Genomic DNA, 144,179 nt, shown 5'->3' with positions numbered 1-144,179 from the left:
GTGGTAAGTTAAGGGGTAAGTTAGTGGTAAGTTAAGGGGTAAGTTAAGGGATAAGTTAAGGGATAAGTTAAGGGATAAGTTAAGGGGTAAGTTAGTGGTAAGTTAAGGGATAAGTTAAGGGATAAGTTAAGGGATAAGTTAAGGGGTAATTTAAGGGATAAGTTAGTGGTAAGTTAGAGGTAAGTTAAGGGGTAAGTTAGTGGTAAGTTAAGGGGTAAGTTAAGGGATAAGTTAAGGGATAAGTTAAGGGGTAATTTAAGGGATAAGTTAGTGGTAAGTTAAGGGGTAAGTTAGTGGTAAGTTAAGGGGTAAGTTAAGGGATAAGTTAGTGGGTAAGTTAAGGGGTAAGTTAGTGGTAAGTTAAGGGGTAAGTTAAGGGATAAGTTAAGGGATAAGTTAAGGGGTAATTTAAGGGATAAGTTAGTGGTAAGTTAAGGGGTAAGTTAGTGGTAAGTTAAGGGGTAAGTTAAGGGATAAGTTAAGGGGTAAGTTAGTGGTAAGTTAAGGGGTAAGTTAAGGGATAAGTTAAGGGATAAGTTAAGGGGTAATTTAAGGGATAAGTTAGTGGTAAGTTAAGGGATAAGTTAGTGGTAAGTTAAGGAGTAAGTTAAGGGGTAATTTAAGGGATAATTTAAGGGGTAAGTTAGTGGTAAGTAAAGGGGTAATTTAAGGGATAATTTAAGGGATAATTTAAGGGATAAGTTAGTGGTAAGTTAAGGGATAAGTTAGTGGTAAGTTAAGGGGTAAGTTAAGGGGTAAGTTAGTGGTAAGTTATGGGGTAAGTTAGAGGTAAGTTAAGGGGTAAGTTAGAGGTAAGTTAAGGGGTAAGTTAGAGGTAAGTTAAGGGGTAGGTTAGTGGTAAGTTAAGGGGTAAGTTAGTGGTAAGTTAAGGGGTAAGTTAAGGGGTAAGTTAAGGGATAAGTTAAGGGGTAATTTAAGGGGTAAGTTAGTGGTAAGTAAAGGGGTAATTTAAGGGGTAAGTTAGTGGTAAGTAAAGGGGTAATTTAAGGGGTAATTTAAGGGGTAAGTTAGTGGTAAGTTAAGGGGTAAGTTAGAGGTAAGTTAAGGGATAAGTTAGAGATAAGTTAAGGGATAAGTTAGAGGTAAGTTAAGGGATACGTTAGAGGTAAGTTAAGGGATACGTTAAGGGGTAAGTTAAGGGGTAAGTTAAGGGGTAAGTTAAGGGGTAAGTTAAGGGGTAAGTTAGTGGGTAAGTTAGTGGGTACGTTAGTGGTAAGTTAAGGGATACGTTAAGGGGTAAGTTAAGGGGTAAGTTAAGGGGTAAGTTAAGGGGTAAGTTAGAGGGTAAGTTAAGGGATACGTTAGTGGTAAGTTAAGGGATACGTTAGTGGTAAGTTAAGGGATACGTTAAGGGGTAAGTTAAGGGGTAAGTTAAGGGGTAAGTTAAGGGGTAAGTTAAGGGGTAAGTTAGAGGGTAAGTTAGAGGGTAAGTTAAGGGATACGTTAGTGGTAAGTTAGGAGAAATCAACAGAACGACCGGATCAGTGCTTTTTAAGAACTTTGTATGAACTGGACTAATCTGGAATCTAATTGGAATTGACTGGATTATGATTGTATAACAATGAATTGAATGGGGACACGTGGAAGTAACAGCAACTAAATCGAATAAATGGAGACGAAAGTTGATGAGTTGGGGGAAAAAGTGGATGTAAACTGAAAAACTGCTATAAATCAGCAAACCCGGCCATGAACCTTTGATAACGTTGGCTCGTCTAACAGCCTGTAGATGATTCTGTTCATCCGGCAATGAAGGAATGCCGCTGTAAATGATCAATGTTGTGTTGTAACAAGGAATAAAACACTGTCATTATATGACTCCGGCTTTAATAAATCAGTTTAACATCAAATAAATCTAGGTTTTATGACCGTTTGCCACTGATGCAACAAATAACCGGCTGTTACCGGCTGGTCCATTTGGATCCCAACACAAGAACAAAAAAGACAAATCGCTTATTACTTTGTATTTTTGTGCCGTTTTAAAAACTAAAGGCAGAAAAGTATGAATTCTCGATGCTTTGTGCTGAGCCATCAAGAGAAAACGGGGAAGAGGAGTCAGAGAAGAAGACAGGCTGGAGGAGGAGGGTTAACAGGAAGTGAGGCAGCCTCTCATCAGGAGAGCCGAAGAGGAGATGGAGGAAGTGGAGAAACAATAGCTCCTCTCTATGTGTGAGCTGTTGTGAAGCCTTTATTATCAGAGAGACGTTACGTAACTGTGAGAGATGTTGTTCATCCTCTGCTGCTGCGAGCTTCCAGGAAACTTTCAACAACTCAAAAACGCTGAAGAGAAAAACATCACCGCCGCCGAGCGCGCGGTGGGCGGAGCTACAAGATGCTGAACGCATCAAACGGCCAGTGTGTGGGAAAAGATTCCACATTTTCTCACAAAGAAGCCTTCATGTTGCGAGAAAAGTCAAAATTACTTTAAAAACCTGCAACAAAACTGAGCGCGAGTTGGCTTATCGGCTCCAAACAAGCCGAGTTATGTAAACCGACCTCTGTGACAAACTCCCGGGGTCAAGGCCGGACAACAGCGGAAAGTTTCCACACGTCCGACTGTATGGCCACCGAGTTTACATCTGACAACCCTACAGGTTAACAGTCTGAACCCGCCGGAGGACAGAAAAACAGACATTTTACAGCTTCAAAACAAAAGCTGAACATATTCATGACCCTCCAGAGGTTCAAATCTGTAGAAAACTACTGATAAAAACATAAAAAACCAATTCAATCAGAGGAGTTCAGGAGAGGAATGAAATCAGACAGTTTACCCAGGAAGCGATAAAGAAAATAATCTTTCTTACAAAAACACCAACAGTTACAAACAGAAGTAAAACAAACTGAAAATAATCAATAAAATCTGTAAAAAGCCTCAAAACGTTCAATTTACACTCAGAAATCTACAAAAATAAGAAATCGTTCACATGGAAGACGCTGAAAATATCCGTTTTTCACATTTTTTAACTGGAAAACTACTCAAAAAGTGAATTAACTTCCTGTTAATCTGCAACACGAACCCGGCATCTTCGCCTAAGAAAAAAAAAAAAAAAAAAAAAAAGTGGGCACTTCTATGTTTGTGAGGACCGGCTCGAGGGTTCTGGCCTGAGTTTTGGGTTCGGGTTTAAGTTACGGGGGTCCTGAGATGACTTGTGTCGAGTCCTCAGAGACTAACTAACCCAGAGAGTGTGTGTGAGCGGCCTCTCGCCTAAATTTAAACCCAGCAAAGAAACCACAAAGCAGGCCTGTAGAGTGTGTGGTGACATCAATCCCACAGAGACACCCTTCCATGGGAGGAGATCAGCAAACGACACACTAAACTCTGAGTGTGCGTCCTACTTCAGAGTTATTCACCCCACATCTCGGATGACGCTCATCTTCTTCTCGTCTCTCAGAGCTAAAGTTTATCATTTTATTGGCTAAAGACTTTTTCTATCTACTCGTTAAACCGTGAAAGGTAAATTAGACGTTATCAATGCGGATTAAGATCAAGCCAGACGATAAATTCAGATCATTTATGCAGTTTCAGGGGGAAACTTTAAGGCTTTTCCTGACTTTTGTTATTTTTCTTCTTTTCTAGTGAAACTAAAAGCATAAAAAACTACAAATCAACAACTTTTCTTTGCGTCTTTATCAACCTGTTCAGCATGTTCAGCATTCTCCTCGAGCTCTTCGTCACATTCAGGATTGCCGATGACTCATCTGCGCACCTTCGGCCTCAGCGAGCATCCAAAAACACTGACTCACAAGCCGCCGCCGCCGCGCCAAGGAGCAGCGTTTACGACATCACTTCCTGCAAACATTTAGGGCTGAACTGGTCCCGAGTGATGACGAGGTTCAGCCAGTCAGAATGGAAATCATCCGCTGACTTGTTGATCTTTACAGGCTGAAAGAGGAGCCAGGACTCGCTGCTCCACAGGCCCATCGAGTACCAGAGGCCCCAGGGTTTCAGAGAGTCTGTTTAGCGTGACTATTAACAGCTCTGACATACAAGTCGGTAACACCCATAACACCCACAAAGATGTGGGAAAGAATCAAGGACCACTACAGGACTACAAAGAGACCCAAAACAACAACAAATAGACACCAAGGCCCCGTTTACACGACAGGAAGACGCAGATATTTTCCTGCGGTTTGGCCTCTCATTTACACCAAAACCCCGTTTTTAATCACAGAAAACGATTATTTCAAAAAACCTCCGGCCAAAGTGGAGATTTCTGATAACGCCGGTTATGTGTTGCCATGTCAACTGGGAGAAACGGCGTTTTAGGTTCTTAAACGTCACATCATGCGCCAGAAAATGCTTAACGTCATGCGAGCGCCTTATGTTTACAGTTTGTTTGGCTACTGATCAGGATTATCATGGATGACGTTAAAGTTCTACTCATTTTTGCGTTTGTTGGTGTAGATTCTGAGGATTTTGATTGGCTTAAACGGCTTTATTCCTTTCCCTACACTGCCACCAATACAGGGTGTTTGCTCTTTTTCCAAATTAAAATTCCAGACTTTTTTAAAACTGATACTTTTTTCCCCCAAGACCTTAACTTTATGTACTTGTAACTTGTGTGCCTACTTCATTGGTTGAGATTGTACCAACTGTGTTTATTAGAAATGTTCATTTTTATAGGCCAGTATTCAATGAACAAATGCATTATTCACAGTAAATTATGCTTTTACTGATGAAAACGTTTCAAAACATGAAAATCACAAGTACATGAATTTCACATCAAACAAGTGTCACAAAAACTATCTATAAAAATGAATGGATGGATGTATGTATGTAGAATTCAGTCTCTGCACTCACATCTCATCCCATTAGGCTAATACAGTACGTGACCAGTTAGTAAACTTATAGTTTTATAGCCTACCTTCCTATTTCTCATTTCACAATGCCTTTGAGCATACTGTAACATTCTACCATACATTTATTTTCCATACTTATTAAGACTTTCACACAAAATTCAAGACTTTTCAAGGTCTGGAAAACAGTGCTTCAAAATTCCATACTTATTAAGACTTTCAAGACTTGTGCAAGCACCCTGCAATAGGTTTGGCAGAGTTATGATGGCGCTTGACGGCGTATTTATGCGGGTTGATGTAAACGACAAGTTTTTTCAAAACGATGTTGTGTGCACGATGTTATTATTGAAAACGGAGGGGGGGGGGAATATTCGTTTCTCTATGTGTAAATGTGGCCTAAATTGCACGTAAAACTTCCAAGAAACCCAAAACAGACCAAAAGATTCCTAAAAAAAAAAAAAAGACTAAACAACAGAGACCAAAAACAATCAGAAAACTACCAAGAGAAGCTAACCGACTGCTGAAGAGACAAAGCAGTAACATGCTAAACAACTCCAGAGGAACCAAACGATGGCCTCCATTCATCTAACAGTCGCCGACTTCATCTGCATCTAAATACCAGCATTCAGACGATGGAGTCAAAGCCCTCAGGTCACAAGTGGTTCCTCAGGTCTCTCTGGTTCAGACGGGAGGGGGGAAGGTGAAAAGCCATCTGGTCCAGCCAGAGGTGTAAGAGTTTGACTCCTGCCCATCCCCCCACCCTTCATCTTCCTCCTCCTCACCTCTCTGTCGGCCTCCAAACCAGACACAACAACCTTCGTCCTGATGGAGGCCCTCAAACATACCTCAACCCGTAATTTTACAGCTCAAATACCAACTCGTCACTTTCTGACGCAGAAAAGCAACAAATAACGTCCTCCGAGATGTTTAAACGTGTGAAGGAATTACCAACAAACGATCAGTTCGGCCAAATAAAGCTCAAGATTTATACTTTTTTCCAATGTAAGCTGAATCTTTTCCCACATATTTTGCACAAATGGTCATTGGGTATTTTTCATTGTTTACCACCATTTTATAGAGAAAATCATTAATAAAGAAACTTAGTATTATTGATCATGCTAAGAACAATGAGTAGCAGTTTAACTACATTATTTGCCCGACTTTGGGTGACTTTACCAGATATTTTGCATTGTGATCTGAAAGTTTTTCATCCTGGCTTTGAAGTAAATTGTACTTTTCACTGTTTACCACCATTTTATAGAAAAGTTGATTCATTAAGAAGATCCCAATCAGAATTATTGATCATGCTAATAACTGAAAGTGGCAGTTTAACCGTTTTGATGGAGCAAAGCAAAATGAACGCAATAACAGGTAAGGTTTAGTAAAATGGGAAAATAATGGGTCAGGTTTATGAGTCAACTTTCACTCCAAACTCCCAGCTTCACCTCCTCCTCCTCCTCCTCTTCTTCTTCTTCTTCTTCCCCTCCGTCTGTTGGGGGATGGAACATAATCTTATCTAAAAAAAGGCGGGGCTATAAATAGAGGTTGGGCGCCGAGGGAAAGAGAGAGAGGCCAGCAGAAAGAAAGGAGGAGTACATCCACCTCCTACTACACCTTCTCCTCCGGTCCGACGAGCTGCTGCTACCTGAGTGACTCCGGCCGCCATCGCCGACCTCTGATTGGTTCAAACATCAGCTGCAAGCATCGTCATTTTAAACAGGATCTTTAGGCACTTTCACGTCCTTTCGCACATTCAGACGGCGTCATGTGACCTAGACTCTGTGTGTGTGTGTGTGTGTGTGTGTGTGTGTGTGTGTGTGTGTGTGTGTGTGTGTGGAGACAACAACAGTCTCGGGGGGAGGACGACAGCTTTTAATTAGCTGCTTAACTTCTGTCCCCGTGGACATAAACATCCCTCTGAAACTCCCATTAACTCCCCCATTCACACGGTTAACACACACACACACACACACACACACTGGTGAGTAATTATCGCGCACATCATCTGCATTAATCTCTCAAACACCAATTTGATGCCGTAAAAGACAGCTTCCACCAACACAAAACTTTGAGATTTGAGTGTTTTAATCTGGTTTCTCGTGTCGCGTTTGTTGGTTTTTGTCGAATCTTTAGTTTTTAAACTGTTTTTTCTAACTTATTTTGTCTTAAATCAAACAAAAAACGACTCGGCTTCAAACAGATCAAACATAAAAGCTCTATAGTAATCAGGACTTTAAGTTAAAGACCTTATCGATACAAAAACTTTAAAAAAAAAATTAGGATTCTTTTTTAAATTTCCAGCAATTTCCAAATAATTTTATATATTTGAATGTAGATTTTATATATTAAATTAAATCTGAACATTACTGATTTAGGTTATTTTAACTATAAATATAAATTAAAAAAAACACATTTTTATTCACTTGAGGATTTAATGTAAATTTTAGTCAATAATAATATATTAAACTTTTTTTACATTTTAAATGAATCATTCAATATGTGTCAAACTTATTTAATATTTCATCATCTTCATCGACCAATGATTTGAATCAGTTTTCTGATCGTTTGTGATGATGCAGAAACCCAAACTGACAGTCTGAATCCTGACTCAGAGTGAAACTAAGAGCCAAACAACCTCTGGAGCAGCTGCTGGAATAAGCCTGCAGTGAGGCCACGATGAGGAGGAGATAAAACCAGGTCACAGTCGGTTGGTTTCACTCCTCCTCCACCTGTACGCGGGGAAAACAAGCATCCCTCGCTTCATGCTGCATCTTGTCTTTACACGACTGTGACTGCAGGCTGAGTGTGTGCGTCTGTCTCAGATTCCCACAAAACTCTCTCGCAATACAGGAGACGACACACTCATCATCAGTTTGCAGGAAAAACAAGCGGTTAAAAAGCACAAAGTGTCAGTAACACAGCCACACTTTGATCACTCTGGGATTTTCTTCCACTTTCTGACAGCGATCGATATCTGCCACAGCCGTCAGAAGGCGAGGAATTCATCACGTCAGGAGGGCGTTGCATCGTCTTTGTTCTGTGATTAACTCACAGTCACGCAGGCGGGTTTTAGGATAAGGAGGTTACGCAACATGTAACCATGAATCCACCGGCGACTTTTCCTATAAATGATTTGTCATCATTTAAATCTTATCTGCCTCTGATCACCCTAAAGACGCGTCAACTCTAGGGCTGTTTTTTTTCCTTTTTAAATAAAAACCAGAGCTAAAAAGTTGATCAGAGCAATCGAAGCGCTTTTAGACAGAAACCGAGTTAAACGTTCAGCATCCGAGCCCACACCAGGATTCCGCTTTGATGTTTTGATTAACACCCCTTCTCCTCCCCCACCCAGCACACATCTCCATCTGAAAAACCCCGCCTCCGCCACCGCTCCATGAAACGAGTTAAAGTTTCCCCCCTCAGCAAGAAGAGCCGTCCGTGAGAGAAAGAGGGGAGAGATCAGCGCCTGTCGCCGAGGGCCCAGCTCGGCCTCAGTGTTGAATTTCGTAATGGAATGCTAACTGCTCATCCGGATCTCTCCTCCTCCTCCTCTTCCTGACTGGAGAGGAGGAGAGGAGGACCAAGCTCAGCGGGGATATGAGGGATTTCATCCCAGGAAAGCTTCGACTTCAGCTCCAACCACTCAAAATACACACTATACCTGGGAAAAATGTTAAAATAAAACCAGCCCTTCAGATGCACCCGAGGCTCACGTGTCCACAACACAGAATCAGGTCGGGAGAAGAGGAGCAGTCGTATCCGGACCACATTTATGGATCAAAATGCTGCGAGACCCAACAGATCTCCAACGGAAAAACCTTCATATAACCAGGCAGCATCCTAAAGACAAAACTGAGCACTCTGAGACGCATAACAAGCCCATATGCGTGGTAGCTTCGACATAAACCTGATTCTGAGAACAATAGATGCATTGATGCGACACCACAGGAGGCAAATCTACCATAACACACTATAAAAGTTTAATAAACACACTTCTGAGCCGCACAAATGCAACTTATCCTGCGCTCCAAAGGTATTTTTCATAGTTAGAAAAGGCATTAATGTTAATATAAGAGACCAAGGGGAACTAAAAAAAAAAAAAGAACATTGAGTACACAACATGTCCCCAACTGGTATATCAGGATAAACGCACAAAATCTCACCTAAAGCAGCGTTTATTTGGCTTTAACATTGGAAAAAAACGCATCAAAACGTCCCAAAGATGCTCTAAAAGCTTCATAATCCACAACACATCAGCACATGGTGAACTAATACTTGCACACCAAGAACTTTTACAGATAAAACAAGGCCCAAAAAAAGTCAGTATGTGCACACGTTTTGGTACTAAACCCAGATAAGCTGCTGATAAAGGATATCATTTACCACAATACACTTAAAGTGCCTACAAAGGGCGGTCCAAAATAAAAACCAGTTGATGGAAAACTTAAAAAGTTAGCATCACCAATTCACCATTAAGCCTTTCAAATGGGTATAAATGTCTAAAAGAAGCGGAACTACAAAACAAAACTCCCTAATAGGTTATGTAATGGCACCTTGAGGTTAGATTGAGTATATCTAACCAAGTTAAATAACTTGTTAAACCTATACAAAAGTCTGAAAACAAGTTAAATTAGCTGCTAACATTAGCCGCATAAGCTACAGGTCACACCTGACCAAGTGAGGCTGAAGCAGCAAAAACTGTTTAAGTTTACTCAACTGACACCATTTATTTATATTCAATTTGAATTTTAATGTGTGAACATTTAATGTTTGAAAAGTTGGAGTTAAAGTGAAGTGGAGTTAAAGTTCCTCAGCAGGGAGGAGGAGGGAGGTAGAAAATCCCTAGCAACCATTATCTAACCAGTTCAACCCTGAGACAGAGGGAGGAAGAGCCCATCAGTCCATCCCATCTCCCTCCGCCAACAGCCAAACCAAACCCCGGCCATCAATCATTCACCCAGTTCACCGATAAGAAACTCTTTGACACAGTAAAAGCGCATTATTGTAGTTATTTATCAGCCCGACCAGCATCCTTCACCGTGTACCAACACGAGAGGAAAAAAAAAGAAAAAAAAAAAAAAACGACGACGAGGCTAACGGCTAACTTAGCCTCGAAAAAAGTTCACAAAGTCGACGGTTTGAGGCAGTAGGCGGTTGGAAGAGTGCAAATAAGTAATGAGTTAACGTTTAAAATGGAAGTTACAGCTGGGGGTGATGTCGAAAGACAGAAAAGAGGGACTAAGGAGGGGGAAGGAGGAGGAGGAGGAGGTGGATGCAACAGGCGTCACGTCGATGCTGCTGCTGCTGCTGCTGGCTGCGCGCACCCCGGAGACGGTGGAAAAGTCTCAGAAATGCGGCCAAAAGTCGCCAAACAGCCGTAAAAACTGGCGCACGCCGACCGAAGCGGCCTCACCGGCCGCCTCGGCACCGTGCTGGGGCGCTTTGTAAATGAACAGGGGTCGGTTTCTGGCTAAATATGTCTGAGCAAGGTCACGGCAAGCGCCGTCGAGCTAGCGGCAGTTAGCCGGGTCGCGAGCGGAAACCGTTGGTCTCTTTTCAAAATACAGTCTTTTAACGCAAAACCACAACCGTTAAATCAGTTAAATCAGCTATGGAAGTATCACCATACACTGTTGTGTACGTTGGAATAATCAGTTTTTTAAGCTCTTTTAAAATGAAGTTAATGTGGTCACATGAGAAGTAAAACAAACACAGCATCGTTACATCATAAAAGTACAAATATGGAACTGTAGTCAAACCAGAGAAGTAGTTCTTGTTGCTATGGTTACTTAAAACAGTTAAACAGCGAGCAAAAGCAAACTTCTTTAGCTTAAATAACCGTTCAGGTTTCATCCTGCCAACTTCCCTTCTCAATGCGCAGCAACAGGTGTTTTAATTTGAAACGGCACCGGAAGCAGCACTGTTGGTTTTCGTTACCTTGCCAAAGTTGGTGTCTGGTAGCTTTACACATGGCCACTAGCAGCGAGGCTCCGACCAAAGTGCACCCGAGATATGGATGCTCGACTCCGGCGCAGAGCAGACTTTGACCCCCTTCCTGCCACCCCTTCCCGTGGCGCAAAACCGCCGAGCAACAGCCCCGAAACGTGCACACGGGGGGATAAAGTTGCACCAAAAAGTCGAAAACACAAGTTGCTCACGATAATTAGCCGAAGTAAGACTCAATGAGGAAGAGACGCGGGGTTGAATTCCACCGCTTGGATGCGCATCAAACTAGGAAGCAAACACGGAGAGGAGAGAAAAAAACTAGTATTCCTCCACCACCGTCTCCACATCTCAGCGCAAAAGTTTTTTAGTTTAACAGCCGCAACAAGTCCGAACATCTCCCGCAGAAACGAGCAGCGGGTCGAACATCGACCAAAGTGGGCAGAAAGCACCAACATACAGCGATGGAGAGGCAGAAAAAGCACACTTACGCTTGACTTTGTTGGGGTTGGGCTGCTTGCGCCGAGACATCGTGGCGAGGATGATGATGATGATGATGGTGGTGGTGGTGGGGGCGATGATGATGATGATGATGATGATGAACGGCGGGGATGGTGGATGATGAAGGGGATGAAGAAAAAAAAAAGAAGGGAGAGAAAGTGGGCTGCAAACTTGCTCCGAAGAGGAGAGGAATCAAAATGGCGTTTCCGAAGGGATGTGCAAACTTGGACAAACTTTACTCCGGCTTCGGCTTCTCCTCCTCCCTCCTCCTCCTCCTCCTCTCCTCTCCCCTCCCTCCACAACCTCCTCCTCCTCTTCTGCTTCTCTTCCTCCCTTCCCTTCGCTCTCCTCTCCCGGAGGAAAGAAGAAGTGAGACAAAAAATAAATAAATAAAAAAAACTCGGGGCAGAAGTCGTCGAGAGGAAAAAAATGTTGGTTCGGAGGTGAAGTTTGGTCGAACTCCTGCCCGGGCTCCAGGCTCCGTCCCCCGGTCTCTCCCTCGGCGTGTCTCGGTGTGTCTCACCCTCTAAACCTGATAAGTAAAGCTCATCACGTGTTGTCTCTCCAGTCTCCAAGGGGACGTGGCCACCAAGCATCTCTGCCTTTACGCACAGACGGACGTTACTGGATTACCTCCTCTGCTCTTCCTCCCGGCACCGAGCCGTGATGGAACAGCCACTTTATACCCGTTTATTCCTCGTCTTTAATCTTTTTTTTTTTTTTTAAAGCTGGAAAAATTACCAAAGAAACCAGAAAAACAGAAAAGTTACACTATTTACGCAGTTTTATGCAACTTTACTTCACGTGTCACCACTCTGTGCGACACCGTGTCAGCATTAAACACCGAAATGAAACATTTGCACCACTTTTTAAACGACTTTGCCGCTTATATTGCAAGAATTTCACACAAAAACATGCTCATAAAGTTGATTTATACGCATGGTTGGGGCCCACTCCGCCAGAGAGTCACTGTTTTTCTCTCAGCCGCGTGCATATGTGCAAATAAACACGCAACAAACCTTCTTTTTTATCATCCGCGTTGACTTTAAGGTCTTAAAAGATAAGAAAACCATCCAACCACACTTCGGAGGTAGAGTTGCAGGAACTATCGCGAGGCTTGAAATGAAGAAGCGGGAGGAGGGTGAGTTATCGCGGGATTTGAGAGAGTAGAGGATGCCAACCGTCAGCCTGGGGGTTGGGGAGTGCTACTGTTTCCAGGGAGGTGTTAGGAAGGCAGTCAGGTCACTTTTCAAGCTTTATTTTGCACAAATGACGAGGAAAGTGAACAAACTTGTGAAGAAGAGTTAAACTTTTCCAGTTTGGAGGTTTAAAACTCGCTACTCATCTCGTTTGGTGTAAAAAAAACGTGTGAAAACTAATCTGAGGCGAGAGATGTTCATCCAAAACAACATTTTTAAGTGTTTAAACTTAGATAAAAACAGGCCAGTCTCATCTTAAACCTGAAGACTAAACATTTATTTACAATTGTGTGCTTTTCTTTGGTTCTTATTTGTTTAAGCTTGATAAAAAGTGATTAAATTTCAGATACTTTACTAAACTGAAGTATAAAGTTAAAAGTAACTCCTTTATTAACACTGAAAGTGAATTAAAAGTGTTGCTGTGTTTTCTTATGACATCTCATTTGTCGAAACCATATTAGAAACTAAAGTTATTCCATCTTTAAGGTGGAATTTGTAAGAAAATGATAGAATTTACATCTATTTAAAACTCCTGCTCAGCTTAATTTCTTTAAAACGTTCCTGTAACCTTTAAAGGGTCCTGATCAGCAGTTCTGCAGCTTCCTGAAGCTCTTTCAGAGTTTCTCTTTGGACATTTTCTGCTTCTTCCCTCATCTTCAGTCACGTTATCACGTCTAAAAGTAGAAAAGTAGGAAAAAAACAGATAATAATAAGAATTATATGTTATTCAACATCAATAAAAAGTAAATAAGATTCAATTTAAAGCTTAAAAAAGGAATATAAGATATAATCTAATGACTAATTATGGAACAATGAATATAAATTACATGATTAAACTGTTTTATGCCACCAGAAATGAATCATCTAGAAGCTCTTTGTGGGTTTTAGACTGGAATTAAGATTTGTTCCCATTTCTTTAGCTGCATGTGTGAAAAACAGCAAAGATAACACAGTGTGACAGACAGAAAACAGGATTTCTGCAGCAACAAGCTGATTCCCAAAGAGCTGTTAGCTGAAAACTTGGCATATCTCAGCATGGTGTGCAGTGTGTCCTTAAAACATTTGAGGAAACTGGACAAGTGGAGGACAGAAGAAGAAGTGTCAGGCCTAAAGAACTATCTCCAGCAGATGAACAGAACTGAACTAACTCTGGTTCTGCCTCAGATTCTGGGTTTATGTTCATGTTGGAACACGTTTCAGTGAATCTCTGCAGCTGTTACCATGGAAACATCTGCAGATATTCACTTTAAAGCTGCTCAGAACTGAACTAACTCTGGTTCTGCCTCAGATTCTGGGTTTATGTTCATGTTGGAACACGTTTCAACAAACTGTTTCCAGTTTTCCTGGAAATAAAACATGAAAAGTTTAGGACTTTTTCACGGTGCTGTATTCATTATTTGTTTTCTTCTAGAACGTGAGTGGATTGCAACTCGACCTTTTAACTAAACCACCTGCACACTGCGGGATTTCAGCGTTTGCCCATCTCCGTGGCGTCTGTTTCAGGTGACAGCTTCTTACAGCCAGCAGGAGAAAACATGGCCAGAAGCAGAGCTGTCATGTGGGTAAACACAGGGGAACAAAGTGGGTCCACCTCTGATGTGCTTCATACTCATTGGTGTGCAGAAATGTTTATTTTCTAAATGAAATCTGCACCCTTTTGTGGCTACTGTTGATTTATAATGATTCTTGACACATTCGTCCTTGAAGCTCCTTGTTTTCAGTAAATATATCCACATTAAGCAGCGTTTTCCATCTTTAAACCTCCAGATAAACAAACCATCTGACTCATTTGGGTGTTTTGTGACACACCGATGTTGTATATTCATTTTAGCTGTTTGAAAAGAGAGACGAAACCCTCTGAAATCGAGGTTGAACTTCCAGTTGTTGCTCACTTTTTCAAACAGCCAAACCTGGATTTTAAAGTGGAAGTCTTGAGATCAAGGACAGTTTTGCACCTTTTTTTGCTCACTTTGTTTACACCTCCATCGTGTTATGCTTCCATGAGCTGTTTGGTTAGGTTTAGGCACCAAAACTACTCGTTTAGCTTTATGAAAAGATGCTGGTTTGGGGTGAATTTCAGACAGAATCACTCATGTCATTCATTTAAAGAGTTTTGTCGAAAGTTAAACATAAAAACGTAAGTATTTCCATATAAAAAGTCAAATAAAACACACGTATTTCCTCGTGTTTGTGGGATTTCCGTGCACCACTTGCAGTAAAGCCACTGAGACGAGTTTTGAGGGTGAAAAGGAAATGCGGCGTCCCTCTGAGCCGCCCGACACTTGTTGATCATCGTATTCGCACCGCTCTGGGAGTGATGAAGATGTGCAGCGTGTGTCCCTGATATAAATAACTGTGCAGCAGCTCGGACCGGACTGCTCTCGGTGAAGCTGCAGACTAAATTTAAACCACCTCCGGACTCTCATTGTTAAATTTAGTGCGAGCAGCTCGACTCCTCGCTCGCTCGCTGCACATCGGGTTGCTCTCCCACATTCCTCCCAGCCCTCCATCTACAGATACAGACCCCTCCTCCTCCTCCTCCCATCATCCCCTGCCAGAGAGAGGAGCACACAGGCCTCTCTCCTCCCATCACACCCCTCCTCCCCTCCCCTGCAGGCGGCTGCAGCAGAGCAGGAAGAGCCTCTCCGCCTGTCTCGGGCTGGTTCGGCCTGTTGCTGATGAAGGATTTGGGTGTTTCCAGCAGTCTGCTTTCAGGACAGATCGCTTTCAGTCAGACATTTTGAGGACTGCTCTGATTCAGATGGAAACCATTCTCACGTTTAGGCCAGCTTCCGCCAACCGGGAACAAAAAGTCCAGGAAGCACAGCTGCTTTATGGGCAAAATCTGCGGGAAAAGTTTAAAAAAACAAAAAAAAACAAGCTGAAGTTTTAGAGAATTAGCAACCTGTTGGAGGCAGGATGATGACTTCCGATTCCTCAAACATGTCAACAACAGCTGAACAGTTCCGACTAGTTTTGCCCTTACAGATACTTACATGTATAACTGATGTTGTTTTGATGCTCAGAGCTGAAATCCTGGTCAAAACTCCTGCTAAACGATTGCATCTCGTCCTGAATCTTAACATCCTGCAGCGTTCGTGCTGTGGAAAGTCGACTGTTGCAGCCACATTTCCTGTGGGACTCAGAAGCCTTTGGAGGGCTCTGTTCCACCGGAGGAAACAGAGCCTGAAAGGAGCTTTTACAGCCACGAAGTTCTTTCCGTGTCGGCCCTGCAGCTCTGACTGCCGCACTCTCTCAGACCTGCAACTGTAGATGGTGATTTGGTCAACATGGAGCCACAGAAAAACACCAGAATGACAATGAAATCCAGCAGAAGTCCGAAGAATCGACAATGAGAACCTCAGTTAAAAGTTGATTAAAATGTTGATTACTGATTCATTTAGCAGGTGAAAAAGATCTGTCCCCAAACTCTGAAATAACCACCTCCCCCCGTGCTGCTGCACACCTTAAAGGGATAATCCGGAGTAAAATGCACTTTAGATCAATTTACGGGATGTTGGGAGTACATACGTTGAGTTGACATCAAAATCATGTCATTCAGATGTGTTTTGAGAATTTCGATTTGACCGTTTTCAGCCAAAAGTCGTTAGCCTGGAAGTGATGAGGGCATCGAGTATCACCGCCACAAAACGCTATTTTTATACCTCTTCTACAGCTCCAAACAACATAACACTTACGTGGTAGTGAGTAGAGGGTCCCTAAAGCCAAACCGAAGTGTCCCGAGGTCTTCATGTGGTCGGATATAGAGTCCAGAATGAATTTAATCAAGCCAGTACCTTTCCGGAAATGTTGCTGCTGCAGCTGCCGCTACAGACCGTGGTGAAGTTGGTTTGATATTGGATATTCGACAGATATTCACAATAAGGAAATAAGGTGTCTTTTTTTTCAAACCAATATCAAACCAACTTCACCACGGTCTGTAGCGGCAGCTGCAGCAGCAACATTTCCGGAAAGGTACTGGCTTGATTAAATTCATTCTGGACTCTCTATCCGACCACATGAAGACCTCGGGACACTTCGGTTTGGCTTTAGGGACCCTCTACTCACTACCACGTAAGTGTTATGTTGTTTGGAGCTGTAGAAGAGGTATAAAAATAGCGTTTCGTAGCGGCGATATGATTTGCCCCATTCACTTCCAGGCTAACGACTTTTGGCTAAAAACAGTCAAATCGAAATTCTCAAAACACATCCGAATGACATGATTTTGATGTCAACTCAACGTATGTACTCCCAACATCCCGTAAATTGATCTAAAGTGCATTTTACTCCGGATTAGCCCTTTAAGACCTGTTTGCAGGAAGAATGGGATAAAATAACAGCTGGAACTCTGCATCACCTGGTGTCCTCACTGTCAGAACGTCTCTGAGGCTACGTTCAGACTGCAGGCCTTGATGCTCAATTCCGATTTTTTTTGTGAAGTCGGATTTTTTTGTGAGGTCGTTCACATTGCAATTAAATGCGACCTGTATGTGGCCTGCTGTGTGAACGGCTTACCGCCCCATACTATCCCGCATGCGCAGAAGAGCGCACGATGACGTCATACGCAGCGAGCGTGCCCAGTGTTTGCGGAAGTAAACATGGATGGTAAGAGTAAGAATGCATATATTGCGATTTTAAAGTTGTTGTCCAGCCGGAGCCAGCACATTAATCACGGCATAATTTTAAAGAGGATGTTAAAGAGGATTCATTCATTCATTCATTCAAAAAGAAAAAGAGCTAGGCTTTTGGCCCTGGCCTTTTGTGTCTATCCAAAGACATGTTTGGGTGCGTCGTAGGTCGGATAAATGCGCCCTGGCCGTTCAGACTGCAGTTGCATGGCAAAAGATCAGATACGTATCGGAATTAGGACCACAGATCCAAGTGGCCGTTCAGACTGTCATGACTGTGCTGTTCAGACTGTCATGAAAAGACCAGATACAGGTCGCATAGGGCCAAAAAAAATCGGATTTGGGTCACTTCAGTGTGCTGTCTGAACGTAGCCTTAAGGCTCTAGCATGGTTGCCGCGTCTGCTAGCGCGAGCGGTGTTGATGACGTCACGATTTCGTGCCCGCAATATATAGTGGCGCAAATCGATGCGCCAGTAGTTGCAATTTTCTCCGTCACAGAGGTGGGGCTGCTACGTGAAGGTTACCGCAGGGTCAGCTCTATGTTCCCACGGCCAATTGGTCCCACATCACTAAGACTTTTTTATTCATTTTTAGGCCCATTGGTCCCACATCATAAAGACTTTTAACATTATTTTTTAGGCCCATTGGTCTAAATTCTAAATTTGGTCTAGAATTTTTATGTGGGGGTCTGCATGGGAATGTTCCTCAACTACATGAGTAACCCATATATCCAATAAATACATTTTATTTTATGGCAGCTTACCACCGGGTCATGAATGACACTGGTGAAGCGCGCCACCCCGGACTGTGATAATATTTTATAGGCCACTTTTTATTGTGTAACGCCAATTTAGCCATGAAATACATATTATCATTGTTATTATTAGCAGTAGTATTAGTAGTACCAGTGCAGTTGTAGGTGTTTTTCTACTTTTGGAAATGAAGCTAAAAAAACAGCTGAGGAAATAATAAAAAAAAAAACAAATAAAAAAAAAAGGTTAGCATATGCAGCCTAAATGTCTTTACACCTTTTTTCGCTATTAGTTTACTCAGAAATGTGCGAACATGGAGTTGTGGGACATAGGGCCTAAGCTGTGGGACCATTGGGCCTAAAAAATAAAATAAAATTCTTAGTGATGTGGGACCAATGGGCTGTGGGACCAATGGGCTGTGGGACCAGTGGGCTGTGGGACCAATGGGCTGTGGGACCAATGGGCTGTGGGACCAGTGGGCTGTGGGACCAGTGGGCTGTGGGACCAATGGGCTGTGGGACCAATGGGCTGTGGGACCAGTGGGCTGTGGGACCAAAGGGCTGTGGGACCAGTGGGCTGTGGGACCAGTGGGCTGTGGGACCAGTGGGCTGTGGGACCAATGGGCTGTGGGACCAGTGGGCTGTGGGACCAAAGGGCTGTGGGACCAGTGGGCTGTGGGACCAATGGGCTGTGGGACCAGTGGGCTGTGGGACCAAAGGGCTGTGGGACCAGTGGGCTGTGAGACCAGTGGGCTGTGGGACCAGTGGGCTGTGGGACCAATGGGCTGTGGGACCAGTGGGCTGTGGGACCAGTGGGCTGTGGGACCAATGGGCTGTGGGACCAATGGGCTGTGGGACCAATGGGCTGTGGGACCAATGGGCTGTGGGACCAGTGGGCTGTGGGACCAATGGGCTGTGGGACCAGTGGGCTGTGGGACCAATGGGCTGTGGGACCAATGGGCTGTGGGACCAATTGGCTGTGGGACCAATTGGCTGTGGGACCAATGGGCTGTGGGACCAATGGGCTGTGGGACCAATGGGCTGTGGGACCAGTGGGCTGTGGGACCAATGGGCTGTGGGACCAATTGGCTGTGGGACCAATTGGCTGTGGGACCAAAGGGCTGTGGGACCAATGGGCTGTGGGACCAATGGGCTGTGGGACCAGTGGGCTGTGGGACCAGTGGGCTGTGGGACCAGTGGGCTGTGGGACCAATTGGCTGTGGGACCAATTGGCTGTGGGACCAAAGGGCTGTGGGACCAATGGGCTGTGGGACCAATGGGCTGTGGGACCAGTGGGCTGTGGGACCAGTGGGCTGTGGGACCAATGGGCTGTGGGACCAGTGGGCTGTGGGACCAGTGGGCTGTGGGACCAGTGGGCTGTGGGACCAATGGGCTGTGGGACCAATGGGCTGTGGGACCAATGGGCTGTGGGACCAGTGGGCTGTGGGACCAATGGGCTGTGGGACCAGTGGGCTGTGGGACCAATGGGCTGTGGGACCAATGGGCTGTGGGACCAGTGGGCTGTGGGACCAATTGGCTGTGGGACCAATGGGCTGTGGGACCAGTGGGCTGTGGGACCAATGGGCTGTGGGACCAGTGGGCTGTGGGACCAATGGGCTGTGGGACCAATGGGCTGTGGGACCAGTGGGCTGTGGGACCAATGGGCTGTGGGACCATAGACACGCTCCCGGTTAGCGCTGCTCTACAACCACGAAAGTGGAGAAGAAAACAATGAAGAGCTGGAACACTGTCATTAATGACACTGCTGCAGTATTCGGATCATTTTAATTTTTTAATTCAGTTAAAAGAGGTGATGGTCTGAAGCCCCCGGCATCAACAGAGTCTCTGCCCTCTTCTTTGCCTTCAGGTATCTGTTCCGTAGCTTCTTCCACACATTCTTACAGAACTCTCCCTCTTTTCCCAAAGTTCTGCCCATCTCTGTGCACCAGTTTGGGGAGTTTACGTTGGTCCCTGTGCTGTTTCACTGCAGTTTCCTACAGCTGCTGTACAAACGCACCTCCTGACTGAGCCGGTCTCACATTGGTCCATCCGGTCTGTCGTTGGTGGCGCCGCCGAGTTACAAAAATCGACTGGTGCACGACAACGCGCTGCGCCGTCTTTTCAAGGCAAGCGCCAGGCCTGAAACGCCATTTTGACGTCACGGTGCGACACCGCCGTGACAGACGCGGCAACTGTAAATCCATCTTAAGTGTTGGGAGAAGGAAACGTTACAGAGTGGGAGAAGGAAACGTCACAGAGCGGGAGAAGGAAACGTCACAGAGTGGGAGAAGGAAACGTCACAGACTGGGAGAAGGAAACGTCACAGAGTGGGAGAAGGAAACGTCACAGAGTGGGAGAAGGAAACGTCACAGAGTGGGAGAAGGAAACGTCACAGAGCGGGAGAAGGAAACGTTACAGAGTGGGAGAAGGAAACGTCACAGAGTGGGAGAAGGAAACGTTACAGAGCGGGAGAAGGAAACGTCACAGAGCGGGAGAAGGAAACGTTACAGAGCGGGAGAAGGAAACGTCACAGAGCGGGAGAAGGAAACGTTACAGAGTGGGAGAAGGAAACGTCACAGAGCGGGAGAAGGAAACGTTACAGAGTGGGAGAAGGAAACGTCACAGAGTGGGAGAAGGAAACGTTACAGAGCGGGAGAAGGAAACGTTACAGAGCGGGAGAAGGAAACGTTACAGAGTGGGAGAAGGAAACGTCACAGAGTGGGAGAAGGAAACGTCACAGAGTGGGAGAAGGAAACGTCACAGAGTGGGAGAAGGAAACGCCACAGAGCGAGAGAAGGAAACGTTACAGAGCGGGAGAAGGAAACGTTACAGAGTGGGAGAAGGAAACGTTACAGAGTGGGAGAAGGAAACGTTACAGAGTGGGAGAAGGAAACATTACAGAGTGGGAGAAGGAAACGTCACAGAGTGGGAGAAGGAAACGTCACAGAGTGGGAGAAGGAAACGTTACAGAGTGGGAGAAGGAAACGTCACAGAGTGGGAGAAGGAAACGTCACAGAGTGGGAGAAGGAAACGTTACAGAGTGGGAGAAGGAAACGTTACAGAGTGGGAGAAGGAAACGTTACAGAGCGGGAGAAGGAAACGTTACAGAGTGGGAGAAGGAAACGTTACAGAGCGGGAGAAGGAAACGTTACAGAGCGGGAGAAGGAAACGTTACAGAGTGGGAGAAGGAAACGTTACAGAGTGGGAGAAGGAAACGTTACAGAGCGGGAGAAGGAAACGTTACAGAGTGGGAGAAGGAAACGTTACAGAGTGGGAGAAGGAAACGTTACAGAGTGGGAGAAGGAAACGTTACAGAGTGGGAGAAGGAAACGTTACAGAGTGGGAGAAGGAAACGTCACAGAGTGGGAGAAGGAAACGTTACAGAGTGGGAGAAGGAAACGTTACAGAGTGGGAGAAGGAAACGTTACAGAGCGAAGGAAACGTTACAGAGTGGGAGAAGGAAACGTTACAGAGCGAAGGAAACGTTACAGAGTGGGAGAAGGAAACGTTACAGAGTGGGAGAAGGAAACGTCACAGAGTGGGAGAAGGAAACGTTACAGAGTGGGAGAAAGAAACGTTACAGAGTGGGAGAAGGAAACGTTACAGAGCGAAGGAAACGTTACAGAGTGGGAGAAGGAAACGTCACAGAGCGAAGGAAACGTTACAGAGTGGGAGAAGGAAACGTTACAGAGTGGGAGAAGGAAACGTCACAGAGTGGGAGAAGGAAACGTTACAGAGCGAAGGAAACGTTACAGAGCGGGAGAAGGAAAGGTCACAGAGTGGGAGAAGGAAAGGTCACAGAGTGGGAGAAGGAAACGTTACAGAGTGGGAGAAGGAAACGTTACAGAGTGGGAGAAGGAAACGTTACAGAGTGGGAGAAGGAAACGTCACAGAGTGGGAGAAGGAAACGTCACAGAGTGAGAGAAGGAAACGTTACAGAGTGGGAGAAGGAAACGTCACAGAGTGGGAGAAGGAAACGTCACAGAGTGGGAGAAGGAAACGTTACAGAGTGGGAGAAGGAAACGTTACAGAGTGGGAGAAGGAAACGTTACAGAGCGGGAGAAGGAAACGTTACAGAGCGGGAGAAGGAAACGTTACAGAGTGGGAGAAGGAAACGTTACAGAGTGGGAGAAGGAAACGTCACAGAGTGGGAGAAGGAAACGTCACAGAGTGGGAGAAGGAAACGTTACAGAGTGGGAGAAGGAAACGTTACAGAGTGGGAGAAGGAAACGTTACAGAGCGGGAGAAGGAAACGTTACAGAGTGGGAGAAGGAAACGTCACAGAGTGAGAGAAGGAAACGTTACAGAGTGGGAGAAGGAAACGTCACAGAGTGGGAGAAGGAAACGTTACAGAGTGGGAGAAGGAAACGTTACAGAGTGGGAGAAGGAAACGTTACAGAGTGGGAGAAGGAAACGTCACAGAGTGGGAGAAGGAAACGTCACAGAGTGAGAGAAGGAAACGTTACAGAGTGGGAGAAGGAAACGTTACAGAGCGGGAGAAGGAAAGGTCACAGAGTGGGAGAAGGAAATGTTACAGAGTGGGAGAAGGAAACGTCACAGAGTGGGAGAAGGAAACGTTACAGAGTGGGAGAAGGAAACGTTTAGGGTTGTAGAAAAAATGTGAGGAAAGAAGAAATTTTTAAACCGTTTTCATCTCTTTTGCGTTAATTTTTCAATTTATTGTCAGATGTTTTTCATATTTTCATCTAACATGATGTAAAACTCATCAGAGAGCTAACTCCTCGTGTTCTCAGAATCAGTTTTAATTAGCTCATTTAGTGAAAAATGTGTTAAAATGTGATTGAATCTGTTGAGAAAAGCACCGAGCAGAAGCTTATTTCTGCAGACGACAGACGTGTCAGAGCTCCAGGTCTTAACCTGCTGATGTGATCAGCGTGCTGTTGACAGATAAAATAAAGCTGATGCAGCTCAGAGGAAACATCCACAGGATCCTCCATTTCACTACCAACACACTCCGTTGTGCTTTCCATCCCTTCAGAGGACATCGCGTTGACTTCCGTTCGTCCTCCTGCAGACTCGCCCCAACCTCTGACAGCGTCTTAAACGTTTAATGGGACAAAAAGAAAGGCCACAAAGGGAACCGAATCACCACAATGTGGCTGTTTAGACGGGTTGATGTCCCCACAATATGAGTAACACACACACACACACACACACAAAGACAACAGAGCCGGCAAAGCAGATAACATCATTACATCACTAATCCAATCACTGCTTTTCACTTCAACTGCCCACTTTTCAATTCAAATTAATCTGCTGAGGATGCGCACACACACACACACACACACACACACACACACACACACACACACACACACACACACACACACACACACACGCTCCGAACGTGCTGACAGCTCAGACAAACGTCCATTAAATTAATTCTTTTCAGTTTATAATTAAGTTCTCTGAGTTTTCCTGCAGGGCAGATGGTGCACGTGCATGTGCCCACCTCAGGAAGCAGCGCCACCATCAGGTCAACATCTCTCTGTGTTCGGGACGTCGGTTTAAAACCAATTAACGTGCACAACAACTAACTGAAAACGGCACAAAGGAGGCTTCAGATATGTGAAAACAATATTTGATGAAAGTTAGATGTTCAAAAAACATTTTGAGGCCTCCTTTGATGCATTTTTTGGGGCTTTGTGATGTTCCAGATGTGTGAAATGGTCACAGTTTTACTATTCAGTTCCATTCAGTTTCATTTATAAAGCACCAAATCACTGAGCCCAATGTCATCTGAAGGCACTACAAAGATACAGATCCAAAGATTCCAACTTCCAATACGTAAGGTGCACGGGGCGACTGTGGGAGGAAAAAACTCCCTTTGAACAGGAAGAAAACTCCATCAGAACCAGAACCAGGAAGGCCGCCCATCTTCCTGGACCAGCTGGGAGCTGAGAGGACAGAAAAGAGGGGACAACAAACACCGTAACACCAGGCCAGAGATACCTGCTGAGAGAGAGAAAGGCTGTGTTCCAAACCGCATACTTCTCCTACTTCTCCTACTAACTTTTTGAGTTAGTATGCGAGTTTGAGTAAGCAGAAGTTCCCGGATGCATATTAGATTCTCTAAATGTTGGGTATGCATCATGAGGTTACTACTCATACTCAAACTACCCAAGATGCAACGTAACGTGACGTCGCCGATCGTCATTTCCTGTCAAAACGGCAGTTTCAAGCTAGCTGCAACGAGGGTATGTTCACTTCCTGTTTTCAAAACAAAAGCACCAATTGTATGGTAATGGCTTTCCCTATGATAAAAGGCAACGGGTATTTTATTTTGTGAAAATAACCGGAAGTGCGTTGCTCACTGCGGCTAGCTTTAGTAGCGCCGAATTCGTGGGAACAAAATTGTAAACAGACGGTATTTTGTCAGGTTTTCAACACGTTGGGGATCTAAACGACTACTTTCTCACCTGAAAATGTTTCAAATGTTGCTAAAGTTTACAGAGTTTAGAGCTTAAGGGAAATCAGCTTCAGGCCGGCTGATTTCGGCTCGGACAGGAGCCAAATGCATTGTGGGTAAACGCTCTGCATACTGTCTGATCGATGAGTATGTAGTATGTAGTATGTAGTATGCAGTATGTAGTATGCAGCATGTAGTATGTAGTATGCAGTATGTAGTATGCAGTATGTAGTATGCAGTATGTAGTATGCAGTATGCAGTATGTAGTATGTAGTATGCAGTATGTAGTATGTAGTATGCATTATGTAGTATGTAGTATGCAGTCTGTAGTATGTAGTATGTAGTATGCGGTATGTAGTATGTAGTATGCATTATGTAGTATGTAGTATGCAGTCTGTAGTATGTAGTATGTAGTATGCAGTATGTAGTATGTAGTATGTAGTATGCAGTATGCAGTATGCATGTAGTATGTAGTATGCAGTATGCAGTATGTAGTATGCAGTATGTAGTATGCAGTATGCAGTATGTAGTATGTAGTATGTAGTATGCAGTATGTAGTATGCGGTATGTAGTATGTAGTATGCATTATGTAGTATGTAGTATGCAGTCTGTAGTATGTAGTATGTAGTATGCAGTATGTAGTATGTAGTATGTAGTATGCAGTATGTAGTATGCAGTATGCAGTATGCATGTAGTATGCAGTATGTAGTATGCAGTATGCAAGTATGCAGTATGCAGTATGCAGTATGTAGTATGCAGTATGTAGTATGTAGTATGTAGTATGCAGTATGTAGTATGCAGTATGTAGTATGCAGTATGCAGTATGTAGTATGTAGTATGCAGTATGTAGTATGTAGTATGCAGTATGCAGTATGTAGTATGTAGTATGCAGTATGTAGTATGTAGTATGTAGTATGCAGTATGTAGTATGTAGTATGTAGTATGCAGTATGCAGTATGTAGTATGTAGTATGTAGTATGCAGTATGCAGTATGTAGTATGTAGTATGCAGTATGTAGTATGTAGTATGCAGTATGTAGTATGCAGTATGTAGTATGTAGTATGCATTATGTAGTATGTAGTATGCAGTCTGTAGTATGTAGTATGTAGTATGCAGTATGTAGTATGTAGTCTGTAGTATTCAGTATGTAGTATGTAGTATGCAGTATGGAGTATGTAGTATGTAGTATGTAGTATGCATGTAGTATGCAGTATGTAGTATGCAGTATGCAAGTATGCAGTATGCAGTATGTAGTATGCAGTATGTAGTATGCAGTATGTAGTATGCAGTATGTAGTATGTAGTATGCAGTATGTAGTATGCAGTATGTAGTATGTAGTATGCAGTATGTAGTATGCAGTATGCAGTATGCATGTAGTATGCAGTATGCAGTATGCAAGTATGCAGGAGATAGTATGCAGTATGTAGTATGTAGTATGCAGTATGTAGTATGTAGTATGCAGTATGTAGTATGCAGTATGCCGTATGTAGTATGTAGTATGCAGTATGTAGTATGCAGTATGTAGTATGTAGTATGCAGTATGTAGTATGTAGTATGTAGTATGCAGTATGTAGTATGTAGTATGCAGTATGTAGTATGTAGTATGCAGTATGTAGTATGTAGTATGCAGTATGCAGTATGTAGTATGTAGTATGCAGTATGTAGTATGCAGTATGCAGTATGTAGTATGTAGTATGCAGTATGCAGTATGTAGTATGCAGTATGCCGTATGTAGTATGTAGTATGCAGTATGTAGTATGCAGTATGTAGTATGTAGTATGCAGTATGTAGTATGTAGTATGTAGTATGCAGTATGTAGTATGTAGTATGCAGTATGTAGTATGCAGTATGTAGTATGCAGTATGCCGTATGTAGTATGTAGTATGCAGTATGTAGTATGTAGTATGCAGTATGTAGTATGTAGTATGCAGTATGTAGTATGCAGTATGCCGTATGTAGTATGTAGTATGCAGTATGTAGTATGCAGTATGTAGTATGTAGTATGCAGTATGTAGTATGTAGTATGCAGTATGTAGTATGTAGTATGCAGTATGTAGTATGCAGTATGCCGTATGTAGTATGTAGTATGTAGTATTCAGTATGTAGTATGCAGTATGTAGTATGTAGTATGTAGTATGCAGTACGTAGTATGCAGTATGCCGTATGTAGTATGTAGGATGTAGTATTCAGTATGTAGTATGTAGTATGCAGTATGTAGTATGTAGTATGTAGTATGTAGTATGCCGTATGTAGTATGTAGTATGTAGTATTCAGTATGTAGTATGTAGTATGCAGTATGTAGTATGCAGTATATAGTATGCAGTATGCAGTATGTAGTATGTAGTATGTAGTATGCAGTATGTAGTATGTAGTATGTAGTATGCAGTATGCGGTTTCGAACACAGCCAAACACAAGTTAATCACAACAATGATGTCACGTGTACATGGAGAGGTGCATCATGGGAGCTCCCCCAGAGACTTCAAAACAAGTAAAAAATATGATAAAGAAAAGCTAGAAAACATTCATCCTTAAATTATTACGTGGAGAAATGTGCATGCTCTGCCTGATTAAATTTCTCTACATCACCCCCTGCTGGCCGGGTTTAGGCATAAGCCCCGCCTCCTTCATGTTAGCTTGTGGACAAAACTGCGTCCCTTTAACTCAAAAAATATAAGCTTTCGTCTTACAGTTTGCACAAAAACTGCTAAATTTGAGCCCAGTTCCCCCCCCAAAAAAATTGGGATCCAGTTTGAAATAGAAAAGAATAGAAAAATACTTTATTCATCCCCCAATGGGAGAAATTCAAATTAGTGAAGTAGCTCAAAAAATTATTAATATTTACAATGATTGTATATTAACAACAATGATAATACCAATTCGAATAACATTACTACTAACTAATAATAATAATAGTAATAATAATAATAAATCAATCAATCAAACAAAAAAAAAAGTTAAAAAAAACTTACAAATCTCATGAAGTTGTATTTTATAACAGAGCAGCTCAAATGTTGAAAGTGAGACTATTTCTTGAAAAGTATCAGCTCATCTTGGATTGATGGCCGCCCTCCCTGGTTCTGGTTCTGATGGAGGTTTCTTCCTGTTCAAAGGGAGTTTTTTCCTCCCACAGTCACCTCCTGCAGCTCAGGACGGGGGATTGGATCAGAGAGAAGTTTCAGGGCTACTGTTTTAATCGGCTCTGTATGTATGAATTGGATTTTGATTGTATTACAATGAATTGGATTGTGTCTTCGAAGAGTTTTGAGATAACATTTGTTGTAATTTACCATGTAGATAAAACTGAACTGAATTCTTGTCTCTTTCAAACACCTGTTTCTAATCTGCTGAGTAAAAACTCCAGAAACCAAACCTATCAGTGACTCCTGAAACATTTTGGAGGCTGAAATCTCATCTCAGGCTCAGACAAAAACGACGCAAAAAAATAAACTTGTTTTAGTTTTAGGGTGAAAAAGTATTCACTTGTTTCTAATCTGCTAAATAAAAACTCCAGAAACCAACACTGCAAAAAGCCAGCTTTCAAAAACAAGAAAAAAAAGTAACATAAATTAGGTGTATTTTGCTTAAAAATAGCAAAATTATCTGTCAATGGAACAAGAAAATGTGGCTTGTCAAGATTTTTCAAAACAAGTAAAAATATCTAATCTCAATTAACCCACAAATACCTTAAAATTAGTGTATTTTAACTAATAACAAGTACATTTTTCTTGATTCTAATTAAATACACGTGGCCTATTTTCTCAATATACTGAAAAATATTCTTGAATTAAGTAAATGCTAGAGCCATTATCTTGACATAGTGGTATGCACTGGGCCTTATATTTCTTGAAACCAGCTTGGAAACTGTTGATATTCTAGCTTCAAGCATAACATGTCAGTAACAAGCTGTAATATCTTATTTAGGTAATTAAGGACAGAAACAAGTGAAGCAGTCTAACATAAGAACTGCTTACTAAGAAGAACTATCTTATCGGACAAAAAGTAAGCATATGTCCCTTTGAGCTGAGATATTTCTTTTTACTTAGATTTCACTTTTTGCAGTGACTCCTGAAACATTTTGGAGGCTGAAATCTCATCTCAGGCTCAGACAAAAGTTTTAGTTTTAGGGTCAAAAAGTATTTACCTGTTTCTAATCTGCTAAATAAAAACTCCAGAAACCAACCTATCAAGGCAAGGCATCTTTATTCATACAGCGCATTTCATACCACAGGCAACTCAATGTGCTTTACATAAAGACAAGGCATTTAAAAGATAAAAATAATCATTAATTAATTAATTTAAAAGTGAAGAGTGCAGATAAAACACTTTCAGGTGTCATATGCACAGCTAAATAGAACTGTTTTCAGCCTGGATTTAAACATTGTCAGAGCTGAGGCCCGTCTCACATCTATCAGTGACTCCTGAAACACTTTGGAGGCTGAAATCTCATCTCAGGCTCAGACAAAAAACGACACAAAAAAATAAACTTGTTTTAGTTTTAGGGTGAAAAAGGGAAAAACTAATCAAGTTAAACTCGACTGCTGCATCCCAGCCTGAAATCCAGAGACGCAGAGGAGCGAGTGTGATGTTATTTATTGGACTGTAACCATGGAGCTGTTGCCAAGGAACGACCCATCGCTAACAAAAGGGTGGATTCATCCATTCATCCAGCGGAGAGCAGGAGGAGGAGGAGGAGGAGGAGAGGCATCCCTGAACTCAGCCGAGCAGATAGAAAGAGGAGATCTGAGCTGGAGGGTTTCCCAACGCAGCAGCTACGAGTTGACACAGTTGTTGTTGATGAAACTTTACACACTCCGCCTCCTCTTCCTCCCTCCTCCTCCTCCTCTGCCTTCATTGGAGCGTTGTCCGAACAGGCAGGCAGTCACATGAAGCCAACACCTGTCGGCAGTGTGGGGGGATGACAAGCACATGCTGCTCCGTCTCACACTGTTTCCCAGCCAGCTTCAAAAACACATGTTCTCCACCTCGGCCCCAGTTTTTTTTGTGTCCTCGCTGCAGAAAAGTAGCTGCAGTCACAGAAAAACCGAAAAAAAGTGCAGCGAGACATGTGCTCCGGAGGAGGAGGAGGAAGGAGGATGGTGGCGGTGCGTGTGGGGGAGAAAACAGGCCGGGAGGAGGGGGTGAAAAACCGGTTTCCAATAGTGACGGATGATTTGTAGGTAACAGTTGTTTGCCTTGCAGCCTGAGGCCTGCCCTGCTGAGCTGCAGTTTGGGAGCGTGAAGCAGGTCTGACTGCAGCAGAGGCTGGAAAGCTCAAGCCAGCCTCAGTCTGCTGCTGGGAAACTCTGGGAAACTCTGGGAAACTCCACATGCATGAAGCATTCAGAAGCACAGTTTTCTGTGCAGTCCATGGAAACATCCACCTGCAACCTTAACACACCCGTTCTGGTTTTATCTGCAGCTTTGTGGTCGCTGGAAATGAGCTTTCTCTACGCAGCGCCCCCCGCAGGGCGAAAGTCACACCCAAAACACAGGCTGTGTTCAAAGCCGCATACTACATACTACATACTGAATACTATATACTGCATACTACATACTGCATACTGTATACTACACACTACATACTACATACTGAATACTATATACTGCATACTACACACTACATACTACTTACTGAATACTATATACTGCATACTACATACTGCATACTGCATACTGCATACTACATACTACATACTGAATACTATATACTGCATACTACATACTGCATACTACATACTGAATACTATATACTGCATACTACATACTGCATACTGTATACTACACACTACATACTACATACTACATACTGAATACTATATACAGCATACTACATACTGCATATTGTATACTGCATACTACATACTGCATACTGCATACTACATACTACATACTACATACTGAATACTATATACTGCATACTGCATACTACATACTACATACTACATACTGCATACTGCATACTACATACTGAATACTATATACTGCATACTGCATACTACATACTACATACTACATACTGCATACTACATACTGAATACTACATACTACATACTGTATACTACATACTGCATACTACATACTGCATACTGCATACTGCATACTACATACTACATACTACATACTGAATACTATATACTGCATACTGCATACTACATACTACATACTGCATACTGCATACTATATACTGCATACTACATACTACATACTGCATACTGTATACTACATACTGCATACTACATACTGAATACTACATACTACATACTGTATACTACATACTGCATACTGCATACTGCATACTACATACTACATACTGCATACTGTATACTACATACTACATACTACATACTGAATACTATATACTGAATACTATATACTGCATACTACATACTGCATACTGTATACTACATACTACATACTGAATACTATATACAGCATACTACATACTGCATACTACATACTGCATGCTACATACTGCATACTACATACTACATACTGCATACTACATATACTATATACTGCATACTACATACTACATACACTATATACTGCATACTACATACTACATATTACATACTGCATACTGCATACTACATACTGAATACTATATACTGCATACTACATACTACATACTACATACTGCATACTATATACTGAATACTATATACTGCATACTACATACTACATACTACATATACTATATACTGCATACTACATACTGCATACTATATACTGAATACTATATACTGCATACTACATACTACATACTACATATACTATATACTGCATACTACATACTGCATACTATATACTGAATACTATATACTGCATACTACATATACTATATACTGCATACTACATACTACATACTGCATACTACATACTACATATACTATATACTGCATACTACATATACTATATACTGCATACTACATATACTACATACTGCATACTACATATACTATATACTGCATACTACATACTACATACACTATATACTGCATACTACATACAACATACTGCATACTACATATTACATATTACATACTGCATACTGCATACTACATACTACATTCTACATACTGCATACTACATACTGCATACTACATATTATATACTACATACTGCATACTACATATTATATACTACATACTGCATACTACATACTACATATTACATACTGCATTCTACATACTGCATACTACATATTATATACTACATACTGCATACTACATATTACATACTGCATACCACATATTACATACTACATACTATATACTGCATACTACATACTGGATACTACATACTGCATACTACATACTGCGTACTACATACTACATACTGCATACTACATATTACACACTGATTGATCAGACAGTATGCAGAGCGTTTACCCACAATGCATTTTGCTCCTGCCCGACCCGAAATCAGCCGGCCTGAAGCTGATGTCGCCTCTTTTGACATGAAGCTGTGTAACATCCCATATCAGCAGCATCATTTATGAACATCTTCTTACCCCCTGCTGCGTCCTGTGAGCAGAGTTCCAGCCTCGTTTTGGTGTTGATGAAGGTAGTCCGGCTAGTTGGCTGGGGCTTAAAAAATAAAGCGTTTTGCTTCTCAGAACAACATGCGTTCAACAGAGTAATACATTTGCATCACAAAATGGTTCTCCAGGAAAAAGTCAGACCTCACAATCTCTTGGCCCTATTTTCTCTCCCTTCGTATCACTGCCTGCTGTGTGAGGTGTTTGTGCTGATATGCTGTGTTTGGTTTCCTCCAAACGTGCTGCTGTGCATTATGAGCAAACATCTCCACTTTGGTCTGCTCTGTCCAAAGGACATTGTTCCAGAAGTCTTGTGGTTTGTTCAGATGCAGCTTTGCAAACCTAAGCTGTGCTGCCATGTTCTTTTTAGAGAGAAGAGGCTTTCTCCTGCAGCCCTTCCACACAAGCCATACCTGTTCAGCCTTTTTCTAACTGTGCTGTCATGACCTTTAACCTTTAACATGCTAACTGAGGCCTGCAGAGTCTGAGATGTAGCTCTTGGGTTTCTGACCTTGGGGTGACCTTTAACCTTTAACATGCTAACTGAGGCCCGCAGAGTCTGAGATGTAGCTCTTTGGTTTCTGACCTTGGGGTGACCTTTAACCTTTAACATGCTAACTGAGGCCTGCAGAGTCTGAGATGTTGCTCTTGGGGTTTCTGACCTTGGGGTGACCTTTAACCTTTAACATGCTAACTGAGGCCTGCAGAGTCTGAGATGTAGCTCTTGGGTTTCTGACCTTGGGGTGACCTTGAACCTTTAACATGCTAACTGAGGCCTGCAGAGTCTGAGATGTAGCTCTTGGGTTTCTGACCTTGGGGTGACCTTTAACCTTTAACATGCTAACTGAGGCCTGCAGAGTCTGAGATGTAGCTCTTGGGTTTCTGACCTTGGGGTGACCTTGCTGGGACGTCCACTCCTGGGCAGACTGACAGCTGTCCTGAATGTTTTCCACCTGTGAATAATCTTTCTCTCTGTAGAACGATGGACTCCAGAGTTTGGAAACGGCCTTATAACCCTTCCCAGGCTGATGGGCAGCAACAGCTGCTGATGTCTTTCCTCCTTGGCATCGTGTTAACACACAGCTGAACGCTGCAGAACTTCTGCTTTCATAGAGCTGCTCACACTGACTGATGATGACTTGTTTTTGTTCAGTGAATAATGACACAGTGTAATATGTTGTTGTTCACCTCATGTTGGATTTACCTCATCTTCACACCTGGTGAGGACCGTAGAATTGAAAGAGTGTGAGCTTCCGTCTTCACGTGGCTGCTTATTAAATATGTTCAGACTTGGACTTCAGGTAGGACGTGTTGGCCTGAGCAGACGTGACCTTCAAACTAAAGAGTAACGATGCGCAGACAAGAAGGTCAGAATGGTTGAAACATGCCACTCAGTGTCACCGTGACCTCTTTATCCAGAAAAGCTCTTTCACACATCAGGGAAAAAACCACAAACAACAGAAGCCATCGCCTCATGCTGGCCCCCGTGTGGCCGAGGAACGCTACAGCAGCTTCTGGCAGCTACGAGATTAAACACACCTGCAAATATCAGTTTTTATGGTAATATTGTTCATGGAAGCTTTCAAACCACTTAAAGGTGGTGTCCATTTAGAGGGGCCTGAACCTCATGTTGGGAACCACTGAATGAATTCCTTAAATGAGTGTTTGAGCAAGCTGGAGCAGTTTGGTCCTTTCTGAGAAGCTTAATCTGGAGCTTTTTCCTTCCAAGTTCTTCAGTTTATGTTTGATTCGGTGCTTTTATGTGTATTTAAGCATTTTTAGGTCTTTTGTTTTTGCTGCATTGTTCCACATGAGAGAAATATGTAAATGGTAAAGAATGGTAAAAGGGATAAAGAATGAAGAAACTTCGGAAGAATGTTTGTTTTTTTTCTCAGAAAACAAACCCTGGCGAGCCCCTACAGGGTTAAAGCTAAAGTCACGTTTGGCTGCATGTTGGGGAATGTGACAGCCAGGGTCCTCGCAAGCATAGAAGAAGAAATCTGCATGTGTGTGTGTTCGACTGACCCGGACGAACCAGTTTTGTGATGCTGATACATAAGATACAGTTGCCATGACGTTGACTCACCTGTTTCAGGTGTGGGGGAAGGGAACCTGTCAAACAGACAAAGAAAAAAAATACCAAAACTACAACTTGTTTATATTTTAAGGTTCTCAGAAACTATTATAAAAGCTCACAACTTTAAATTAGAGTTGTGGAACTACTGGGACGCGAAGGGGACCCAGTCTCCTGGATCCGGAAATGAAAATATCTTCAAAAAGTTCCCTCCTCCTGGTCCAAAATGTGCTGCAGCGGCCCTTCTCCGCTTCGTTTCTACGGTTCTTGCTGGTAGGTGGATGCAAAGTTTGTGGGAATTTGATTCAACTTAGCTTCATCAGTCCAGGCTTACTTACAGTCTTATTGGTTACAGGTAGAGGTGCCATCTTTTTTAAAGATAAGGAGCTATTTAAAGCCCTGGAAGTTTCAGATCAGCATGTGTTCACTGGTGATATTCAGCTCAAAGCGGCGGCTGCTGCCGGCTACGGCGGCTGCTGCCGGCTACGGCGGCTGCTGCCGGCTACGGCGGCTGTTGCCGGCTACGGCGCCTGCTGTCATCTAAGGCGGCTGCTGCCGGCTACGGCGGCTGCTGGAAGCTACGGCGCCTGCTGGAAGCTACGGCGCCTGCTGGAAGCTACGGCGGCTGCTGCCAGCTACGGCGGCTGCTGCCAGCTACGGCGCCTGCTGCCGGCTATGGCGCCTGCTGCCGGCTATGGCGCCTGCTGCCGGCTACGGCGGCTGCTGCCGGCTACGGCGACTGCTGTCATCTACGGTGGCTGCTGCCAGCTACGGCGCCTGCTGCTGGCTATGGCGCCTGCTGGAAGCTACGGCGGCTGCTGTCAGCTACGGCGGCTGCTGCCAGCTACGGCGGCTGCTGCCAGCTACGGCGCCTGCTGCCGGCTATGGTGCCTGCTGCCAGCTACGGCGGCTGCTGCCGGCTACGGCGACTGCTGTCATCTACGGTGGCTGCTGCCAGCTACGGCGCCTGCTGCCGGCTATGGCGCCTGCTGTCATCTACGGCGGCTGCTGCCAGCTACGGTGCATGCTGCCGGCTACGGCGGCTGCTGGAAGCTACGGCGCCTGCTGGAAGCTACGGCGGCTGCTGTCAGCTACGGCGGCTGCTGCCAGCTACGGCGGCTGCTGCCAGCTACGGCGGCTGCTGCCAGCTACGGCGGCTGCTGCCATCTACGGCGGCTGCTGCCATCTACGGCGGCTGCTGCCATCTACGGCGGCTGCTGCCATGATGTTCTCTTCAATGCCACATTGGTTGTGTTTCATTAAACTGTCAAGACGTGATGTCAGGATGTTAAACATTAGACTGAACTGTCACTTAGAAGAAATGCTCAGCCTTTACTTCATGGCTGCTCAGCAGGAGCTGCTGAAAGCAGGATCGGGAGAAACCGCTCTTATTGGGAAGTTAACTTCCTATTCATCCTCTTCCGCTTATCCGAGGTTGGGTTCAGGAGAGAAACCCAAACCCCCCCACTTCCCAGCTCCTGCTGGGGGATCCTGAGGCGTTCCCAGGCCAGAAGGGACATATAATCCCTTCAGAGAGTTCTGGGTCTGCCCCGGGGGCTCCTCCCAGTTGGACCTGCCCGAAAAATCTCCACAGGGAGGCGACCAGGAGGCATCCGAACCAGATGAACCACCTCAGCTGACAGGAGCAGCGGATTTAACTTAATGAAATCACCAAATGAACTTGGCTTTGTGTCCTTAGCTTAACACAACAAACATGTCTGGGTTCATGGGTCCTGACCAAAGTTATAGCCTCAGTGATGCTGTATGGCTTTATGGTCACTTAGTTTGATCTGTACAGTCTTTTTACATGAGAGCCACGTTGGTTAGACACGACATCACAGGGCACTTTCACTACAAAACACACCAAATTGTCCCAAACCATGAATCATATCTACTCAACATCCTGCATCATCATCTTATAGAGCGGGCTTTCCTTCATACGAGGAGCCCACAGGGACACAATTCCTCGACTCGTTGCCTGATATGTTTGCACTTCGTTGTCACAAACTATTTTGTTTCTCTCCATCCGGTAATAAAACCAACGGCCATTAATCGCCCCGACTTATAAAGATCTGCATCGGCCATATCTGGTGATCACTGTTGCTCATCTATCCAACTTCTGATGCTTTTCTGAGACTGGGTTGTTGGAGCTCTCCAAATCTTCAGGGGCCACACTGAGGTGTTTCCAAACTAACAGAGTTACACTGGAAAAAATGCCCCCCAAAAATAAGTAAAAAACAACAAATAAAACACGTTTTTGCTTGAAATAAGCAAAAAAATCTGCCAATGGAACTAGTAAAAATCGGCTTGTCAAGATTTCTTGAAATAAGATGTGATTTTTGGGACTTTTGAGATAAAAGTGATCTTGAAATTTGGTTAAAAACCTCTTCAAATGTAAAAAAAAAGCTTGTTTCATATGATATGTGACCCATAACAATTTGTTTTCAAGACATTTAACAAGATATTCCAGATGTATTGTCTTCAAACAACATTGGAAAAAATGCCACTCCAAAAATAAGTAAGAAAAACAACAAATACGAAGCGTTTTTGCTTGAAATAAGCAAATAATCTGCCAATGGAACTAGTGAAAATCGGCTTGTCCAGATTTCTTGAAATAAGATGTGATATTTAGGACTTTTGAGATAAAAGTGATCTTGAAATTAGCTTAAAAACCTCTTCAAATGCAAAAAAAAAGATTGTTTCATATGATATGTGACTCAAAACAATTTGTTTTCAAGACTTTTTCACTTAACAAGATATTCCAGATGTATTGTCTTCAAACAAGTCCCTATATCTGGCTGAAATGGTACTTGTTGGGCAAATATACTTGGTAAGACTTTGATTTTCTCCAGTGTATGGTCCTACATCTGTCCCCAAGGCCTCCTCCTGGTAGGACATCTCCTGGTAGGAGGCTCCACCTCCCTGACCTGATGGTTGAACCACCTCAGCCGACTGCTTTCAAAGACGAGGATGGGTACCTTTTTGGATAGCTCCTCAGTCTATGTCAGGGATGTCCAAAGTCGGTCCTGGAGGGCCGCTGTCCTGCAGGTTTTAGATGTTTCCCTGCTTCAACACACCTGATTCAGATCAAGACATCATTAACAGGCTTGTGCAGAACTTAACAATCTGTTGAAGAGATCGATTTAATCTGAATCAGGTGTGTTGAAGCAGGGAAACATCTAAAACCTGCAGGACAGCGGCCCTCCAGGACCGGATTTGGACACCCCTGCTATAGATGCTCCCCCAATCTCCTGCTCTATCCTAAACAAGACTCACCAGCCTTTTCTGACCGAGGACCCAGGCCTTAGACTTGGAGGTGCTGCTTCTCATCACGGCTGCTTTACGATCGGCAGAAAATTGAGTCCCAGTGAATGTCCCAGCTGGAGACCTCCGCTTGATGAAGCCAACAGAACCACAACATCTGCAAAAGCAAACTGTCCGCATTGGAAACCCTCCACCCCTTGGCTACATGTAGAAATTCTGTCCATAAAGGTTAAGAACGGTATCAATGACAAAGAGCAGCTCTGGAGTCCAACACCCATGGGGAATGAGTCTGACTTACTGCTAGCAATGCACACCAGGCTGTCACTTGGGTTGTTTAGGGACCTACTACCCCATAGAAAAGGATAACCCATACTTCCGAAACACCTCCCTCCGAACTGCACAAGGGACCAGAACACACCGAGAGCGGTTCGGCTAACTCCTGCGCACCTTCCTCTAGCCTTTCAAGGGTAAAGAGCTGGTCCGGTTTTCCACGACCGGGAGGAAAATCGTTTGAAGTCTTGATTATTCTGAAGTCTGCTTGATCAAATTCATTCAGCTGTTTCTGTACTTTGTGAAATTAAAAATGCAGAAAACTTCAAACGATCAGAGACAATGTAGAACTGCAGCCAACAAGCATTTTCACTGTCAGATTTCATTTTCCTCGATAAACTACTAACTTTTTAATGTTAAAAAGTCAGGAAATATCGATAACTGTCCATTTTTCCCAGAACTTTAGGTCAAATCGCTCTCAGGAACAAAGCAATCTGCGCGAACATTCAGCAACAAAGCAGAACATAGGTGTTTATTTGAAAATATAAGACATTTCTATTTAAAATAAGCTGCATTTTAATTGTATTTTCTTCCACACGAGGGAAAAGAATGACTTAGGAGAGCTTTTCTGTGCAGCTACTTCCACACCAAAACCTTTTTAAACATTATCAGAAGCTTAAGATGAGTTCAGGCTGAAAACATCTCCAATGAAATCACAAAAAAACTCCACAAACACAAATAAAACTCTGAACCAGTAAAGATAAATGCAGTGAGCCGGTGGTGGAGTCAAACGCTGCCGGCTCCCTCTTGTGGCGGATCTGTTGAACTGCATCTTTCCAATCCTCAGAGGTTCATTATAACACAGCAGCTGCAGAAATACTTTTACTTCTCAGAAAGACGTCTCCACGTTGGGTAAAAGTTGGTTCTAAAGTGTGAAAACTTTACTAAAATATGTTATTTTTTAGAAATAATTCATCCAACGCAATGAAAACGAAAATGTCCTCCAAGTCTTGATCATAATAAACAATCTCAAATGAGAAAAGATCCTTTCATGATCAATGCTTTTGGACCAAAGTTACATGTTTGAAGTAGCGTGGATTATTTCATTTTATTATTTTCTGCCTCATTATTAACCTATAGCTGCTTCATTTCCAACTTTTTGTGCCTTCAATTCAAGTCAAAACTTTTGTTTTTATCCATCTGTTCCAAAATCTAATCAAATCCACAACCAAACTGTATTTTCTGATTTAAAGGAAAACGTCGGAAAATTTCAATGTTCCTATTTTCCCTGACACCTGTCCTCCAAAATCGATTTCTCACACTGTTTTACATTATTCAACCCATAACCTTGCGCTCCCAGATTTTTTCACTTCTGGCCATGGGCGCAGCCATGTTCAGCCACATCCGGGCATATTTTACGTCAGAAATGCAATTCTACAGGCCCATTTATGCCCTACGTTAACTACGGAAACGGACGCTTTCACCCGGTTCCGGGGGGCGTTTCATCCGTCAGTTTGTCCGTAGGTCAAGAGCTTAGCAATCCGGTGAGCTCCGGGCGAAACGGAGCAATACCAGAGGAATTCGTGGGGGCAGTAGAGAGTCAGGAGCGTGTTGGCTCCGGAAGTTATGGAGGAAGAAGAAGAACGAAGAGTAGGAGATTAAAAAAATTTAAGATTTAAAAATGCCAGGTAATGGAGGAGAGGATTTGTGAGATGGTCAGGGGGTATTTACATTTGTATGACTGCAACTTCCTCAATTGACGCCATGTTTCTCAAACCCGCGGCCGACAATGACTCAATATATAATAGCGCCCTCTAGAGGATTTCTTACGGACGTGCGCAATACGGACGGAGGCATAAACAGAAACGTATGGACCGGACAGACGAATTTCGTCCGGTTCCGTAGGGCATAAATGGGCCTTAACTTGTGCAGCGGATATAAACTTCTACTTGTGTGGCGGGAGTGTGCTCTAACAAAGTGTAGAGTGTAACTTGGAAATACACAATGATTGAATACTACCTGTATATAGTAGAATTAGAAATTATTTTTATTTCAACATGTATGTTCACATGTAGTGATAGTCTACAACTGCCTCGTCGGCGTGAAGGAAACCCTTGTAGGTCCCGTCCTGCGACTCATATTTATCCCTGATCGCCCACGCCGCACAGGAGGGAATCACTCTTCGGAAGCGCTTCCCAAGTCTCCCATGGAGAAAGTAGGTCACCTGCCGGTGGGCCTGGAAACGGTACACAAGGTTGGGCATGGGGTCCGGAAACGCCTCACGGCTCGTGGATACAACCGGTGAGTCGTTAGCATTTGGCGGCGGTGTCGCGGCTGCTGCGACAGCCACTTGTCCGTCCTTATTTTTAGCCTTATCCGACCATCTCGGCTGATGGCTATAAGCTAACATAACTTGGATCGAGAGGCTGATCATGATCTGACTCGGACTCAGGCGAAACTTCGCATTCTATCTCCGGGTCCGAGTCAGACCAAGACAGTTCGTAAGTGTCTTCCATTGCTGTAGAAAAAATGTTTGCATTTCTGACGTCATGTTGAGTGAACATGGCGGGGCTAGGGAGGGAGAGCCAGAGCGGTACAACTTCAAACATTCGCAAATGTTACTCTCTCGGGCTGAAATGTAAACAAGGTGAGAAATCGATTTTGGGGAACATGTACCAGGGAAAATAGTAAATTTGAAACTTTCCGGCGTTTTCCTTTAAGGAGGGATGACGAGGAGCTAAAGATGTCCTCTGTAAACCATTCTGACTTGAATATGTAAACAACATGTAACAAGAATGTTGAATCTGTCTTTGTTTTGTAAACGTTGGCAGATGTGGATGTTTTGATGAACAACAACCATTCATTACGATGAATGTTCAAACACAAAAAATCCGGAAAACTTCCCTAAATACCAAATTAACATCGGACCTGTACACACTCAGAGATATTTATAAAAAAAACCCTTTTCTAATGCATTCTCACTTCTGATCCAGATGCAAACTGAAATATTCAGTCGGAGCGTCCACGTGTTGGTGGTAAACTGAGGTTTCGGGCGTCTCAGCCTACTTCAAACAGACCCGCTTTCAGCTCTTTTCATCGTCTCCTTCTGGTTTTAACACAATAAACCAGTAAGATATAACTGGGGAAGTTTACTTCTGGACCTTTGTCCCCTTTTAGCGCCGACTCATGGCTGTATAAGTTGTTTCAGCTCCAGATCACCATGTATTTATGTGCAGGTGGCGCCCCCTGGCGGCTCCTGTAGTTATGACACATTTGGTTTTGTTTCTCTCAATTTTTATGGGATATGTGTTGTGTCATATGAATGTTTAGCAAAGAAGGAAAGACAATAAAATGCCAAGTGTTTTATGTGTTATCTTAAAAGTAGATATTTAAATTTATTTAACTATATATATAAAAATATATGTATGTTTATATGACGATTTTTACCCTTTTTAACCAACTTTTTCATCATAATTACACTGTTATGAGAGTGTAATAACATTGTAAAAACAGTTGTTATTACATTGTTATAACACTTGTTATTACATTGTTAGAATCACTTTCAGTCTGTTTTTCTGGACCTTATATTCCTGCAGATTTTGCAGAAATTACACAAATAATCTCAAACTGGTTGTGATTCAAAATGTAATTATTCTTTGATCCTTTATTCTCATTTTCTTAATATACAGAATAAAGTTTAATGTCTGGATGCTTTCTGTAACAAAGATATAAATGAACAATGAGACATTCAGTGGTTTTGAATATGCTTTTATTGTTAGTAGACAGGAACTTCATTGTTGAATTAATTGAGTTACAGAGCAAAGTCAAAAGGTAAAATCACATTCATTTTAATCAAGAAAGACGAGGATTAGGTTCATTTCCATTATTTGAATGAACAGATTTAGTTTCCAGACAGATAGGAGGCTTTAATGTGACCTCTGTGAGACAGCTGCTGGTTGTTTATCGATATCGTTGTTTAAAGATAAATAAGTTACTTAAATGTGAAACTATCCAAGAAAATGTTTTGTTTTCCAAATTAGATTAAACTTTGGGAGAAAATTATTGTAGAAAATTTGTTGTTTTGAACTTATTCTTCGTGCACTATTTTAAACAAATAAATGCATGAATTAGTTAGTGTGGAAACTTTTACCTTTTGTGGTTTAGTTTGTATAGAATTATCTGAGATACTTAAAATGGATTTATTTCAAAAGTATTAAGACTAAACCGTGATTTGTTTTCTAAAGTTAAAAAGTTAAATGATGAAAATCATTATTCTGAGAAAGTGTGGGCTGATAAATTGTACATTATGTTGTTGGATGTGAATTTAATTCCTGACCAACGTGTCTCTTTTAGTTGGTATTTTATCATTTGAATAGTTTTTATATAATACAGAATGTTGTTTTAATCTCGTATATATATGTTGGGGAACTGTTGTTGCCTTAAAGTGTTTAAACATTCCTAAAGCCAATATCTAAATTATATATAATGTATAAATTCAATCTCAATCTTTAAAATCTGACTTAGAAACTAAAGGGAAATGGTGGCGTTTAAAAATCAAAAATCTGATATTTCATCAATCAGAATATGAATTTTACTTTATTTTACGCGTTTACTTGACCTTAATGTTTAGTTTCTCCATTTTGCCAAATAAACGGAGATTAAAATGTGTGCTGTATTTCAGTTTAAAATTTTAAATCATGCTTTTTATTTCTACTGTTTTAATGTATCTGTGAATCACTTTGTTGTACAAATAAACCTGCCTTGCCTTAAATTAAAGCATTAAAAATGCTTAAAAAAGACTTTACAGGCTCACACAAACCTCCATATCTGTGGAAAAAATATTAAAATATTGATTTCTGAATTAAATTGATTTTAAAGAAGAAAATGGATCACTGAAGAAGTTGTGTTCATCGGCTCTCTGCGCTCAACCAGAAGCTTATGGACTGACGTTCACCTCAGCTCTTGCCTGGACCTGAAAAATAAATACAAATAAAAAGAAATTAATAAAACTATGGTGTCAAAAGTCTAAATTGTAACCACTTAAGGACACAAGTTAGGGATAAGACCTGGACTACATGTTAAAACAAGCTAACATATCGGTTTTTATAGCATGTTTAACATGCTAGGATGCAAATTAGCATGTTTAAAGACAGCAAAGTTACGTAATTCATGTAGATTATTACAAGTATGATTTTTTCAATGCTACACAAAAGAGAAAAGATACAAAGCTGGAAATTAGCAGGTCAGTTTTAACAACTGTTGGATGTTGAAACTACAGTGAAGCTTGTTAGCCGGCATGCTAACACATACGCTACATTTCTCCTGCTAATCATGAAGCTGAATTAATTTAGTAGCTGTGTTTTGAAATGGATGCATATCACAGTAATAGTTAGCATGCTAATGATTCATGTTAGATGTGAAATATTAGCATGCTGATGGTTAGCGAACTATTAGCAGTTGATGCTAATGTTAGCACGCTGGCTAACATCTAAAGAATATGAGAAAGTAGAATAAGAAAGATTCAGTAGGTGAGCTTGTTAGTGTTTGAAAGATTGATTTTCAATGTTTGAGACAAGTTTTACACACATTTCCAATGTTTCGTGATATTTTACACAGCCACAGCCAACAAAAGGTACGCTCGCTAAAAGATCCACTCGAAGATTCGCTATTCTTTACTGTGCAGGGTTCTTTTAGCTTGTATATATATATATATTTTTTTTAATATTTTTTCTTTTTTTTACCTCCTACTTGATATATATATTATATTATACTCCAGGTTTATTGCTGTTTTGCCCCAGGGATAAGAGGGAAACACTATTTCAATTCTGTGTATGTCCTGCACATATAGCAGCATTGACAATAAAGTTGACCTGAAGTGGGAAATAGTTTTACCAAAAGTAGGCTTTTTGTTGCATTATGCATCTACTAAAACACCATCGTAGTAACTCCTGACAGTCCAGTTAATGGGTGATAAAGGACCAGAACTTTATCTGGGGAACCAAAGGGGAATGTTACCTCTCAATAAAGCTCGAGTAACTGATATAATGGAGACATTTCTAAATCCAGGTTAAAAACATTTCTTTTCTCATGTGTCTATGCATGAAATCTGCACGATATCTTTGAATTAATCTGGACTGTTGCTTGTTTTTAAAATAATTTAAATGATTTTATTTGTTTCTCTTTATATTCTTTTGTGAATTTTTAATGCTTCTTCCACTCCCTGCTGCAATGCTTTTATTTTATGTAAAGCACTTTGAATTGTTTTGTACATGAAATGTGCAACACAAATAAATTTGATTTGATTTGATTCCAGATAACACACAAGTCCTCTGGAGTCCGGGACATGCCTTGTTTTCCCCCCGGCATCTGTGCACGAAGAAGCTACAACGTCCTCTACAGTTTAGAATATTGTAAGTTGAACCTTACTAAGAAAAATGGGGCTGATGGGAAATGTGGTTTTAGTGATAGAATTGGCGAATCTGCCTCAGAGTAATGATTTTGAGGAGCTCCTGGAAGTTAAAGCAGCTGTGAGCAGAGGTTTGGTTTCACTCACATCGCTCAGGTTGTCGCAGTCCAGCTGTACCACGATGTATTTGAGTCCCGGCTTCTTGGGTTCGAACTCCACCGTCTGGGAGATCTCAGCGTGCGGATGAATGGTTCTAAAACAGATAAAAGACGTTGAACGAAAATCTAACAGAGGAAGAATGGGCCGGAGCTCGTTTAACAGCTCAAACGCAAACTATAAATACAAACTCTAAATTACTACAATACAAATGGATAAGCAGACAGTATGTAACCCCAAGTAAGCTGCACCTTTTTAACCCAAATATCCCAGATACTTGCAGGTTCTTTATTCCGTTGCATGTGGGAATGCCCTCTGAAAAAGTGTTGAGCCTGGCCGGTCGAATCATTGAAAACGAAGTACCTCTCAAACCAAAGTTTACTAAATATTCACCCGGACAACTTTGTGACCTCCAAAAATGAAAAATCCTGACTCAATATTTGTTTTCTGGAAGCTAAAAGATGTGTAGCCTGTTCATGGAAAAGGGATAAACCTAACAGGGATGACTTTTTACTCGGCTTTAGAAAAGATAAGCTCCACCACAAAAAATAAGCTTTGACAAGTTTTGGAAAATCTGGAAGGTTTTCTGTAATTTCCTTGAAAAAAATTACATTGAATTAGTATACACATTTATATTATTATTTATTTATTTCATTTTTTTTTTTTATTGCTATGCTTTTTTTTCTTGCATGTACCTGTTGTTCACCGTTTGTAAATGAACAAAATGTGCAATAAACACATGTTTAAGGCTCGGCTGTTGCCCGGGGCGCGCTTACTTGTAGGAAAACGTCCTATTTTTCATCAGTCCGGGCGCCTCCATCACCAGGATGGCGTTGTGCAGGGTTATGTTGAGCGGGTTCTTGAAACGAACAGTCACAGACGTCTTCCTGTTCACCTGTGGGTTCCCACTGAACTGCAGGGAGATCAGCACAATATGTCGTGAGTTTCATGTTTCGTGCCATTTTTACAACCTAAAAATGTGGAGCGCAAAGTGGAATTGCAAACAGTTCTTTTCCGTTTTGTCGAGGTAATACACTGGAGAAAATGCCCCTCCAAAAATAAGTAAAAAAAACAACAAATAAAAGACGTTTTTGCTTGAAATAAGCAGTAAAATCTGCCAATGGAACTAGTGAAAATCGGCTTGTCAAGATTTCACTTAACAAGATATTTAAGATTTATTGTCTTAAAACAACTCCCTATATCTGGCTGAAATAGTGCTTGTTAGGCAGTTGTTTCTCATATTAAGTCTAATGAGATATTTGGACTAGAAATTAAACAAATATACCAGGTAATTTAGATTTTTTAAGTGCTCTTTTTGCATTCAATTATCCTGTTTTTAATCCTGAGTTTTTTGTTTTCTTGCGATTACGATTGATCGTTGCTTGTTGTCGTCAGAGCTTTGAGTTCTTGAGGTGAAAAGGTGATTGTTGTCAGCTGGAAACACCGAATTTCATCGTCCATTATGGCCAACTTTGAGGAGGATCTATGACAATAAGTCTTAGGCATACGTGTGGAGTTCGGTTTAGTAAACGTCTGTTCTTGAGTCTTTAGATTTCCTGTAGTTACGCCTCAGCAGGGCCGGCCCAAGCCTTTATGGGGCCTTAAGCAGAATTTCATTTGGGCCCCCCTACCATCACCTCAGCTCCAGATGCCTCATTATTCCACAGGCTACACTGTTATGTGTGTAACGGATTATTTGTAATCATCTTACATTATACAGGTGTCATTCTTGTTTTTAACCTTAAAGGGATAGCAAACTCATAAATATGGTTTAATTAACTTCTACATAAAGAGTGATGTATAAGTATGGCTCATTAATTTAACTATTTGAAAGTAACATCAGCAGGCTGGAGACTGCATTTATAGTAAACACGTTAAATAGTTTAATTTCTTTCAGATGTGCAATGGTGTGCAAAATGTTCAAAATACAAAATAGAATCGAATGACATTCACATTATCTTACAGAAAAATAAAGTTCCAATCAAAATTAAATACTTAAATAATAAATACAATACTTAACTAAGGCATCAATTAACCTTGTATTAGTATTGTCAAAATTAATTTTTTTTCTGGTGTAATACAATTTCGTTTAAATTGTTCAATGTTATTTTAATTTCATGTATATATTTATTTTTTTATCACAACATCTCGGTGCTCTCTGGGGCCCCCTGGTGGTGTGGGGGCCCTAAGCGACCGCATAGTTGGCATATGCCTTGGGCCGGCTCTGCGCCTCAGGAACTGTTTAGTCAGAGGAAAACAAACTTTTCCAGGTCAAACTAACACAATGTTAAAGGGATAGTTTGTGGCTTCTTGAAGTGGGGTTGTGTGACGTTCTTATGAGAAGTTTGTACCTTTCCTTCAAAAGGAAAACTAAAAACACTCAAACCTCAGGAAACCCTACGTTGTAGATTCTTCTACAACCCGTAACCAGAGGTGGGTAGTAACGAGTTACATTTACTTAAGTAAGTTTTTGAAAAAATTATACTTCTAGGAATAGTTTTACATCTCTATACTTTTTACTGTTACTTGAGTAGATTTGAGCAGAAGAAGTTGTATGACATCCCATATTATTATTAGGTCCACCTGAGTCACTTGCAGGCTGGATAATCTCGCGGGATTTCAAAATATCTCGATATTTCCGAAAAAAATTACCGCGAAAAACAGAAAAAAATTACAGCTAAAAACAGAAAAAAATTACAACGAAAAACAGAAAAAAATTACAGTGAAAAACAGAAAAAAATTACAACGAAAAACAGAAAAAAATTACAGCGAAAAACAGAAAAAAATTACAACGAAAAACAGAAAAAAATTACAGTGAAAAACAGAAAAAAATTACAGGGAAAACCAGAAAAAATTACCCAGAAAAACAGAAAAATAGAAAAAAATAGCCAGAAAAACAGAAAAAAATTACAGCGAAAAACAGAAAAAAATTACAGCGAAAAACAGAAAAAATTACCCAGAAAAACCGAAAAACAGAAAAAATAGCCAGAAAAACAGAAAAAATTACAGCGAAAAACAGAAAAAATTACCCAGAAAAACCGAAAAACAGAAAAAATAGCCAGAAAAAAAGAAAAAATTACAGCGAAAAACAGAAAAAATTACCGCAAAAAACCCAGAAAAAATAGCCAGAAAAACAGAAAAAATAGCTAGAAAAACAGAGGGAAAATACAGCAAAAAACAAACCCAAACATAAATTAGACAGAAAAAACTGAGTTTTTTTTTTTTTAAGTGAATCCAACACGCTTCCGTAGAATACATCCAAACATTAACATAACGAAAAATACATCACAGATCATTTTGAAGCTGGAATATTTTTGTTTTACCATTATGTCGATGCTCGGAGAAATCAGCGAGACCACCTTGAAGTCAGACACTTCTTCATTGCCGCTGCGTCCGTTGACCACGAAGTGCAGGGCGCTCTGGGAGCCCAGCAGAGACATGTACTCCTGAGGCTGGACCTGGAACGTTGTACTGTTAGCTGCAACACAAACACAAATCTGAGGGTGTCAAAGGGTTCATCTTCAGAGCGGCAGAAAGGACTGTGGTGGCTGTTTGGCTCACTCTGGTGGGGCCCCACACGAACAGTGAAGTTCTCCTCTTTGAAGCTGTTGGTAACGACTCCGGTGTAGAAGACGACGGATTGTTCCAGGTGGGCTTCCACAGTTTTGGCGACTTCACTGTTGTTGGTGAAGATCACAACCACTTTCACAATGTCACCCAGAACGTGCTGGACAGTGGGATGGGGGGGCGGAAGATGGACATTATTATTCAACTGTTAGCCAGTTTGTCTCTTTTCTTCAGTTAATGTAAGGGAAAAACTGTGTTCTCCTTTGCTGTTTGCTCTTTTGGATAAATGATTGTGAAAACCTCGAGGTGTTCCTCAGGAGAGGATCCGGATTAATTTGCCAAGTTTGAGAGAGAGCAACAAAAAAAATCTGTTGTTTTGTTTTGTTTTCCCGCTTTTCTTTTTCTGTTTAGAGATCCTAAACTTTTGTTCAGGGCTGGGCAACGATTAAAATGTGTAATCTAATTAATCTCATGATTTCCCTGATTAATCACGATTAATCGCATTTGTACGCAGAATCCCAAAATGAATCCAAAAGTAGTGTATAGCTGTTAGCATTTAGCTTTATTTTAAGTGTGCTGCCATATGAATGAAAGTGCCATAACATTTGTTGTGCAAACACACTTTTAACATCAGCATCTTTCTGTAGTTTTTATGTAGAAGCCTCGCTCCACTGTCTGTTTCCTTGAATGACTTGCTGCTATCAGTTGTGTGTTTTGCCTTTAAGTGATATTTTAGACTGGAACTACTACGCTGAGAAGACAATTCAACTTGGCAGTGTTTACAGATGACTTTGGTTCTGTCGACTCCGCCGTCTGGAAGAACTTTAACATGAAAATGGCCGAGTAAAAGTTCCGTACCCTTCTCCATGTTTGGTGGATCCGCCGAGTACTTTCTTTTCCTGTTCCACAGCAGACAGCAGCAGACTTTTACAGAATAAAAGCCTGTGAGCAGCAGACTTTTACAAAATAAAAGCCTGTGAGCAGCAGACTTTTACAGAATAAAAGCCTGTGAGCAACAGACTTTTACAGAATAAAAGCCTGTGAGCAACAGACTTTTACAGAATAAAAGCCTGTGAGCAACAGACTTTTACAAAATAAAAGCCTGTGAGCAACAGACTTTTACAAAATAAAAGCCTGTGAGCAACAGACTTTTACAAAATAAAAGCCTGTGAGCAACAGACTTTTACAAAATAAAAGCCTGTGAGCAACAGACTTTTACAAAATAAAAGCCTGTGAGCAGCAGACTTTTACAAAATAAAAGCCTGGGAGCAACAGACTTTTGCGATAATAAGATAAATAATAAAATGGTTGGTCTGTGGCGTAGTGGGTAAAGCAGGCGCCACATGTACAGCTCGAGTCCCGCATCGGATGGCCCTGTGCTGCATGTTGTTCCCCCTCTCTCTGCTTCCATTCTCTCTGAACTTTCCTATCCATTAAAGGCAAAAAAGCCCTAAAAAAATTGTATTTTTATTTATTTATTTATTTATTTTTAAATAAAAAATTAAACATGCTTTGATGCGCAACAAAATATTTATTGGCGTTAAATAATTAATATGTTAATGGTCGCAGAAATATTACCTGTTCAGCCGTGATGTCAACTGAGAGATTGGCGTGAGGCAGCTCGGGGTGGTCCCTATCACAGCCGTACGCCTCCGCCGCAGTCATAGTCCTCTCGTCTTCTGGACTACCTGCAGACACAGATCAATGCACCGCTTATTTGGATGATCACCTCATTTGTTAGAATGGTCACCTGGAAGCTACACCTCTGCGTATGTTACCTTCAGCGTACTTGTAGTTAAATGTGACGTCCTCAGATGTCATTGCGCCGATAGCTTTGGTTAAAATCAGCTTTCCAACAGAAGTGGTGTCCACCTTGAACGGGGTCATCGTGCCGAATTTGTCTCTCATTAGGTAGATGATGTCACTGTTGACCTGGAAGAAGGACACTTTATCGATCTGAAACCAAAGCCTGTCCGGATTTGGTTTTGTAGAGGCAGTAAAGAAACACTAGAAAGAGCTGTTCCTGCGAAACAGCAGTGAGAATGCTTATGAGCTGAATGGGGATCGCTTACCATGCTAAAAATGCTGAAAATAGTTCAATTTTAGCAGTAAAAACTGTTGCGATTGTTGTGATTTTTGTGTACTACCAAACTTAACATTGGAGTTAGTCAGAGAATTTATGAGGTTGATCTGGGTTCAAGGCTCATAGCTGAAATTCTGTAAATGTGAGCTCTTTAGTGGTTAAATTGGCTGAAAGAGGACAAAGTTTTCTACATTTTAAGGTATCATTTGTTTCTCTAAGTTAAACTGTATGAAAGTTAAAGGAATTTGTTGGAAAAAACTGAAAAATTTTAAACTTATCAGCACGCACTCAACTGTGTACTCATTCATAAAAATCAAGAAGGAGCAAAATGTTCATGTTTTTGAAACTGTCATATTTCAAAATTGGCTGAAGATTTGAAAAAGCTGAAACAGTTGGTGATAGCTGAATGTCTTGTGACCCATTTAAAGTCTGAATGGTGTCTCTAGCTGAAAGCATGCAGAAGTAGTTAGGTTGGAAAGAGGAAGATGATTTGGAAGAGCTGAAAGCAGTTTCCATTCATTTGAATGACGGGAAAATTTGAATAAAAGTTGAATATCTTAAAAAGAGTAAAAGTTAAAAAACACCAAAAATGATGACAGGAATCTGCTGAAAGAGCTGAACGTTTTGAGACCAAAATTGTAGAAATAGCTGAAAGTATGCAGGAGTAGTTAGGTGCCGAAAACTGATGGAATAATAATAATAACAATTGAAACAGGGATTTAGTAGTGAGAATGCCTTAAAGCATTCTCACAATTACGGAAAAGCCATGACGTAGTTTCAATAAGCTTATGAGTTGCAGTAAACCATCACCAACATCTTGCATTAAAGCCAATCCATGCTCCCTGCACCCATCTCATACAGTTTGAGCCCAATGGATCTTGGCATCATAATCAAGAGAGCATCTATTGATGGAAAAACCTGGTCAGTCAGAATATTCAGGTAGTCAGACCAAATCACCTTTTCCATCGCGTTCCTTACGGTTGCACAGCTGGTCATTCAAAGTACTTCCAGTTATCTTCACATTGTTTGCATACAAATGCACTTAAAGTTATTTTTAATTTAATGGGTTTTTACATTTTTTAAAATCTTTTATTATTTATTTATATTTATTTATATTTATTTTTATTTTTTTCTTCTTTTTAATGATTTTATTGCCTTCTTGTGATTTTATGTAACTGTGAAGCACTTTGAATTGCCTTGTGTACGAATTGTTTCCTGTAAATAAAATTGCCTTGCCTTGCCTACTTTCGCTATTAAAGCATTTTTAGGGTGGTGCTAAGAAGGCTCCTTGAATAAAGCCGGATATTTACAGCTCGTTCCCCACTAACCTCAGCAAAGACGAACCCACTGTCAAATGGGTGACACAGGTCACCGTCCTTGATGGCGCTGACAGAGGCTGGACCGCAGCGGTAATGTCCTTGAAAGTAAACAGAGTCGATTTAATTGCACATTCAAACCATCTATGAGTTGACGTGTCCATCTTTTTGTCTGTCCTACCATCACTGGTCTCCTGGGGTGTGGCATCCACCACCTGCCATCCTTTGTATTTCGGTGGCAGGTCGACACGATTCATGTACGCCTCACACCAGCAGTGGTAGTTCCTAAAGGGCGAAAACTAGTTAGAATAGAATAGAATGCCTTTTATTGTCACTATACAAGTATAATGAGATTAAAAGCATCTCCTTTCTCAGTGCAGACATGAGCATATAAAAAATATAAAAAGTATATATATATAAATATATATAAATGTACAGGGCTCTCGAGTCTCACGCAATGAGCGTGAGACACGCATTTCAACAAGTTCACACGCCACACATGCCATTTCTCACGCTGAGAAATGATCAACTTCGTCGCACAGAAATTCTAATAAATAAACTGACTGACTGACTGACTAACTAACTAACTAACTAACTAACTAACTAACTAACTAACTAACTAGCTGACTGACTGACTGACTGACTGACTCACTCACTCACTACCTACCTACCTACCTACCTACCTACCTACCTACCTACCTACCTACCTACCTACCTACCTAACTGTCTAATTAATTAATTAATTAACTAACTAACTAACTAACTAACTAACTAACTAGCTAACTAGCTGACTAGCTGACTGACTGACTGACTGACTGACTGACTGACTCACTCACTACCTACCTACCTACCTACCTACCTACCTACCTACCTACCTACCTACCTACCTACCTACCTACCTAACTGTCTAATTAATTAACTAACTAACTAACTACATACCTAACTAACTAACTAACTAACTAACTAACTAACTAACTAACTAACTAACTACATACCTAACTAACTAACTAACTAACTAACTAACTTGCTAACTAACTAACTAACTGACTGACTGACTCACTAACTACATACCTAACTAACTAACTAACTAACTAACTAATTTGCTAGCTAACTAACTAACTAACTAGCTAACTAACTAAATAACTTGCTAACTAACTAACTGACTGACTGACTGACTGACTGACTGACTGACTCACTAACTACCTAACTAACTGACTAACTAATTAACTAACTAACTAACTGAATAACTGGAGGCGTATGAAAGTCTTTCAGTTCACAAACTAAACTACTAACCAGAAAAGCTAGAAAAACATTCAGATTTAACTAACTAAACTGTGGCCTTTAAGCATACTTCCACTTTACAGACCAAGCAGCTTACCAGCTGCCTCATATCTAACTAGTTAGACGTGCCAGCAAATTACATCGTTGATTAACTACCCTGACCACAAATGCAAAATAGAGACAAAGCTGGTTAAATAAATAACTAATTAATAACACAGTCAGCTGGTTGTAACTAAGTAGCTTCATCACCAACTGAATCAACCGACCAACCTTCTAACTAAACAGCAGCAACCAGGAAACAACTAGTTTCATGTGTAATTAGAACTTTCAAGACGGTCAAGAAAGCTTCTTGACCATCTAACTAACCATTGGATTAACCAGTGACAGGGCTCTCAAGTCTCACGCAATGAGCGTGAGACACACGCATTTCAACAAGTTCACACGCTCACACGCCACACATGCCATTTCTCACGCTGAGAAATGATCAACTTCGTCGCACAGAAATTCTAATGGCCGATACTATAAACGAGTCAATAGCAGGTTACTGTGCGCTCCTACAGCTCAGAACTATAGCTCTGTACAGCTGTCTGGATTTAGCAAACCATCGGCAAATCACAAAATAGAATTTCTCAGCCAATCAGAAAACAGAATTTCTTGTTGCCGGGTGTGAAATAGCTTTCAGCTGCAAGCACGCGTCCCATGAATGCACAGCGGACATAGCCTATTATGCTCTGAATGCGTGCAGAAGTTGTAGACGAGCTGGAGGTGGAAGAGAACCGTCAGGATCATCAGCAGGTCTTATCTTCATTTATTTGAATCTTTTATTAGTTACTATAGTTTTCCTACTCCTTGTAAAAGACCAATACCTGCCGGTTAAAGTGTTCGTTGGAATAGTAGGCCTAAATATTCAGCACACACCCTTTGACATGAGCAACTTAATGAAAAATGAAAAATATGTAGGAGTGTAATTAGGCTTCCGTGGTTCATTTTTTTCAAAGGTGACTGGTATGAGCAGATTCCCAATAAGGCTATCTACAATTGCCAAACTGGTAATAGTTCTGCCGCACTGAAATGCTGATGCAGAGAGGATTTTTAATCTGCCACAAACACTTACAACACTCACAGAGAGGGACTGCTCAAGGGGCCGATAGTCACTAAATAACAGAATGCATTCCTCATGAATGTGGGGTGGGCCTAAATTTAAATGTACCTCAGATTTACTGCATGTGTGTAACATTTATGTTTGTTTTTCTTTTTTTAATTTGTCTCTTTTTTTGGTTTGTTAAGACTTTGCATACCTAAAACAATTTATTTAAAATATAGCAGAATTTAGTGGAAAAGTGAAGATTTGTGATTTTGGTATAAATAACCCCCCCCCCACACACACACACACACACACACCCCCGACCAAATCTCACTCCAAGCACACTTGAAAACTTGAGAGCCCTGAATGTATATATATATATATATATATATATATTCACAGGGATGGACATAACTGGCCTCAGAGACTGAGGAAAGGAGCTTTTTGTTTTTGTTTAAGGGTAGGGTAACCCTAACCCTAACCCTAGAGACGGTTTCCAACCCTAAATGTGACTACAAGATGTGAATTCGGCAAGAATCTGTCTGAGATGCTCAGCTGCTAACGTAGCTTAGCGGGTTTTTAGCTGCTTGTTTTTCATCCATCATAAGCCTCATTAAACCTCTGCATGTGAGAGAAAAACTGTGTTCACAAGTCATTGTAACACTGCAATGTACCTTTTATTTATTTGGAAAAGGCAGGAAGTGGATTAATTAAACTAAGGCAAACTTTGGTTGTCTTGCTAACTAGCTTAAACTTAGCATCCTTCTCTTTATTGATAGCGCTAGCTGCCTGGTTTGGAGGTTTTAAAGGAAACCAGGACACATTGAGAGCTGTTTTTATAGCTATTGCATACATCTACGTTTTTTTTTTTTTATGGTACAATAAAATCTAAAAAGGTGTTCAGTGTAATTAATTGTTATCCTCAGATTTTAGCTGTAAAACTGCACGATTTTCTGGAAGTGTCAGAGTGAAGTCAGATTTTCATTCAAATCTGACCCATCTGAACTGGGAGTTAAGTGGCTTACCACAGGGCTTTATTGAAGAAAAGGCTTTTTTAGTAAATAAATTCGCTGTTTTTGGTGTTTAACCAATAAATTCGGACCAACCAGATGGAGTCCCTGGTGTTGCGTCTGTCTGGTATGCCAACTTCCTTGAAGATGAGTTCAGTGATCAGGTTTCCTGTGTTGTCGTGGGCTGAGTTGAAGTTGGTGATGACCCTCCCTGGAATGCCGAGGCATCGAAGGACTGAAGAAACACAAAGTCAGTAATATTGTTTCATACAATTAATCTGGTTAAATGCCTTTGATGAATGTGACTACGTCGAAAAATTACTTGACTATCTACTTTACTACAATTTTGAGTTTTGATTGCTTTCTGTTTCTTTATTGTCATTTTCATGTCTCTTTGTGGTTGTGTTTTTTGTCTTTGTCGCCATAATAAGACTTTGTTATTATGTTAAGCCGCCTTGTGTTCATATTTTGTCTCGTTGTGTTCTTGTTGTGTATCTTGTCAATCTTTTTTAAGCTCCATTTTAGCTCTTTTTGCGTCTCCCTTGAGGTTGTGTAGGATCTATTTTTGGTTCCTTAGTCTATCCGTACTTTAAATTCTTTAGAGACACGACAATAGCACTTTAAGGTGTATCGTGGTAACCATGCGTGCTCTTACAGGTGCAGAGAACTCCAGCAAACACCCAACATTGGGCATAACAGACAGGAACTCCGTTGGTGAGGTATTTCTGCAGAATTTGGACGCTACCAATCCAAGATGTTGGGGCGTTACCCATGGAGTAGTTATCACTCCAGTTCCCAACCAACACACCTTGATCATCCAGAGAATTGATCTGAAAGAAGGAGGAAGTCAAAGTTGAGTCAAGATTTATAAAAAAATTAGACCCATTTCCACTTCAAACCTAATTTCCAGCATTACGGAGCACATTTAAAGCCCTCCTTAAGAAAATGCATGCACTTTTGTTTGGATTAACAGATTCAGTAAACAGATCTAGATGTGACTGAGTGACTTCGTTCAGAAAATTAATCTTTTTTAAATTACAATATCAGGTAAGTCTGTTTTCCCGCTCTGCGTTCTCACCATGGCAGATGCCTTCCTAACGATCATGATGACGTTGCCACGACTGTGGATTGGCATCTCACATACATCCAAGATGTAAATGCAGGCATCCAAAATGTTGTCCTCAAACTGCAAGGAGACGACACATAATCTGTTAACACTTGCCCACTTTATCCTTCACACTGTGATATCTGTGTTTAAGTTTGTGAGTACCTGTCCATAAATCCAGTTGCGTTCTCCTACAGAATCCGCTGAGCCCTGGTAGATGATCCCGGTTGGGTTCATGACGTACTCATTGCGTCCAGCTTCATCAGGATAAAAGACGTCGTCCTCTGCAAACAGTCCAACAGGAATCATTTCACCAACACTGATGCTATAAGTTATTTTATGCGGCCACTTAAGGGTGCACAAACGACTCTCTTTTAGCTCCGTCTTTGGTCTCCACCAGCTTCTGAAGGAAATTTCGAGCTCTCAACCTCCAAATTGTCCCTTGAGGTTGTAACCCGAAACAACAGGTAACAACACTGACAGAAATCAATCAAAACGGAGCAACAGACTGAGCTGTTAATGAATTACTTCCACAGACAGAATATTGGGCTAATTTGTTGTGATGTCGGAAAAAAAATCAAGATCTTCAAACTGAGAATTGAAAAGAAAACTGCTTATAAATGTGTGTTTACGCGCATGAATCCCTCAGCTGTTTGTGCAAGCAGGTTATTACAAACTTTTAAATATAAAAGATATAAAAATGCATTTCAGCAACTGAAGAAGGGATGAATCGGTCGTTTTAAGTTAATTTAATTAATTAATTTATTTTATTTATTTATTTTTATTTATATTTTTGGATAAAGTTTATTTTTTAATTTTATTTAATCTTATTCATTCATTTATTTATATATTTTTAGCAGGTTATTACAAACTTTTACATATAAAAGATATAAAAATGCATTTCAGCAACTGAAGAAGGGATGAAGCGGTCGTTTTAAGTTAATTTACTTCACTGTTTGTGTTGAGCAATAATAAACTAATCTGATTAAAATCAAAATTGCGTTTAAAAAAGATGGATGGAAACATTGTTCCACATTGTTTTTGAGAAGCCCTGTCCTATGATGTCATGAAACTGCAGCAGCTTTAACCCTCTGAGCAGGACAGGAAGCCTGCAGTACACCCCCCCAACCAACAGGTGGCAGTGAAAGCAGACAGGCTTCTAGTTTATTTATTTATTTTGTTCATTATTTTTTTTGGATAAAGTTTATTTTTTAATTTCATTTTGTTAATTAATTATAATTTTTTTGATAAAGTTGATTTTTTTTATTTTATTCATTCATTTATTTTTTATGATAAAGTTTTTGTTCATTTTAATTTATTTTATTCATTTATTTTTTTGGGGGGACAAAGTTTATTTTTTTTAATTTAATTCAATTTTATTGATTCATTTATTTATTTATTTTGTAGCAGGTTATTACAAACGTTTACATATAAAAGAGGTATTAAAATGCATTTAAGCAACTGAAGAAGGGATGAAGCGGTCGTGTTAAGTTAATTTACTTCACTGTTTGTGTTGAGCAATAATAAACTAATCTGATAAAATCAAAATTGCGTTTAAAAAAGATGGATGGAAACATTGTTTTTGAGAAGCCGTGTCCTATGATGTCATGAAACTGCAGTAGCTTTAACCCTCTGAGCAGGACAGGAAGCCTGCAGTACACCCCCCCATCCAACAGGTGGCAGTGAAGGCAGACAGGCTTCTACCTGGACACCAGGGGTTGAACAGCAGGTACATGTTGGTCTCGGGGTCCTTTTTGGTCCGTTGCATGCCGTCGGCCATTGATATGGCCACATACGTCCGATACATCCCCACGATGGCTTTGGCATCCGGTGTGACGCTGAGTGACACGACGTTACCCTGCGTGCCCACTATCTCACCGGACCACGAACCACCCTGGCGGTTACCGAAGGTCACTATCACATGGGAGTTCTTGTTGGGTGAGGGGTCGGCACCTGGGGGATAGCAAACAGAGAGAGGCGAAGATATGAAATAAGCGCTGTACCAAACCTGAAAATCGTTGAATTATGGTGAATGAAAGTTTACTAAAAGGTGATTCCTGTACTCCCATCGTGCGTCAATCCACTGAAAAAGAGCCATCCCTGTGTTCCGGTACCTTCTCATTCCAAAGGTCGTGGGTTTTCCTCGCTTCATTTAGAAAATAAACGCTTGAAGTTCCAACTCACCAATGAGGAACTCCAACTGGAAGTCATCCTGTGGCGTCAGTGGACGGCTGAAGGTCACATCTATGACAAAACTATGACCACGGCGGACTACCAGGAGGTTGGTCGTGTACTCGGTTGTGTTGTGGCTCCCTTCATTAAATTCCTTACGCATGTTGACCCCCATCACCTGCAGGGCATCTGAAAGAGGGGAAAATGTAGGTTAAGGACACTAAAGACGCTTAAATCGTCTTCACGGACTGAGTCGTGGGAGTCTTACCACCACCAGCTGGAAATGCTCTGGGCCCAGCATAAGATGAACCGTCAAATGGTTCAAAGTCCTGAAAGTCGTCCCTGTCGTCTATCCGAAGGTTGGAGGTCGGCACCTACAAATCATCAGAAACAGTAAACAAAGACGTGGTGAACCATCTGTGCTTAGCTGCTTCCGAATAAAGTGCGATGCTTCGATCGGGATGCGTACCGGCCCAGTGAAGCGGCCCTTGTAGTTGGATAATGACATGATGGTTGAAGCTGAAAAGTTCCACTGCAAAAAGAGAGAAAACCCCAAATTCATCTTTAACAACTTGTGAAGATTCCTGAAATCACCAGTAAAATGTTCCCATGGGGCATGTGTTCATGCAGACCGATGCGACCTCTGGGGGTATTAAGAGCAACTGCGTGCGAAAGGTAAAAAAATGGTGTCCCTCATGGTGCAGTTGCATTGAACATGTGGGTTTCTTCAAAACCAATTTCAGGTTCCTCATTTTTAAGTTAAAGCTACATCGGATAAGTGCAAATTAGCAAGTTAGCTCTATTCCTTTAACCCCAACCCTGGTCCTGAGACCTCTGGTACTACGTGTGATCCCCCTGCTGTCCAAACCCAACCAGGAAGTGTTTTTGGATAAAGTTTATTTTCATTTTTTTTGTTTGGGATAAAGTTTATAGATTTTTTAATTTTATTTAATTTATAATTTTTTTGGATAAAGTTTATTTTATTTTATGTTTTTCTATTCTATTTAAAAAGGTTTTGGATAAAGTTTATTGATTTTTTTATTTAATTTTTTTGGATAAAGTTTATTTATTTATTTATTTTATTTGTTTGGGATGAAGTTTATATATTTTTTTATTTTATTTCATTTTTCATTTTTTTGGATAAAGTTTATTTTATTCTTTAATTTTATTTAAAAAAATTGGATAAAGTTTTTTTCATTTAATTTAGTTTCACTAATTTATTTTTTATTTTATTTAAAAAATATATTTGGATAAAGTTTATTTTTTGATCTATTTAAATTTATTGGATAAAGTTTTTATTTAATTTCATTGTTTTATTTTATTTTATTTATTTTTTTTGGATAAAGTTTATTTTTTTTATTTTATTTTATTTTATTTTATTTTATTTTATTAATTTATTTATTTAAATAATTTTTGGGGGATAAAGTTTATTCCACGTCTCCATCTCCTGTAACAGGCCCAGAGTTGAAGGTATCGCACTCGGCTGTGTTATCCACCTCCGTCCCAGGCAGGATTGAGTAAAAGTCATTTGAATAACATCTCATTTTCTTTCTGCCAGTTTTCAGGACGTCATTATGAACAAACAGGGTATGAATAAACAGCTTCTCTATGAATAAACAGCTTCTCTATGTATAAACAGCTACTCTATGAATAAACAGCTACTCTATGTATAAACAGCTACTCTATGTATAAACAGCTACTCTATGTATAAACAGCTACTCCTCACATGTAAATAACCAATTACTGGTGTCAAGTAACAAATTACAGTTGCAGATAAACGTGAATTAGGAGCATTTCAGGCTTTTAAACGTTATAATTGATAATTGGGCTCCTGTTTGGCCTGTTTTTACAATAATTATCTGGTCCTCAGCAGGTGTTAAAACTCAGTAAATCCAACCTCAGATGACATATAAAACTGTCATTTAATTAGTTTTTACAAAGTTTGTGGTTGAAAGAAGCCGATTTATTTTAAATGGATATTAAAACTGTAATAATAGAAATAATATCTCATGTTCTGTCTGATATTTGGGATTTATTTTCATTAAACTCGGCTCTTTTTTCAGGAATCTAGATATAAATATCTTCAGCTGTGAGACTTTTATTGATAATTGAAGATATAAACTTCTAAACTGACGTGATAAAGGCAAATAATCCAGTTTTTAATCATCTTTCACTCGAGTTTCTGTGAAAGCGCTTCGTCAGATTCTCAAAAGTAATCATATTTTTATCAGATTATACTTAGAAAAGTTCCCTCTGCTCACCCCAAACATCTTTTTAGCTGTTTTAGTTTCTCTTAAACACTTTAAACACTTTACGGTTTGTGATTCCAGATAAAAACGGCTGAAACTCACCAGTCAGATGGGAAGAAGTTGGCCTGCCGGGTCTCTGATCCGATCAGAAGATGATCAGACCGACTGCAGCATCACTTTATATATACACTCGCTCTGCTTCCTCTTTTTACACACACTCTCAGGTTTCCATCACTTCAGAGGACCTCACATTGACATCCATTCATGCCCTGCAGACTCACACTAACCACCAGAAAACATTAAAACATTCTTACAGTTAGTTATTAAATGTTTAATGTAACTAAACATTAGCTTAGTTAACATTAATGGAGGAATTAATGTGAGTCAGTTCTCCACAAAGTGACTGTGAACACATAAATGTCCCCATAAGATAAGGAAAACGTGTGAAATTATGAGTTTAATAGCGCTTGTTTGTCAGGCAAAAACAGATTTTTTTACATTTAACTTTAAATTTTTAACAACATTAAATATTTACTGATGATGAATTCATAAGTGATGCATTAAACTGCGAACTTAAGCGAGTGTGAGGGTGACCTCGACCCAAACCAGCTGATGACACGCTGACCCCTGATGTGTTCAAAAGTTTAAAAAGATGACAGAACAAACGCAGTCAGCTGATCAAATCAATGGGCGAGATAATCAGTGCTGGATCAATATAAATCTGAACAAAGAGAACTTTTTTTATGTCTATAAACTAAGTGAACCCCTGATCCAGCAGCCGGTAGCAGCAGTGTGTGAGAAACTAAGTGAACCCCTGATCCAGCAGCTGGCAGCACCAGTGAGTGAGAAACTAAGTGAACCCCTGATCCAGCAGCTTCAGCAGCAGTGAGTGAGAAACTAAGTGAACCCCTGATCCAGCAGCTGGTAGCAGCAGTGAGTGAGAAACTAAGTGAACCCCTGATCCAGCAGCTGGTAGCAGCAGTGAGTGAGAAACTAAGTGAACCCCTGATCCAGCAGCTGGCAGCACCAGTGAGTGAGAAACTAAGTGAACCCCTGATCCAGCAGCTGGCAGCACCAGTGAGTGAGAAACTAAGTGAACCCCTGATCCAGCAGCTGGTAGCAGCAGTGTGTGAGAAACTAAGTGAACCCCTGATCCAGCAGCTGGCAGCACCAGTGAGTGAGAAACTAAGTGAACCCCTGATCCATCAGCTGGTAGCAGCAGTGAGTGAGAAACTAAGTGAACCCCCGATCCAGCAGCTGGTGGCAGCAGTGAGTGAGAAACTAAGTGAACCCCCGATCCAGCAGCTGGTAGCAGCAGTGTGTGAGAAACTAAGTGAACCCCTGATCCAGCAGCTGGTAGCGGCAGTGAGAAACTAAGTGAACCCCTGATCCAGCAGCTGGTAGCAGCAGTGAGTGAGAAACTAAGTGAACCCCTGATCCAGCAGCTGGTGGCAGCAGTGTGTGAGAAACTAAGTGAACCCCTGATCCAGCAGCTGGTGGCAGCAGTGAGTGAGAAACTAAGTGAACCCCTGATCCAGCAGCTGGTAGCAGCAGTGAGTGAGAAACTAAGTGAACCCCTGATCCAGCAGCTGGTGGGAGTAGTGAGTGAGAAACTAAGTGAACCCCTGATCCAGCAGCTGGTAGCAGCAGTGAGTGAGAAACTAAGTGAACCCCTGATCCAGCAGCTGGTAGCAGCAGTGAGTGAGAAACTAAGTGAACCCCTGATCCAGCAGCTGGTAGCAGCAGTGTGTGAGAAACTAAGTGAACCCCTGATCCAGCAGCTGGTAGCAGCAGTGTGTGAGAAACTAAGTGAACCCCTGATCCAGCAGCTGGTGGGAGTAGTGAGTGAGAAACTAAGTGAACCCCTGATCCAGCAGCTGGTAGCAGCAGTGTGTGAGAAACTAAGTGAACCCCTGATCCAGCAGCTGGTGGGAGTAGTGAGTGAGAAACTAAGTGAACCCCTGATCCAGCAGCTTCAGCAGCAGTGAGTGAGAAACTAAGTGAACCCCTGATCCAGCAGCTGGTAGCAGCAGTGTGTGAGAAACTAAGTGAACCCCTGATCCAGCAGCTGGTAGCAGCAGTGAGTGAGAAACTAAGTGAACTCCTGATCCAGCAGCTGGTAGCAGCAGTGAGTGAGAAACTAAGTGAACCCCTGATCCAGCAGCTGGTAGCAGCAGTGAGTGAGAAACTAAGTGAACCCCTGATCCAGCAGCTGGTAGCAGCAGTGAGAAACTAAGTGAACCCCTGATCCAGCAGCTGGTAGCAGCAGTGAGTGAGAAACTAAGTGAACCCCTGATCCAGCAGCTGGTAGCAGCAGTGTGTGAGAAACTAAGTGAACCCCTGATCCAGCAGCTGGTAGCAGCAGAGTGTGAGAAACTAAGTGAACCCCCGATCCAGCAGCTGGTAGCAGCAGTGAGTGAGAAACTAAGTGAACCCCTGATCCAGCAGCTGGTAGCAGCAGTGAGTGAGAAACTAAGTGCACCCCTGATCCAGCAGCTGGTAGCAGCAGCAGTGAGAAACTAAGTGAACCTCTGATCCAGCAGCTGGTAGCAGCAGCAGTGAGAAACTAAGTGAACCCCTGATCCAGCAGCTGGTAGCAGCAGTGTGTGAGAAACTAAGTGAACCCCTGATCCAGCAGCTGGTAGCAGCAGTGAGTGAGAAACTAAGTGAACCCCTGATCCAGCAGCTGGTAGCAGCAGTGAGAAACTAAGTGAACCCCTGATCCAGCAGCTGGTAGCAGCAGTGAGTGAGAAACTAAGTGAACCCCTGATCCAGCAGCTGGTAGCAGCAGTGAGTGAGAAACTAAGTGAACCCCTGATCCACCAGCTGGTAGCAGCAGTGTGTGAGAAACTAAGTGAACCCCTGATCCAGCAGCTGGTAGCAGGAGTGAGAAACTAAGTGAACCCCTGATCCAGCAGCTGGTAGCAGCAGTGAGAAACTAAGTGAACCCCTGATCCAGCAGCTGGTAGCAGCAGTGAGTGAGAAACTAAGTGAACCCCTGATCCAGCAGCTGGTAGCAGCAGTGAGTGAGAAACTAAGTGAACCCCCGATCCAGCAGCTGGTAGCAGCAGTGAGTGAGAAACTAAGTGAACCCCTGATCCAGCAGCTGGTAGCAGCAGTGAGTGAGAAACTAAGTGAACCCCTGATCCAGCAGCCGGTAGCAGCAGTGAGTGAGAAACTAAGTGAACCCCTGATCCAGCAGCCGGTAGCAGCAGTGAGTGAGAAACTAAGTGAACCCCTGATCCAGCAGCTGGTAGCAGCAGTGTGTGAGAAACTAAGTGAACCCCTGATCCAGCAGCTGGTAGCAGCAGTGTGTGAGAAACTAAGTGAACCCCTGATCCAGGAGCTGGTAGCAGCAGTGTGTGAGAAACTAAGTGAACCCCCGATCCAGCAGCTGGTGGCAGCAGTGAGTGAGAAACTAAGTGAACCCCCGATCCAGCAGCTGGTAGCAGCAGTGTGTGAGAAACTAAGTGAACCCCTGATCCAGCAGCTGGTAGCGGCAGTGAGAAACTAAGTGAACCCCTGATCCAGCAGCTGGTAGCAGCAGTGAGTGAGAAACTAAGTGAACCCCTGATCCAGCAGCTGGTGGCAGCAGTGTGTGAGAAACTAAGTGAACCCCTGATCCAGCAGCTGGTGGCAGCAGTGAGTGAGAAACTAAGTGAACCCCTGATCCAGCAGCTGGTAGCAGCAGTGAGTGAGAAACTAAGTGAACCCCTGATCCAGCAGCTGGTAGCAGCAGTGAGTGAGAAACTAAGTGAACCCCTGATCCAGCAGCTGGTGGGAGTAGTGAGTGAGAAACTAAGTGAACCCCTGATCCAGCAGCTGGTAGCAGCAGTGAGTGAGAAACTAAGTGAACCCCTGATCCAGCAGCTGGTAGAAGCAGTGAGTGAGAAACTAAGTGAACCCCTGATCCAGCAGCTTCAGCAGCAGTGAGTGAGAAACTAAGTGAACCCCTGATCCAGCAGCTGGTAGCAGCAGTGTGTGAGAAACTAAGTGAACCCCTGATCCAGCAGCTGGTAGCAGCAGTGTGTGAGAAACTAAGTGAACCCCTGATCCAGCAGCTGGTAGCAGCAGTGAGAAACTAAGTGAACCCCTGATCCAGCAGCTGGTAGCAGCAGTGTGTGAGAAACTAAGTGAACCCCTGATCCAGCAGCTGGTAGCAGCAGAGTGTGAGAAACTAAGTGAACCCCCGATCCAGCAGCTGGTAGCAGCAGTGAGTGAGAAACTAAGTGAACCCCTGATCCAGCAGCTGGTAGCAGCAGTGAGTGAGAAACTAAGTGAACCCCTGATCCAGCAGCTGGTAGCAGCAGCAGTGAGAAACTAAGTGAACCTCTGATCCAGCAGCTGGTAGCAGCAGCAGTGAGAAACTAAGTGAACCCCTGATCCAGCAGCTGGTAGCAGCAGTGAGTGAGAAACTAAGTGAACCCCTGATCCAGCAGCTGGTAGCAGCAGTGAGTGAGAAACTAAGTGAACCCCTGATCCAGCAGCTGGTAGCAGCAGTGAGAAACTAAGTGAACCCCTGATCCAGCAGCTGGTAGCAGCAGTGAGTGAGAAACTAAGTGAACCCCTGATCCAGCAGCTGGTAGCAGCAGTGAGTGAGAAACTAAGTGAACCCCTGATCCACCAGCTGGTAGCAGCAGTGTGTGAGAAACTAAGTGAACCCCTGATCCAGCAGCTGGTAGCAGGAGTGAGAAACTAAGTGAACCCCTGATCCAGCAGCTGGTAGCAGCAGTGAGAAACTAAGTGAACCCCTGATCCAGCAGCTGGTAGCAGCAGTGAGTGAGAAACTAAGTGAACCCCTGATCCAGCAGCTGGTAGCAGCAGTGAGTGAGAAACTAAGTGAACCCCTGATCCAGCAGCTGGTAGCAGCAGTGTGTGAGAAACTAAGTGAACCCCTGATCCAGCAGCTGGTAGCAGCAGTGAGAAACTAAGTGAACCCCTGATCCAGCAGCTGGTAGCAGCAGTGTGTGAGAAACTAAGTGAACCCCTGATCCAGCAGCTGGTAGCAGCAGTGAGTGAGAAACTAAGTGAACCCCTGATCCAGCAGCTGGTAGCAGCAGTGAGAAACTAAGTGAACCCCTGATCCAGCAGCTGTTAGCAGCAGTGAGTGAGAAACTAAGTGAACCCCTGATCCAGCAGCTGTTAGCAGCAGTGAGTGAGAAACTAAGTGAACCCCTGATCCAGCAGCTGGTAGCAGCAGTGAGTGAGAAACTAAGTGAACCCCTGATCCAGCAGCTGGTAGCAGCAGTGAGAAACTAAGTGAACCCCTGATCCAGCAGCTGTTAGCAGCAGTGAGAGGGAAACTAAGTGAACCCCTGATCCAGCAGCTGGTGGCAGCAGTGAGTTTTTTAGGTAAATTAAAGAAAATTTAAGCAACTGATGTTTGAAATAAGATGTAAAAACAGAGGCTTTCTCCTGCAGCCCAAAGCCAGTCTGTTTCTAACTGTGCTGTCATGACCTTTAACCTTTAACATGCTAACTGAGGCCTGCAGAGTGATGTTGAATCAGGGTTTTACTCGTGTTTGTCACAGTTTAACGGCCGATTAATGTGATTCTGGCGTCCGGATGGAATTCAGCTCCGAACAAAGAAGTTTTTTCTGTTCTGATGTTTGATGTTTTTATCAAAAAATCTGCTGAAGCCTTAAAGTTTGTTCCCTTTAAATTAACTTCCTCTGAGCAGGTTGTCCTGACACGCTGCCGCTGCTTGTTCAGATTCTTTTCTTTCTGACACAGAAACAGACCGACTGCAGATTTTAATATGACGCTAAACAGCAGATTTACTTCACTTTGGGCTTAAGGGAACCCTCCAACAGATTCACTGCTGCCGCAAAAGGATCTTTTTCAATGTTTTTGGAGGAAAAACCATTTAAAATTAGGGCTGGGCAACGATTAACATTTTTATTTATTTTTTATCAATATTTTATTCATTTTCAAACAGACACAGAACAGAGAACATACATGACAGCAGAGGCAAGTACAAATAAAGTGACATAAAGTGAACAACACATGGAAAGAGAGACAAAAGACAACAAATAATAATTAAAAAAATATAGTAATAATAAAAAATAAATACAGAAATAAATAAGCAGAAATAAAACAAGCAAAAATAGCAATACTATAATGGACCTTTCATGGGAAGTTCTAAGAGAGTTTACAATTCAGACATTGTGTCGAGCTGGCCTTGCCGAACGTCAGAAAATGAACCCTGGATCAGTACCAACTCTCTTTGGCCCAACTACAGACCTCGGACAAGTAAGTAATTTAACGCTCTATAACTGTGTTGCTTTCCTGTATCTACAGTATAGTTACAAAGCTTGTTACCACAAGAAAGGGTTTGTATCGTTAGCTATGCAGCTAATAGCATCAGGTATGCGTGTGTCATGTTAGCAAGCTCTTATCTCTGCCAACTGGGCTGTTGGAGGTGTTTGCATGCCCATGAGATGGTTAGTTCACTCATTTTAGACCAAAACCCCCGACTTCAAGCTTCCTGAAGAACAATGAATCCGCAAATTCAGTGCATTTCATCAGGATAATGATTCATTCATGGTTCCAGCGCTAGCGCTACGTGCATCTTTGCAAACCAGAGCAATCAGATGAGAATGTCAAAATCCTCACTCCTGCTTTCCCCTTCACGCACGCCTTTTTTGTCGTCTTGCTGTGTCTTGTGTAGCACTTGCTTGATGTTTGACTGTGGTAGGAGAGTTGTTCACTAACTAGTTCGTCATATTGTCAAAGTAAGCTCATTTCAACAGGTTTCGCTAGTTTTACGGCATAGGGCTGCCGTGCCATCTACGTGCCATAGCGATTCACAAAACATTTGCGCAAGGTACCACGGGGGTAAGTAAGGCCACAGCCCCACCCTCCGCTTTGGATTTAAAGCTGCAGACCCTAAACAGCTCATTCTGAGGATCCTAAGGAAAGCTCATTTTTGGGACTGGCTGTAATTCTGCACCAAGGCAGAATTTTGGGGAAAAAAACTCAGATACAGTATTAGGGGACCACTACAGCCTATAAAAATACACGAAAGCTTCCATTTATTTTCATGCCATGGCACCTTTAAACTCTAAACTCTGTAATCTTTAGCAACATTTGAAACATTTTCAGATGAGAAAGTAGTCGTTTAGATCCCCAACGTGTTGAAAACCTGACAAAATACCGGCTGTTTACAATTTTGTTCCCACGAATTCGGCGCTACTAAAGCTAGCCGCAGTGAGCAACGCACTTCCGGTTATTTTCACAAAATAAAATACCCGTTGCCTTTTATCATAGGGAAAGCCATTACCATACAATTGGTGCTTTTGTTTTGAAAACAGGAAGTGAACCTACCCTCGTTGTAGCTAGCTTGAAACTGCCGTTTTGACAGGAAATGACGATCGGCGACGTCACGTTACGTTGCATCTTGGGTAGTTTGAGTATGAGTAGTAACCTCATGATGCATACCCAACATTTCGGAGAATCTAGTATGCATCCGGGAACTTCTCGCTTACTCAAACTCGCATACTAGCTCTAAAAGTTAGTATGAGTAGTAGGAGAAGTATGCGGTTTTCGAACACAGTCACAGAGTCTCTTTAGCGGGTCCTGGGTCTACCCCGAGGCCTCCACACAGGAGGACATGCCCAAAACACCTCACCAGGGAGGCATCCGGAAGCATACCCACCTGAACTGGACCAAACCACCTGATCGCTAAGGGTGAACCCAGCAACCCTTGGGAAGAGGCTAATTTCTGCCAATTACAGTTGTGCTCCCATTCATCCGATCGCTGCCCACAGCTCATGGCCGAAGGTGAGAGCTGGAACGTAGAACAGTTTCACCTTCGCTCTTCTTCCGGCTGTCCAGAGACCAAAGAGGCTGTAAGAAGAGGCCCGATGCACCATCCATTGCCCTTGTGAGGGTAAAAAGCTGCTCCGGTGTTCGACTTTTCTCCTCCTGAATCTGAGGTTCGCCTGAATGCTATCGATGGAGAGGTTTCATCTGGTTTTAGACACGATCACAGCACAGAAACAGCTCTTTCAGGAGTTTTAATGACCTTCTTTCAAATGTTGACCCACAGAACTCTACTGTTCTTCTGATTGTGACGCTATCGATGATACGATCCTCTTATCCCAGCCTGAACAGTGTTTATAGGCTTAAAAGGTGCTGCTCTCAGTGGTTTGAGTCACATCTGATGGGAGTTTCACAGTCCACATAGAAGATTATTGTTCAGCTGCAACCCTGTTGTGATACGCAGGGAGAGAAAATAGGGCCAAGAGATTGTGAGGTCTGACTTTTTCCTGGAGAACCATTTTGTGATGCAAATGTATTACTCTGTTGAACGCATATTGTTCTGAGAAGCAAAACGCTTTATTTTTTAAACCCCAGCCAACTAGCCGGACTACCTTCATCAGCACCAAAACGAGGCTGGAACTCTGCTCACAGGACGCAGCAGGGGGTAAGAAGATGTTCAGAAATGATGTTGCTGATATGGGATGTCATACAGCTTCATGTCAGAAGAGGAGAACTGTCCCTTTAAAGAGGCGAACTGTCCCTGTTAATGTCCTTCTAATGGGACGTCTAACGAGTCACCACATCAACCGATGAAGCAGAAGTTGGTCTTTATTATCTTCAAGGTCTCTCACCTCCGACTGGTTTTAATCGGACTCATCTGAAACCATCTGAACAGAATCAGGAACAAAAGGATGGAGAAGAGGACGATTAAAAAGCTCCTGAACACCAGCTGCCTCAGGTCAGCGTGTCTCTGAAACAGGAGGAAACAGGAAGTGAGAGCACGAGTTCCTCCAACTTGCCCGACACATCAGCATCTGTCAGCAGATTTTTACTGAGCCAGCTCCTCAGCAGAGGACGTCAGTAGATCCTAAAACTGACATTTTTAACCACTGGTAAGGTCCCTGTAACCTGCGATGCAGATTAACCGGACTGCTGAGTGAGTGCGCTTCCACACAACATCTTAAAAGATTAAAACAAGTAGAGAAAATAGAGGGATGAATAATTTAATTTCCTTCAATCTTTCCAACATTCATATGAGCTTTCCAGCCAAGAAATCAGTTTTTCTGTTGGTTAACCCATTTAGGCCGGGAAAGCATCGCCGCATTTCTACCTTTAAAGCCGCTGCTGCTCGAGTCCTGACCAGAACCAGGAAATACCACCATATTAGTCCAGTGCTCAGGTCTCTGCACGGGCTTCCTGTCGCTCAGAGAATAGACTTTAAAACAGCTCTGCTCGTGTACAAGTCTCTTCATGGTCAAGCGCCAAAGTACATCTCTGACATGTTCGAGCCATATGAACCAACTCGGGCTCTGAGAACCTCAGGGAGGGGTCTCCTGCCCCGGGGAGGGGTCTCCTGCCTCAGGGAGGGGTCTCCTGCCCCGGGGAGGGGTCTCCTGCCTCAGGGAGGGGTCTCCTGCCCCAGGGAGGGGTCTCCTGCCCCAGGGAGGGGTCTCCTGCCTCAGGGAGGGGTCTCCTGCCTCAGGGAGGGGTCTCCTGCCCCGGGGAGGGGTCTCCTGCCTCAGGGAGGGGTCTCCTGCCTCAGGGAGGGGCCTCCTGCCCCAGGGAGGGGTCTCCTGCCTCAGGGAGGGGTCTCCTGCCCCAGGGAGTGGTCTCCTGCCCCGGGGAGGGGTCTCCTGCCTCAGGGAGGGGTCTCCTGCCCCAGGGAGGGGCCTCCTGCCACAGGGAGGGGTCTCCTGCTGGTGCCCAGAGTCAGGACTAAACCAGGTGAGGCTGCGTTTCAGTTTGATGCTCCTAAAATCTGGAACAGTCTTCCAGAAGATGTGAGACAGGCCTCAACTCTGACAATGTTTAAATCCAGGCTGAAAACAGTTCTGTTTAGCTGTGCATATGATGACTGAAAGTATTTTATCTGCACTCTTCACTTTATATATATATATTATATAAATATATATATATATTTTTATTATTATTTCTTTTTAATGGTTTTATTGCCTTCTTGTGATTTTATTTAGCTGTGAAGCACTTTGATTTGCCCTGTGTATGAATTGTGCTCTATAAATAAAATTGCCTTGCCTTGCCTTGCTTTATTCTATCATTAAGACCGGGAAAGCGTACACGTCTTTTTTCCTGCAAAGGGTTGTTTTGCACCAATTTTCTTCAGATACTTTTGTTTTCTTACATTTCTCCATACTTGGCCTACCTGGGGTTGAAAGTCTCGATAAATGCGCAGCGTTATAGCGGGTATATACCGGCTGTCAGCGAGTGTGACTTTTGAGCGACAAAAAACAATATATATATATATATACATACACATATATATATATGTTAGATCGATTCTTTAATTGGAAGCTCAAGAACAAGCCGGAGTAATCTCAAGTTAAATGAAGTCTTTATTTCTGGCAACAAATGAAGTATCTCAGCGCTGGGCTCCGTATGACAGAACTCTCGCAGGAAATCCGTCCGACAGAAATATTTTAATACTTCAAGATCACAATAATCTTCCAATTTAGAACTACAATAAAAAAAAAAAGTTAAAAAAAAAGAACACAAATAAAATACACTTCAATTGGATATTTTTTCAATTTAAAACCAGAGGTGGGTAGAGCAGCCAAAAATACTCGAGTAAAAGTACCGTTACTTCTGAATAATATGACTCCAGTAAAAGTAAAAAGTAGTCATCCAATTACTTGAGTAAGAGTAACAAAGTGCTTGGTGAAAAAACTACTCGAGTACTGAGTAACTGTTGAGTAACGTCTGATTTATTTGTTAACAGAAGCATTCATTCAGACAGACAAAAATACTAAATAATCATCTTTAGGCAAATTAGAGTTCATCCAATTGATAAAATAAATTACAATTTAATTAATTAATTACAAAATAGCTTAAATTTAAATAATCCAGGTAAATTCAAGAACTTCATTAAAAAATAAAAGAGACTTAGGAAATGTTTAAAACATATGTAACCCATATGTAACCTAAAAAACAAACGTTCACCTATCCATGGGGGGAAAAAACGAGTTTAGGAAACTTAGCGCTACATGTTTCCTCAAGTTAGATGTTGAGTTTCTGCTGAAATGTGCGTTTGTTTTGGTTGCCACAGAAGACACATAATGTAGCTGCTGTTTCTCACTCTTTGTAAGGTAAACATGCTTTCAGTATGAGGCCTCGTCTGCGTCTTCATTTCCCACCGTTGGTTCTGACATTTTTCATCTGTTTCTTTCTTTGTTTGCTACGACTGCTAATGCTAAAGCTAACCCGTCCCGCCGCTGAGATCGAGTACGGTCACGTGACCAGACTGCACGGCTGCGTCTGATTGGTGGAACACAGTCAGGTGGTAGAGCCTTTGGCGGAAGTCTCTGGCTGTGTTCCAAACTGCATACTTCTCCTACTACTCCTACTACTCATACTACTCATACTAACTTTCTGAGTTAGTATGCGAGTTTGAGTAAGCGAGAAGTTCCCGGATGCATACTAGATTCTCTGAAATGTTGGGTATGCATCATGAGGTTACTACTCATACTCAAACTACCCAAGATGCAACGTAACGTGACGTCGCCGATCGTCATTTCCTGTCAAAACGGCAGTTTCAAGCTAGCTACAACGAGGGTAGGTTCACTTCCTGTTTTCCAGAAGTGTCAAGTAATGAAGTACAAATACTTCGTTACTGTACTTAAGTACACTTTTTAGGTATCTGTACTTTACTCCATGACTTATTTTTCTGCCTACTTCTGACTTCTACTCATTACATTTTCACACAAGTATCTGTACTTTCTATTCCTTACGTTTTCAAAACAAACAGCCTCGTTACTCTTGGCTTCAGTTTTTTTTTTTTAACTTACAAAGGGTTTGATTCTCTGTGTCAGATACAAAAATAAGTTATATATCAGTCACACACCAAAACATTTATCCAGCCAAAACATCCCCTTAAGAAGGGGACATTGTGTCAAACACTTTGAACCAATACCGTGGTCTTAATTTCTGAATTTCCTCGTGGGAACTTGTAAAAATTCCACCTTTAAGGTGCGAAAGTTCAACTGAAAACCTTCGAAGGTTGGAAGAACCTCACCAGCCCCGACCTTAGAGTCCAAAATGGTGACCACGGGCGTTAAAAGTCACCATAGCTGTTGTGATATACTGTTAGTTTGCACTTTTATGTCACTTTATTTCATGAAATCAGTCACACGTAAAGTGAAAATATGATGTAAAATACGGCCTAATGAGTCTTGTGTCTTTAATTTGGTCCACAAACTTCTGTTCTAAAGTCAAACTATTTGATTATTAGCTCAGTAATGATGATAATTATAGTTTCTTTCTCACATTTAATTGGACAGACTGATGACAAATTGATGTAAACATGTTTTACTTCATTCCTCCAGTGATTAAGAGGTTTTACCTGAGAAACATTCTTAAATAAAGTCCAATTACAGATCTATAAAAGATGAAATGCAGGTTCGTGTTGCTACCACTAGAGGGAGCCATTGGTCGGGAAAACAAATGTGGGCGGTGACGTTTTCTGACGTCCTCACCCCTCCTGTGGGGCCAGATCCAACTCATGAGGGGGCCCGAAGAAGGTTGGTGGTTCTTAGGCTCCTTATGACTCCATAGAACATTTGATTTCCAAATTTGAAAAGTGTAAGCAACGAGGAGGCCAACAAAAAATCTAACTTCCATCCATCCATCCATTTTCTGTACCTGGACAGGTCAGCAAACTAATATCAAAGCAGCAAATAAAAATGATGGCTATGAATAAAGAATAACGACTTAAATAAACAACATAAAATACACCGATATATATGTATATATATAAATAAATATACATTGACTGTATGTAATACAGCAAAAGAAAAAAATGCAACACAAAACAAAGTTAAAAAAAATGTAAATTGGTGCAAATAATTAAATATATATAATAAAAGACAGTTTAAACATGATAAACAACAAGAAATTAAACACTCTTTAAATACTTGCAGGGTTTTACAAGGACTTACAAAAATATACATTATTTATTGAACAAAAACCGAGACAAAACATGGAAGCAGTATGTGAAAAACTAAGTGAACCCCTCAACGTAAAGTGAAGTATTTAGGTGTGTGTTAACACGATGCCAAGGAGCAAGGGAGTAACTTTGATTTTGACATTGGTGGGGACACAAAAGTGCTCCACGGCAGTTTTTTTTTGCATTACCAATCATAAGTTAATGGCATACAGATGCTATATGTTAACGAGCCATCCTAATGTTTAGGGAGTTAGTCTTTAAATCACAGGGTTGCAGGCTCAAATCCCACGATTAGGCTACCTCTGTTTACACCCCCATCCATGACTGGAGTGACCTTAAGCAAAACAACTAACCCAACATTGCTCCAGAGACTGTAACCAATAATGTGTTCTTATAAGTCGCTTTGGATAAAAAAAAGTCAGCTAAGTGTTATGTAATGTAACTCATATAATGACTTTTAAGACCTTTTTAAGACCTCTAAGAATAAAAATTAAGACCATTACCACGATAAAAATATATATAAAAACTACACTCTAGGCTGTTCGGTGTTGAAAAAAAGTCCAGTGTGAAATGTGTGCTTCAGTGTTACTGAATCAGTGTGTCAACATGATCGCATAAGATTTGAACGCACAAGGGAACACCACACACTACAGGACAATCGTGCCCAATTGTCTCACCTCTGCGAAGGAGCGTGTTTTCGCTGCCATTTGTCTGTCTGTTTGTCTGAGGCTCTGAGCAAAATAAATCCATAATTGAACCTAATTTTCGAGTTATGTCTACTGTGCCTTTACAACTAGCAAAACGATTTTACTACCCAAGTTAACTTAAACCAGAACTTTGGACAACTCACGTGAAGCACAGACTATGGACAGTGACTTTGCATTGCATAAACCACACGACAAAATTTAATTTCCTTCGGGATTAATAAAGTATCTCCAATCAAATTAAATTTTTAAAAAAACGAGCACATACCGCTCATACAGTCAATGGCACGTACCCATAGAAAAAATACACTCTCACACACACATCCTGACTATCGACTGCTAACAACCATGATCAGTAACCTACACAAACCCAGACACATAATGGCTCGGCGGCCAGCAATCGGATAAACCAATGAAGTGAATCAATCCTGTGAAAGAATGAAAACAAGTGAATGAAACCTGCACTCACCCATTATGAAGTTAACTCTGCCAGCCCCATACTCTTGCCCCTGCTCAGCCAACTCCTTGACGTCGGGTATGTTTGGTAATGTTACTGCGGCTAGCATTAGCAACGAGGCTGCTAGGCTTGCTAAATCGGTAAGCATTAGGCCACAGAAGAAAGCTAGTCTTTTTAGCTACGTTATATTATCATCTTTCTTCTCGGCTATAAGTTAACCTTTGTTTACGTCCACTGGCCCTAACCTGACGCTAGCTGTCAAATCACCGGAAGTTTTCACCGGAAGTACTGGCGCACACACGAAAGTTCGAACGTCAGCGGTAGCCATATTGTGCACAGAGCGATAGAAAATCGTCTCTCCAGACATATCTTTCGTTCATTTCGCCCAGATGAAATTTAATGCCACTCTTCGAAAATCGGCGAAATTTAAGACATTTTAAGACTTTAAAAAAAGTATTTTTTATTTAAGACTTTTAATACTTTTTAAGGATCTGCGGAGACCCTGAGTAGGGGGCTGAATATTGGTAGGGACGTGACCCTAGCGTCCCTACCCAAAATCACGCCCTTGCCAAGGAGGAAAGACATCAGCAGCTGCTGCTGCCCATCAACCTGGGAAGGGTTATAAGGCCGTTTCCAAACTATCTGGAGTCCATCGTTCTACAGAGAGAAAGATTATTCACAGGTGGAAAACATTCAGGACAGCTGTCAGTCTGCCCAGGAGTGGACGTCCCCCAAGGTCACCCCAAGGTCAGAAACCCAAGAGCTACATCTCCGACTCTGCAGGCCTCAGTTAGCATGTTAAAGGTTAAAGGTCACCCCAAGGTCAGAAACCTAAGAGCTACATCTCAGACTCTGCAGGCCTCAGTTAGCATGTTAAAGGTTAAAGGTCACCCCAAGGTCAGAAACCCAAGAGCTACATCTCAGACTCTGCGGGCCTCAGTTAGCATGTTAAAGGTTAAAGGTCACCCCAAGGAAGAAATAATTAAATCACTGACAGGCACCGGATGATCGATACACTAGTTTGGAGAATTTGTGGACATGTTATGTTTTTGCGTTGTTGATTTAATTCGATAAAAAAAAAAGCCTGAAGGCAGGTGGGGAGCCGTTGCAGTTCCTCCTGGTCACCACCGGAGGGCACTGACGGCTCCAAGCTTCCATACAGTCATACTTGGGGCAGGGGGTGAGGACGTGGGCGTCCAGTTCTGTGCCGGCTTCTGATTGGACAAGAGGAACATGGATTGTGGCTGGTGGTCAAAGTCAAAGGCAGGAAACAAGGTCAAACACACACGGGTGTTAAATGTGTGTGTTTTTAGTGGGTGGCCTGTATTTAAAGTAGCTTTATATGAATGAAGGTCCTCACAAAGATAGAGGTGTGAGTGTATGTTTGTATTAATCATGTTGTGGGGACATAAATCTGTTTACTGAGTCGCAATGTGGAGGGAGACAACACAAATCATCAATTTTTCATCTGAAGAGTCAATGCAGTGTCCTCTGAGGTGAGGAAAGCTGTAAGTGTGTGTGTGCGTGCGCATGTGTGTGTGCACGTGTGGATTCTCCTGCTGCAGCGCTGCATCACCACAGGGAAACATCTGTATTATTATGCAGCAGAGAACGAGATCTGATTTGTTTCAGATTCAGCTGACGTCAGCCAGAGGAGGCCAGACCCCCACACTTTGTTTAATTCAGGAACACACACACACTTACTCACTAGGGGGTGTGTGTGTTCCTGAATTAAACAAAGTGTGTGTGTCTTCGATCTCTTTCGTCCTGAAGCAACAGATAAAATCCCTCTAAAAACCTCAATCATCAGTTTATTTACAGCTCAGCACACAGTGAACAAGTGGACAAGCTTGGACACAAAAGGTACCCAGAGGCCAAAACAAAAACTACCCAGAGGCCAAAACAAAAACTACCCAGAGGACAAAACAAAAACTACCCAGAGGACAAAACAAAAACTACCCAGAGGCCAAAACAAAAACTACCCAGAGGCCAGAACAAAAACTACCCAGAGGCCAAAACAAAAACTACCCAGAGGCCAGAACAAAAACTACCACGAAGCCAAAACAAAAACTACCCAGAGGCCAAAACAAAAACTACCCAGAGGCCAGAACAAAAACTACCCAGAGGCCAAAACAAAAACTACCCAGAGGCCAGAACAAAAACTACCACGAAGCCAAAACAAAAACTACCCAAAGGCCAAAACAAAAACTACCCAGAGGCCAAAACAAAAACTACCCAGAGGCCAAAACAAAAACTACCCAGAGGCCAAAACGAAAACTACCCAGAGGCCTAAACAAAAACTACCCAGAGGCCTAAACAAAAACTACTCAGAGGCCAAAACAAAAACTACCAAGAGGCCAAAAACTACCCAGAGGCCAAAACAAAAACTACCCAGAGGCCAAAATAAAAACTACCCAGAGGCCAAAACAAAAACTACCCAGAGGCCAAAACAAAAACTACCAAGAGGCCAAAAACTACCCAGAGGCCAAAACAAAAACTACCCAGAGGCCAAAATAAAAACTACCCAGAGGCCAAAACAAAACTACCCAGAGGCCAAAACAAAAACTACCCAGAAGCCAAAACAAAAACTACCCAGAGGCCAAAACAAAACTACCCAGAGGCCAAAACAAAAACTACCCAGAGGCCGGAACAAAAACTACCCAGAGGCCTAAACAAAAACTACCCAGAGGCCAAAACAAAAACTACCCAGAGGCCAAAACAAAAACTACCCAGAGGCCAAAATAAAAACTACCCAGAGGCCTAAACAAAAACTACCCAGAGGCCAAAACAAAAACTACCCAGAGGCCAAAACAAAAACTACCCAGAGGCCAAAACAAAAACTACCCAGAGGCCAAAACAAAAACTAACCAGAGGCCAAAACAAAAACTACCCAGAGGCCAAAATAAAAACTACACAGAGGCCAAAACTATAACTACCAAGAGGCCAAAACAAAAACTAACCAGAGGCCAAAAACTACCCAGAGGCCAAAACAAAAACTACCCAGAGGCCAGAACAAAAACTACCCAGAGGCCAAAACAAAAACTACCCAGAGGCCAAAACAAAAACTACCCAGAAGCCAAAATAAAAACTACCCAGAGGCCAAAACAAAAACTACACAGAGGCCAAAACAAAAACTACCCAGAGGCCAAAACAAAAACTACCCAGAGGCCAAAACAAAAACTACCCAGAGGCCAAAACAAAAACTACCAAGAGGCCAAAACAAAAACTAACCAGAGGCCAAAAACTACCCAAAGGCCAAAACAAAAACTACCCAGAGGACAAAACAAAAACTACCCAGAGGCCAAAACAAAAACTACCCAGAGGCCAAAACAAAAACTACCCAGAGGCCAAAACAAAAACTACCCAGAGGCCGGAACAAAAACTACCCAGAGGCCAAAACAAAAACTACCCAGAGGCCAAAACAAAAACTACCCAGAGGCCAAAACAAAAACTACCCAGAGGCCGGAACAAAAACTACACAGAGGCCAAAACAAAAACTACCCAGAGGCCAAAACAAAAACTACCCAGAGGCCTAAACAAAAACTACACAGAGGCCAAAACAAAAACTACACAGAGGCCAAAACAAAAACTACACAGAGGCCAAAACAAAAACTACCCAGAGGCCAAAACAAAAACTACCCAGAGGCCAAAACAAAAACTACCCAGAGGCCGGAACAAAAACTACCCAGAGGCCAAAACAAAACCTACCCAGAGGCCAGAACAAAAACTACCAAGAGGCCAAAACAAAAAGTACCGAGAGGCCAAAACAAAAACTACCCAGAGGCCAAAAACAAAAACTACCCAGAGGCCAAAACAAAAACTACCCAGAGGCCAAAACAAAAACTACCCAGAGTCCAAAAACTACCCAGAGGCCAAAACAAAAACTACCCAGAGGCCAAAACAAAAACTACCCAGAGTCCAAAAACTACCCAGAGGCCAAAACAAAAACTACCCAGAGGCCAAAACAAAAACTACCCAGAGGCCAAAACAAAAACTACCCAGAGGCCAAAACAAAAACTACCCAGAGGCCAAAACAAAAACTACACAGAGGCCAAAACAAAAACTACACAGAGGCCAAAATAAAAACTACCCAGAGGCCAAAACAAAAGGTACCCAGAGGCCAAAACAAAAACTACCCAGAGGCCAAAACAAACCTACCCAGAGGCCAAAACAAAAACTACCCAGAGGCCAAAACAAAAACTACCCAGAGGCCGGAACAAAAACTACCCAGAGGCCGGAACAAAAACTACCCAGAGGCCTAAACAAAAACTACCCAGAGGCCAAAACAAAAACTACCAAGAGGCCAAAAACTACCCAGAGGCCTAAACAAAAACTACCCAGAGGCCAAAACAAAAACTACCCAGAGGCCAAAACAAAAACTACCCAGAGGCCGGAACAAAGACTACCCAGAGGCCAAAACAAAAACTACCCAGAGGCCAAAACAAAAACTACCCAGAGGCCGGAACAAAAACTACCCAGAGGCCAAAACAAAAACTACCCAGAGGCCAAAACAAAAACTACCCAGAGGCCAAAACAAAAACTACCCAGAGGCCGGAACAAAGACTACCCAGAGGCCAAAACAAAAACTACCCAGAGGCCAAAACAAAAACTACCCAGAGGCCGGAACAAAAACTACCCAGAGGCCAAAACAAAAACTACCCAGAGGCCAAAACAAAAACTACCCAGAGGCCAAAACAAAAACTACCCAGAGGCCAAAACAAAAACTACCCAGAGGCTGGAACAAAAACTACCCAGAGGCCTAAACAAAAACTACCCAGAGGCCGGAACAAAAACTACCCAGAGGCCAAAACAAAAACTACCCAGAGGCCAAAACAAAAACTACCCAGAGGCCAAAACAAAAACTACACAGAGGCCAAAACAAAAACTACCCAGAGGCCAAAACAAAAACTACACAGAGGCCAAAATAAAAACTACCCAGAGGCCAAAACAAAAACTACCCAGAGGCCAAAAACTACCCAGAGGCCAAAACAAAAACTACCCAGAGGCCAAAAACTACCCAGAGGCCAAAACAAAAACTACCCAGAGGCCAAAAACTACCCAGAGGCCAAAACAAAAACTACCCAGAGGCCAAAACAAAAACTGCCCAGAGGCCAAAACAAAAACTACCCCGAGGCCAAAACAAAAACTACCCAGAGGCCAAAACAAAAACTACCCAGAGGCCAAAACAAAAACTACCCAGAGGCCAAAACAAAAACTACCCAGAGGCCAAAAACTACCCAGAGGCCAAAACAAAAACTACCCAGAGGCCAAAAACTACCCAGAGGCCACAACAAAAACTACCCAGAGGCCAAAACAAAAACTACCCAGAGGCCAAAAACTACCCAGAGGCCAAAACAAAAACTACCCAGAGGCCAAAACAAAAACTACCCAGAGGCCAAAACAAAAACTACCCAGAGGCCAAAACAAAAACTACCCAGAGGCCTAAACAAAAACTCCCCAGAGGCCAAAACAAAAACTACCCAGAGGCCAAAACAAAAACTACCCAGAGGCCAAAACAAAAACTACCCAGAGGCCTAAACAAAAACTACCCAGAGGCCAAAACAAAAACTACCCAGAGGCCAAAACAAAAACTACCCAGAGGCCAAAACAAAAACTACCAAGAGGCCAAAAACTACCCAGAGGCCAAAACAAAAACTACCCAGAGGCCAAAACAAAAACTACCAAGAGGCCAAAAACTACCCAGAGGCCAAAACAAAAACTACCCAGAGGCCAAAACAAAACCTACCCAGAGGCCAAAACAAAAACTACCCAGAGGCCAAAACAAAAACTACCAAGAGGCCAAAAACTACCCAGAGGCCAAAACAAATCTACCCAGAGGCCAAAACAAAAACTACCCAGAGGCCAAAACAAAAACTACCCAGAGGCCAAAACAAAAACTACCCAGAGGCCAAAACAAAAACTACCCAGAGGCCAAAACAAAAACTACCAAGAGGCCAAAACAAAAACTACCCAGAGGCCAAAACAAAAACTACCCAGAGGCCAAAACAAAAACTACCCAGAGGCCAAAAACTACCCAGAGGCCAAAACAAAAACTACCCAGAGGCCAAAAACTACCCAGAGGCCAAAACAAAAACTACCCAGAGGCCAAAACAAAAACTACCCAGAGGCCAAAACAAAAACTACCCAGAGGCCAAAACAAAAACTACCCAGAGGCCGGAACAAAAACTACCCAGAGGCCTAAACAAAAACTACCCAGAGGCCGGAACAAAAACTACCCAGAGGCCAAAACAAAAACTACCCAGAGGCCAAAACAAAAACTACACAGAGGCCAAAACAAAAACTACCCAGAGGCCAAAACAAAAACTACACAGAGGCCAAAACAAAAACTACCCAGAGGCCAAAACAAAAACTACCCAGAGGCCAAAAACTACCCAGAGGCCAAAACAAAAACTACCCAGAGGCCAAAAACTACCCAGAGGCCAAAACAAAAACTACCCAGAGGCCAAAAACTACCCAGAGGCCAAAACAAAAACTACCCAGAGGCCAAAACAAAAACTGCCCAGAGGCCAAAACAAAAACTACCCAGAGGCCAAAACAAAAACTACCCAGAGGCCAAAACAAAAACTACCCAGAGGCCAAAACAAAAACTACCCAGAGGCCAAAAACTACCCAGAGGCCAAAACAAAAACTACCCAGAGGCCAAAAACTACCCAGAGGCCACAACAAAAACTACCCAGAGGCCAAAACAAAAACTACCCAGAGGCCAAAAACTACCCAGAGGCCAAAACAAAAACTACCCAGAGGCCAAAACAAAAACTACCCAGAGGCCAAAACAAAAACTACCCAGAGGCCAAAACAAAAACTACCCAGAGGCCTAAACAAAAACTCCCCAGAGGCCAAAACAAAAACTACCCAGAGGCCAAAACAAAAACTACCCAGAGGCCAAAACAAAAACTACCCAGAGGCCAAAACAAAAACTACCCAGAGGCCAAAACAAAAACTACCCAGAGGCCTAAACAAAAACTACCCAGAGGCCAAAACAAAAACTACCCAGAGGCCAAAACAAAAACTACCCAGAGGCCAAAACAAAAACTACCCAGAGGCCAAAACAAAAACTACACAGAGGCCAAAATAAAAACTACCCAGAGGCCAAAACAAAAGGTACCCAGAGGCCAAAACAAAAACTACCCAGAGGCCAAAACAAACCTACCCAGAGGCCAAAACAAAAACTACCCAGAGGCCAAAACAAAAACTACCCAGAGGCCGGAACAAAAACTACCCAGAGGCCGGAACAAAAACTACCCAGAGGCCTAAACAAAAACTACCCAGAGGCCAAAACAAAAACTACCAAGAGGCCAAAAACTACCCAGAGGCCTAAACAAAAACTACCCAGAGGCCAAAACAAAAACTACCCAGAGGCCAAAACAAAAACTACCCAGAGGCCGGAACAAAGACTACCCAGAGGCCAAAACAAAAACTACCCAGAGGCCAAAACAAAAACTACCCAGAGGCCGGAACAAAAACTACCCAGAGGCCAAAACAAAAACTACCCAGAGGCCAAAACAAAAACTACCCAGAGGCCAAAACAAAAACTACCCAGAGGCCGGAACAAAGACTACCCAGAGGCCAAAACAAAAACTACCCAGAGGCCAAAACAAAAACTACCCAGAGGCCGGAACAAAAACTACCCAGAGGCCAAAACAAAAACTACCCAGAGGCCAAAACAAAAACTACCCAGAGGCCAAAACAAAAACTACCCAGAGGCCAAAACAAAAACTACCCAGAGGCTGGAACAAAAACTACCCAGAGGCCTAAACAAAAACTACCCAGAGGCCGGAACAAAAACTACCCAGAGGCCAAAACAAAAACTACCCAGAGGCCAAAACAAAAACTACCCAGAGGCCAAAACAAAAACTACACAGAGGCCAAAACAAAAACTACCCAGAGGCCAAAACAAAAACTACACAGAGGCCAAAATAAAAACTACCCAGAGGCCAAAACAAAAACTACCCAGAGGCCAAAAACTACCCAGAGGCCAAAACAAAAACTACCCAGAGGCCAAAAACTACCCAGAGGCCAAAACAAAAACTACCCAGAGGCCAAAAACTACCCAGAGGCCAAAACAAAAACTACCCAGAGGCCAAAACAAAAACTGCCCAGAGGCCAAAACAAAAACTACCCCGAGGCCAAAACAAAAACTACCCAGAGGCCAAAACAAAAACTACCCAGAGGCCAAAACAAAAACTACCCAGAGGCCAAAACAAAAACTACCCAGAGGCCAAAAACTACCCAGAGGCCAAAACAAAAACTACCCAGAGGCCAAAAACTACCCAGAGGCCACAACAAAAACTACCCAGAGGCCAAAACAAAAACTACCCAGAGGCCAAAAACTACCCAGAGGCCAAAACAAAAACTACCCAGAGGCCAAAACAAAAACTACCCAGAGGCCAAAACAAAAACTACCCAGAGGCCAAAACAAAAACTACCCAGAGGCCTAAACAAAAACTCCCCAGAGGCCAAAACAAAAACTACCCAGAGGCCAAAACAAAAACTACCCAGAGGCCAAAACAAAAACTACCCAGAGGCCTAAACAAAAACTACCCAGAGGCCAAAACAAAAACTACCCAGAGGCCAAAACAAAAACTACCCAGAGGCCAAAACAAAAACTACCAAGAGGCCAAAAACTACCCAGAGGCCAAAACAAAAACTACCCAGAGGCCAAAACAAAAACTACCAAGAGGCCAAAAACTACCCAGAGGCCAAAACAAAAACTACCCAGAGGCCAAAACAAAACCTACCCAGAGGCCAAAACAAAAACTACCCAGAGGCCAAAACAAAAACTACCAAGAGGCCAAAAACTACCCAGAGGCCAAAACAAATCTACCCAGAGGCCAAAACAAAAACTACCCAGAGGCCAAAACAAAAACTACCCAGAGGCCAAAACAAAAACTACCCAGAGGCCAAAACAAAAACTACCCAGAGGCCAAAACAAAAACTACCAAGAGGCCAAAACAAAAACTACCCAGAGGCCAAAACAAAAACTACCCAGAGGCCAAAACAAAAACTACCCAGAGGCCAAAAACTACCCAGAGGCCAAAACAAAAACTACCCAGAGGCCAAAAACTACCCAGAGGCCAAAACAAAAACTACCCAGAGGCCAAAACAAAAACTACCCAGAGGCCAAAACAAAAACTACCCAGAGGCCAAAACAAAAACTACCCAGAGGCCGGAACAAAAACTACCCAGAGGCCTAAACAAAAACTACCCAGAGGCCGGAACAAAAACTACCCAGAGGCCAAAACAAAAACTACCCAGAGGCCAAAACAAAAACTACACAGAGGCCAAAACAAAAACTACCCAGAGGCCAAAACAAAAACTACACAGAGGCCAAAACAAAAACTACCCAGAGGCCAAAACAAAAACTACCCAGAGGCCAAAAACTACCCAGAGGCCAAAACAAAAACTACCCAGAGGCCAAAAACTACCCAGAGGCCAAAACAAAAACTACCCAGAGGCCAAAAACTACCCAGAGGCCAAAACAAAAACTACCCAGAGGCCAAAACAAAAACTGCCCAGAGGCCAAAACAAAAACTACCCAGAGGCCAAAACAAAAACTACCCAGAGGCCAAAACAAAAACTACCCAGAGGCCAAAACAAAAACTACCCAGAGGCCAAAACAAAAACTACCCAGAGGCCAAAAACTACCCAGAGGCCAAAACAAAAACTACCCAGAGGCCAAAAACTACCCAGAGGCCACAACAAAAACTACCCAGAGGCCAAAACAAAAACTACCCAGAGGCCAAAAACTACCCAGAGGCCAAAACAAAAACTACCCAGAGGCCAAAACAAAAACTACCCAGAGGCCAAAACAAAAACTACCCAGAGGCCAAAACAAAAACTACCCAGAGGCCTAAACAAAAACTCCCCAGAGGCCAAAACAAAAACTACCCAGAGGCCAAAACAAAAACTACCCAGAGGCCAAAACAAAAACTACCCAGAGGCCAAAACAAAAACTACCCAGAGGCCAAAACAAAAACTACCCAGAGGCCTAAACAAAAACTACCCAGAGGCCAAAACAAAAACTACCCAGAGGCCAAAACAAAAACTACCCAGAGGCCAAAACAAAAACTACCCAGAGGCCAAAACAAAAACTACCAAGAGGCCAAAAACTACCCAGAGGCCAAAACAAAAACTACCAAGAGGCCAAAAACTACCCAGAGGCCAAAACAAAAACTACCCAGAGGCCAAAACAAAACCTACCCAGAGGCCAAAACAAAAACTACCCAGAGGCCAAAACAAAAACTACCAAGAGGCCAAAAACTACCCAGAGGCCAAAACAAATCTACCCAGAGGCCAAAACAAAAACTACCCAGAGGCCAAAACAAAAACTACCCAGAGGCCAAAACAAAAACTACCCAGAGGCCAAAACAAAAACTACCAAGAGGCCAAAACAAAAACTACCCAGAGGCCAAAACAAAAACTACCCAGAGGCCAAAACAAAAACTACCCAGAGGCCAAAACAAAAACTACCCAGAGGCCAAAACAAAAACTACCCAGAGGCCAAAACAAAAACTACCCAGAGGCCAAAACAAAAACTACCCAGAGGCCTAAACAAAAACTCCCCAGAGGCCAAAACAAAAACTCCCCAGAGGCCAAAACAAAAACTACCCAGAGGCCAAAACAAAAACTACCCAGAGGCCTAAACAAAAACTACCCAGAGGCCAAAACAAAAACTACCCAGAGGCCAAAACAAAAACTACCCAGAGGCCAAAACAAAAACTACCAAGAGGCCAAAAACTACCCAGAGGCCAAAACAAAAACTACCCAGAGGCCAAAACAAAAACTACCAAGAGGCCAAAAACTACCCAGAGGCCAAAACAAAAACTACCCAGAGGCCAAAACAAAAACTACCCAGAGCGCCACAGAGATGGTCGTTCATCCTGGTTTCTTCCTGTTTAAAGAGAGTTTTTCTCCCCACTGTCGCCTCGTGCAGGACGGGTTCAAAACGAAGAGATTCGATCTGCTGGTTTCCTAAATTAGGAAACTCTTTTTTAAATTTGACTCATTTTAATCTGAATGAATTTTGGTTTGATATTATTATAATTAGATTACAGTGAATTGGATTGAATTGGACTTTGAAGTGCCTTGAGAGGCCATTTGTTGTGATTTGGTGCTTTATAGATATAACTGAACTGCCACAAGATTCATTTCAATTCAGTTCAGTTTTATTAAAATATATCTCAGGGTATTCAAAGATACAGTCCAATTAAATCCAATTCAAACCAATTAATTATAATACAATCATAATCAAATACAATCAAATACTGTACAATGAATTAAATTCAGTCCAATTTGAACGATTTGTTTGAATCTTCGTTGAACAGACGTGAAAAGAAATGATTTTCAGTGTCTTCTTATTTGTATTTAGAAAATGAAAACAAATCTAGAATCTAGAACGATCATTAACATTCATTTCCCAAGCCTTAAAACCTGCGGGAACAACACAGGGACGACTCGCGGAGTGTTTACCAAAGATGGAAATAAAAACATGTGTAATACCACTGATGGCCGCTAGGTGCTGGCTTCAAAAGATCTCTGCCGCCCATTCCCATTGACTCCCTTTAAAAAACATCTGTCAGTCACTGTGGTCTCATCACTAAGATCCACTCCTTCTGATCAATGGGCCTCTGGTCCTAAAAATAGTTCCAGCATACAGTTGATTTTAGGCCAAAAAGATTCAATTCAACTCAATTCAGTTTTATTCATATGGCGCCATATTACAACTAATGTCATCTCAAGGCACTATATATATTTTTCTATGTTATATATATATATATATATACACATAATAATCTCAAATGTGTTTATAAATATTTATAAGAACACATTTGATATTTATATATATGGATATAATATGTGTATGTTTATGAATAGATTAATCAGTAATGTGTGTTTTTTAGGATGAGGTAAATTTTTAAATTGAGGGATTTTAAATTGTTACACCATTATTTTTGAAAAGTTTTTCAAGTATTAAAAGAAACAACTTAAGCTAAATATATAGAAATAGAAACTATAATATTATAACTTTTCGTGTTTAATAAATTTACGCTGAGGATTTAACGTTAAACAAACATTTTTGACCTCAGAAATGTGGCTGATTATTCACCGTAAAATCTGATTGAAACATGCACTCTGTCCTCTTTTACTCTGGAGCGTCAAACACACACATTCAATATCCTGTTTCATCAAATATTGCATTAAAAACAAAACAAAAACACTTTAAATGCGTTGGAAAGGGGGCGTGTCCACGCTTCAGCCAATCAGTGAGCAGCCCCAGATCAGCTGGCTGTCCGAAATATCATTAAATATTATTTTTTATTTTTTTATTAATCTGTAGTATATAATATGATCTATTATGTTTAATTTATATATATATATATAAATATATTGTAGCCTATATTTGCAGTATATAATTTGTGTAATTCATATTGTAAATTAATCTTATCTAAACTGTTTCCGTGTGTTTGGAAGGAAGAGGCCTTTAATTTTATTATATTTTATTATCTTTTATTATCTGATATCAAAGCATTTTATTAGTTTTATAAAAAGAGAAAATAAACCGGTTTATTTCTGTGTTCAACGGGACTTTAAATGAGACATTTTTACTCTTTTATCGTCTCAGAAATGTGTGAAATTAAAAAGGGAGAGAACAATAAAAGCACAAAAAATGAAAGCGATGGATGGAGGGATGGAGGGGAGGATGAGGGAGGGATGGATGAGGGAGGGGCTTTCTCCCTCCCTGCTCTTTTTTCTGTTGGGACGCGTAAAACGGTGTGAGAGCGCAGAGCGCAGCGCGGCGGAGAGGAAGAGCAGCGCGGAGCCAAGAAGCGACACGAGCACAGAGAGCAGAAGAAGAAGGAGGAGGAAGAGGAGGAGAAGCCGGGGCAGCAGGCGGAGGACTCTGCCGCGTTGGATGTAGCTGTTTGCGGGTGTTTTGCGGGGAATGTGCGGCTCCTCCTCTGCGGCTCTCCAACTTTGTGAACCTGAGCTCTCATGGTGAGAGGCGGACGCAGAGGATGGGAGTAACCTGGTCCTCCAGATGCCTCGCACTCTTTCTAGCTCTTCACATAGGTGAGCAGCCACGCACGCGGGCTTCTCTGTTTAATTTCGATTTTGTTTCAGCTTCCAGGATAATAATTATGTATAAATATTATAAATTTAGATATATTTTTCTTTATTTAAAACTAATTTAAACGAATTTATTTTCGTTCAGTTGAAAAAATTTTGCAGTTTTATTTTTATTTTCTACTTTTGTTCGTGTTCATTTAAAAAAAAAAAAACCTGCGCGTGCACGTGACTTTTATCCGTTTTGAATCATTTTGCTGTTCTTTTCTAAAAATAATCCGCAGCCCTCTTTCTGGCAGCGGCTCCTCTTTACACTCCACATTTAGAGCGTGTGCCTGGCTGCGTGCGTGCATGCGTGTGCACGTGTGTGTGCGCTAACAAGGGGAAAGCCCCCTCCCTCCCTCCCTCCCCCCTCGGTTGTCCCACACTGGAGACATTTGCAGCATTTTCTTCCTGCAACCTGTAAATTTTCTGTTTCTGTCTCAGTTTAAATGTTCATTTCAGGATTTATTTGCTTTATTTCTGGTCAGAGTTCTGTGATTTTTCCACCTGTTTTATTGTCAGAGAGGCTGAGGGGAGAAAACTGAAGGGGCAGGAGGACAGAAAACCACTGACATGATCCCGGAAAGATGAAATAAATCACAGGAATTAGTACTTAAAAAATGTCGGGTTTTTTGGGGGGTGTGTGTGCGGGAGCCTCGCGCCGCAGTGTGCGCGGGGCAGCCGCGTCACACCCCGAACCGAACCGTCGGAGGACGGAAATAAAAAAAAACTCCTTTTATTTTCATGATTATTATTATTGTTTAAGACAAAACAAACGAAGAAAAAAAATGTAAATTTATCTATTTAATTTTTCTCTTTGCGCACGCGCAAAAATGACTCCTGCACCAGCCTCACGGGCGCAGAAAATGACAGCTTCTCTTTGGGCTTTATTAATGCTGGAGCTCGCGCCTCTGCTCGCGGGCTTTGGGTCTTCGGGCTGTTGGACCCGCAGCGGGACTTAGTCTCTTCCCTCCTGCTGCCGGGACGCGTCTAATATCCGGAGGTTCTGCGGCTCTGTGAGCAGAAACATGGAGCTGGTTGTTGTTTGGTGCTGTTGCGTTGCATAACGCCGCCGTGGAGGGAGCGTGCGTGTCTGCGTGTAGCTGTGTGTGTGTGCGTGTGAAATGCTGAATTATTCAGGACGCAGAATCCTTCTCGGTCCTATTGTTAGAGAGGAAAAGAGAAGAGAGGAAGAAAGAAGAGAATAATAAAGAAAACAAAGAGAAATCTGCTTTATTTTACAGAAGAGTCGAATTAAACCGATTTAAACCGATTTAAACCGATTAATCATCGGATTTCGGTGTAAATTCTCGGCTTTGTTCCACCTGAATCTAAAAAAAAGGTTTAAAAACACTCAGGGGATCTTTAAATCTCCCGAAAACTCAAAAATGTTGCACAAAATTCTCAGTTTTGGAGTTTAAACGCAGCTCGATATATTTTAAGCTTCTTTATTGCGGGTTTTTAACGCACGGAAAAAATGGCCTCGTGCGTGTCGGTGGTGGGTGTGTCTCCAGCATGCTGCTTCTGGCATCCACACACTGCAGGCAACAGTGTGCGCGTTCGCGCGCGTGTGTGTGTGTGTGGAGGTGGGGTGAATGAGTGCGCGATGAGAGGCGTGAACGAAAAATAATTTACAAAGAAAATGTGTGCGCGCGTCCGTTTCGCGCGGGACCTTCCACGGTTTCCCTCAGAAATAAAGCTGTGAATGTAGAAAAGGATGAAAATGAAAAAGGAGTGAGATCAGAGGGATTTCTTTAAAAAGCTGCAGAACAAAAACATTAAAAGATAAATTAAACGAATAAAAACAGACTTCATCATGAATAAAATTAAGTTATTTTATTATTTTTAGCTCCAAACTGAAAGAAAAATCTTTATTTTTCTGCCTAAAAAATGAGCCAAATTAAAGCTAAAAATGGAGTCAGGTGCGTTTTAAATCTTTCTTAATAATTAATGAGTCTTTATGATTCCAAACAGCCTGAAGAAAGAAAGAAAGAAAGAAAGAAAGAAAGAAAGAAAGAAAGAAGCAGGAATTTATATCATTTTAATTCGTTTCATTCTTCCTCCGATTTTCCGCTTTTTTTAAAGGTTTTTTCCCTCATTTTTATTCTTAATTTTAATGTTTTGAATCGAAAACAAATGAAAGTAACGAGCGGACGTTTGTTCAGATGAGCCCGTGACAGTTGCGCGTGCAGCGACATGCAGATATTAGTGAGAGATGATGTAATCCTCCAACACGCAGAGACACAGAGGAGGAGTTTCTCCCGTTCAGATTAGATTAAGACACGCGCAGTTCAGGGGGGGGGGGGGGTTCAGGATATTTAAAGGATTTTAAACGCATAAAAATAACAAAAAAAACAACAAATATCATTTAAAATCAGAATGTTTTAAGGAAAGCAACACGTAATGTGCATGAAAAAGAGGTTAGGCAACAAAAACGTATGAAGTTCAATATGAAATATCAAAAGGATGAAAGAACTGTTCAAAACTGAGCTGCAAAAATATTATAAAAGTCACAAGAAAATTTGTTTGAATAAATTAGATGGAAAAAAATAAAATAAAAATACAGATCTATGGATCCTTATTTATAGTTTATGTTGCTGTCATTATATTTTCATTTATTTCTATAACACGTAACTGAATTATTTATATAACCATCAAAATGATTAGTTTACAATGTTAAAGAAAACTAATTATCTCACTTAACTGTCAAATTAAAACTGTTTAAAAGTTCTGATTAAATATTTCCATAAAAAGCAGCTGCAGAGATCCACTGAAACATGTCCCAACATGAACATAAACCCAGAATCTGAGGCAGAACCAGAGTTAGTTCAGTTCTGAGCAGCTTTAAAGTGAATATCTGCAGATGTTTCCATGGAAACGTGTTCCAACATGAACATAAACCCAGAATCTGAGTCAGAACCAGAGTTAGTTCAGCTCTGAGCAGCTTTAAAGTGAATATCTGCAGATGTTTCCATGGTAACAGCTGCAGAGATTCACTGAAACATGTTCCAACATGAACATAAACCCAGAATCTGAGGCAGAACCAGAGTTAGTTCAGTTCTGAGCAGCTTTAAAGTGAATATCTGCAGATGTTTCCATGGTAACAGCTGCAGAGATTCACTGAAACATGTTCCAACATGAACATAAACCCAGAATCTGAGGCAGAACCAGAGTTAGTTCAGTTCTGAGCAGCTTTAAAGTGAAAATGTGCAGATGTTTCCATGGTAACAGCTGCAGAGATTCACTGAAACATGTTCCAACATGAACATAAACCCAGAATCTGAGGCAGAACCAGAGTTAGTTCAGTTCTGAGCAGCTTTAAAGTGAATATCTGCAGATGTTTCCATGGTAACAGCTGCAGAGATTCACTGAAACATGTTCCAACATGAACATAAACCCAGAATCTGAGGCAGAACCAGAGTTAGTTCAGCTCTGAGCAGCTTTAAAGTGAATATCTGCAGATGTTTCCATGGTAACAGCTGCAGAGATTCACTGAAACGTGTTCCAACATGAACATAAACCCAGAATCTGAGGCAGAACCAGAGTTAGTTCAGTTCTGAGCAGCTTTAAAGTGAATATCTGCAGATGTTTCCATGGTAACAGCTGCAGAGATTCACTGAAACGTGTTCCAAGATGAACATAAACCCAGAATCTGAGGCAGAACCAGAGTTAGTTCAGTTCTGAGCAGCTTTAAAGTGAATATCTGCAGATGTTTCCATGGTAACAGCTGCAGAGATTCACTGAAACATGTTCCAACATGAACATAAACCCAGAATCTGAGGCAGAACCAGAGTTAGTTCAGTTCTGTTCATTTCTGGTGGCATAAAACAGTTTAATCATGTAATTTATATTCATTGTTCCATAATTAGTCATTAGATTATATCTTATATTCCTTTTTTAAGCTTTAAATTGAATCTTATTTACTTTTTCTTGATGTTGTTTAACATATAATTCTTATTATTGTCTGTTTTTTTCCTACTTTTCTACTTTTAGACGTGATAACGTTCATTATTTTGGGATTAGGATTATTTTTAAACTGAATTTCTTATATTAATTTGACTCTTTTGGTAACTGAAAGCAGTTTTAACGTAGAAGTGCCTAAAGATCCAGTTTAAAACGGCTTCTTTAATCAGTTGGACACAACACTGGTTCATCCCTTGAGTTAGGAGCCTTTTTCCTGCCTGAATGGTTCACAGCTCAGAGTTAAGTGGCTTAACAAAGAAAAACTGGACTGAAGATGAGGGAAGAAGCAGAAAATGTCCAAAGAGAAACTCTGAAAGACCTTCAGAAAGTGTTGAAACTATTGCTGAAGATCACTTAAGCTGCTTGGATGCAAAATATAAAGAAATAAGAGGCGTCTCATGACCAAAATGCTTCAAAAACCACATGAAATACTTAATATGGCTGTCACAATCATACAAATGTGGTTGGAAATTAATTGTTAGACAAGAAATGATAATTAAATTTCTGTTTCTGTTCATTTTAGGCCACTATTTGAGTAAATTAATGTAAAAAAATCTAATAATCTTTTGTTGCTCGTCTGACTAAATCTGAGGGAGTTTTATTCCTGTTTGGTGATATAAAGTCCTGTTTTTCACTTTCACTGGAGGAGAGTGTGTGACAGGCTGCTGGGTTTTTATTAGTTTGTCTTCTTTGATGGATTCAAACAGAAAAAAAAAGTTTTATTTTATTCTCCAGTTTGATGCTCAGCTTCTTCTGCAGCTTGCCATGACATGAAATTAATTCTGGCTCATCTTAACTCTCTGAGGCCTTTGGTTTGCTGGTGTGAAAACCAAACGCACCTCCACAGTTTCTAAAAGCATTCGGCCGTCTGTAACAGCCTGAGAGGTGGATCCACTTTATCACCTGAGGTCAACAGAAACCGGGCCAATTAAAAACCTTCTGACGGATAAATGAACACTGATTAAAGAGAGAAGATCAAATAAAAAACAGACAAATAAAGATGGATTATACGTTAGAACAGCACCCAGCTGTGATGTTTCCTAACTTTAATGAGGTTGTTTAAAAAAAAAAAAGGTATTTAAACATAAAATAAGTGGAAAACAGAAGCATTCAGGGTGGCTCATTAAATGCGATTAAACAGTCAAAATGGGACTAATTAAAGAAATGTTGTTTTTTAATCATCGTGTCTTTGAGCACAAATTAAATTTGGTTGGTAAAGAGTTTCAAAATGTCGTATTTCAGCAGGTGTTTGAGGTCAATTCGGAGAAAAAGTGGGTTTATTTACCCAGAAAAATGCAACTGAAAACACTAAAAAGCAACTTAGAATACTTAAAATAAATTAAAATACTTAAAATAACTGAAAATAACTTAAAATAACTTAAAATAACTTAAAATAACTTAAAATAACTTAAAAATAACTCCAAACTGAGTCGTCAACAGAATAAAAATGAGTTAAACACCGACTGATCGGACACAAATAATAAGAAATGATCCAACAACAGTTTAACAGTTTAAAATAATAATAATAAATAAGTAAATCATTCACAGAATACACAATATTTAATATAAATGACTTAATAATGAAGGAGCTGTGCTTGGTTTGGCCCAATCAGCACTTCCTGTTTGTTTAACTTGAAGCAGACGTGAGAAGCTCTTTAAGACAAAGCTACGACAAAGGAGGGCGAGTTTCTGCAGCCTCTGACGACACAATATTTAACTTTTTCTTTGATTTTTCACTTACAAACTGTGATAGTAAAGAAATATTCTCTAATATACAAAATAACCTTTATGTAACATTATTTTAAAACTGCAAAAGACAAAGTATTTAAAGTAGGGCTGGGCGAGTTAACTCTTTATTATCACGTTAACTTGTTAATTATTTAATAAATATTTTATCGCGCATTAACGCAGGCTTTTATTTTGTAAAAGTCTGTTGCTCACAGGCTTTTATTCTGTAAAAGTCTGCTGCTCACAGGCTTTTATTTTGTAAAAGTCTGCTGCTCACAGGCTTTTATTTTGTAAAAGTCTGTTGCTGTCTGCTGTGGAACAGGAAAAGAAAGTAATCGGCGGATCCACCAAACATGGAGAAGGGTACGGAACTTTTACTCGGCCATTTTCATGTTAAAGTTCTTCCAGACGGCGGAGTCGACAGAACCAAAGTCATCTGTAAACACTGCCAAGTTGAATTGTCTTCTCAGCGTAGTAGTTCCAGTCTAAAATATCACTTAAAGGCAAAACACACAACTGATAGCAGCAAGTCATTCAAGGAAACAGACAGTGGAGCGAGGCTTCTACATAAAAACTACAGAAAGATGCTGATGTTAAAAGTGTGTTTGCACAACAAATGTTATGGCACTTTCATTCATATGGCAGCACATTTAAAATAAAGCTAAATGCTAAAAGCTATACGCTACTTTTGGATTCATTTTTGGATTCTGCGTACAAATGCGATTAATTGTGATTAATCAGGGAAATCATGTGATGAATTAGATTAAACAGTTTAATCGTTGCCCAGCCCTAGTTTTTAGTGATTTTTGTTGAACTCTTCAGTTTCAGTGTCGTCTTTTTTTTAGTCCTGAAGAAAATGGCCGAAACCGTCCGATGTTTCCCAACAAGTTTGAGGAAAAGAGCTCATTGATAAAGTCAGAAGGATAAGAAATAAAACAGCAAACGTATCTGATAAAGAAAAGAAAAACTGAATAAAAAGAGAAAATCTTTTGATTCCAGATTTAAAACATTTGGCTTTTTAAACTCGGAACCTTTCAAACTTTATTTGTAGTTGGTTTAGTTTGTAGGATAAATATAAAAAGTCAGATTTTTTCCACTGTTTGTGGTGAGGTTTAGGATCATAAACCACAGCAGAATCAGCTGATTCTACAGAATAAACAGCATGAATACTCACTGAAATGAAATCTCTGGTTGTGTTGCTTTGGTTATTAAAGGTCCAGTTCAGGTTAAAGTTTCTACATAGAAACATTTAAAGAGTCCCACCTGCTGTATTTGGGTTTCAGAGCGATGGGAGCTGCTCTCTTTCAGATGCTTTTATCATAAAAACACTCATTACTGCAGCTTTAAGTTATTTCCTGGAGCTCCAGGAGGGCCTTTCAGTACTGGCCTGCAGCAGATGGAGATCTGTAGCTGGTGCTGCAGATGTGCTGAGCTGCCCCCCCCCCTCGGCGTCCTCTAACAGCCGCGTCGTGTCCTACACGTCACGCTGTGTTAGTCCACAGTCTGATCGAGCGGAACCGGACAGCGGCCTCGTTATTATCCAAACCAATCAATCAGCCCGATCCCCTGCTTAACCAAGCGCGCTCACCGTTAGCAGAGGTCAGGGAGAGGGGCGTGCACGCTGTCAGAGACATCTCTGCTGATGTCACCGAGGGGGGCGGAGCCTCTCGGGTTACCAGGTCACTTTGTGGTGTCAGGTGTTTCTCTGGTTTTCCTCTTTTTTAAAAAAAAAAAAACAACCCACAAAACACATGAAATATAATGTAAAAAACTAAAAATGAAAATAAAATAAAATAAATAAAATAAAATAAAAAACACATGAAATATAATGTAAAAAATAAAAAAGAAAAGAAAAGAAAAGAAATAAAATAAAATAAAAAACACATGAAATATGATGTAAAAAAATAAAAATGAAAAGAAAAGAAATAAATAAAATAAAATAAAAAAACACATGAAATATGATGTAAAAAAATGAAAATAAAAGAAATAAATAAAAGAATAGAAAAAACACATGAAATATAATGTAAAAAAATAAATAAAAAATAGATAAAAACATTTTTTTAAACCCATAACACATGAAATATAATGTAAAAAAAATTAAATTAAATAAAATAAAATAAAAACTAAAATTAATATTAAAAAAATAAAATATCCCCCCCAAAAACCCCAAAACACATTAAATATAATGTAAAAAATAAATACAATTAGATAAAAAAATAAAAAAAAATAGAAAAAAAACTATGAAATATGATGTAAAAAATTATAATAAATAAAATACATAAAATAAATAAAATAAATAAAATAAATAAAATAAATAAATAAAAATAAAAAACACATGAAATATGCCAGAATTTTTCCACGTAGTCGTCCTTTAAAGTCACAGCATTTAGGAAGCGGTTCCATCCAGGAGGGTGGGATGAAAATATCAACCTGGCGCGTCTTTTTGCTTCTTTTAAAGCAATTAAAAACCTCTTTCATCAAAATGACTAGAAGATGCAGACGTTAATGATTCTGAGAATATTATTATGGTGTTGGATCAATAATAACTGATCATTAGTTCATTACCTTTACCTGCTGTGAAACACCACAGAAGAAGAAAAATGAAACACAATGATGGAGCATTTGGGTTCTTTTTGCTTTGCAGTGATTCAAATTTACTGACTAACTAAATTCATCTAGGTTGAATTTAACCTGTTATCTCTCTTACCTTAAGTGACTAAAAGCAACTGAATTTTTTTATTATTGCTTCAAGAGAAGTGTTGACAACTTAAACTTAAAGGATCCAGTTCACAAATCCTCTTTTATATAAAATAAAGTGTCTCAGGCTGTCTAGAAGTCCAACTTTAGAATGAAACACAGGCCTTTCTTACACGTTCTTGGGTTGAAAAGAACCGTTCTTCTAAATTAAAGTTGTTTTCATTGAAGCTCTGAGACATTTTGACAAATAAAACAAAAATAAACATGTAGCATGTGCAAATAGCTTGTTACCCACAGCCTCTTGGAGCAGTCAGATTTAAGCTAAACTAACCTACCAGATAACTACAGCTAACGCATTGATGAGTAAACCATGAAAAGACATTAAGGGCTGGCGACACAAACTCAGGTGTAACGATGGCAGCAAAATTCAGGGAACGCCACCTTGGCCTCTTCTTGCTTCGTTAAATCTCCTTTTCCTGGCAGCTAACTCTGCACCCACCGCTGTGATGGGCACGTATTAGCTTTATACATATTAGCTTTATACATATTAGCTTTATATGTATTAGCTTTATACGTATTAGCCTTATACGTATTAGCTTTATACATATTAGCTTTATACATATTAGCTTTATATGTATTAGCTTTATACATATTAGCTTTATACGTATTAGCTTTATACGTATTAGCTTTATGCATATTAGCTTTATATGTATTAGCTTTATACGTATTAGCTTTATACATATTAGCTTTATACATATTAGCTTTATACGTATTAGCTTTATACATATTAGCTTTATACGTATTAGCCTTATACGTATTAGCCTTATACGTAGAAGCTTTATACGTATTAGCTTTATACATATTAGCTTTATACGTATTAGCTTTATACGTATTAGCTTTATACATATTAGCTTTATACATATTAGCTTTATACGTATTAGCTTTATACATATTAGCTTTATACATATTAGCTTTATACGTATTAGCTTTATACATATTAGCTTTATATGTATTAGCTTTATACATATTAGATTTATGCATATTAGCTTTATACATATTAGCTTTATACGTATTAGCTTTATACATATTAGCTTTATATGTATTAGCTTTATACGTATTAGCCTTATACGTATTAGCCTTATACGTAGAAGCTTTATACGTATTAGCTTTATATATATTAGCTTTATATGTATTAGCTTTATACGTATTAGCCTTATACGTATTAGCTTTATGCATATTAGCTTTATACATATTAGCCTTATACGTAGAAGCTTTATACGTATTAGCTTTATACATATTAGCCTTATATGTATTAGCTTTATACGTATTAGCCTTATACGTATTAGCTTTATACGTATTAGCTTTATACGTATTAGCCTTATACGTAGAAGCTTTATACGTATTAGCTTTATATGTATTAGCTTTATACGTATTAGCCTTGTGTTGTCTCTCTACAGTCCACTGATGAAAACAAAAAAATGTCAAATGAAACAATTGGACACTAGAGCATTGCAAACAAACTATTCAAATGTGTCCAACTTTATGGACAAAGGTTCCTTTATCAGTTTATGATGTTTTGCATATAAGCTGCATTTCAAGAGTGCATGAACGGTAAAAAGGAACCACAGCTATTGCTAATTCCTTATTGATCCTAAACATAACAAAAGAAAGAAAACTAAAAGCACATATCATGCTACTGTTGCTGTTTTATGGCCGAAGAGGACGGAGCTCAACAGAGATTGGTAGAAGAAATCAGAGCGTTTCACATCCAGGCACACGTCAGGTTATATTAACTTTCTAGAAAACACAAACTAGATTAAAGCTGAGCAGAGAGCTGTTAGAGCTGTTCCTGCAGCCAGGTCCAGGATTACAGCATCTGTTGTTAACCAGCTCTGTGATCCTCCTCCTTTCCTGTTACCGCTCTGTCTGCGGTCTCTGTCTGCCCGGATAGTCTTAAAGCTGAGCAGAGAGCTGTTAGAGCTGTTCCTGCAGCCAGGTCCAGGATTACAGCATCTGTTGTTGACCAGCTCTGTGATCCTCCTCCTTTCCTGTTACCGCTCTGTCTGCGGTCTTTGTCTGCCCGGATAGTCTTAAAGCTGAGCTGAGAGCTGTTAGAGCTGTTCCTGCAGCCAGGTCTCTGCCTGATATTCCTGCTGTGTCCTCAGGGCTCCAAGCTCGTCCATTTTATGCACCAGTGATCTCACATTTCCCCTGATGATCAAAGGAGGAAATGGTTTAAACTTCCTCCTCCTTTTCCCCCCATCCTAGACGTCTTCTCTTCAGCTCTGGAATTGGGATCTTATTCCAGACTTTGGCTTTGGAAAACTCACACATGTAAATGTCCTGCACTCAGTCTGGCTGTGATTTGTTATAAATTACCACCTCTTGAAGGTTTTTGCATAATTTCCTGTGGCAGCATCATTAACTTCCACTTATCAGCAAATAATAAATAATAAATCCATTTATGATCAGAAACAGAAACTTACAGTTGACGTTTTTACCTGTAGAGCCCAAGGCTTTTCAGTACGGGCGGAAAGTTGTAGTGGAGAGGTGTCTTTTTAAGGTAGAAATACATCCTGGGGCTGAAGGGTTGGGCAGCTTATGTTGTTTCTGTTTTTTTACCTTTTTGCTGTATTCGTTTAAGAATGTTTGGGGTTGAAGTTATTAAGATCAGCGTTTTTTACCTCCATGCTCTCTCATTTCTTGTATTCTGTGCTCTTCACAGGCTGATTTTCATCTTAAATCAAATCATTCTGTTTGCTGATGACACTGTATTTTCTATCGCGTGACATAAACAGGAATTTCACTTCCTTTATCAAACTTTACCACCAGAACAGTCTGATTTCTTGTCATGACCACCACCCCCAGGTTAGGGATCACTTCTCTACATGAAGTCTGTTAAATGGGACTTGAGTGAAGTTTTGATATCATGTAAGTTTAACACATCAGGAGTTTATGTGATGTAGGGGGGACACATGTCTGAGCTCAGAGGAAATGTTGTTTTGTTGGTGGAAAAAGTTGAATTATAGATATTTAACCAGATGTATTTTTTTTAAATAAAGGTTGAAGAGGCATTTTAGCAAAAGTAGATTAATTGAACTTTATAGTTATGCTTCTACAAGTAATGTTGTTTCTGTTTTTCTACCTTTTTGCTGTATTCGTTTAAGAATGTTTGGGGTTGAAGTTATTAAGATCAGCTGTTTTTACCTCCATGCTCTCTCTTTTCTTGTATTCTGTGCTCTTCGCAGGCTGATTTTCATCTTAAATCAAATCATTCTGTTTGCTGATGACACTGTATTTTCTTAGATCAGTTGTTATCAAACTTTTCCACCAGAACAGTCGGATTTCTTGTGACTTCAGTGAAGTTTTGATATCATGTATGTTTATCACATCAGGAGTTTATGTGACGTAGCGGGGACGCGGCATATGTCTGAGCTCAGTTGTTTTATTGGTGGAAAAAGTTTAATTATAGATATTTAACCAGATATATTTTTTAAAAATAGAGGTCGAAGAGGTATTTTAGCACAAGTAGATTAATTTAACTTTATAGTTATGCTACTACAAGTAATGTTGTTACTGTGGTATGAGCTACATGTCATTAAAGACATTCTTGTCTCCTTCCTCCTCCCCCTGCAGTCGCTGTGTTGCAGACGGCGCTGGTCAGTGCCGGTCAATGTGACTCTGTGTTTAAGGGTTTCTCGGACTGTCTGATTCAGTTGGGGGACAACATGGCCAACTATCCCCAGGACCTGGACGACAGGGAGAACCTGCACAAGATCTGCAAGTAGGTGTTACACAACAGCAGACACAATCATCTCAGGCAGCAGAGACCCCAGAACAAATAATACGGAATCAAACTACAGCCCTTTACCCAGCCTCCTTTTCCCCTCACAATCACTTCAAATGCTGCAAAACTGTGAAGCATTTCTACCCTGAAAGACACAGCTTTTAAGGTCGACTTTTCTTTGCTAGCAGCCCAGAGATACACCGCAAATGTGCCCTAAATGCACATAAAGTGTAATATAAAGTATTTAAGTGTATAGAGGATGAAAAAAAGATTCTGAAATCTGGATTTTATCTTTTACTTTTTTCCACAAGCAAAGAGTTTCAGCTTTTTGCAGCTTTTTGCAGCTTTTATGTCATAGACAACCAAAGGTTGTTGTTTAAAATATTCGATTTTTCAAGTGATTTCAAAGTTGTGGACAGTTTGAATGAAAGTCAGAATGAAAGAGAGTTGTGGCGTGCTCCCGTGGTGTCGGTCGTTTGGTGTCAGGTGGCCGTAAAACTCAGTCCAGGCTGTTTTTTAAGGCGGTCTTTCTCACATCAAACATTTAATATCATCCTAAGTCTTTAGTCTCGTTTCATGCAAATTGTGTCGTTCAGTGACTCATTCTGCGTTTTCAACCAACACGTGCACAGCGGAAGCTGTGGCTGAGAGTAACCATGGCGACGAGGCTAAAAAACATGCGTGCGGTTCACATCCTACTGTGCTGCTTATAGGTCGACTTCACTGTTGTTAGGAACTTTCACCAGGTGCATGATGGGAAATAATCACAAAAATAGTCACAAATAGTGACCCCGTAAAATCTGGAGAATTAAAACTCAGTGACTTTGTCTTTCGGTGTGAGTTTATTTAAAGTTGTGTCGAAGCGCCGTCTTGTGTCTGTTGTAAATATCACAGAAGTCAAAGTTTGACAACTATGGCAACAGCTTCTCTCAATGTTTTTCTGGAAAACTGGCATCACCGACACATGAACTATCCTTTAGCAAGAGATTCAATGTACCATGTAAAATTAGTTTAAAGTCATAAAACTGGCATCTTTTCCTAAACCTAACCAAATACTTTTAAAGCCAAAACTTAACCCAAAAGTGAATTAAACTGAACTAGCTAGCTGGAAACAATGCAAATAAGTGGAATCTCTTGTTTCTAACCTCTGTAACTCCAGCTACTGTTTGAGGAGTTTTTTTTACGATCAATGCAGGACGATTGCTGCAGATAAAGCGTGAGGAGGGAAAGCAAAGTGACCACAAACTAATTCTGCTGCCTTTCAGGGCTTTTAGGGAAACAGCACAACAGTTATATTAGTTGTAAAAGTTTAATTTAATTGATTTAATACTTTTTAAAGTTTCTTTTGATTTTTTTTTTTTGCTGTTTTCATAGAATTGAAGTGAAACATGAAAATGAAACGTTTTTATTTGTTTCTTCTTCATGTATTTTGTCCCTTTAACAAAGGAGATACTATCATACAAGGCTGGGCAATGTGGATAAAAACTTTTAGATTTATAATCTCACTGCATCTCCAGCATGATTAAAGTTTCAGAGAAAAATCCTAGTTAAGTTACATTCATGAACTTTTTATTTTGCTCTCAGAAGCTTTTAACCAGTGAAAATAAATGATAAATAGATTCTTCTCTGAGGCTCATCGAACACAAAGTGCACTTTTTCTGACAGCTCATGTTCAGGTTGAGGCTGTGAAAGCACTCTGATCAATAACAGTCACATCAGTGCGCAGCTTCATTTGACCTTTTATTTGGACGTGCTGAGTTTGAGGCTGAGTGGAACATATTCCCGGTGCTGCCGCCTTTTGTTGCAGTTGATTTGTGACAGCTTTAGCTGATAAATACCACATTTGAACGACGTCTTCTTTGCAAAAATCAGAACCGCTGATGATCGAACGCCGTCCTTTTCCGTCTTCAGTGACTTTACTTTGCTTTCTCCGTGCTGTCATCGTGTCTCTCCAGGTACAAAAAGATATATTTTATGCTAAAGAAGCTTAATTAAAACAATTTACACTCTATATATATCTCATGAATGAGAACTCGAGATCCATTGGGCCCCCAGTTATAAAGAATTAGCGGTAAATTGTGTTAATATGTGATTTAAAGGCAGGAAAACATCATGGAATCACGTAAAACTCCCTGGAATTAGAGGTTAGAGGTTTGGGTTTGTTTTCCAGCTCTTGAGATTGAAGAATCAAGCATTTCTCTGTGATAAACATTTAACATTTAATCCTTTTAACTTTGCACTGAGAAAACTTTACACACCTGAACCATTCAGGTAGGTTCACTCCCACTGATCTGTGATAAGAATAAAGGCAGAGCAGGATGTTAGAAGGTTAAAGGAAGGCAGATAAAAGGGAGATCCTTGTTTTTACTCAGTTTTTGACCAAATATGTCAATTCAATTCAATTCAAAATTTATTTATATAGCACATTAAAACAACCTCAGCTAACCAAACTGCATCACATATTAAGAGAGTCATCAATAAAATAGCAATAAGAATAACTTAATTACAGATAAGAAATAAAATTTGAGATAAAATTAGTAGGGCTGGGCGAGTTAACTCGTTATTATCGCGTTAACTCGCTAATTATTTAACGCAGATAGTTATTTTATCGCGCATTAACGCAGGTTTTATTTATTTTTTATTATTTTATTTGGGGGTCTTTTGTGCCTATAATGGATAGGAAAGTTCAGAGAGACAGGAAAGAGGGGGCAGAGAGAGGGGGAACAACACGCAGCACAGGGTCGTCCGATGTGGGACTTGAACCGGGGCCAGCTGCAGCGAGGACTAAAGCCTCTGTACATGGGGCGCCTGCTCAACCCACTACGCCACGGACCACCCGTGTTTTATTATTTATTTTATTATTGTAAAAGTCTGTTGCTCACAGGCTTTTATTATTGTAAAAGTCTGCTGCTCACAGGCTTTTATTTTGTAAAAGTCTGCTGCTCACAGGCTTTTATTCTGTAAAAGTCTGCTGCTGTCTGCTGTGGAACAGGAAAAGAAAGTAATCGGCGGATCCACCAAACATGGAGAAGGGTACGGAACTTTTACTCGCACTTTTTCATATGGCAGCACATTTAAAATAAAACTAAATGCTTAAAGCTAATTTTTGGATTCTGCGTACAAATGCGATTAATCGTGATTAATCAGGGAAATCATGAGATTAATTAGATTAAACATTTTAATCGTTGCCCAGCCCTAGTTTTGACCAAATATTTAAACGCAGTGTTCACACTGAGCCGAACAGAGTTCCATCTGAGTGACTCTGAGGCGCTAATACAGAGAAAAGAATAAGAGTGATTCAACCGACCGGCCCTGAGGGAGGAAACAGGGTCTGATGGGGGGGGGGGGGGGGGGGGGGCAGTTAGTGGGGGAGTGTGCATATGTGCAATATGTGCAACCCCCCCCACCTACTTTAATCCTCAGCTCCTAAAGCGGGTGGGCACAGATGGCACACTGCAGCAAGGAGCCCCCCCACATCTCCACACATGATTTTTTAATTCAGTGACAGCTCCATCACAACGGTGTCGAGGCGTGGCGGGGGGGCTGCGTTAATACGCCTCCACGCACACACGTGCACGCGTTAATTGCTTTGAGAAGTAGTTTGGACACGGTTCGGTTCAAGAGGTCAACATCAATAAGAGCAGATTGGAAGATTGGATTAGATACGCTCTGCGTGTGCGTTACAGCAGGCTGGTGTCATCTTTGCATTAACTGGGACCGGGCTGCAAAAGGAAGATGGACAGATGAGGTGTGGGGACTGGAAAAGGGAGGGAGGGAGACAAAGAAAAAAAAGGAAAACAGACAAAAGGGAGGCAGAGAGGAAGCTGGAGAGGAAGCTCTGAAAGTGGGGAAAGTGTGGAGGAAGATGCCTCAGAATGAATAAAACATCAAACCGGCCGAGAGTGAAGGAAAGCTGAAGCATAGGGCAGAGCGGGGAGTTCCAGAAGAGGGTAATGGGAGGAAAGGAAAGGAAGAAAGAGCAGAGAAAAGGGAGGAAGGGGGGCATGGAATAAGAAAGAGGGGAAGAAGAAAGGATGGAATGGCCCAAACATGAGGAGAAAATACAGAAAGTACTTTTACTTCCGTTCAGAAAACCAAACTCTGAAACAGGAGTCGGATGTAAACAAAGAAGGTTGTAGATCAAAGGAAGTTTTAATACTTTAATGCCATTTTATGGACTTCTGTAATGATAAATTCAATGTCTGCGAACCATTTGTCAGATACTTAAGTTGTGACTATTTTTATTTTTATTCCCTTTCATTTTTTTTAGTTTGTTTTCTGTTGGTGATTAATAATAATTAAAAGAGAGAAGTGTTTAGTGATTTTTAATTTTTTTTTAATTTTATTTTCCTTTGGTATTGGATTCCCTTATTTTTTTTATCTTTATCTTTATTTTATTTTTTATTTCGTTTTCTGTTGGTGATTAATAATAATCAAAAGAGAGAAGTGTTTAGTGTTTAGTGATTTTTAATTTTTTTTAAAATGGGATTTTCCTTTGGTATTGTTTTGCCTTATTTTTTTAATTTTATTTTTTATTTTTTTTTCTATTTATCCTTTAATGCTCAACAAGACCAAATCCCACACCTTTCTCCAAAGCCCCTTCCTCAGGTATAAATGACTTTGATTCCCTTTGTCCTATAGAAAAGTCTCTATTTCATTTCTCATCAGATGTAATAGGAAGTTCAGAGAAAACTTCCCATAAAAGTCAGTCCATAAAACATTTGTTTTACACATTTAGACTGCTGAGCAGAGAGTCCTCTGGCTCGCCAGCTTGTTTTTCTATCTTAAGTTTACGTTTTTCCGTCCAATATTGATGGAAAACACGGTGCAGTTATTTGTTTGGAACGCATAAACTAGACGAAGTCCACCGGCTGTGTCCTCATAAGCTTTTGCCTCGCCGTGTTTTTTTCTGTGTTGCCAGATTCTGGGACGACTCCCACTCTTGGCTCCTCTTAATGACTCGTTGATGCATTCAAACTAGCCTCCAAAGCTTGTGGTGTTAATGCTCGCTGTGTTTTCTCTCGCCAGTTACTGGGACAACTTCCATTCCTGCGCCACGACGGCGCTGGCGGACTGCCAAGAGGGAGCGACGGACCTCTGGGATAAACTGAAAAAGGAATCCCGCAACCTGAATTTCCGCGGGAGTTTGTTTGAACTCTGTGGCGGCGGCAATGGAGCCCCGAGATCTGCCGACACCAGGGGCTTCATCCTGGTCCTGACCACGCTGCCCACCGTACTGACTTGGCTGGCGTTTTAACAGAAGCAAAACAAGAAGAAACATAGAAACACAAAGTGAGAACGAGTAAATAAAAAGAAGAAATAAAAAGAAGTGTTAGCTACACCTGCATACTGAAAAACACAACCCCCGAGGACTAACTTTGGGTTAATTACAAAGAAAAATACACACCAAATCGGATTTTTACTGCTTCATCACAGGACGGTGACCCGGTCTACCCTCTGGGACCTTTGTGGGCCGTCCCCCCGGAGTCCTCATCCAATCACAGGCTGACCCGACCCGGCAGGTCGATAACATGAAATATTCAATACGCCACAGAGCCGAAATAAAGACATTAATAAAATTTTGATGGATTCTCGCCCGCTTACAGTTGTGGAATTACATAGTATTAAAGTCAACCATGCATTATTGATGTTTAGTAGGCTAGTCCTGGACAGCGTTATGTGACTGCTGGGCACTGACACAGTACCAGGCTATATATTAGGGTTCCGTATAGCCTAAGGTACTAATTCATGTGTAGTGGAAGACCAAGTGGTACTCCACAGAATCAATAAGACAAGCCAAGGCACCGAGCCCACTTTAGATCTGTCGCCTGGGTTTCACTACAGACAGCTTTTTCCTTTTGTTTTTAATGGCACTAAGTCGACTCAGTGGTAAATGTGATGACCTGGATGCTTGACGGTGATATAGACTAATGTTTGTTCTGGTGTTGGCTGTTGTTGTGCAGGGGCCACGGTCACACCGGATCTATGGCGTCGTCAGAATGGGAAGCACAGATAGGTCGACTTTTACAGGCATGAAGCAAAGCTGCAACAGCGGTGTTGACCTTTGACCCTCGCAGCATGACTCGCAGTCACTTGTGAGATAACCATCGTCCCAATTTGATAGTGATTTACATTTTGTTCCGATGTTTTACATTCGGTTAAGTTAGCCGGCTGGCTATCATGCCAGCTATGACTTTATAAAGTCAATGTCACATGAAAAAACATCCCATCCTGACAGTCTCTGGTGTGATCATAGCCTTTTATCCTCACTTCTGCAGTGTGGGGTGTAGTCCAGTGTAAAGCCTGCTTATATTTAAAGAGCAGAATGATGTTAGAATGATGTTAACCTGCATGATATCAATTCGATTTCAGGAAATGGGCACATGACTCTGAAATGCAGACGTTTCGAACACTCTCAAGAGATAGTCATTTAAAAGTTAGCAAAGCTAGCAACGCTAGCCCAACTAATCAGAACTAAGTTTTACCTTATAATCTATACCTCCACATGAGTGAATCAGACTGACCCTGGTGCCAGACCTGGCTTTAAAACTCTGAAATTTGAATTTTAGATTAGCAACTAAATAAACTCCATTTAGGTTAGCTAAAAGTTCAAATAGCAGCTAAAACCCGCTAACGTTTTGACTGATCGCCTTTCAAGTCATGTTGGCTCCTTATAAACAATACGGCACTTGAAACAGAATCAGACAGTTTAGCAAAGGGTCAAGTTTGGTTGGTGAAAATAAAGGGCCGTTATCTAAGAGCTTAGAAGCTAAAAGAGACTTGTGTCGGCAGCTAAACTGGATTGTGCATTTTAGCTAACAGTTTGGATGAACAAATGAGCTAAAATGCTATATTAGCAACCAAACCAGAATAGGTCAAATTAGCTAATACGTTGGTGTATTAGTTCAACCAAATTATACAGATGATCTAACTAACTGGATTAGTAGGCAAACCAGATTAGGTCGAGTAAACTAGTTTACTCTGACGGCTAAATCCTAGCAGGACAGAGAAACTAGCAGTTTGGATTAGCACCAGTTTTAGGAATGCTATCACCTTGTATTAGCAGCTTTTCAAACTAGCTAATTATTAAAAAGCTGAGGGCCAGTCTTCAGACACTGCGCTCATTTTCTGAAATTTCATAGAACAACCTGTAAGTCAGAGTGAGCAGATTCTGACTGATTGAAACAGTTTTGGACATGAAAGTAGCTGTGCATCAAAATTGATTTCATTTGCTGGTGGTTTATTTCCACCATCTGTGTGTCGGCAGATCCATAAATTTAGAGACGACGGAAGCTAAACGGTTACTGTGAGATCTTTTATTTCTATCTAAAAGAATGCTGACAGCAATACGAAGTGGAGACTTAATGGCCAGTGTAGCTACAGAAAATAAAGTAAAAGAATAATAAAACCGTGGCTGAAGAGTGATATGACTGTTGCCATTTCGCACATTCCCAATTCATAACAGTGATTCATACTAGAGTACCTTAGAGGTGATATATTTTAGGTCTGTATGTTAGATTAAAAATCCCAACTGTGCAGTAGCATCATACATTACAGAAATACAGTAAATAAATCCTAGGAGTATGTTTATTTGTTTGCTGAGACACAGTTGACATTTCCACTGCCTTCTAACTAAAAGATGTGTACTTATGTTTGTTTGTTTGTTTGTTTGTTTGTTTGTTTGTTTGTTGCTTGGCTGGTTTGTCTCTTTGTTTGTTTACGGGGATGTTGCATATGAAAAAGAGTTTTAAAAGATGGACTTATTTCAGAAATCATCTATCAAGAGAATATGTATATGAAAAGGATTTTTGAGATAATAATAAAAAAAACACTATTAGAGATAGTCTATCCCGGACAGTTTTAACACCAGATTAATAATTTATTTAAAAGATTTTAGGCCGACTGAAATATGAAAGATAAAAATGAACAATTGCTGAGATGAAAAGAGTAATAAATAAAATGAATAATGTTTGAAAAAAAAAGAACGTGTGCTGTGGTTTTAATTATAGATAAACTGTGACTTTTTCTGTGGTCTGTTTTGTTGCATTCGAGACGACGGCCTCTTCTCATCGAGATGATTGTGGAGTGAATCAAATATTAATGAGGAAGAGTCCCAGAGCTGCTGCATGTCTCAGTTTATATTGACTGAGACGAGGAGGAGGAGGAGGAGGAAGGTTGCATGTGCTGAAATAGGACTTATTTGCTCAGGTTTATCCAAGCTGCCAAAACCTTTACAGCAATCCTCATCTTATTTCATCATTTGGACTAATATATACATATATATGCATATGAACAAGTCATTCTAAAGGTCGCAGAGGGAAAACAAATCCGTTTTTTTACGCTTCAGAAGAAAACAATGAGCCATATGTTCTTATAATATGAAATACAAGTGATTTATGACCTCATTTCTAAGAACGAAAGCAGATCTGACCCATTAAAATGTGTTATTTGAACCCCTTTTGCTTTATTTATGTGAATTTTCCACCTAATTTAACAAACTTCAACGATTGATTAAAATGTGAAAAATTTAAAACGAACCAAAAAAAAAAAAAAAAAGCCAATGAACCGTAAATCTTATAAAGCAGAACATCGTTCACAACAGATGGAGGATTCCTGGCTGTTCTCTGCTGCATTTTAGATGTTTTCAGGTGGTGAAACATCTGGACTGCAGCAGCTGGAGCATCAGGTTCTGATCCATCTGACCACAGAACAGTTTCCCACCTCAGTCCATCTTAAACGAGCTTTGGTCCAGAGAAGATGCACCAAACATCTGGCTTCTTCCATGGCCGTCAATTGGGTTTGGCAGCTGCCACACCTGGGCTCCAGGGGGAAATGTAAATGTTCGTTTTTCTTTTTTTCTTTAAAAAAAAAAAAATTATTTATGGAATTACTCTGTGTCAATTTGTATTGATTATTCTATTATTTAATACATATAAATGAACTACAAATGAAATTTTGAACAACACAATCACTTGATCTAAGTATCATCTTCCCTTTTGAAATGTGGTATCTGCCTGAGGGCCTGGCAGTCACAGAGATGTCTCCAGATCCTCTGAATCTTTGATGATGGAAGATTCAAAGTCTGAGGAACATTTTCCAGATGAGATAACATTTCTCGTTTAATAGTAGAATGTCTCACTTTCAACGCTTGATATGTTTTCCATGTTCTTCTTCACGCAGTTTATCAGCTTTTTTTGGATTAAGAAATTAAATAAAAGTGAAATGTGATGATTTCCAAACCATTTAAACAACGCATTTAAGGATTATTTAAGAAGAATATCTGCTCATTTCGAATTAGATGCCAATAAAATGTTCCAAATAAGTTTTGACCGGAGCAACAACCGACTGCAAAAGTTGTGTAATCCTCAAAATTAGGTCCTGTGGATGTGCTGAATGACCTTTTGTGAATGTCTCCTGAGGCTGGGAAAGGAGTGGCAGGGTTATGAATTACACAGAATATCATATGGAACAGGACGGTCTGTCAGGCTCACTGAGGAGGAGCTTGGGTGTGGTACCCACCATGAGAAAGATCAGGTCTGTTCTCATGTAGCAGCTTGGTGAGCAGGATTCACAAGTGCATTATGGGTAATCACCTACCCGCAGCGTGGCTGAAGCACAACTGATGCGGTTGGAAATGTTGGTGGAGCTTTGAGAAGCAAACAACTGACCTCTTCGGGAACGGTGATCTCCCCACAAACAGCAGTTTGACATGCTGAGAATTTAGCAGAGGTGGGTAGAGCAGCCAAAAATTATACTCAAGTAAAAGTACCGTTACTTTAGAATAATAGGACTCAAGTAAAAGTAAAAAGTATTCATCCAAATAATTACTTGAGTAAGAGTAAAAAAAGTGCTCGGTGAAAAAACTACTCGAGTACTGAGTAACTGTTGAGTAACGTCTGATTTATTTGTTAACACAAGCATTCAATCAGACAGACAAAAATACTAAATAATCATCTTTAGGCAAATTAGAGTTCATCCAATTGATAAAATAAAGTAAAATAAAATGAATTAATTACAAAATAGCTTAAATTAAAATAATCCAGGTAAATTCAAAGATTTCAATAAAGAATAAGAGAGACTTAGGAAATGTTTAAAACATATGTAACCCATATGTAACCTAAAAAACAAACATTCACCTATCCATGGGGGAAAAACGAGTTTAGGAAACTTAGCGCTACATGTTTCCTCAAGTTAGATGTTGAGTTTCTGCTGAAATGTGCGTTTGTTTTGGTTGCCACAGAAGACACATAATGTAGCTGCTGTTTCTCACTCTTTGTAAGGTAAACATGCTTTCAGTATGAGGCCTCGTCTGCGTCTTCATTTCCCACCGTTGGTTCTGACATTTTTCATCTGTTTCTTTCTTTGTTTGCTACGACTGCTAATGCTAAAGCTAACCCGTCCCGCCGCTGAGATCGAGTACGGTCACGTGACCAGACTGCACGGCTGCGTCTGATTGGTGGAACACAGTCAGGTGGTAGAGCCTTTGGCGGAAGTCTCTCTCTCTGTCAGAATAAAACATTAAAATGAGGCGTACGCGGGGGGATAAAAATAATGAGGCGTAGAATACCAAAGAGGTAAGAAGAAAAGTAACCAGCTCATTGTAGCCTAATGTAGCGGAGTAAGAGGACAGTTTCTGCTGCACACATCTACTCAAGGAAAAGTAAAAAGTATAGAGATTTAAAACTACTCCTAGAAGTATAACGTTTTCAAAAACATACTCAAGTAAATGTAACTCGTTACTACCCACCTCTAGCCTGGCTGACGCGTCCACAATCTCGATGAGATGGTGGTCTGGGAACTAGGTGTGCATTTTCTCGTATTTGAGGCGTGGTTTACGAATGCCTAGAGCCGTTCATTGGGCGCTACGAATGTCTATCAAATGGCTTCTAGTTCTTCCCATGCTGCTTTGCGCGCCATTCATAGCCAATTGTATCACTTATACCAGATGACGACAGAAATTCGACGAGGAAGAAGAAGAAAAAAAGTAAAATAAAAGTAAACTTGCGCTCTAAGCTACTTAAAGTGATGGTTCGGAGTAGATTCACCCTAGGGTCATTTGAACCGTGACATCCAGCCAAGTTTTTCCGATATTGGCTGAACATCAGCTGAGTTACTGAGTTATCCCGAATAGCTTAGTACAAGCGCTAACGGACCCTGGCAGTATCTCCAAAATGACCACACTAAAATCACATGCCATGACACCAAACTTCTACAGTAGTACAAATATGGTCTGTACTCACCAAACGATGCATTTGGAAGTTTGAAAATAGTCCAGGAGTTTATTATTATCAACACAAGCCTGATAGCTTCTCTGCTGCTAAAGCTGCGTCGACGTCACTTCCTTGATCTGGGAGCTTCAAAGTAAGATGAGGGTTGATCTACTACTGTAGACAACAAAGTATATGCTATATTCTACATGAATTTTCATGTTGTAGAGTTGTGAATTTATTTTATCAATGGAGAAATTGAGAAGCGTTGCTTTGTTGTTGCTTTGTTGGGCTACTTGGCTGGATGTCACGGTTCAAATGACCCCAGGGTGAATCTACTCCGAAACACTTTCTAAGGCTGCATCGAACGGTAACGTTGTGTCCGCTGCCATGTTGGATTAACACTCTACAAGCTTCGGTGTAGCGCATAGACGTCGTCATCGTTAGCTCACACTCCCCCTACTGGTCACCTACATATTGCAGCTTCAGAACGCGTAACGCTAATTTCAGATTTCTGAGGACGAGACAAATGCAGAAACGTGAGGCAGCCATGATGCCTAGTTAAAGTTAGCTTAAGGCTCTTTAAGACGGTTTGGTTCATTTCTTCATGTGGCGACTTCTTTATCTGCATATCATCTCATCAGGAAGATGGAGAACGCCAACAAAATGGCCACCAGGGTGGCAGCGTAGATATGATGAGGTTTGAAACTGGCTTTCAGAAGGACACATTTAAAGAAAAAGCAAACGACTTCATTAGGATTGTTGTATTAATATCATGGAGCTCTTTGGTAAGATCCAAAATTATATCCATGGAGGTGTTTTCTGGAGATTTTCTGGGGGTGAGGACATATTGAGTATTTGATCAATTGTTGCTGATCAGGCTTTTATTTTCTTTGGGTTTTAACTGTTACTTCACGAGCTGGAGCTTTAAAGCCTTCCTCTGTTCCTGTTATTTCTAACAGTGAATGTTTAAATCCTATAAGGTTTAATGAATCTACATCAAAGCTGCCGTTAACGTGCACGCACGTCATGTGTCTTCATTAATATGGATGTGATGGGAAGTGAAGTGAAGGAGAAAAACGGCTGCTGTCTGCAGCCCTGGCAGCTCCTCACCAGCCACAACATGCAGGAAAGGTCTTTTTACTTCAATCCGTTTACTCTCTTCCTCACGGGAAGCATCAAAAACCTGCAGACGTGATCACATCTGCAGGGAAGAGGGGGCATATCCAATATCCAAATATCAGCTTTTTATTGTTCTGCAGGACTTTACGACCTAATGCAAAAAGGATAAAAAAAATAAAATTAAATCTAATAAATGCATGAAAAACCTACTTTCCACTGGAAGAATTGACAATATTTTGTATTATTTTTTAAATTGTGAAAATACCCGTTTTATATCACCTAATTGCGGGGCTGAAAAACCAATAAAAACATTTGCCTCCTAAAACATTAAATCCTGCTTTTATAATTGTTGATGAAATATTGGTTGAATGCAGTTGCAGCAAAGAGGAGAAATTCCTGGAAAAAAAAAAACAATCCCGAGCAGCAATTATCGCCTGTAGGAAGAAACAAGAGCAGGCGAGATTTGAGGCGAGCTGCTTATTAAATATGTATGGAGGAAAGCCTGCGAGATGCGGGAACTCCCGCGGGATTTGGAGTCTTCTAATAGTCTGACCCCATTTTTCTTTCATTCAGTCCTCAGCCACCATCTCCATCAGAAGCTTGCACTGGCTTTGGCTTTCTTATTCTCGTTACAGGATGATGTGAGTCAGGCTGGATGTGTTTAAAATGGTTAAAGCTCAAGCTCAGGGACCAGAGGGGGTCTTATTTAATTCACAGCTGGTCTGCAATGGGCCAAGTACTGCTCAGGCACTACATAAATAAGACCTGCAGCAGAGGAGCATTCATACTAAACAGCCTGAGAAGGGGTGGAACAGACAACAACCAGGGACCCAAACAGACGCAATAAAATGCAACAATGTTCACAAAGAGACAAAAAAGGCTAAAAATCACGTAATAAAATACAAAAAATGACCACAAAGAGACAAAAAAGGCTAAAAGAAACGTAATAAAATGCAAAAAAATTATCACAGAGACAAAAAGGCTAAAAATCACGTAATAAAATACAAAAAATGACCACAAAGAGACAAAAAAGGCTAAAAATCACGTAATAAAATACAAAAAATGACCACAAAGAGACAAAAAGGCTAAAAGAAACGTAATAAAATGCAAAAAAATGATCACAGAGACAAAAAAGGCTAAAAATCACGTAATAAAATACAAAAAATGACCACAAAGAGACAAAAAAGGCTAAAAATCACGTAATAAAATACAAAAAATGACCACAAAGAGACAAAAAGGCTAAAAGAAACGTAATAAAATGCAAAAAAATGATCACAGAGACAAAAAAGGCTAAAAATCACGTAATAAAATACAAAAAATGACCACAAAGAGACAAAAAGGCTAAAAAGAGACGTAATAAAATGCAAAAAATGACCACAAAGAGACAAAAAAGGCTAAAAGAAACGTAATAAAATGCAAAAAATTATCACAAAGAGATAAAAAAGGCTAAAGAGAGATGCAATAAAATACAAAAATGATCTCAAAGAGACAAAAAGGCTAAAAATCACGTAATAAAATACAAAAAATGACCACAAAGAGACAAAAAATTATCACAAAGAGACAAAAAAGGCTAAAGAGAGATGCAATAAAATACAAAAGTGATCACAAAGAGACAAAAAAGGCTAAAAAACACATAAACACAAAAATGATCACAGAGACACAGAAGGCTAAAAGAGCCTAAATGAAATACAAAAGGGATCACAGAGACAAAAAGGATAAAAGAGACGTAATCAAATACAAAAATGATCTCAAAAAGACAAAAAAGGCAAAAGACAGACATAATCAAATACAAAAATGATCACAAAGAGACAAAAAAAGTCTAAAAAAGATGTAATAAAATACAAAAATGGTCTCAAAGAGACAACCCAGAATTAAAACTGCAGATGAAACACTGGTGTTCCTGTCCCAGTTTATATTATTAACATCTTAACTGCTCACATTCTTCCATTAAGCCAGAATTAAACATTAAACAGCAGAAATGAGCCATGATGTAAACAGGTAGAGGCCCAACAGGTGAGTCTGCTGCATCATGTTCCAGCAGCGGTGGTGAGTTCAGGATGCTGAGACTCGAAGCAGGCCGGCAGCCTAAAATAAGCTCCTCCGTCTTCTCTGGGATGTAAATGGGACGGATATCTGCCGGCGCTCCCTCAGGACCAGCAAACTGACTCCAGAACGGTGCTGCATGGGAATCAGCGGGGACTGGAATCGGGGTTGTGAGTGTCGGCCGCCGTGCGTCCGGTCAGCAGTTTGTCAGCAGAGGAAGCTAAAACTGAGTTTGCTGATGCTTAAATGGGTCAGATGGTGTTACTTTGAGCTAACAGCCCACATTTAATGTGGATGAGGCTCTGCAGAAGCACATCAGTGGCCCGGCTGAGGACTTCTGAGGGCAGCTGTTTTACGAACTGAACGATAAAAACCCAGCATCAGGTTCACGGCTTCAACACCGATGTTTGGTTCAACATTTAGAGACAAAAAGTGTGTCAAATAAAGGGTTAGTCTGGCACTTTGGTATTTATTCTCTAACTGGTGTATTTGTGTCTGTTTTGTAGCACTTTCTGGTGTATTTGTGGCTGTTTTGTAGCACTTTCTGGTGTCTTTGTGGCTGTTTTGTAGCACTTTCTGGTGTATTTGTGGCTGTTTTGTAGCACTTTCTGGTGTCTTTGTGGCTGTTTTGTAGCACTTTCTGGTGTCCTTGTGGCTGTTTTGTAGCACTTTCTGGTGTCCTTGTGGCTGTTTTGTAGCACTTTCTGGTGTATTTGTGGCTGTTTTGTAGCACTTTCTGGTGTATTTGTGGCTGTTTTGTAGCACTTTCTTGTGTCTTTGTGGCTGTTTTGTAGCACTTTCTTGTGTCTTTGTGGCTGTTTTGTAGCACTTTCTGGTGTCTTTGTGGCTGTTTTGTAGCACTTTCTGGTGTATTTGTGGCTGTTTTGTAGCACTTTCTTGTGTCTTTGTGGCTGTTTTGTAGCACTTTCTGGTGTCTTTGTGGCTGTTTTGTAGCACTTTCTGGTGTCTTTGTGGCTGTTTTGTAGCACTTTCTTGCGTATTTGTGGCTGTTTTGTAGCACTTTCTAGTGTATTTGTGGCTGTTTTGTAGCACTTTCTAGTGTCTTTGTGGCTGTTTTGTAGCACTTTGTGGGGTATTTGTGGCTGTTTTGTAGCACTTTCTGGTGTATTTGTGGCTGTTTTGTAGCATTTTCTGGTGTATTTGTGACTGTTTTGTGGCATTTTCTGGTGTCTTTGTGGCTGTTTTGTTGCACTTTCTGGTGTCTTTGTGGCTGTTTTGTAGCACTTTCTGGTGTATTTGTGGCTGTTTTGTAGCACTTTCTGGTGTCTTTGTGGCTGTTTTGTAGCACTTTCTGGTGTCTTTGTGGCTGTTTTGTAGCACTTTCTTGTGTCTTTGTGGCTGTTTTGTAGCACTTTCTAGTGTCTTTGTGGCTGTTTTGTAGCATTTTCTGGTGTATTTGTGGCTGTTTTGTAGCACTTTCTGGTGTCTTTGTGGCTGTTTTGTAGCACTTTCTGGTGTCTTTGTGGCTGTTTTGTAGCACTTTCTTGTGTATTTGTGGCTGTTTTGTAGCATTTTCTGGTGTATTTGTGGCTGTTTTGTAGCACTTTCTGGTGTCTTTGTGGCTGTTTTGTAGCACTTTCTTGTGTCTTTGTGGCTGTTTTATAGCACTTTCTTGTGTATTTGTGGCTGTTTTGTAGCACTTTCTGGTGTCTTTGTGGCTGTTTTGTAGCATTTTCTGGTGTATTTGTGGCTGTTTTGTAGCACTTTCTGGTGTCTTTGTGGCTGTTTTGTAGCACTTTCTTGTGTATTTGTGGCTGTTTTGTAGCACTTTCTGGTGTCTTTGTGGCTGTTTTGTAGCATTTTCTGGTGTCTTTGTGGCTGTTTTGTAGCACTTTCTAGTGTCTTTGTGGCTGTTTTGTAGCATTTTCTGGTGTATTTGTGGCTGTTTTGTAGCACTTTCTGGTGTCTTTGTGGCTGTTTTGTAGCACTTTCTGGTGTCTTTGTGGCTGTTTTGTAGCACTTTCTTGTGTATTTGTGGCTGTTTTGTAGCATTTTCTGGTGTATTTGTGGCTGTTTTGTAGCACTTTCTGGTGTCTTTGTGGCTGTTTTGTAGCACTTTCTTGTGTCTTTGTGGCTGTTTTATAGCACTTTCTTGTGTATTTGTGGCTGTTTTGTAGCATTTTCTGGTGTATTTGTGGCTGTTTTGTAGCATTTTCTTGTGTCTTTGTGGCTGTTTTGTAGCACTTTCTGGTGTCCTTGTGGCTGTTTTGTAGCACTTTCTGGTGTATTTGTGGCTGTTTTGTAGCATTTTCTTGTGTCTTTGTGGCTGTTTTGTAGCACTTTCTGGTGTATTTGTGGCTGTTTTGTAGCACTTTCTGGTGTCTTTGTGGCTGTTTTGTAGCACTTTCTGGTGTCTTTGTGGCTGTTTTGTAGCACTTTCTGGTGTCTTTGTGGCTGTTTTGTAGCACTTTCTGGTGTCTTTGTGGCTGTTTTGTAGCACTTTCTGGTGTATTTGTGGCTGTTTTGTAGCATTTTCTGGTGTATTTGTGGCTGTTTTGTAGCACTTTCTGGTGTATTTGTGGCTGTTTTGTAGCACTTTCTGGTGTCTTTGTGGCTGTTTTGTAGCACTTTCTGGTGTATTTGTGGCTGTTTTCTAGCACTTTCTGGTGTCTTTGTGGCTGTTTTGTAGCACTTTCTGGTGTCCTTGTGGCTGTTTTGTAGCACTTTCTGGTGTCTTTGTGGCTGTTTTGTAGCACTTTCTGGTGTATTTGTGGCTGTTTTGTAGCACTTTCTGGTGTATTTGTGTCTGTTTTGTAGCACTTTCTGGTGTATTTGTGTCTGTTTTGTAGCACTTTCTGGTGTCTTTGTGGCTGTTTTGTAGCACTTTCTGGTGTATTTGTGGCTGTTTTCTAGCACTTTCTGGTGTCTTTGTGGCTGTTTTGTAGCACTTTCTGGTGTATTTGTGTCTGTTTTGTAGCACTTTCTGGTGTATTTGTGTCTGTTTTGTAGCACTTTCTGGTGTCTTTGTGGCTGTTTTGTAGCACTTTCTGGTGTATTTGTGGCTGTTTTCTAGCACTTTCTGGTGTCTTTGTGGCTGTTTTGTAGCACTTTCTGGTGTATTTGTGGCTGTTTTGTAGCACTTTCTGGTGTCTTTGTGGCTGTTTTGTAGCACTTTCTGGTGTCTTTGTGGCTGTTTTGTAGCACTTTCTGGTGTATTTGTGGCTGTTTTGTAGCACTTTCTGGTGTATTTGTGTCTGTTTTGTAGCACTTTCTGGTGTATTTGTGTCTGTTTTGTAGCACTTTCTGGTGTATTTGTGTCTGTTTTGTAGCACTTTCTGGTGTATTTGTGTCTGTTTTGTAGCACTTTCTGGTGTATTTGTGTCTGTTTTGTAGCACTTTCTGGTGTCTTTGTGGCTGTTTTGTAGCACTTTCTGGTGTATTTGTGGCTGTTTTGTAGCACTTTCTGGTGTATTTGTGTCTGTTTTGTAGCACTTTCTGGTGTATTTGTGGCTGTTTTGTAGCACTTTCTGGTGTCTTTGTGGCTGTTTTGTAGCACTTTCTGGTGTATTTGTGGCTGTTTTGTAGCACTTTCTGGTGTATTTGTGGCTGTTTTGTAGCACTTTCTGGTGTCTTTGTGGCTGTTTTGTAGCACTTTCTGGTGTATTTGTGGCTGTTTTGTAGCACTTTCTGGTGTATTTGTGTCTGTTTTGTAGCACTTTCTGGTGTATTTGTGTCTGTTTTGTAGCACTTTCTGGTGTATTTGTGTCTGTTTTGTAGCACTTTCTGGTGTATTTGTGTCTGTTTTGTAGCACTTTCTGGTGTATTTGTGGCTGTTTTGTAGCACTTTCTGGTGTCTTTGTGGCTGTTTTGTAGCACTTTCTGGTGTCCTTGTGGCTGTTTTGTAGCACTTTCTGGTGTATTTGTGGCTGTTTTGTAGCACTTTCTGGTGTCCTTGTGGCTGTTTTGTAGCACTTTCTGGTGTATTTGTGGCTGTTTTGTAGCATTTTCTTGTGTCTTTGTGGCTGTTTTGTAGCACTTTCTGGTGTCTTTGTGGCTGTTTTGTAGCACTTTCTGGTGTCTTTGTGGCTGTTTTGTAGCACTTTCTGGTGTATTTGTGGCTGTTTTGTAGCACTTTCTGGTGTCCTTGTGGCTGTTTTGTAGCACTTTCTGGTGTATTTGTGTCTGTTTTGTAGCACTTTCTGGTGTATTTGTGACTGTTTTGTAGCACTTTCTGGTGTATTTGTGACTGTTTTGTAGCACTTTCTGGTGTATTTGTGTCTGTTTTGTAGCACTTTCTGGTGTCCTTGTGGCTGTTTTGTAGCACTTTCTGGTGTATTTGTGACTGTTTTGTAGCACTTTCTGGTGTATTTGTGTCTGTTTTGTAGCACTTTCTGGTGTCCTTGTGGCTGTTTTGTAGCACTTTCTGGTGTATTTGTGACTGTTTTGTAGCACTTTCTGGTGTATTTGTGGCTGTTTTGTAGCACTTTCTGGTGTATTTGTGGCTGTTTTGTAGCACTTTCTGGTGTATTTGTGACTGTTTTGTAGCACTTTCTGGTGTATTTGTGGCTGTTTTGTAGCACTTTCTGGTGTATTTGTGACTGTTTTGTAGCACTTTCTGGTGTATTTGTGACTGTTTTGTAGCACTTTCTGGTGTATTTGTGTCTGTTTTGTAGCACTTTCTGGTGTATTTGTGTCTGTTTTGTAGCACTTTCTGGTGTATTTGTGTCTGTTTTGTAGCACTTTCTGGTGTCCTTGTGGCTGTTTTGTAGCACTTTCTGTTGTCTTTGTGGCTGTTTTGTAGCACTTTCTGGTGTATTTGTGGCTGTTTTGTAGCACTTTCTGGTGTATTTGTGGCTGTTTTCTAGCACTTTCTGGTGTCTTTGTGGCTGTTTTGTAGCACTTTCTGGTGTATTTGTGGCTGTTTTGTAGCACTTTCTGGTGTATTTGTGGCTGTTTTGTAGCACTTTCTGGTGTCTTTGTGGCTGTTTTGTAGCACTTTCTGGTGTATTTGTGGCTGTTTTGTAGCACTTTCTGGTGTATTTGTGGCTGTTTTGTAGCACTTTCTGGTGTCTTTGTGGCTGTTTTGTAGCACTTTCTGGTGTATTTGTGGCTGTTTTGTAGCACTTTCTGGTGTATTTGTGTCTGTTTTGTAGCACTTTCTGGTGTATTTGTGTCTGTTTTGTAGCACTTTCTGGTGTATTTGTGTCTGTTTTGTAGCACTTTCTGGTGTATTTGTGTCTGTTTTGTAGCACTTTCTGGTGTATTTGTGTCTGTTTTGTAGCACTTTCTGGTGTCTTTGTGGCTGTTTTGTAGCACTTTCTGGTGTATTTGTGGCTGTTTTGTAGCACTTTCTGGTGTATTTGTGTCTGTTTTGTAGCACTTTCTGGTGTATTTGTGGCTGTTTTGTAGCACTTTCTGGTGTCTTTGTGGCTGTTTTGTAGCACTTTCTGGTGTATTTGTGGCTGTTTTGTAGCACTTTCTGGTGTATTTGTGGCTGTTTTGTAGCACTTTCTGGTGTCTTTGTGGCTGTTTTGTAGCACTTTCTGGTGTATTTGTGGCTGTTTTGTAGCACTTTCTGGTGTATTTGTGTCTGTTTTGTAGCACTTTCTGGTGTATTTGTGTCTGTTTTGTAGCACTTTCTGGTGTATTTGTGTCTGTTTTGTAGCACTTTCTGGTGTATTTGTGTCTGTTTTGTAGCACTTTCTGGTGTATTTGTGGCTGTTTTGTAGCACTTTCTGGTGTCTTTGTGGCTGTTTTGTAGCACTTTCTGGTGTCCTTGTGGCTGTTTTGTAGCACTTTCTGGTGTATTTGTGGCTGTTTTGTAGCACTTTCTGGTGTCCTTGTGGCTGTTTTGTAGCACTTTCTGGTGTATTTGTGGCTGTTTTGTAGCATTTTCTTGTGTCTTTGTGGCTGTTTTGTAGCACTTTCTGGTGTCTTTGTGGCTGTTTTGTAGCACTTTCTGGTGTCTTTGTGGCTGTTTTGTAGCACTTTCTGGTGTATTTGTGGCTGTTTTGTAGCACTTTCTGGTGTCCTTGTGGCTGTTTTGTAGCACTTTCTGGTGTATTTGTGTCTGTTTTGTAGCACTTTCTGGTGTATTTGTGACTGTTTTGTAGCACTTTCTGGTGTATTTGTGACTGTTTTGTAGCACTTTCTGGTGTATTTGTGTCTGTTTTGTAGCACTTTCTGGTGTCCTTGTGGCTGTTTTGTAGCACTTTCTGGTGTATTTGTGACTGTTTTGTAGCACTTTCTGGTGTATTTGTGTCTGTTTTGTAGCACTTTCTGGTGTCCTTGTGGCTGTTTTGTAGCACTTTCTGGTGTATTTGTGACTGTTTTGTAGCACTTTCTGGTGTATTTGTGGCTGTTTTGTAGCACTTTCTGGTGTATTTGTGGCTGTTTTGTAGCACTTTCTGGTGTATTTGTGACTGTTTTGTAGCACTTTCTGGTGTATTTGTGGCTGTTTTGTAGCACTTTCTGGTGTATTTGTGACTGTTTTGTAGCACTTTCTGGTGTATTTGTGACTGTTTTGTAGCACTTTCTGGTGTATTTGTGTCTGTTTTGTAGCACTTTCTGGTGTATTTGTGTCTGTTTTGTAGCACTTTCTGGTGTATTTGTGTCTGTTTTGTAGCACTTTCTGGTGTCCTTGTGGCTGTTTTGTAGCACTTTCTGTTGTCTTTGTGGCTGTTTTGTAGCACTTTCTGGTGTATTTGTGGCTGTTTTGTAGCACTTTCTGGTGTCCTTGTGGCTGTTTTGTAGCACTTTCTGGTGTATTTGTGGCTGTTTTGTAGCACTTTCTGGTGTATTTGTGACTGTTTTGTAGCACTTTCTGGTGTATTTGTGTCTGTTTTGTAGCACTTTCTGGTGTCTTTGTGGCTGTTTTGTAGCACTTTCTGGTGTCCTTGTGGCTGTTTTGTAGCACTTTCTGTTGTCTTTGTGGCTGTTTTGTAGCACTTTCTGGTGTATTTGTGGCTGTTTTGTAGCACTTTCTGGTGTCCTTGTGGCTGTTTTGTAGCACTTTCTGGTGTATTTGTGGCTGTTTTGTAGCACTTTCTGTTGTCTTTGTGGCTGTTTTGTAGCACTTTCTGGTGTCCTTGTGGCTGTTTTGTAGCACTTTCTGGTGTCCTTGTGGCTGTTTTGTAGCACTTTCTGGTGTCTTTGTGGCTGTTTTGTAGCACTTTCTGGTGTATTTGTGGCTGTTTTGTAGCACTTTCTGGTGTCTTTGTGGCTGTTTTGTAGCACTTTCTGGTGTATTTGTGGCTGTTTTGTAGCACTTTCTGGTGTCTTTGTGGCTGTTTTGTAGCACTTTCTGGTGTATTTGTGGCTGTTTTGTAGCACTTTCTGGTGTATTTGTGGCTGTTTTGTAGCACTTTCTGGTGTCCTTGTGGCTGTTTTGTAGCACTTTCTGGTGTCTTTGTGGCTGTTTTGTAGCACTTTCTGGTGTCTTTGTGGCTGTTTTGTAGCACTTTCTGGTGTATTTGCCTAACAAGTACTATTTCAGCCAGATATAGGGACTTGTTTTAATACAATACATCTGGAATATCTTGTTAAATGAAAAAGTCTTGAAAATAAATTGTTTTGAGTCACATATCACATGAAACAAGCTTTTTTTTCTTGACATTTGAAGAGGTTTTTAAGCTAATTTCAAGATCACCTTTAACTCAAAAGTCCTAAATATCACATCTTATTTCAAGAAATCTTGACAAGCCGATTTTCACTAGTTCCATTGGCAGATTTTTTTTGCTTATTTCAAGCAAAAGCGTCTTTTATTTGCTGTTTTTTTTACTTATTTTTGGAGGGGCATTTTTTCCAGTGTTTAAACTACTCCTGGAAGTATAATGTTTTCAAAAACTTACTCAAGTAAATGTAACTCGTTACTACCCACCTCTGGCTGTGGGTCTGCTCCTGCTGTGTCTCCAGCCCGTTAGCTTAGCTTAGCATAAAGAGTGGAAACAAGGGGAAACTGTTAGCCTGGCACTGTCCCAGGGGAACACCAACTGGCAGCAGTTTGCTGATGACACTGCAGATCTCGTTCATCTTTTATGTTCATAAAACGTACTTTCACCTTCTGAACTGATGAGCAGAAAGTGTCACATGACGTCACACGGACGAGGAAACACCAGAAACTCAACTCGATTAAACTGAACGCAGGAGTTCATGTCTGTCCTGAAGCTCCGGTTCATCCTGCAGAAACGATGGAGAAGTGGGTCATTATTTATACTTGTTGGGGCCGGGCCTGTGCACCATCCCCCCCCAAGTTCACCTCCGGCGTCCTCGCCCGAACCCCACGTGCCTGACATGTGGCGCTCTATTGATAGCACAGCAGAGAGTGAAAATAATCTGGCAGGCGCACAGAAACAAAGTTGCATCCAAAAGTGAGGCGGAGGCGGCCAGCTGGCAGGAAGCGGAGGAGCCGTCCCCCGAAAGCAGCCGACGCCACGCTCAGGCTTCCCCACGAGCTGGGCTCACACCGTGGGCTTTCTGCTTCGGAGGCTCGGCTCGTCCACGGCGGGGTTTCACACAGAAACTCTACAGCCACTCATTCATTCCTGTGTGTTTACTTTGTGGTTATTTCCTCGTGTCCGTGGGAGACATTTGTGGGACATTTTCGTTGCATTTTTGTGTTTTTATTGTGTTTTTATTGCTGTTTTGTTTCTTCTTGGTGACTTTTTGCAACATTTTTATCACTAATAATACATTTGAATCTTTTTATGGTCATTTTGTGACAATTTGGATTCAAATAGCATCTGTTTGCTGTCATTTTGCATTGTTTTTATGATCATTTTGATTTACTTTGTGGTCGTTTTATATCTTCTATTGCGAACCTTGGTCTCTTTTCTGGTTGTTTTACATTATTTTGTGTCTCTTTGTGGTTATTTCCTCGTGTCCTTGGGTGATTAACATTTTTGTTGCATTTTTGTGTTTTTATTGCTGTTTTGTCTCTTTTTGGTGACTTTTTGCAACATTTTTATCATAAATAATACATTTGAATCTTTTTATGGTCATTTTGTGACAATTTGGATTCATTTAGCATCTGTTTGCTGTCATTTTGCATTGTTTTTGTGATCATTTTGATTCACTTTGTGGTTATTTCCTCGTGTCCGTGGGTGATTAACATTTTTGTTGCATTTTTTTAATCCTTTTTTTAGACTTTTTGCGTCTCTGGTGTGTTTTTATTGTCTTTTTATTGTGTTTTTATTGTGTTTTTATTGCTGTTTTGTTTCTTTTTGGTGACTTTTTGCAACATTTTTATCCCGAATAATACATTTGAATCTTTTTATGGTCATTTTGTGACAATTTGGATTCATTTAGCATCCGTTTGCTGTTTGTCAGTCAGTCCAGCAGCTGACATTTATTTCAACTGAGACAAAAAGAGGCATTTTTTTTACAGTTTACAGTTACAAAATGAATTCAAATGTCCACACAGCGCAAATGTGGGCTAGCTTTAACATAACTTAATGTGATGAATTGATGAAGTTTATCTGGACACGGATATGATGTAATATAATCGATAAAGCTTCCCTTGGCATAGCAAATGTGTTTAGCATATACGGTATTCAGATTACAATTCTGCTGCCATAATGCTGGACAGGACAAGGGTTAAAAAAAAAATTAAGAAAAATCGATTCAGGGGAGAAAAATCGATTTTTAAAATCATCCCATAAAACAATCGCGATATGTTTTATGGGATGATCGGCCTCTGCTGATGGGGCGACCCTGGAGAGTCTCAGAGGTGTACGAAAACTAAAGTCTGTACTGGAACACAACCACCTGTCAGACATCAGATCCATAAAAACTTCTCCTGTGAGTCAAAGTGACGCCGGACGCAGAGACTCACCTCAGAGACAAGAAAACCGTCATTAATCAGCCGCCAGAGACCGAGCCGGACATCGTAGGTCGCCACAGCGCACACACAAACACGCCGACGGGCCGCCTGCCCAGGGAGGGTACTAATGAGTTTATCACATTCAGCCCTCAGACAATAAATGAAGCAATCAATCACAGGGGGAACATCTGCGGAGCTCCTCCTTAATCGCACAGCGGCTTCATCAGCACTTTACCACAGCGAGGAGGAGGAGGAGGGGAGGAGGACAGAAGAGGACGAGTAGGACTCATAGAGTCCTGGAGGAGGCAGGAAGAGAAGGAGGAAGAGGAGGACGAGTGTTTGAGGAGGAGACGTTTTAATCACACCGCAGCTTCATCGGCACTCCAGGAAGACGAGGAGGAGAAATATTAGCGATCTCCTCTTCAGCCTGATGAAGTCGTACACACGAGTCATTAGAGCTCCAACACATAATGAAGAGGAAGAGACAACATCTGCGCAGCTGCCTCTCCATCCCTCAGCAGGCCTGTTAGGAGGAGGCGGCGGGCTAATGGAGACATCGTGTGACAGTCACACGCGGAGATGAAGTGACGGTAACGCCGGGCCTCTGAGGCGCTCAACCAGGGCTTGAAAACGAAATTATTTTTCAATCGTTCCGTTCCGAACGGTTCAGGCATGTTTAACGTTTCCGTTCTTGCGTTCCGCCACCAACGTATCGTTCCTGAACCGGTTCGGAACGCAAAATATCGTTTGTTCTTATCGTTCCGGCAGTGTTTGGCGGGCCCATCAAGTCTACGTGTGTGGACTTTACCTTAGAATAGACGTACTCATTAGTATTTGCCCTTGATTTACACCGTAGCTCTATGCCCAAAAACAATAAATCACCGGCAGCATCCAAAAACATTCAGATGGGCTATCCATCCCACATAGCTAACTGTAGCCTATAGGCCTGATCTATTCTAAATTTCTGTTAAGCTTTTTTTCTGCCATTCTGAAGACTATATTTCATCTAATTCACTTATTCTATTATTATTACTTTAGGCTACTTACTTGAGCCCTGTTGCAGAATTTATAGTGGATCCTCCTGTTTTATTTTCACCCAGCATTAAAGGGGAACTCCGGGGCATTTGAAGTGCAATCCCATTGCTAGAGGTTGTCAAATACTGACAGTAGGACACAGACAGGTGCAAATCTGCGCTCCCTGTGCGGCGATTGCGCTGTTTTTGCAGCATGTCATGCGAGGCTAATACGTGGTGGCTAAGGGGCAAGTGCTAACCCTTCCACGTAAAACAACAACTTGCACACTGCAGAAACGTCACACCACTTTATAAACCATCCGACAATAAAGTCACAAGCCTTACCATCAAAACCATATGCATGGTTCTCACATTACTGGCATGGGGACGTTACAAAACAACTTTATAAACAGCATGTAACTCACCGGCTGGTTGTAGGCTCGCGCATGTGAAAGCCCAAAAGAGTCGATGGACGATAATCCCATATCCAAAACAATTATCTTCTCTAGAACAGCCATGATAAACTATTTAAAACATTACAACAATATTACTGAGCATGAAACAACATGAAGTAATGCTAACCTAGCAGTGTATGGTATTGTTGTTAAATACTTGAATGCAGTTTTTCTAGAGAAGATAATTGCTTTGTATATGGGAGTATCGTACATGGCAGACTCACCAGGTGTTGGCAATCGCTCATCAACCATCCAGATCCACATATAAGGCGCTCCTTCCTGGGCTCTACCTGTTCGTCAGCAAGCTGCATCCCACCACCTCCCCATCTCCACCCGGTGTCTCAAGTCCTCGACATCTCCTTCCTTTGTATGACTCCACCACCAGGTTCGGGTCCCAAGGAGGGGAAGATATTCAGCATCTATCTCCCTATGCCGGACAGCGGTTCAGCTTGCATGTCCTCCGCCGGGGCCCGAGCGCCAAAGAAATATTGACAATACACCTTGCAATTGTCTCCTATCTCTCTGTCTGAGTCTCTCCAGGTTGAAATGTGACTCAAAACAATTTGTTTTCAAGACTTTTTCATTTAACAAGATATTCCAGATGTATTGTCTTCAAACAAGTCCCTATATCTGGCTGAAATGGTGCTTGTTAGGCAGTTGTGTCTGATATTAAGTGTAATGAGATATTTGGACTAGAAATGAGACAAATATTCTTGGTAAGACTTTGATTTTTTCCAGTGTGAATGCAAGATCTGCTAATCACCAGGAGTTATTGTGCAAAGATCTGATCTGTAACCAAAGCTGGTCCTTGTTTTCCTGCTAATTCATTAACGTAAACATATCATAATATTACCAAATACACTCAGGAACGTGTTCAGTCCACTAAGTCATGTGTAGTGGATGTTAGGAGTCACTTTACTGATATTAAAGATGCGTTTTAATCTTGAAACTCATTGAAAATGTGACAGATATGTTCAACATTTGGTTGGAAGGATTGGAAATTCCCTCAGACACGTTTTCAGAGGCTGATCCTTCAGTTTGAGTAGAAACAATATCCTAAAGTTAGAATTCAGACTCAGTACCTACAAAGTACGGCGTGAGAGCGAGCAATATGGCGTCCAAACGAGCCGTAGACTTCACATTCTCTGCTGATATTTGCACATGTTCCACATTTCTTTGAGACATACATGATATTTCCCTGTTCGCACAGTTAATCCAGTTGGATTCTCTCACACAGCATGCAGCCCCCCCTCCTCATGGAGTGTTATTGGGTTACAGAGCTGCTAACCGAGTTAGGGACTGTCTATACGGCGTTCATGCCTCCGGCTGTAGAGAACTGAGTTAGGGAGCGCCTGATATCCCAGGGAGCATCTGCCACCGTGCACACATCAATGCAGCAGTAAATAAGTCAGGGATTTCTTTTAATGGCGCAGTTTGGCTTGTGTATGCATGTGGGAGCGTGTGCACGGCACGTTAATTACAAGTTAAATGACTCAGGGAAAGTCTGAGAGGAAATGAATCCTCAATATTAGATAGATAGATAGATAGATAGATAGATAGATAGATAGATAGATAGATAGATAGATAGATAAGTACTTTATTAATTCCAATTTGGGAAATTATTTTGTTGCAGCAGCATACAGTATAAAGATGTGTAAACAATTAAAGTAAAAACAAGCAAATAGAATAGAATAAAATAAAAATAGTGAATCTGGAAAATTATCTGGAAGATAATTATCCAGAATTATCTGGAAAATGTATCTTTAATGTTTTTTTGTTTTTTTCCCACTTTATTTATTGGTTTTCACAATTGAAAATGATACATCGGACATACAGAAATACAGAAATATAAAAGCATCCCCCCCAACCCTCCCCACCCCAAGGGGACAAGCAGAAAAAAAAAATATATATATATATAATAAAATATATAAATGACAATATATTAGGGCTGGGCAACGATTAAAATGTTTAATCTAATTAATCACATGATTTTTCTGATTAATCACGATTAATCGCATTTGTACGCAGAATCCCAAAATGAATCCAAAAGTAGCGTATAGCTTTTAGCATTTAGCTTTATTTTAAATGTGCTGCCATATGAATGAAAGTGCCATAACATTTGTTGTGCAAACACACTTTTAACATCAGCATCTTTCTGTAGTTTTTATGTAGAAGCCTCGCTCCACTGTCTGTTTCCTTGAATGACTTGCTGCTATCAGTTGTGTGTTTTGCCTTTAAGTGATATTTTAGACTGGAACTACTACGCTGAGAAGACAATTCAACTTGGCAGTGTTTACAGATGACTTTGGTTCTGTCGACTCCGCCGTCTGGAAGAACTTTAAAATGAAAATGGCCGAGTAAAAGTTCCGTACCCTTCTCCATGTTTGGTGGATCCGCCGATTACTTTCTTTTCCGGTTCCACAGCAGACCGCAGCAGACTTTTACAAAATAAAAGCTTGATAATGTGATAATAATGAGTCAACGCAATAACTAGCTAGTTAACGTGGTAATAACGAGTTAACGTGATAATAACAAGTTAACGTGATAATAACGAGTTAACGCAATAATAACGAGTTAATGCGATAATAACGAGTTAACGCGATAATAATGAGTAAACGCGATAATAACGAGTTAACGCGATAATAACGAGTTAGCGCGATAATAATGAGTTAACGTGATAATAACGAGTTAACGCGATAATAACGAGTTAGCGCGATAATAATGAGTTAACGTGATAATAACGAGTTAACGCGATAATAACGACTTAACGCGATAATAACGAGTTAATGCGATAATAACGAGTTAACGTGATAATAACGAGTTAACGTGATAATAACGAGTCAACGCGATAATAACGAGTTAACGCGGTAATAACGAGTTAATGCGATGATAACGAGTTAACGCGATAATAACGAGTTAGCGCGATAATAACGAGTTTACGCGATAATAACGAGTTAGTGCGATAATAACGAGTTTACGCGATAATAACGAGTTTACGCGATAATAACGAGTTGACGCGATAATAACGAGTTAGCGCGATAATAACGAGTTAACACGATAATAACGAGTTAATGCGATAATAACGAGTTAGCGCGATAATAATGAGTTAACGTGATAATAACGAGTTAGCGCGATAATAACGAGTAAACACGATAATAACGAGTTAACGGGGTAATAACGAGTTAACGCGATAATAACGAGTTAACGCGATAATAACGAGTTAATGCGATAATAACGAGTTAACGCAATAATAACGAGTTAATGCGATAATAACAAGTTAGCGCGATAATAACGAGTTAGCGTGATAATAACGAGTTAACGCGATAATAACGAATTAGCGTGATAATAACGACTTAAGACGATAATAACGAGTTAACGTGATAATAACGAGTTAGCGCGATAATAACGAGTTAAGACGATAATAACGAGTTAACGCGATAATAACGAGTAAACGCGATAATAGAGTTAACTCACCCAGCCCTAAATCTAACACAAAGAACACACAAAGAGTAATTAAACATAACTGAATATGAGGAAAAACAAAGCTAAGGTAAAACAAAAACTATTCTAATAAAGAAAGAACCAGCTGCCATTTTGGGAGGCAGAGCCTTCAGTTATCAGGCCCCTTTCTGTGGAACCAGCTGGCAGTTTGGGAGGCAGAGCCTTCAGTTATCAGGCCCCTCTCTGTGGAACCAGCTGCCAGTTTGGGAGGCAGAGCCTTCAGTTATCAGGCCCCTCTCTGTAGAACCAGCTGCCAGTTTGGGAGGCGGAGCCTTCAGTTATCAGGCCCCTCTCTGTGGAACCAGCTGCCAGTTTGGGAGGCAGAGCCTTCAGTTATCAGGCCCCTTTCTGTGGAACCAGCTGCCATTTTGGGAGGCAGAGCCTTCAGTTATCAGGCCCCTCTCTGTGGAACCAGCTGCCAGTTTGGGAGGCAGAGCCTTCAGTTATCAGGCCCCTCTCTGTGGAACCAGCTGCCAGTTTGGGAGGCAGAGCCTTCAGTTATCAGGCCCCTCTCTGTGGAACCAGCTGCCATTTTGGGAGGCAGAGCCTTCAGTTATCAGGCCCCTTTCTGTGGAACCAGCTGGCAGTTTGGGAGGCAGAGCCTTCAGTTATCAGGCCCCTCTCTGTGGAACCAGCTGCCAGTTTGGGAGGCAGAGCCTTCAGTTATCAGGCCCCTCTCTGTAGAACCAGCTGCCAGTTTGGGAGGCGGAGCCTTCAGTTATCAGGCCCCTCTCTGTGGAACCAGCTGCCAGTTTGGGAGGCAGAGCCTTCAGTTATCAGGCCCCTTTCTGTGGAACCAGCTGCCATTTTGGGAGGCAGAGCCTTCAGTTATCAGGCCCCTCTCTGTGGAACCAGCTGCCAGTTTGGGAGGCAGAGCCTTCAGTTATCAGGCCCCTCTCTGTAGAACCAGCTGCCAGTTTGGGAGGCGGAGCCTTCAGTTATCAGGCCCCTCTTTGTGGAACCAGCTGCCAGTTTGGGAGGCAGAGCCTTCAGTTATCAGGCCCCTCTTTGTGGACCCAGCTGCCAGTTTGGGAGGCAGAGCCTTCAGTTATCAGACCCCTCTCTGTGGAACCAGCTGCCAGTTTGGGAGGCAGAGCCTTCAGTTATCAGGCCTCTCTCTGTGGAACCAGCTGCCAGTTCTGGAGGCAGAGCCTTCAGTTATCAGGCCCCTCTCTGTAGAACCAGCTGCCAGTTTGGGAGGCAGAGCCTTCAGTTATCAGGCCCCTCTCTGTGGAACCAGCTGCCAGTTTGGGAGGCAGAGCCTTCAGTTATCAGGCCCCTCTCTGAGGAACCAGCTGCCAGTTCTGGAGGCAGAGCCTTCAGTTATCAGGCCCCTCTCTGTGGAACCAGCTGCCAGTTTGGGAGGCAGAGCCTTCAGTTATCAGGCCCCTCTCTGTGGAACCAGCTGCCAGTTTGGGAGGCAGAGCCTTCAGTTATCAGGCCCCTCTCTGTGGAACCAGCTGCCAGTTTATGGAGGCAGAGCCTTCAGTTATCAGGCCCCTCTCTGTGGAACCAGCTGCCAGTTTGGGAGGCAGAGCCTTCAGTTATCAGGCCCCTCTCTGTGGAACCAGCTGCCAGTTTGGGAGGCAGAGCCTTCAGTTATCAGGCCCCTCTCTGTGGAACCAGCTGCCAGTTTGGGAGGCAGAGCCTTCAGTTATCAGACCCCTCTCTGTGGAACCAGCTGCCAGTTTGGGAGGCAGAGCCTTCAGTTATCAGGCCCCTCTCTGTGGAACCAGCTGCCAGTTTGGGAGGCAGAGCCTTCAGTTATCAGGCCCCTCTCTGTGGAACCAGCTGCCAGTTTGGGAGGCAGAGCCTTCAGTTATCAGGCCCCTCTCTATGGAACCAGCTGCCAGTTTGGCTCAGGTGACCCTGAAACATCCCATAGTTAAGCTGCTATAGGCCCAGACTGCTGGGGGGCCTCATCTGTCACACCTTTCCTCACTTTACTCTCTTTATGTATATGTAACATTACTGTGGTCATTAACTCGTGTTTCCCTGTTCCAACAGATATCCTTTGAATGGTGTTACAGTGGGTTTTTCCCCCCTCATTTCTATCCTCTCAACCCCAGCTGGTTTCAAGTTTCAAGTTTATTTATTTAACAAAGGGACAGCATATATTACTAGCATTTAAAACAAAATGCAAAATATACAAGATTGTAGCCATAAGGCTAATTTCCATCTTTAGTCCCTTGACAGGTTTGATGTTCCTTAAAAAAGAAATAAAAAAAAAGTATTGCACACAATTGTAAAATTAAAAAGTCAAAGATATCTCACTCATTTTCTGGTTCTGGTTCTGCCAGAGGTTTCTTCCTGTTAAAAGGGAGTCGTTTCTCTCCACAGTCGCCTCAGGCACGCTCAGGACGGGAGATTGGACTGAAGACAAGTTTCAGCGCAATCTGTTGGTTTCCTTAGCTAGGAAACTGTTTTTGAATTGGCTCTATATGAACGAATTGGATTATTTTGTAAATAATTATGATTACAATTAATTGAATTCCAATTGGCTTGAATTGGACTTTATTATCTAAGTGCCTTGAGATAACATTTGTTGTATTTGGCGCTATATAAATAAAAATGAATTGAATTGAATTGAGTGGTGGAGCAGAAGCTCCAGAGAGCTGAAGGACCAACAAACGAGCGGGACGGTCAGTGTTCCTGATGTTTGAGGCACAGAAACAAACTGCCACACTCTCACAGGAAACCGTGCGACCTGGAGGGCTTTGACAAAAAAAAAAAAAACGACATCGTTTCCATGACAACAGAGTGCTCCTCGCGGCTTACCTGTTATCGTCTCATAAGTCGAGCGAGTTAATTAACAAACCCTTTAGACAAAAAAGCCTCCCGACGGTTCGCCGCCTCCACCTAAAGCTCTTCAGGCTCAAGTCACGGGGACCTGGGTCGGATATTCTTTAGTCTTAAAATGACCACAAATCCTGAAAAAAACCTGCCCTGAAAACATCAGTCTCACTGGGAAACGAGAAGAGGAGGAAGAGAGGAAACCAGAGGACGAGCAGGTGAAGACAGAAGAGGGATTAGAAAGCGAACGCGTCCGGATTTGTCTGACTCTACGTGAACAAAGATGTGACATAAGGCCCAAAGTCTGAGATCTCGCTTCATAATCTTCTGTTTAAGTGAGGAAGCTGCAAGCAAAATGAGATGATTTAACTCCTGCAGTCTGCGTTCAGTTCAACGAGTTACAAACAAAACTGGATAAAAACAATATTTAATAGAATATAGAACAATAACAAACTTCAAAAAGAGGGAGGATCCAGGAAAAAACTGATGTGAGCTGTTAGCAGCTCAGTTATGATGTCCAAACTGGGCTTTTTTGTACATTTACGTTTAAAACTGCTTTCAGTTACCAAAAGAATCAAATTAATATAAGAAATTCAGTTTAAAAAAAATCTTAATCCCAAAATAATTAACATTATCACGTCTAAAAGTAGAAAAGTAGGAAAAAAAACAGACAATAATACGAATTATATGTTAAACAACATCAATAAAAAGTAAATAAGATTAAATTTAAAGCTTAAAAAAGGAATATAAGATATAATCCAATGACTAATTATGGAAAAATGAATATAAATGAAATGATTAAACTGTTTTATGCCACCAGAAATGAATAATCTAGAAGCTCTTTGTGGGTTTTAGACTGGAATTAAGATTTGTTCCCATTTCTTTAGCTGCATGTGTGAAAAACAGCAAAGATAACACAGTGTGACAGACAGAAAACAGGATTTCTGCAGCAACAAGGTGATTCCCAAAGAGCTGTTAGCTGAAAACTTGGCATATCTCAGCATGGTGTGCAGTGTGTCCTTAAAACATTTGAGGAAACTGGACAAGTGGAGGACAGAAGAAGAAGTGTCAGGCCTAAAGAACTATCTCCAGCAGATGAACAGGATCTGAACTAACTCTGCTTCTGCCTCAGATTCTGGGTTTATGTTCATGTTGGAACATGTTTCAGTGAATCTCTGCAGCTGTTACCATGGAAACATCTGCAGATATTCACTTTAAAGCTGCTCAGAACTGAACTAACTCTGGTTCTGCCTCAGATTCTGGGTTTATGTTCATGTTGGAACATGTTTCAGTGAATCTCTGCAGCTGCTTCCTGCTTTTTATGGAAATATTTAATCAGAACTTTTAAACAGTTTTAATTTTACAGTTAAGTGAGAGATAAATTGTTTCTTTAACATTGTAAACTAATAATTTTGATGGTTACTATAAATAATTCAGTTACGTGTCATAGAAATAAATTTAAATATAATGACAGCAACATAAACTATAAATAAGGATCCATAGATCTAAATTTTTATTTTATTTATTCATTCAAACAAATTTTCTTGTGACTTTTAAAATATTTTTGCAGCTCAGTTTTGAACAGTTCTTTCATCCTTTTGATATTTCATATTGAACTTCATACGTTTTTGTTATCTAACCTCTTATTTATGCACATTACGTGTTGCTTTCCTTAAAACATTCTGATTTTAAAACGTTATTTGTTGTTTTTTTGTTATTTTTACGTGTTTAAAATCCTTTAAATATCCTGAATCCTGAACCTATCAGGTGTTTCTTTTTGTCATGAATCTGGATTTGATGAGCGAGATGTCAGCTGCCATCATTTCCATCTCTCCCACGTGCCCACGATGTAATGGATGCATCGAGGACTCCTCTCCCTCTGTGCTGTAGTTTTCTTCGGTGATGGATCACACAGATTCCAGAGGTGTTTTGTTCCGTCTCCATGGATGAAATGTCTTTATCACATCCTGAAGGTGAACGCCAACAGCTTCCACAAACAGGCTGATTTAGCTCGTGACACACTGGTTTGACATTTCCAACGTGCTGCCTAAATCAAACCCATTAGATTCAGTCTTTTCCTGCATGTGATGCCATCCCTGCACAGTCCTCAGACATGAACAGGTAGGCAGCATGCAGATCATTTCTGACTGGGAAACCCCCCGCTGAGGAAAAAAGAGGAAAAGAAATGGGGGAGGGAGCACAAAAAAAGAAAAAAAAACTCACTCAACCCAGTTCAATTACCATGGCAACCACTCCTCAGCCTCCATCTCAGCAGCATGTGTGGGGCAATCCTTCCCAGACTTCCCAGCTGCTTTTCCCTTCATTTACTGTGAAGGCAGTGCCTCCGATTTCTAAATGACTCCTTCTGGAATCGTCTTTCGGTTTATTTCAGAGATGAAGGTGCGTCCGAGGCGCTCGGGACTCCGCTGAGGTTAGATCCAGGCCGACCTTTCTCTCAGGAAGTATTGATTTTAGGTATTGATAGAGCCATCTCTGTCATAGTCCTGCACTGGTTTGTTTTGGCGCTTTAACGGAACCAGAGATGGTTTCTTCGCTGTATTTGGGCAGGTGTGAAAGCTCATCCCAACTCCGGTCCGCCTGAAAACACGGGACTCGGTTCTCTTCTAAGTCGACGTTAAATAATTAACGAGTTAACTCGCCCAGCCCTTCTCACAGGTCAATATTTTGCTCTGGTTTTACAGGCCTTGTCTGATACAGGTCAGAGGGGACGGCAGGGAAAAACACAGCGTCATCAGCGAAGAAAACACGGACTCGGTTCACTTCTAAGTGAACTCTCGAGTCGACTCGAGTCCAAGGCTGAGTTAGAAACCGCATACTTCTCCTACTACTCATACTGACTTTTTTCACGAAAGCATGCTAGATTCTCCTAAATGTTGGGTATGCATCATGAGGTTACTACCCATACTCAAACTACCCAAGATGCAACGTAACGTGACGTCGCCGATCGTCATTTCCTGTCAAAACGGCAGTTTCAAGCTAGCTACAACGAGGGTAGGTTCACTTCCTGTTTTCAAAACAAAAGCACCAATTGTATGGTAATGGCTTTCCCTATGACAAAAGGCAACGGGTATTTTATTTTGTGAAAATAATCGGAAGTGCGTTGCTCACTGCGGCTAGCTTTAGTAGCGCCGAATTTATCGGAACAAAATTGTAAACAGCCGGTATTTTGTCAGGTTTTCAACACGTTGGGGATCTAAACGACTACTTTCTCACCTGAAAATGTTTCAAATGTTGCGAAAGTTTACAGAGTTTAGAGCTTAAGCGAAATCAGCTTCAGGCCGGCTGATTTCAGCTCGGGCAGGAGCGAAATGCATTGTGGGTAAACGCTCTGCATACTGTCTGATCGATGAGTATGTAGTATGCAGTATGTAGTATGCAGTATGCAGTATGCAGTATGTAGTATGCAGTATGTAGTATGCAGTATGTAGTAAGCAGTATGTAGTATACAGTATGCAGTATGTAGTATGTAGTATGTAGTATGCAGTATGTAGTATGTAGTTTGTAGTATGCAGAATGCAGTATGTAGTATGCAGTATGCAGTATGCAGTATGTAGTATGCAGTATGTAGTATGCAGTATGTAGTAAGCAGTATGTAGTATGCAGTATGCAGTATGTAGTATGTAGTATGTAGTATGCAGTATGTAGTATGTAGTTTGTAGTATGCAGAATGCAGTATGTAGTATGCAGTATGCAGTATGCAGTATGTAGTATGCAGTATGTAGTATGCAGTATGTAGTATGCAGTATGCAGTATGTAGTAAGTAGTATACAGTATGCAGTATGTAGTATGCAGTATGCAGTATGTAGTATGTAGTATGCAGTATGTAGTATGTAGTATGTAGTATGCAGTATGCAGTATGTAGTATGTAGTATGCAGTATGTAGTATGCAGTATGTAGTATGCAGTATGTAGTATGCAGTATGCAGTATGTAGTATGCAGTATGCAGTAGTAGTATGTAGTATGCAGTATGAAGTATGTAGTATGCAGTATGCAGTATGTAGTATGCAGTATGTAGTATGCTGTATGCAGTAGTAGTATGTAGTATGCAGTATGTAGTATGCAGTATGCAGTATGAAGTATGTAGTATGCAGTATGCAGTATGTAGTATGTAGTATGCAGTATGCAGTATGAAGTATGTAGTATGCAGTATGCAGTATGAAAGTATGTAGTATGCAGTATGCAGTATGCAGTATGTAGTATGCAGTATGTAGTATGCAGTATGCAGTATGTAGTATGCAGTATGCAGTATGCAGTATGAAAGTATGTAGTATGTAGTATGCAGTATGCAGTATGTAGTATGCAGTATGCAGTATGAAAGTATGTAGTATGTAGTATGCAGTATGCAGTATGTAGTATGCAGTATGTAGTATGTAGTATGCAGTATGCAGTATGAAAGTATGTAGTATGTAGTATGCAGTATGCAGTATGTAGTATGCAGTATGTAGTATGCAGTATGCAGTATGTAGTATGCAGTATGCAGTATGAAAGTATGTAGTATGTAGTATGCAGTATGCAGTATGTAGTATGAAAGTATGTAGTATGCAGTATGCAGTATGTAGTATGCAGTATGTAGTATGCAGTATGCAGTATGCAGTATGCAGTATGCAGCGTGCAGTATGCAGTATGTAGTATGTAGTATGCAGTATGGAAGTATGCAGTATGCAGTATGCAGTATGCAGCGTGCAGTATGTAGTATGTAGTATGCAGTATGCAGTATGCAGTATGTAGTATGCAGTCTATAGTATGCAGTATGCAGTATGGTAGTATGCAGTATGCAGTATGTAGTATGCAGTATGTAGTATGCAGTATGCAGTATGCAGTATGCAGTATGCAGTATGTAGTATGCAGTATGCAGTATGCAGTATGCAAGTTTGTAGTATGCAGTATGTAGTATGCAGTATGCAGTATGTAGTATGCAGTATGCAGTATGTAGTATGTAGTATGTAGTATGCAGTATGGAAGTATGCAGTATGCAGTATGCAGTATGCAGTATGCAGCGTGCAGTATGTAGTATGCAGTATGCAGTATGTAGTATGTAGTATGTAGTATGCAGTATGGAAGTATGCAGTATGCAGTATGCAGTATGCAGCGTGCAGTATGTAGTATGTAGTATGTAGTATGTAGTATGCAGTATGTAGTATGCAGTATGCAGTATGTAGTATGCAGTATGTAGTATGTAGTATGTAGTATGCAGTATGTAGTATGTAGTATGCAGTATGTAGTATGCAGTATGCAGTATGCGGTTTCGAACACAGCCCAAGTCACAGCGACTCGAGTCCCCATCTCTGGATGGAAGTGACGTAGAAGTTTTACTCTTTGGTTTCTGTTTGAAATGCTGCTCATGAGACTCCCAGTTCGGAGCCTCTGCTGCTTGATTTTTCATTCCAGACACTTTGAGCCGGTCTTATTGTCTCGTGTGGAGGCGATGGAGGGGGGAGCGAGGGTGGGGGTTGACAGATGGGTGCAGTCGCTCACCCTCAAACCTCCCAAACGCACACACAAACGCACACCAGCAGACGCTGAGACATGTTGTGGGAGTGCGGATGAATGCATTTAGTGGATTTGCAAAGATGGAGTCGAAACCTCACAACTCTCGCAGTGAGGGCGGCGGGTTCGGCTTCATCTTCACCGTGACTGAAACTGTGGACGATTCATTCGGCTGCAAATAACATGGAGGAGAGGAGGAGAGAGACATGGCAGGAAGAGGGAAAGATGTGACTGGATAAACAGACGATGGAGGGAGAGAGAAACCCTCAGATCTGCCGTTTCCCTCTACATTTCGAGGTCAAATGTGTTTTTATCTCGAATTCCCCTCAGACATTGTTCATCTCTCCGTCCACAGACTCTTTTCCTTCCGTTTCGGTGCAACTAAACAACAGAAATGGCAGCTGCAGTCAGACCGAGGTTAGGTTACTAACGTTTGATCAGAAGTTCTTCATCATCACCTCTCTCTGTTGGACTGAACCCTTAAAAGATGGTTCAGCTGGTGCTGTGCTGACAGCTCAATGATTCAGACAAAAATCCTAAATGGCATCAAGTCATTGAGCAAAGCTTCTTCGCTGATGACGCTGTGTTTTTCCTGCCGTCCCCTCTGACCTGTATCAGAAAAGGCCTGTAAAACCAGAGTAAGATATTGACTTATGAGTAGGGCTGGGCGAGTTAACTCGTTATTATCGCGTTAACTTGTTAATTATTTAACACCGATAAATATATTATCGCACATTAACGCATTTTAAAAATCTTTTTTTTAATTATTATTATTATGTTTTGGGGCTTTTGTGCCTTTAATGGATAGGAAAGTTTGGAGAGACAGGAAGCAGGGGGCAGAGAGAGGGGGAACAACATGCAGCACAAGGTCGTCCGATGTGGGACTCGAACCAGGGCCAGCTGCAGCGAGGACTATAGGCTCTGTACATAGGGCGCTCACAGGCTTTTATTTTGTAAAAGTCTGTTGCTCACAGGCTTTTATTTTGTAAAAGTCTGTCGCTCACAGGCTTTTATTCTGTAAAAGTCTGTTGCTCACAGGCTTTTATTTTGTAAAAGTCTGTTTCTCACAGGCTTTTATTTTGTAAAAGTCTGTTGCTCACAGGCTTTTATTTTGTAAAAGTCTGTTGCTCACAGGCTTTTATTTTGTAAAAGTCTGTTGCTCACAGGCTTTTATTTTGTAAAAGTCTGAAGCTCACAGGCTTTTATTTTGTAAAAGTCTGTTGCTCACAGGCTTTTATTTTGTAAAAGTCTGTTGCTCACAGGCTTTTATTTTGTAAAAGTCTGCTGCTGTCTGCTGTGGAACAGGAAAAGAAAGTAATCGGCGGATCCACCAAACATGGAGAAGGGTACGGAACTTTTACTCGGCCATTTTCATTTTAAAGTTCTTCCAGACGGCGGAGTCGACAGAACCAAAGTCATCTGTAAACACTGCCAAGTTGAATTGTCTTCTCAGCGTAGTAGTTCCAGTCTAAAATATCACTTAAAGGCAAAACACACAACTGATAGCAGCAAGTCATTCAAGGAAACAGACAGTGGAGCGAGGCTTCTACATAAAAACTACAGAAAGATGCTGATGTTAAAAGTGTGTTTGCACAACAAATGTTATGGCACTTTCATTCATATGGCAGCACATTTAAAATAAAGCTAAATGCTAAAAGCTATACGCTACTTTAGGATTCATTTTTGGATTTTGCGTACAAATGCGATAAATCGTCTGGGCCGAGGCCATCTTAGAGTGAAGGTCGCTCTGAAAGGTTCCACAGTCTACTTAAAGTCCTCTATGTGTTGCCCAGAAAATCCTCAACTGGATGCAAACGCTTCCAGGATGTTTTTATCTCTTCCAGATGCAGAGCTGCACACGTTCCCAGCTGGAGAACGGAGGCTGAGAGACGATGAGTCTAAATGTGGATCTGAGAATCACACAAAGACATCTCCCTGTCACACATCCCAACTGGGACTGGAATAAAGAGACAATCCTCCTGTTTGCTGTGAGAAGCTCTGAGCAGCTGATTCCCTTACAGACGACAGGTGACGGGTTACTTCTGCACATGCAGGGACGACACACCTGCCAGCAACTTAACTTAACTTAACTTAACTTAACCTAACTCTAACTCTAACTCTAACCCAACCTAACCTAACCTAACTCTAACCTAACCTAACCTAACTCTAACCTAACCTAACTTAACTTAACTTAACTTAACTTAACCTAACTCTAACCTAACCTAACCTAACTTAACTTAACTTAACTTAACCTAACCTAACCCAACCTAACTCTAACCCAACCCAACTTAACTTAACCTAAGCTAACTCTAACTCTAACCCAACCTAACCTAACCTAACTCTAACCTAACCCAACTTAACTTAACTTAACCTAACTCAACCTAACTCTAACCCAACCCAACTTAACTTAACCTAACTTAACTTAACTTAACTTAACTTAACTTAACTTAACTTAACCTAACCTAACCTAACCTAACCTAACTCTAACCTAACCTAACTTAACTTAACTTAACTTAACTTAACCTAACTCTAACTCTAACTCTAACCCAACCTAACCCAACCTAACTCTAACCTAACCTAACCTAACTCTAAGCTAACCTAACCTAACCTAACTCTAAGCTAACCTAACCTAATCTAACTCTAACCTAACCTAACCTAACTTAACTTAACCTAACCCAACCTAACTCTAACCCAACCCAACTTAACTTAACTTAACTTAACTTAACCTAACCTAACTCTAACTCTAACTCTAACCCAACCTAACCTAACCTAACTTAACTTAACTTAACTTAACCTAACTTAACTTAACTTAACTTAACCTAACCTAACTCTAACTCTAACCTAACCCAACTTAACTTAACTTAACTTAACTCTAACCCAACCCAACTTAACTTAACCTAACTTAACTTAACCTAACTCTAACTCTAACTCTAACTCTAACTCTAACCCAACTTAACCTAACCTAACCTAACTCTAACGTAACCTAACTCTAACCTAACCTAACTTAACTTAACTTAACTTAACTTAACCTAACCCAACCCAACTTAACTTAACCTAACCTAACTCTAACTCTAACTCTAACCCAACCTAACCTAACTCTAACTCTAACCCAACCTAACTCTAACCTAACCTAACCTAACCCAACCTAACCTAACTCTAACTCTAACTCTAACCCAACTTAACCTAACCTAACTCTAACCTAACCTAACTCTAACCTAACCTAACTCTAACTCTAACTCTAACTAACTCTAACCCAACCTAACCTAACTCTAACCCAACCTAACCTAACTCTAACCCAACCCAACCTAACCTAACCTAACTCTAACCCAACTTAACCTAACCTAACCTAACTCTAACCTAACCTAACTCTAACCTAACCTAACTCTAACTCTAACTCTAACCCAACCTAACCTAACTCTAACCCAACCTAACCTAACTCTAACCCAACCCAACCTAACTCTAACCTAACCTAACTTAACTTAACTCTAACTCTAACTCTAACCCAACCTAACCTAACCTAACTCTAACCTAACTCTAAGCTAACCTAACCTAACCTAACCTAACCTAACCTAACTCTAAGCTAACCTAACCTAATCTAACTCTAACCTAACCTAACCTAACTTAACTTAACCTAACCTAACCCAACCTAACTCTAACCCAACCCAACTTAACTTAACTTAACTTAACCTAACCTAACTCTAACTCTAACCCAACCTAACCTAACTTAACTTAACTTAACTTAACCTAACTTAACTTAACTTAACTTAACCTAACCTAACTCTAACTCTAACTCTAACCTAACCCAACTTAACTTAACTTAACTTAACTCTAACCCAACCCAACTTAACTTAACCTAACTTAACTTAACTTAACCTAACTCTAACTCTAACTCTAACTCTAACCCAACTTAACCTAACCTAACCTAACTCTAACCTAACTCTAACCTAACTCTAAGCTAACCTAACCTAACCTAACCTAACTCTAAGCTAACCTAACCTAATCTAACTCTAACCTAACCTAACCTAACTTAACTTAACCTAACCTAACCCAACCTAACTCTAACCCAACCCAACTTAACTTAACTTAACTTAACCTAACCTAACTCTAACTCTAACCCAACCTAACCTAACTTAACTTAACCTAACTTAACTTAACTTAACTTAACCTAACCTAACTCTAACTCTAACCTAACCCAACTTAACTTAACTTAACTTAACTCTAACCCAACCCAACTTAACTTAACCTAACTTAACTTAACTTAACCTAACTCTAACTCTAACTCTAACTCTAACCCAACTTAACCTAACCTAACCTAACTCTAACGTAACCTAACTCTAACCTAACCTAACCTAACTTAACTTAACTTAACTTAACCTAACCCAACCCAACTTAACCTAACTTAACTTAACCTAACCTAACTCTAACTCTAACTCTAACCCAACCTAACCTAACTCTAACTCTAACCCAACCTAACTCTAACCTAACCTAACCTAACCCAACCTAACCTAACTCTAACTCTAACTCTAACTCTAACCCAACTTAACCTAACCTAACTCTAACCTAACCTAACTCTAACCTAACCTAACTCTAACTCTAACTCTAACTAACTCTAACCCAACCTAACCTAACTCTAACCCAACCTAACCTAACTCTAACCCAACCCAACCTAACCTAACCTAACTCTAACCCAACTTAACCTAACCTAACCTAACTCTAACCTAACCTAACCTAACCTAACCTAACCCAACTTAACCTAACCTAACCTAATCTAACCTAACTCTAACTCTAACTAACTCTAACCCAACCTAACCTAACTCTAACCCAACCCAACCTAACCTAACCTAACTCTAACCCAACTTAACCTAACCTAACCTAACCTAACTCTAACCTAACCTAACCTAACCTAACCTAACCTAACCCAACTTAACCTAACCTAACTCTAACCTAACCTAACTCTAACTCTAACTCTAACCCAACCTAACCTAACTCTAACCCAACCTAACCTAACTCTAACCCAACCCAACCCAACCTAACTCTAACCTAACCTAACCCGATCCTAACCTAACCCAACCTAGCCCTAACCTAACGTAACCTAACCTAACCTAACCTAACCCTAACCCAGGATTCAGACTTTAAAAAGGTAAAACTGTAAAAAGAACGGAGCTGGGTGCCACTTTACTTCCTTTCAGGGCCGTAAACCAAAGAGAAAGATGCTCTGCTGGCCTGAGCTGAAGGAGCCACCGAAGGATTGAACCCTGGCTGAGTTGGTGTGAATGTGTGAATGTGTGAATGTGTGAATGTGTCCGAGGCAGATCTGGATTCAGGACTGTGTTCTTGTGTTGTGTGTAATTGAAACTCTGCGGCTCAGCTGGAATAATTCATGTCCAACAACACCTCCTTCTTTCTGCCGGATCCGACTTCTGTTGGTTTATTCAGCGAAGCGCTCGACCAAGCAGCCAGTCAGGATTTCTGCATGAAGCAAAGCAAACAGAACAAATCCCAGCATGCAACGGTGGAAGCCAGCCGACTGGAGACATGGCAGCATGGAAGAAATCCTTTTTTCTTCTCTGAGAATGGGAGAAGCTGGAGCTGCAAACACATTCATAGTGTGAATTTAAATGTTTAAGAAGCTCAGATCAGCAGCTCAGAACTTCTCCAGAATCGTGTGTCGGTCTGTTTTACTCGTGTTTTCCTGAGTGAATCTGGTCTCAGTTCAGCTCTAAACTTCATGAGCTGCGTTTTATCAGCATCAAATAACAAATCAATAGTGTTATTGATCCGCTCAGAAACAGACTTCAGATGATAGCACCGAACTTTGAGATAAAAGAAGCTTTTAGATTCAGAAGCTCTTTGAATTCTCCTTTTTTTAAAGAAAAATAATTCATTTCAATCATCTTACCTAACCTCCATCCTTGAATCCTCCAAAAAGGACCTTGAATAACTTGGAAAGTCCTTGAAACTCATGTCTTATCAGCCTTAAATAATCAGTAGAAATCCTTGATTTTTCCAGAACTCCCTGACAGATGCTTAAATCCCTCGAATCATCTAAAGTTTCCCAAAAATCTCATGGAAAACTCAGAGTTGTTATCAAACACTGAAATAAATCAAAGAATTCGACTCAATTTCTTGAAAAGTTTTATGAAAAAGATTTATATGAAAAATAATCTCCCAGGAGTGATTCCAGGTATCCTGAATCAGTCCAAAAACCCTTCAAACAAATCCAGAATTATCCTTGAATCTCCCCTCAGATGTTTGAGATGTATTTGAAAATCCTGGAAATGTCATAAAATCTTCTCAGGTTACCTTAAAAAATGTCCTGGAGTTGCCTGAAATCTCCCTGAATGATTTGAACCATCATAACACTTCCAGAACGAGCTCAAAGTTTCCTGAAATCTGAAGGAAACATTTCTAAATTCTTCCTGAAACCTAAAAAACACGTCTGTTCCTCCTTTCCCTCTTCAAACTATTCTTATTATTATTTACCTTATTTTATTTATTTACTCATTTATTTATTTATTTATTTATTTTATCTTTTAATTAATCTTACTTTATTCTATTTTACCCTTATTATCATTATTATTACTACTATTGTTATTATTGTTATTACACATTTATTTATTTTATTTATCATTTTTAAATATATACTGTATATGTATATTTCTTAAGATATCTGAATTTATTTATTTATTACTTATTTTATTTCATTATTGTTATTGCTGTCTGTGTGTCTGTTCGATAATTCATTGTGAAAAATCAATAAAAATTGTTGAAACTAAAACATGTCTGTTGGTCATCTTTAAAACAGCCCAAATTCTTAAAACAGTCAATTCTCAGCAGGCACTCTGAGGGGCAAAGCTCTCAGGACCTCTACCTCGGAGGCAAGAAGCAGCAGAAAGATGGAGCATACAGTGCGATCTGCTCCAGATACGAAGCTCACGTTCAGCATCACAGCGAACGTCAGCTGTGATAATTAAAGCTCCGGAAGACATTTTAGCTCTAATTACAGCAGATCCTGTTTAACTGGCTGTAATACCAGCAGACAAACACTCCCAAGGCCTCGCACGCAGAGCAAAGAGAAAGCACAAAGTCCTCATCGAGTAACGAGTTATTTACTCTGCTGACTGCAAACAACACGATCAGTCAGGAGGAAAACAACCTGCAGCATCTGAACCACGGAGACAACATCCTTTAAAAAAAGCCTTTAAACCGCTCAGAAACACCTTTAAATCTCTCTGAAACATCTTTAAATCTCTCTGAAACATCTTTAAATCTCTCTGAAACACCTTTAAATCTCTCTGAAACATCTTTAAATCTCTCTGAAACATCTTTAAATCTCTCTGAAACATCTTTAAATCTCTCTGAAACACCTTTAAATCTCTCTGAAACACCTTTAAATCTCTCTGAAACACCTTTAAATCTCTCTGAAACACCTTTAAATCTCTCAGAAACACCTTTAAATCTCTCTGAAACACCTTTAAATCTCTCTGAAACACCTTTAAATCTCTC

At 41.0% G+C, this 144,179-nt stretch overlaps 3 protein-coding genes across 8 annotated transcripts in view; 1 reads left to right on the top strand and 2 right to left on the bottom strand.

The window, feature by feature from the left end:
- rreb1a (ras responsive element binding protein 1a) overlaps positions 1-12,097 on the bottom strand; it is a 78,542-nt gene extending 66,445 nt beyond the window's left edge. For 3 of the 6 annotated variants that reach the window (XM_075452711.1, XM_075452714.1, XM_075452712.1), the window contains exon 1: positions 11,250-12,097. In XM_075452711.1, coding sequence (XP_075308826.1) covers positions 11,250-11,855 — 606 coding nt within the window. In that variant the 5' untranslated portion in view covers positions 11,856-12,097. Of the gene's footprint in view, positions 1-10,752; positions 11,210-11,249 lie in introns of those variants that run through there. The other 3 variants (XM_075452713.1, XM_075452715.1, XM_075452716.1) reach the window with 3 other exon arrangements.
- Positions 12,098-42,353: 30,256 nt separating this feature from the next.
- Positions 42,354-86,963, bottom strand: LOC142370449 (coagulation factor XIII A chain-like). Its single transcript, XM_075453030.1, has 18 exons — positions 86,739-86,963; positions 58,067-58,129; positions 57,869-57,971; positions 57,610-57,786; positions 57,130-57,378; positions 55,591-55,709; positions 55,399-55,506; positions 54,976-55,150; positions 54,417-54,555; positions 51,127-51,230; positions 50,958-51,046; positions 49,325-49,478; positions 49,125-49,234; positions 47,541-47,706; positions 47,303-47,457; positions 44,756-44,892; positions 43,971-44,076; positions 42,354-42,389 (listed from the first exon to the last, which is right to left on the bottom strand). Exons 1-18 carry the CDS (start codon positions 86,961-86,963, stop codon positions 42,354-42,356), a joined length of 2,415 nt encoding a protein of 804 aa, XP_075309145.1.
- On the top strand, positions 86,758-107,423 carry nrn1a (neuritin 1a). Its single transcript, XM_075452849.1, has 3 exons — positions 86,758-87,039; positions 99,100-99,247; positions 104,279-107,423. The coding sequence occupies exons 1-3, from the start codon at positions 86,985-86,987 to the stop codon at positions 104,505-104,507; spliced, it is 432 nt and encodes a 143-aa protein (XP_075308964.1). The 5' UTR covers positions 86,758-86,984; the 3' UTR covers positions 104,508-107,423.
- The last annotated feature ends 36,756 nt before the right edge of the window (positions 107,424-144,179 follow it).

The sequence above is a fragment of the Odontesthes bonariensis genome, chromosome 20, assembly GCF_027942865.1.
Source record: "Odontesthes bonariensis isolate fOdoBon6 chromosome 20, fOdoBon6.hap1, whole genome shotgun sequence".
Classification (NCBI taxonomy): Eukaryota; Metazoa; Chordata; class Actinopteri; order Atheriniformes; family Atherinopsidae; genus Odontesthes; species Odontesthes bonariensis.
This window is presented reverse-complemented; position numbering and strand designations above follow the sequence as displayed.

What these genes read in the sequence shown, in the direction of transcription:
- LOC142370449 (XM_075453030.1), bottom strand. Translation starts at nt 86,963, where the DNA reads ATGAGAGCTCAGGTTCACAAAGTTGGAGAGCCGCAGAGGAGGAGCCGC. An exon ending in GCGCTCTGCGCTCTCACACC is followed by an intron (nt 58,130 to 86,738) that starts GTTTTACGCGTC and finishes CTCTTTTTGCAG; the next exon opens with TGGAACTTTTCAGCTTCAAC. An exon ending in CTCCGAGCATCGACATAATG is followed by an intron (nt 44,893 to 47,302) that starts GTAAAACAAAAA and finishes ATCTCCCTGCAG; the next exon opens with TTCAGTGGGAACCCACAGGT.
- nrn1a (XM_075452849.1), top strand. Translation starts at nt 86,985, where the DNA reads ATGGGAGTAACCTGGTCCTCCAGATGCCTCGCACTCTTTCTAGCTCTT. An exon ending in CTTTCTAGCTCTTCACATAG is followed by an intron (nt 87,040 to 99,099) that starts GTGAGCAGCCAC and finishes CTCCCCCTGCAG; the next exon opens with TCGCTGTGTTGCAGACGGCG. An exon ending in AACCTGCACAAGATCTGCAA is followed by an intron (nt 99,248 to 104,278) that starts GTAGGTGTTACA and finishes TTCTCTCGCCAG; the next exon opens with TTACTGGGACAACTTCCATT.